Consider the following 144,179-nt stretch of genomic DNA (forward strand, 5'->3'; position numbering starts at 1 on the left):
TCAAAATGATGACGGATGACGATTACTGGTTGGCTTGCTTCCTGGATCCATGATATAAAGGGAAATTACAAAATATCATGCCACATGATAACTTTGAGCAAATATTGGCTACCAAACAAGCAACTCTTGTAGACCGTTTGGTTCAGGCATTCCCAGCACACAGCGGCGGTGATGGTTCTCACAAGAGCTGAAGGGGGCAACATGGCAGAGGTGTTAAAGGTGCACAAATCAGAAGTGGCATTGGACAGAGGGGTTTTATGACCAGGTTGGGGAGTGATTTTGCAATGACCATAGACACGACAGGTACTGCTGCATCAATTCAAAGTGACAGGAGACAGCATTTGTCCAGTATGGTTACGAACTATTTTTCCTCCCTTATCGATGTTCTCCCTCACAGGTCAATCCCCTTTGATTTCTGGGCATCAAAAATAGACACCTGGCCTGAATTGGCAGAATATGCATTACAGAGCTCGCTTGCCCAGCTGCTAGTGTGCTATCAGAAAGAATCTTCAGTGCTGCTGGTTCAATACTGACCGAAAAATGGACTCGTCTGGCTACACAAAATGTTCATGATCTATCCTTAATTAGAAATCCATGATTGGTTCATTTTAATGATTTTGCCCCACCTTCCCCTGCTGACACGTAGCTTGCCTGAAAAATGTCTTGCTTTTGGCCTCCTCATACTGACTGCTCCAATTCCTCCATTTGCAGCTGCTGAATGTCCACCATAGGCCATTTTTATACCTCCCTAAATGGTCTGACTCCCCCCACAGGGCCGTGGTCACCACTTGGCGCAAGCACCCGTTCGAGTGCCATTTGCCTGGACAGGTGGGTGTGCCCACTTTTGGGCGATGACACTGGCACAGGGTCCCTCATAGAACAATGAAGTGTCTCTGATGGTCGTGGTGCACACCCAACATCAGACGCACCATCGCAATATGAGGGGCCCTGTGCCAGTATCGCCGCCCACAAGAGAGGGTTCCCCCCAGCTCGATCAGTGCTCTACCACTTGCAAAACTTACCTCTCCCTGCTCCACCACTGTGTAGTATGTGCTGGTAAATCATTCAATGGCACTGCCAATACAAATTTGTTGAAATGATAGATGATAGTTAAAATATACAGGGGCCCTGGCTTCCATTTAGACCAGTTGTTACTTTGCGCCTACTACCACCGTCTGCTACTCAGCAGAGGAGCCCACCCCAGTACCTAGCTATGCTGCCTGGTTAGTCCTGTTACCAATTGTGAACTGCATTTAGCCTACTTTATTATTTGGGCCTACTAACTTTGTCTGCGCCACTCATTACAGTTGTCCTCCACTGAAAAAAGCTATGCCGCTGCTTGTTGTTCTCCTCCACTGAACAAAGCTGAGCCGCCTGTTTACTCCTGTTACCAATTTTGAACTGCGTTTGGCCCACTTTATTACTTGGGCCTACTAACTGTGTCTGCCACTCATTACAGTTGTCCTCCACTGAACAAAGCAATGCCGCCTGTTTAGTCCTGTTACCACTTTTGAACTGCATTTAGCCTACTTTATTATTTGGGCCTATATCTGTGTTTCCTCCTCATCCTGCCCATTGGCCAGCCACTGCTAGATGAGTCTGCTGGTAGATTGACCCAGACCACTACATTCCCCTTGCACTCTACACAGCCAGAATCTGACCCTGCTGAAAGTCAGGTTCCCCTTTCCGCATACTATACCACCTTACACGGGGACAAAGAGGAAGGTGCAGATGAAAGTGCAGGTTCCTTCATCAGGTGGGGGGGCATACTCGTTGGCACTGGCACAGGGCCCCTCATAGTACGCAAAAGTGTCTCTGGCAGTGGGAGGCTCCGCCCACCGTCACACACACCGCCGTACTATGAGAGGCCCTCTGCCAGTGCCAACTAGTGCCCCCCCCTGCTTGCTCAGGATTGCAGCACTTGCAAAGTTGAAATGCTTACCTCTCCCTGCTCCACCGCCATGACGTATTCCCCGTTTCCCCGGCCCACAAAAATCTTGAGCCAGCACTACCCCCACACAACTTTAGCCAAATGAACCCCTGTTTTCAATGCTTAACTGTTATTATAAAATAAATTAAGATTGACAAGCTGCAGTAATACAAATTGATGTTTTTGGCATTAAAATGGACACTGTAGGTGTTTTCCTGTCCTCCACTCACCGCCGACTTTGATTCCCCATTGACTTGCATTGGGTTTCGTGTTTCGGCCGCCCCCCGACTTTTCGAAATAATTGGCCGATTTCACTCAACCCGACTTTTGAGAAAGTCAGGTTTCGCGAAACCCGACTCGATCCTAAAAAAGTAAAAGTCGCTCAACTCTAGCTAGCACAGTTGCTTTTGCCACACTGGGGGCTTCGGTTCAAATTCCTCCAAGGCCAACATCTGTAAGGAGTTGTATATTCTTCTCATGTTTTGCGTGGGTTTCTTAAGCATACCCCGGTTTCCTCCCAATACCCAAAGACATACTGATATGGAAATTTGCTCGATCCTAAAAAAGTAAGTCGCTCAACTCTAATGGTGACATACAGCTAATAAAATAATACAAATCTGATACTGAATAAGTGTTTTGTAGCAACTTTGTGTTTGTTTAGTTTATTTTTCCTTTTTATCCCTTTTTCCTCATTTAGACCTTTAATGCTATGGTTACATAAAGCTTTATGGAATGTAGCAGTAGATTAGATAGGATAGCACCGACAGTTTCCACCAATATATTTATAAATTTAGTGTTATGCTCCTTCATAATATATTTCCACCATTGCTATGCTGTTTATACTTATTGCTGAACAGTTTGCAGCTGGATGTCACTGAGAAGAATTGCTGCACTGTCACATCTACTCCTGTATCTAACAGTGATTGGGAAATAGAATTTCTGTGGAAACCACATCAATATCTCAATTGTCAATTCATGACCCTGTCCCTGAATTACTTATTATTAGACAAATCTGTGTTCTCTTACAAAAAGTTGATTATGATTATGCAGATGCCATTTTCTACTTACATTTTGCTCATGGACTTGCTAAAGTAGATATCACTACATACACATAAAAGAGATAAAACAGCACATTACCGTATATACTCGAGTATAAGACGAGATTTTCAGCCCAAATTTTTGGGCTGAAAGTGCCCCTCTCGGCTTATACTCGAGACAAGGTGGGTGGCAGGGTCGGGGGGTGAGGGGGTGAGGGCGCTGAGGCATACTTACCTGCTCCCAGTGATCCTGGCGCTCCCCCTGCCATCCCACGGTCTTCGGTGCTGCAGTTCTTCCCCTGCTCAGCGGTCACGTGGGACCGCTCATTAGAGAAATGAATAGGCGACTCCACCTCCCATAGGGGTGGAGCCGCCTATTCATTTCTCTAATCAGCAGTAACGGTGACCGCTGATAGAGGAAGAGGCTGCGGCACCGAAGACCAGCTGTGCGGGAGAAGGAGCCGGACGCCGGGACCAGGTAAGTATCGCATATTTACCTGTCTGCGTTCCACACGCCGGGCGCCGCTCCATCTTCCCGGCGTCTCTGCGTTCTGACTGTTCAGGTCAGAGGGCGTGATAACGCATATAGTGTGCGCGGCGCCCTCTGCCTGACCAGTCAGTGCGGAGAGACGCCGGGACCGGATGCCGGGAGCTGCAAGCAAGAGAGGTGAGTATGTGTTTTTTTTTTTTTATTGCAGCAGCAGCAGCAGCAATGGCAGAGATTTATGTGGAGCATCTATTGGGAAATATGAACGGTGCAGAGCACCATATGGGGCACAGCTATGGGGAAATATGAACGGTGCAGAGCACTATATGGCAGAGCTATGGGGAAATATGAACGGTGCAGAGCACTATGTGGCACAGCTATGGGGAAATATGAACGGTGCAGAGCACTATATGGCACAGCTATGGGGAAATATGAACGGTGCAGAGCACTATATGGCAGCTATGGGGAAATATGAATGGTGCAGAGCACTATATGGCACAGCTATGGGGAAATATGAACGGTGCAGAGCACTATATGGCACAGCTATGGGGAAATAATGAACGGTGCAGAGCACTATATGGCACAGCTATGGGGCAATAATGAACGGTTCAGAGCACTATATGGCACAGCTATGGGGAAATAATGAACGGTGCAGAGCACTATATGGCACAGCTATGGGGAAATAATGAACGGTGCAGAGCACTATATGGCATAGCTATGGGGAAATATGAATGGTGCAGAGCACTATATGGCACAGCTATGGGGAAATATGAACGGTGCAGAGCACTATATGGCACAGCTATGGGGAAATAATGAACAGTGCAGAGCACTATATGGCACAGCTATGGGGCAATAATGAACGGTTCAGAGCACTATATGGCACAGCTATGGGGAAATAATGAACGGTGCAGAGCACTATATGGCACAGCTATGGGGAAATAATGAACGGTGCAGAGCACTATATGGCACAGCTATGGGGAAATAATGAACGGTGCAGAGCACTATATGGCATAGCTATGGGGAAATAATGAACGGTGCAGAGCACTATATGGCACAGCTATGGGGAAATAATGATCTATTTTTATTTTTGAAATTCACCGGTAAATGCTGCACTTCCACCCTAGGCTCGAGTCAATAAGTTTTCCCAGTTTTTTGTGGCAAAATTAGGGGGGGTCGGCTTATACTCGTGTCGGCTTATACTCGAGTATATACGGTAATTAGGCAGGCTGCATTTTGATACATTTTACTTACCGTACTTATCAGTCATTTCATTCTCTCTTTCCTTTATTTTTCCATTTCTATCTTACTCTGGATTATGACAGAGCTTGACAAAATGTGAAAATTGATTGCATAAACAGATTAAGGGTGCCCACCTTTACTATGGGTGCCCTATTGTGGCTTAGTCTGTTAAGGTCTTATGTGGATGCAGAGTAAAATTAGATTTCTCTATCAAAGACCAACCACATATGCCACATACCTTTTAAAAATTACTTTTAGAGAAAAATCGCAAAAAAGAATTTGAAATGTCACTAAAGGTACAATTCAGGCTCTGTTTAAAAATTAATTTAGTGTATTTAACCATAGGGAGGCTTGCATAGGATCAGCTGCATACCGTTTCTGCAGAATGTTGGCAACCAGACAAAGTTCCAGCACGATTAGAGAAGAGACTTTGTGTGGAAATGTTCTATGCACAGGATCTGTTCTTAAATTTCTGTGTGTTTTTCATGGATCTTTCTCGAAGTGTCTCTTTCATTTCCTCTGAGAGAAGCAGTTCAGGAGACAGATTCCATTCAATTTCCACAGTCCAGACTGTGATGGAAAATAAACAGGGTGAATAATATCAGAAGCAGCAGTTAAAATATTCCATTTTCTACACTTAGAATGTTGTTCCACTGAGAATTATGCCAACTACATTTCATGCTGTAAAGGAACACCCTTTAATATCCTAACTCTAGGTTCAATTTATGAATAAACTGAAAATAAGATCTTGCTACTTCTACAAAGGGTATCTTTAGAATAGTGCATGGACCTTCTCTTCTGCCTTAACATCTGAATTAAAAGGCCTTTATTCCCAATATTTATGTAAATCCAGTTTTATTGTTATAAATCACAATCCATATTATTGTCATATTATTTTGCTGCTGGAGTTCAGAGAGAGGGAAAGAGGTGCAGATGAAGGCCAATAGCACCTCCATCCAGCAAAGAAATTGATCATAAATTAAGGTAATAGGGCCCAGATTGTACCTCCCCAAATTGGTTTGTGATCCATTTAACATACTCTGACAACCGCTTTGACTAGAATTGCTACCTTTTTTCGGAAATAAATAGTTTAAGTAAAGATAGGATGCACTTAATACTAGGGACCACTACCCCAATTTAGAGCCAGTGTCAGTCAGCCATTCAGGTAATTGCAGGCACCTGGTTATTAACTCTATAAGGCCATGTTCACACTTTCAGTATCTGAACAATATTTCACATCAGTGTTTCTAAGCCAAAGCCAGGTGAGGAACAATCAGAGAAAAAGTATAATAGAAACACGTACTCATGTGAAATACTTTCCTAGAAAGCTCCCAGGCTCGAGTTCATAAGAGGCGCCCTCTGCTGGTTGTCCTCATATGAACTCGAGCCTGGGAGCTTTCTAGGAAAGTTCCCACGATCTAGGAACAACCAGCAGAGGGCGCCTCACCGCAAATGAAGGTAAATATAGGTCATTGACCTACTTTACCTTCATTCCCCAGGGTTTTGCAGCCACAAACAACGTTGCATTAGCAGAGCTCGTGACTAGAGTTGAGCGACCTTGACCTTTTTAGAGTCGAGCCGGGTTTTGCGAAACCCGACTATGTCCAAAGTCGGGTCGAGTGAAATCGGCCGATTATGACGTAAAGTCGGGATCGACCGAAACACGAAACCCAATGCAAGTCAATGGGGCAGCATAGTCGGCAGTGAGTGGGGGCCAGGAAAACACCTAGAGTGCCCATTTTAATGTCAAAACCATCCATTCTTCTTAATGAAGCTTGTCAAGCGTAATTTACCTTATAATAATTGGAAGGCATTTGAAATTGGGGGTCATTTGGCTAAAGTTGTGGGGGGTAGGGCTGGTTCAAGTAATTAGTGGGCCCAGGAAATCTGGACCACGTCACGGCAGTGGAGCAGGGAGAGGTAAGTATTTCAACTTTGCAAGTGCTGTGAACCTGAGCAAGCAGGGGGGGCCCACTCGTTGGCATTGGCACTGGCACAGGGCCCCTCAAAGTACAGCGGTGTGTTTGCACGGCGGGGGCGCCTCCCACCGGCAGCAACACTTTTGCGTACTATGAGAGGCCCTGTGCCAGTGACGTCGCCAACTAGTATTCCTCCCCCCACCTGATGAAGGAACCTGCACTTTCATCTGCACCTTCCTCTTTGTCCCCGTGTAAGGTGGTATGGTATGCGGGAAGAGCAACCTGACTTTCAGCAGGGTCACAATGTTGTTGTGTAGCGTGCACGGGGAATGTTGCGTTATGGGTCAATGTACCAGCAGACTCATCTATCACTGGCTGGGCAATGGGCACGATGAAGTGGAAACACAGATATAGGCCCAAAGAAGAAAGTGGGCTAAATGCAGTTCAAAATTGGTAACACAGGAATAACCAGGGGGCATTGCAGTGGAGGACAACTGGAATGAGAGGCTGACACAGAGAGTAGGGCCAAATCAGTAAGTAGTCGAAATGCAGTTCAAAATTGGCAACCGTAGTAAACAGGCGGCACAGCTTTGTTCAGTGGAGGAGAACAGCAAGGAGTGGCAGACACCGATAGTAGGCCCCAAACCAACTAGTACGCCAAATGCAGTTGTTCCATTTAACCACAATTTAATGAGAGCCTGAAGATAGAAGCTCAGGAAAGGCAACCTGGGGAACACCTTGGAGTGTAACACACCATCTCTCTCCACCCCATACCCATTTTGTATGGCCTAATGCAGTGTACTTTTCTACAACTACTAAACGAGAGTCGGAAGACCGAAGCAATGGCAAGGAAACCTGGGGAACACCTTAGAGTGTAACACACCCTCTCTCTACACCCCATACCCAATTTGAAGGTCTAATGCAGTGTAGTTTCCAAGAACTACTAAACGAGAGCCGGAAGATCGAAGCTCAGGAAAGGCAACCTGGGGAACACCTTGGAGTGTAACACACCCTCTCGCTACACCCCATACCCAATTTGAAGGCCTAATGCAGCGTAGTTTCCAACAACTACTAAACGAAAGCCGGAAGATCGAAGCTCAGGAAAGGCAACCTGGGGAACACCTTGGAGTGTAACAAACCCTCTCTCTACACCCCATACCCAATTTGTAGGCCTAATGCAGCGTAGTTTCCGACAACTACTAAACGAGAGCCGGAATATCGAAGCTCAGGAAAGGCAACCTGGGGAACACCTTGGAGTGTAACACACCCTCTCTCTACACCCCATACCCAATTTGTAGGCCTAATGCAGCGTAGTTTCCGACAACTACTAAACGAGAGCCGGAATATCGAAGCTCAGGAAAGGCAACCTGGGGAACACCTTGGAGTGTAACACACCCTCTCTCTACACCCCATACCCAATTTGAAGGCCTAATGCAGTGTAGTTTCCAAGAACTACTAAACGAGAGCCGGAAGATCGAAGCTCAGGAAAGGCAACCTGGGGAACACCTTGGAGTGGAACACACCATCTCTCTACACCCCATACCCAATTTGAAGGCCTAATGCAGCGTAGTATCCAACAACTACTAAACGAGAGCCGGTAGATCGAAGCTCAGGAAAGGCAACCTGGGGAACACCTTGGAGTGTAACACAACGTCTCTCTACACCACGGAAGGGATGATTCTTAGGAAGGAAGGCTGTTGGAAATAAGCATTGCGCGTCCGAGGGTGATTAGATTCTTATTAGGTATATACTCACCCTCGGACGCGCCCTGCTTCTTTATTTGGAATGAATGTTTATTTGCAATGTGGTGTTGACTTTCTCTATTATTTTGGTAATTAATGATTTTATTATTTTCATTATTTTGCATCTTCTCGGCAATAATATAAAGAAGACGCGACAGGACAACACTCGGTGGATGCCATATGTGTGTTTTCAATTTAAAAAACCTTTCAGTTAACTACTTGCAGGAGAAAGTAATTGTAGCTGGTGGCCATTTTTAGTACTGTACCAGATTTTAGCTGTTTGTTTGTTTTTAATGTCAAAATGTCTGCATTTGATATCTCACCAGTATTTTCTTTTTTATAAGCAAAATCATTTTTTTTTTATTTTATGATGTTGGTTCAAGGGGTACACGGGCAGCAGTAGACAGGTCAGTGGAGGCCTAGTGGAAGGAGGGACCGCAGACAGGCTTCGAAGCCCTAACATAATATATTGGGCTGCCTGTAGGCAATTTAAAATTGGTTCCAGGGGAACACGGGCAGCAGTAGACAGGTCAGTGGAGGCCTAGAGGAAGGAGGGACCGCAGATGCGCCAATGTTTCCCCCATACCAAATTTGTAGGCCTAATGCAGTGTAGTTTCCAACAACTACTAAACGAGAGCCGGAATTTCGAAGCTCAGGAAAGGCAACCTGGGGAACACCTTGGAGTGTAACACACCCTCTCTCTACACCCCATACCCAATTTGAAGGCCTAATGCAGTGTAGTTTCCAACAACTACTAAACGAGAGCCGGAATATCGAAGCTCAGGAAAGGCAACCTGGGGAACACCTTGGAGTGTAACACACCCTCTCTCTACACCCCATACCCAATTTGAAGGCCTAATGCAGTGTAGTTTCCAAGAACTACTAAACGAGAGCCGGAAGATCGAAGCTCAGGAAAGGCAACCTGGGGAACACCTTGGAGTGTAACACAACGTCTCTCTACACGACGGAAGGGCTGATTCTTAGGAAGGAAGGCTGTTGGAAATAAGCATTGCGCGTCCGAGGGTGATTAGATTCTTATTAGGTATATACTCACCCTCGGACGCGCCCTGCTTCTTTATTTGGAATGAATGTTTATTTGCAATGTGGTGTTGACTTTCTCTATTATTTTGGTAATTAATGATTTTATTATTTTCATTATTTTGCATCTTCTCGGCAATAATATAAAGAAGACGCGACAGGACAACACTCGGTGGATGCCATATGTGTGTTTTCAATTTAAAAAAACTTTCAGTTAACTACTTGCAGGAGAAAGTAATTGTAGCTGGTGGCCATTTTTAGTACTGTACCAGATTTTAGTTGTGTGTTTGTTTTTAATGTTAAAATGTCTGCATTTGATATCTCACCAGTATTTTCTTTTTTATAAGCAAAATACTTATTTTTATATTTTCTGATGTTGGTTCCAGGGGTACACGGCCAGCAGTGCCCTGGTCAGTGTAGTAGTAGTTGAAAGAATGGACCGCAGACAGGCATCGAAGGCCTAAAATAAAAACACATGGCTGTAGGCAATTTTAAATTGGTTCCAGGGGTACACGGACAGCAGTGGTGTGGTCAGTGGAGGCCTAGTGGAAGGAGTGACCGCAGACAGGCATCGAAGGCCTAAAATAATAACACATGGCTGTAGGCAATTTTAAATTGGTTCCAGGGGTACACGGGCAGCAGTGACCTGGTCAGTGTAGTAGTAGTTGAAAGAATGGACCGCAGACAGGCATCGAAGGCCTAAAATAAAAAAATTGGGCTGGCTGTAGGCAATTTTAAATTGGTTCCAGGGGTACACGGACAGCAGTGGTGTGCTCAGTGGAGGCCTAGTGGAAGGAGTGACCGCAGACAGGCATCGAAGGCCTAAAATAATAACACATGGCTGTAGGCAATTTTAAATTGGTTCCAGGGGTACACGGACAGCAGTGGTGTGGTCAGTGGAGGCCTAGTGGAAGGAGTGACCGCAGACAGGCATCGAAGGCCTAAAATAATAACACATGGCTGTAGGCAATTTTAAATTGGTTCCAGGGGTACACGGGCAGCAGTGACCTGGTCAGTGTAGTAGTAGTTGAAAGAATGGACCGCAGACAGGCATCGAAGGCCTAAAATAAAAAAATTGGGCTGGCTGTAGGCAATTTTAAATTGGTTCCAGGGGTACACGGGCAGCAGTGGTGTGGTCAGTGGAGGCCTAGTGGAAGGAGTGACCGCAGACAGGCATCGAAGGCCTAAAATAATAACACATGGCTGTAGGCAATTTTAAATTGGTTCCAGGGGTACACGGGCAGCAGTGACCTGGTCAGTGTAGTAGTAGTTGAAAGAATGGACCGCAGACAGGCATCGAAGGCCTAAAATAAAAAAATTGGGCTGGCTGTAGGCAATTTTAAATTGGTTCCAGGGGTACACGGACAGCAGTGGTGTGCTCAGTGGAGGCCTAGTGGAAGGAGTGACCGCAGACAGGCATCGAAGGCCTAAAATAATAACACATGGCTGTAGGCAATTTTAAATTGGTTCCAGGGGTACACGGACAGCAGTGGTGTGGTCAGTGGAGGCCTAGTGGAAGGAGTGACCGCAGACAGGCATCGAAGGCCTAAAATAATAACACATGGCTGTAGGCAATTTTAAATTGGTTCCAGGGGTACACGGGCAGCAGTGACCTGGTCAGTGTAGTAGTAGTTGAAAGAATGGACCGCAGACAGGCATCGAAGGCCTAAAATAAAAAAATTGGGCTGGCTGTAGGCAATTTTAAATTGGTTCCAGGGGTACACGGACAGCAGTGGTGTGGTCAGTGGAGGCCTAGTGGAAGGAGTGACCGCAGACAGGCATCGAAGGCCTAAAATAATAACACATGGCTGTAGGCAATTTTAAATTGGTTCCAGGGGTACACGGACAGCAGTGGTGTGGTCAGTGGAGGCCTAGTGGAAGGAGTGACCGCAGACAGGCTTCCAAGGCCTAACATAACAAACTTGGGCTGGCTGTAGGCACTTTTAAATTGGTTCCAGGGGTACACGGGCAGCAGTGGTCTGGTCAGTGGAAGTCTAGTGGAAGGAGTGACCGCAGACAGGCTTCCAAGGCCTAACATAACAAACTTGGGCTGGCTGTAGGCACTTTTAAATTGGTTCCAGGGGTACACGGGCAGCAGTGACCTGGTCAGTGTAGTAGTAGTTGAAAGAATGGACCGCAGACAGGCTTCGAAGGCCTAACATAACAAACTTGGGCTGGCTGTAGGCACTTTTAAATTGGTTCCAGGGGTACACGGGCAGCAGTGGTGTGGTCAGTGGAGGCCTAGTGGAAGGAGTGACCGCAGACAGGCTTCCAAGGCCTAACATAACAAACTTGGGCTGGCTGTAGGCACTTTTAAATTGGTTCCAGGGGTACACGGGCAGCAGTGGTCTGGTCAGTGGAAGTCTAGTGGAAGGAGTGACCGCAGACAGGCTTCCAAGGCCTAACATAACAAAATTGGGCTGGCTGTAGGCACTTTAAATTGGTTCCAGGGGTACATGGGCAGCAGTGTATGGTCAGTGGAAGTCTAGTGGAAGGAGTGACGGCAGACAGTCTTCGAAGGCCTAACATAACAAAATTGGGCTGACTGTAGGCACTTTTAAATTGGTTCCAGGGTAACACGGCCAGCAGTGGCCTGGTCAGTGTAGTAGTTGTAGAAAGAAGGGACCGCAGACAGGCTTCGAAGGCCTAACATAACAAAAATGTCAAAACAATGGTATTGTCAGTGCCAGGCATTGAAGGATGTCAGCGCCTAGACTACACATTGGTGAAGCTGTGAGAGATAATTTTGCTAGTGGTAGAGCACTGTTTGAGCTGGGGGGGGGAACTGTCTTGTGGCCGGCGTTACAGGCACAGGGCCCCTCATATTACAACGGTGTGTCTGACGTTGGGTGCGCACCACCACCGCCAGAGACACTTTATTGTACTATGAGGGACCCAGTGGCAGTGCCGTCGACCAAAAGCGGCCACACCCACCTCTTCAGACAAACAGCACTCTCAAGGGTCCAAGCGCAAAGTGGCGATAGCACGGCCCCGTGTGGGGAGTTTGGCCATTTCGTGAGGTGGAAACATGTCGTATGCTGGACAATCAGGTGAAGAAAATTACGAGATTGGAAAAGTCATTCAGAATAGTCCACAGGCAAGACCTTTTCATAGGAAAGCTAGGTGTCAGCCGGGCAGGGTGGGGCAAAAGATTTTGAAATCCAGTTGTGGTTCATTTTAATGAAGGTTAGATCATCTACATTTTGGGTAGCCAGACGAGTCCTTTTTTCTGTTAGTATTGAACCTGCAGCACTGAATACTCTTTCTGATAGGACACTAGCTGCCGGGCAAGCAAGCTCCTGCAATGCATATTCTGCCAATTCTGGCCAGGTGTCTAATTTGGATGCCCAGTAATCAAATGGGAATGACGGTTGAGGGAGAACGTCGATAAGGGATGAAAAATAGTTTGTAACCATACTGGACAAATGTTGTCTCCTGTCACTTTGAATTGATGCTGCAGTACCTGTCCTGTCTGCGGTCATAGAAAAATCACTCCACAACCTGGTCAGAAAACCCCTCTGGCCAACGCCACTTCTGATTTCTGCCCCTCTAACACCTCTGGTCTGCTGGCCCCTGGAGCTCGTGTGAGAACGATCACGGGCGCTGTGTGCAGGGAATGCCAGAAGCAAACGGTCAACAAGAGTTGATTGTTTTGTTGCTAATATTAGTTCCAAGTTCTCATGTGGCATAATATTTTGCAATTTGCCTTTATAGCGAGGATCAAGGAGGCAGGCCAACCAGTAATCGTCATCGTTCATCATTTTTGTAATGCGTGTGTCCCTTTTGAGGATACGCAAGGCATAATCCGCCATGTGGGCCAAAGTTCCCGTTGTCAAATCTGCGGTTGTGCTTGGTTGAGGGGCAGTTGCAGGCAAATCTACGTCACTTGTGTCCCTCAAAAAACCAGAACCCGGCCTTGCCACGCCACCAATTTCCCGTGCCCCCGGGAAAGCTTCCTCATTAAAAATATACTCATCCCCATCATCCTCCTCATCCTCCACCTCCTCTTCGCCCGGTACCTCGTCATGTACACTGCCCTGACCAGACAATCGCTGACTGTCATCAAGGCTTTCCTCTTCCTCTGGTGCAGACGCCTGATCCTTTATGTGCGTCAAACTTTGCATCAGCAGACGCATTAGGGGGATGCTCATGCTTATTATGGCGTTGTCTGCACTAACCAGCCGTGTGCATTCCTCAAAACACTGAAGGACTTGACACATGTCTTGAATCTTCGACCACTGCACACCTGACAACTCCATGTCTGCCATCCTACTGCCTGCCCGTGTATGTGTATCCTCCCACAAAAACATAACAGCCCGCCTCTGTTCGCACAGTCTCTGAAGCATGTGCAGTGTTGAGTTCCACCTTGTTGCAACGTCTATGATTAGGCGATGCTGGGGAAGGTTCAAAGAACGCTGATAGGTCTGCATACGGCTGGAGTGTACAGGCGAACGGCGGATATGTGCGCAAAGTCCACGCACTTTGAGGAGCAGGTCGGATAACCCCGGATAACTTTTCAGGAAGCACTGCACCACCAGGTTTAAGGTGTGAGCCAGGCAAGGAATGTGTTTCAGTTGGGAAAGGGAGATGGCAGCCATGAAATTCCTTCCGTTATCACTCACTACCTTGCCTGCCTCAAGATCTACAGTGCCCAGCCACGACTGCGTTTCTTGCTGCAAGAACTCGGACAGAACTTCCGCGGTGTGTCTATTGTCGCCCAAACACTTCATAGCCAATACAGCCTGCTGACGTATGCCAGTAGCTGCCCCATAATGGGAGACCTGGTGTGCAACAGTGGCAGGTGCGGATGGAGTGTTTGTGCGACTGCGGTCTGTGGACGAGCTCTTGCTTCTGCAGGAGGACGAGGAGGAGGAGGAGGAGGGGGTGCGAACGGCTACAGACAACTGTTTACTAGACCGTGGGCTAGGCAGAACTGTCCCAAACTTGCTGTCCCCTGTGGACCCTGAATCCACCACATTTACCCAGTGTGCCGTGATGGACACGTAACGTCCCTGGCCATGCCTACTGGTCCATGCATCTGTTGTCAGGTGCACCTTTGTGCTCACAGATTGCCTGAGTGCATGGACGATGCGCTCTTTAACATGCTGGTGGAGGGCTGGGATGGCTTTTCTGGAAAAAAAGTGTCGACTGGGTAGCTCGTAGCGTGGTACAGCGTAGTCCATCAGGTCTTTGAAAGCTTCGCTTTCAACTAACCGGTAGGGCATCATCTCTAACGAGATTAGTCTAGCTATGTGGGCGTTCAAACCCTGTGTACGCGGATGCGAGGCTAAGTATTTCCTTTTTCTAACCATAGTCTCATGTAGGGTGAGCTGGACTGGAGAGCTGGAGATCGTGGAACTAGCGGGGGTGCCGGTGGACATGGCAGACTGAGAGACGGTGGGAGATGGTATTGTTGCCGCCGGTGCCCTAGATGCAGTGTTTCCTACTACGAAACTGGTGATTCCCTGACCCTGACTGCTTTGGCCTGGCAAAGATACCTGCACAGATACAGCAGGTGGTGCGCTAAATGGTGGTCCTACACTGCCGGAAGGGATGTTGCGTTGATGACTAGCTTCATTGGCCGAGGGTGCAACAACCTTAAGGGACGTTTGGTAGTTAGTCCAAGCTTTCAAATGCATGGTGGTTAAATGTCTATGCATGCAACTAGTATTGAGACTTTTCAGATTCTGACCTCTGCTTAAGGAAGTAGAACATTTTTGACAGATGACTTTGCGCTGATCAATTGGATGTTGTTTAAAAAAATGCCAGACTGCACTCTTTCTAGCATCGGATACCTTTTCAGGCATTGCAGACTGAGCTTTAACCGGATGGCCACGCTGTCCTCCACCAGGTTTTGGCTTTGCCACGCGTTTTGGGCAAGATACGGGCCCGGCAGATGGAACCTGTGGCGATGTTGATGCCTGCTGCGGCCCCTCCTCCTCCTCTGCTTCAGAACTGCTGCCGCCTGCACCCTGTTCCCCCAATGGCTGCCAATCGGGGTCAAGAACTGGGTCATCTAATAACTCTTCTTGTACCTCCTGCGCAACTTCGTCTGTGTCACCGTGTCGTTCGGTGGTATAGCGTTCGTGATGGGGCAACATAGTCTCATCAGGGTCTGATTCTTGATCAGCACCCTGCGAGGGCAATGTTGTGGTCTGAGTCAAAGGACCAGCATAGTAGTCTGGCTGTGGCTGTGCGTCAGTGCACTCCATGTCAGATTCAATTTGTAATGGGCATGGACTGTTAACTGCTTCACTTTCTAAGCCAGGGACGGTATGTGTAAAGAGCTCCATGGAGTAACCCGTTGTGTCGCCTGCTGCATTCTTCTCTGTTGTTGTTTTTGCTGAAGAGGACAAGGAAGTGACTTGTCCCTGACCGTGAACATCCACTAACGACGCGCTGCTTTTACTTTTACCAGTTTCACGAGATGAGGCAAAAGAGCTAGAGGCTGAGTCAGCAAGATAAGCCAAAACTTGCTCTTGCTGCTCCGGCTTTAAAAGCGGTTTTCCTAATCCCAGAAAAGGGAGCGTTCGAGGCCTTGTGTAGCCGGACGACGAACCTGGCTCCACAGCTCCAGACTTAGGTGCAATATTTTTTCCCCCACGACCACCTGATGCTCCACCACTACCACTACCCTCATTACCAGCTGACAATGAACGCCCCCGGCCACGACCTCTTCCACTAGACTTCCTCATTGTTTTAAAAACGTAACCAAACTAACGTTATTTGTTGCAGTCACACAACTTACACGGTGAGCTATAACTTCAGTATGATTTAGCTACCCCTTTACAGGTTGGTGAGACCACAGCGAAAATCAGGCCCAATGTTACACACTCTTTTTTTGGTGGCTGCAAATTAGAGAGATGCCCCACACGCAGGACTGTCACTGAAGCACAAATGTTAATATTAATGTCACACTATTATTTTTTTTTTATTTTTATTTTTTTCAGGAACACTTTAGAAACCCCCCCAAAAAAAAAAAAAAGATTTTTGCAGGGAGAATTTAGAAAACAAATGTAACAAACTATATGCTTTCTATGGGCCACTGAGTGAGAGATGACGCACACAGGAATCAGGAGTGGCACACAAGCCCAGAGGCCAATATTTTTCTACCAATGATTGATGGAGTTATTTTCTCTGGTAGATTTTGGAACCCAAATCAAGGAAAAAAAATGTAGGCTTTCTATGGACCACAATTGGAGAGAGAGAGAGAGAGAGAGAGAGATGGCACACCCAGGAGTCAAGACTGGCACACAAGCAGAAAGGCCAATATTAATCTCCCACTGTTTTTTTTTTTTTTTTTTTTTTTTTTTTTTTTTCAGGGAGACTTTAGAAAAAAAAATAATAAAAAAAATATGATTTTATCAGGAAGAATTTAGAAACCAAATAAAATAAAATGATTTTTTCAGGGAGAATTTATAAAACAAATAAAAACAAAAATAGGCGTTCTATGGCCCACTGACTGAGAGATGACGCACACAGGAGTCAGGAGTGGCACACAAACCCAGAGGCCAATATTTTTCTACCAATGATTGATGTAGTTATTTTCTCTGGTAGATTTTAGAACCCAAATCAAGGAAAAAAAATATAGGCTTTCTATGGACCACAATTGGAGAGAGAGAGAGAGAGAGAGAGAGAGAGAGAGAGAGAGAGATGGCACACCCAGGAGTCAAGACTGGCACACAAGCAGAAAGGCCAATATTAATCTCCCACTGTTTTTTTTGGTTGTTTTTTTTTTTTTTTTTTCAGGGAGACTTTAGAAAAAAAAATAATAAAAAAAATATGATTTTATCAGGAAGAATTTAGAAACCAAATAAAATAAAATGATTTTTTCTGGGAGAATTTATAAAACAAATAAAACCAAAAATAGGCGTTCTATGGCCCACTGACTGAGAGATGACGCACCCAGGAGTCAAGACTGGCACACAAGCAGAAAGGCCAATATTAATCTCCCACTGTTTTTTTTTTTTTTTTTCAGGGAGACTTTAGAAAAAAAAATAATAAAAAAAATGTGATTTTATCAGGAAGAATTTAGAAACCAAATAAAATAAAATGATTTTTTCAGGGAGAATTTAGAAAACAAATAAAACCAAAAATAGGCGTTCTATGGCCCACTGACTGAGAGATGACGCACCCAGGAGTCAAGACTGGCACACAAGCAGAAAGGCCAATATTAATCTCCCACTGTTTTTTTTTTTTTTTTTCAGGGAGACTTTAGAAAAAAAAATAATAAAAAAAATGTGATTTTATCAGGAAGAATTTAGAAACCAAATAAAATAAAATGATTTTTTCTGGGAGAATTTATAAAACAAATAAAACCAAAAATAGGCGTTCTATGGCCCACTGACTGAGAGATGACGCACCCAGGAGTCAAGACTGGCACACAAGCAGAAAGGCCAATATTAATCTCCCACTGTTTTTTTTTTTTTTTTTCAGGGAGACTTTAGAAAAAAAAATAATAAAAAAAATGTGATTTTATCAGGAAGAATTTAGAAACCAAATAAAATAAAATGATTTTTTCTGGGAGAATTTATAAAACAAATAAAACCAAAAATAGGCGTTCTATGGCCCACTGACTGAGAGATGACGCACCCAGGAGTCAAGACTGGCACACAAGCAGAAAGGCCAATATTAATCTCCCACTGTTTTTTTTTTTTTTTTCAGGGAGACTTTAGAAAAAAAAATAATAAAAAAAATGTGATTTTATCAGGAAGAATTTAGAAACCAAATAAAATAAAATGATTTTTTCAGGGAGAATTTAGAAAACAAATAAAATCAAAAATAGGCGTTCTATGGCCCACTGACTGAGAGAGAGAGAGAGAGAGAGATGGAACGCTTAGTACTGGCACACAAGCCCAAAGGGCAATATTAATCTCCCTTTTTTTTTCCAGGGAGAATTTCTAAAACCCAAAAAAAAAAAAAAATAGGCTTTCTATGGCCCACTATTTGTGAGAGAGATGGGACGCTCAGGACTGGCACAGATGGCACGCTCAGGACTGGCACAGAAGCCCAGAGGCCAATATTAATCTCCCTTTTTTTCTGGTAGAATTTATAAAACCAAAAAAAAATTTAAATAGGCTTTCTATGGCCCACTATTTGTGAGAGAGATGGCACGCTCAGGACTGGCACAGATGGCACGCTCACAACTGGCACACAAGCCCAGAGGCCAATATTAATCTCCCTTTTTTCAGGGAAAATTTATAAAACAAAAAAAAAAAATAAATAGGCTTTCTATGGCCCACTATTTGTGAGAGAGATGGCACGCTCAGGGCTGGCACAGATGGCACGCTCAGGACTGGCACACAAGCCCAGAGGCCAATATTAATCTCCCTTTTTTTCAGGGAGAATTTATAAAACCCCCAAAAAAAATAAAATAGGCTTTCTATGGCCCACTATTTGTGAGAGAGATGGGACGCTCAGGACTGGCACAGATGGCACGCTCAGGACTGGCACAGAAGCCCAGAGGCCAATATTAATCTCCCTTTTTTTCTGGGAGAATTTATAAAACCAAAAAAAAATTTAAATAGGCTTTCTATGGCCCACTATTTGTGAGAGAGATGGCACGCTCAGGGCTGGCACAGATGGCACGCTCACAACTGGCACACAAGCCCAGAGGCCAATATTAATCTCCCTTTTTTCAGGGAAAATTTATAAAACAAAAAAAAAAATTAAATAGGCTTTCTATGGCCCACTATTTGTGAGAGAGATGGCACGCTCAGGGCTGGCACAGATGGCACGCTCAGGACTGGCACACAAGCCCAGAGGCCAATATTAATCTCCCTTTTTTCAGGGAAAATTTATAAAACAAAAAAAAAAATTAAATAGGCTTTCTATGGCCCACTATTTGTGAGAGAGATGGCACGCTCAGGGCTGGCACAGATGGCACGCTCAGGACTGGCACACAAGCCCAGAGGCCAATATTAATCTCCCTTTTTTTCAGGGAGAATTTATAAAACCAAAAAAAAAAATAAATAGGCTTTCTATGGCCCACTATTTGTGAGAGAGATGGCACGCTCAGGGCTGGCACAGATGGCACGCTCAGGACTGGCACACAAGCCCAGAGGCCAATATTAATCTCCCTTTTTTTCAGGGAGAATTTATAAAACCCCAAAAAAAATAAAATAGGCTTTCTATGGCCCACTATTTGTGAGAGAGATGGCACACTCAGGACTGGCACACAAGCCCAAAGGCCAATATTAATCTCCCACTGTATTTTTATCAGGGAGAATTTATACACCCCACAAAAAAAAATACAGAAAAATGAAAAGGCTTTCTATGGCCCACTATGTGAGAGAGATGGCACACACAGGGATGGCACTCTAGCAGAAATGCCAAATTGCCAATCTTAATCTCCCACCAAAAAAAAAAACAAAAAAAAAAACAGGGAATGTCCTACAATTACTATCTCCCTGCCTGCAGTAATCTCAGCCAGGTATGGCAGGCAGCTACTATCTCCCTGCCTGCAGTAATCTCAGCCAGGTATGGCAGGCAGCAATAAGGAGTGGACTGATGCACAAATGAAATAAAAAGTGTGGACAAACAAAAAAGATAGCTGTGCAGAAAGGAAGGAACAAGAGGATTTGTGCTTTGAAAAAAGCAGTTGGTTTGCACAGCGGCGTACACACAGCAATGCAGCTATCAGGGAGCCTTCTAGGGCAGCCCAATGAGCTACAGCGCTGAGGGGAAAAAAAAAAAAAAAAAACTTCCACTGTCCCTGCACACCGAGGGTGGTGTTGGACAGTGCAAATCGCTGCAGCACAAGCGGTTTTGTGGTTAATGGACCCTGCCTAACGCTATCCCTGCTTCTGACAAAGCGGCAGCAACCTCTCCCTAAGCTCAGATCAGCAGCAGTAAGATGGCGGTCGGCGGGAACGCCTCTTTATAGCCCCTGTGACGTCGCAGACAGCAAGCCAATCACTGCAATGCCCTTCTCTAAGATGGTGGGGACCAGGACCTATGTCATCACGCTGCCCACACTCTGCGTTTACCTTCATTGGCTGAGAAATGGCGCTTTTCGCGTCATTGAAACGCGACTTTGGCGCGAAAGTCGCGTACCGCATGGCCGACCCCGCACAGGGGTCGGATCGGGTTTCATGAAACCCCGACTTAGCCAAAAGTCGGCGACTTTTGAAAATGTTCGACCCGTTTCGCTCAACCCTACTCGTGACTGCAAAATATTTTAACCCCTTCAGATGGATTTACATGGTGGGACTTTACAGATCTTCGGAAGGTAAGGATATTGTTGGTTTATTATTTTTTTTTTGTTACAGATCGAGGGTCTTCAGTGAGTGGATTGAGCGTAGAATAAAATATTACAACAACCTTTGTGATTTTTTCATTAAAATACTTTTTAATAATGTGTTTGTGTATTTTTTAACCCTTTACTACTATTGGATTAATAATGGATAGGTGTCATAATTGACGCCTCTCCATTATTAATTTGGCTTAATGTCACCTTACAATAGCAAGGTGGCATTAACCCTTCATTACCCCATATCCCACCGCTACACGGGAATGGGAAGAGAGTGGCCAAGTGCCAGAATAGACGCATCTTCCAGATGTGCCTTTTTTGGGGTGGCTGGGGGCAGATGTTTTTAGCCAGGGGGGGGCAATAACCGTGGATCCTCTCCAGGCTATTAATATCTGCCCTCAGTCACTGGCTTTACTACTCTGGCAGAGAAAATTGCGTGGGAGCCCACGCCAAATTTTTCCGCCATTTAACCCTTTAATTTAGTAGATAGAACGGCCAAATTTTGCATATACACACTACTAACATTAGTAGTGTGGATTATGCAAAAAAAAATGGGGATATGAGATGGTTTACTGTATGTAAACCATGTCTCAAATCATGTCGGGTTTAGGAAGGAGATAGCAAAAGCCGGCAATTGAATTACCGGCTTTTAAGCTATCTAGCGCTGGAATAAATATTAATATATATACATATATGTGTCTCACTGACATATATATATATATATATATATATATACCTATTCTATGTGTCCACATTTATTCTACCTATTCTATTGTAAGCTGTCAGTGTGATTTTACTGTACACCGCACTGAATTGCCGGCTTTTCTCTCTAACACCGCTGCGTATTTCTCGCAAGTCACACTGCTGGTCCGTGTGTGATCCGTATTTTTCTGGCTTCCATAGACTTTCATTGGCGTATTTTTTGCGCAGTACGGTGACAAACGCAGCATGCTGCGATTTTCTACGGCCGTAGAAGCCCGTATAATACGGATCAGTAAAATACGGCAGATAGGAGCAGGGGCATAGAGAATAATTGGGCCATGTGTAATGCGTGTTTTACGGACGTATTTTATGCGCTCATACGTCCGTAAAACACGGTAGTGTGACGCCGGCCATAGAGTGTGATTATAGCCTAAACCTGCAGATTATCCCCATAGCTGCAGGCAAAAACCTTTTATTCTGATGACAGGTTCAATTTAAAGCTGTTTTATTCAGTAATCATAGCTTGTGTCCTCCTTTGCTGTGTGTGCAATCTTACATTTATCAAAACTACAGTGATCTTAGCAGGTGATTTATTCTTTCCAAACCATGATCTTGAAACTGTCACCTGAGTGGTATGCTCCCAATCTGGCATTTAAATGTATGTTTTCTCAGAAACATGGCAACACAAGATCTACTCCTTAAAAATGAATAAAAACACAACTCAGAATTTGTATTGGAAGAAAAATGGCCGTGATGTTTATTTAGGGTTAAACCAATTAACACACAGTTTAATTAACCCCTTCATGACCTTGGGATTTTTAGTTTTTCCGTGTTCGTTTTTCACTCCCCTCCTTCCCAGAGCCATAACTTTTTTATTTTTCCGTCAATTTGGCCATGTGAGGACTTATTTTTTGCGGGACGAGTTGTACTTTTGAACAACGTCATTGGTTTTAGCATGTCGTGTACTAGAAAACGGGAAAAAAATTCCAAGTGCTGTGAAATTGCAAAAAAAGTGCAATCCCACACTTGTTTTTTGTTTGGCTTTTTTGCTAGATTCACTAAATGCTAAAACTGACCTGCCATTATGATTCTCCAGGTCAGTACGAGTTCATAGACACCTAACTAGGTTATTTTTTATCTAAGTGGTGAAAAAAAATTCCAAACTTTGCTAAAAAAATAAATAAAAAATTGCGCCATTTTCTGATGCTGGTAGCGTCTCCATTTTTCGTGATCTGGGGTCGGTTAAGGGCTTATTTTCGGCGTGCCGAGATGACGTTTTTAATGATAGCATTTTGGTGCAGATACGTTCTTATGATCGCCCGTTATTGCATTTTAATGCAATGTCGCGGCGACCTAAAAAACGTAATTCTGGCGTTTCGAATTTTTTTCTCGCTACGCCATTTAGCGATCAGGTTAATGCTTTTTTTTATTTGATAGATTGGGCGATTCTGAGCGCGGCAATACCAAATATGTGTAGATTTGATTTTTTTTTATTGATTTATTTTGATTGGGGCGAAAGGGGGGTGATTTAAACTTTTATTTTTTTTTATTTTTTTCACATTTCTTTTAACTTTTTTTTTACTTTTGCCATGCTTCAATAGCCTCCATGGGAGGCTAGAAGCAGGCACAACGCGATCGGCTCTGCTACATAGCAGCGATCTGCAGATCGCTGCTATGTAGCAGAAATGGAGGTGTGCTGTGAGCGCCGTCCACAGGGTGGCGCTCACAGCCACCAGTGATCAGTAACCATAGAGGTCTCTAGGACCTCTATGGTTACCATCCTGAAGCATCGCTGACCCCCGATCATGTGACGGGGGTCAGCGATGACGTCATTTCCGGCCGCCCGGCCAGAAGCGGTAGTTAAATGCCGCTGTCTGCGTTTGACAGCGGCATTTAACTAGTTAATAGGTGCGGGCAGATCGTGATTCTGCCCGCGCCTATTACGGGCACATGTCAGCTGTTTAAAACAGCTGACATGTCCCGGCTTTGATGCGGGCTCACCGCAGAGCCCTGCATCAAAGCAGGGGATCTGACCTCAGACGTACTATCCCGTCCGAGGTCAGAAAGGGGTTAATAAACTCATATAAAATTCCATATTTCCAATACATACATGCTAGCCACCTTAGGGAGAGACCCAAGTTGGGCTAAATGTAGCGGGACGAAAGAGACCGAAAAGCCCTCTACTTAATGGAAATACATAGTGGATGCTTTCCTGAAACGGAAAGTACTTGCAAGCAGCATAATACAAAGAATAGCAGGTTTACCCAGAATCCTTTGCAGTAGGCAGAGCTATGCAAATCATCTCTTTCCACCCCAGTCTAATCCACAGCGCTTGGAATCGCCAAGCGTGCAATGCTGCGGATTAGTTTCTAAATTTACACAGCCAACCAATTCCTACCTGTGGACACGTGTTTCGGGCTTTAGGCCCTCATCAGCACAGGGCTGGAATTGGTTGGCTGTATGGAGTGGGGCTCGGTGAGCAAGCGATACATACATGCTAGCCACCTTAGGGAGAGACCCAAGTTGGGCTAAATGTAGCGGGACGAAAGAGACCGAAAAGCCCTCTACTTAATGGAAATACATAGTGGATGCTTTCCTGAAACGGAAAGTACTTGCAAGCAGCATAATACAAAGAATAGCAGGTTTACCCAGAATCCTTTGCAGTAGGCAGAGCTATGCAAATCATCTCTTTCCACCCCAGTCTAATCCACAGCGCTTGGAATCGCCAAGCGTGCAATGCTGCGGATTAGTTTCTAAATTTACACAGCCAACCAATTCCTACCTGTGGACACGTGTTTCGGGCTTTAGGCCCTCATCAGCACAGGGCTGGAATTGGTTGGCTGTATGGAGTGGGGCTCGGTGAGCAAGCGATACATACATGCTAGCCACCTTAGGGAGAGACCCAAGTTGGGCTAAATGTAGCGGGACGAAAGAGACCGAAAAGCCCTCTACTTAATGGAAATACATAGTGGATGCTTTCCTGAAACGGAAAGTACTTGCAAGCAGCATAATACAAAGAATAGCAGGTTTACCCAGAATCCTTTGCAGTAGGCAGAGCTATGCAAATCATCTCTTTCCACCCCAGTCTAATCCACAGCGCTTGGAATCGCCAAGCGTGCAATGCTGCGGATTAGTTTCTAAATTTACACAGCCAACCAATTCCTACCTGTGGACACGTGTTTCGGGCTTTAGGCCCTCATCAGCACAGGGCTGGAATTGGTTGGCTGTATGGAGTGGGGCTCGGTGAGCAAGCGATACATACATGCTAGCCACCTTAGGGAGAGACCCAAGTTGGGCTAAATGTAGCGGGACGAAAGAGACCGAAAAGCCCTCTACTTAATGGAAATACATAGTGGATGCTTTCCTGAAACGGAAAGTACTTGCAAGCAGCATAATACAAAGAATAGCAGGTTTACCCAGAATCCTTTGCAGTAGGCAGAGCTATGCAAATCATCTCTTTCCACCCCAGTCTAATCCACAGCGCTTGGAATCGCCAAGCGTGCAATGCTGCGGATTAGTTTCTAAATTTACACAGCCAACCAATTCCTACCTGTGGACACGTGTTTCGGGCTTTAGGCCCTCATCAGCACAGGGCTGGAATTGGTTGGCTGTATGGAGTGGGGCTCGGTGAGCAAGCGATACATACATGCTAGCCACCTTAGGGAGAGACCCAAGTTGGGCTAAATGTAGCGGGACGAAAGAGACCGAAAAGCCCTCTACTTAATGGAAATACATAGTGGATGCTTTCCTGAAACGGAAAGTACTTGCAAGCAGCATAATACAAAGAATAGCAGGTTTACCCAGAATCCTTTGCAGTAGGCAGAGCTATGCAAATCATCTCTTTCCACCCCAGTCTAATCCACAGCGCTTGGAATCGCCAAGCGTGCAATGCTGCGGATTAGTTTCTAAATTTACACAGCCAACCAATTCCTACCTGTGGACACGTGTTTCGGGCTTTAGGCCCTCATCAGCACAGGGCTGGAATTGGTTGGCTGTATGGAGTGGGGCTCGGTGAGCAAGCGATACATACATGCTAGCCACCTTAGGGAGAGACCCAAGTTGGGCTAAATGTAGCGGGACGAAAGAGACCGAAAAGCCCTCTACTTAATGGAAATACATAGTGGATGCTTTCCTGAAACGGAAAGTACTTGCAAGCAGCATAATACAAAGAATAGCAGGTTTACCCAGAATCCTTTGCAGTAGGCAGAGCTATGCAAATCATCTCTTTCCACCCCAGTCTAATCCACAGCGCTTGGAATCGCCAAGCGTGCAATGCTGCGGATTAGTTTCTAAATTTACACAGCCAACCAATTCCTACCTGTGGACACGTGTTTCGGGCTTTAGGCCCTCATCAGCACAGGGCTGGAATTGGTTGGCTGTATGGAGTGGGGCTCGGTGAGCAAGCGATACATACATGCTAGCCACCTTAGGGAGAGACCCAAGTTGGGCTAAATGTAGCGGGACGAAAGAGACCGAAAAGCCCTCTACTTAATGGAAATACATAGTGGATGCTTTCCTGAAACGGAAAGTACTTGCAAGCAGCATAATACAAAGAATAGCAGGTTTACCCAGAATCCTTTGCAGTAGGCAGAGCTATGCAAATCATCTCTTTCCACCCCAGTCTAATCCACAGCGCTTGGAATCGCCAAGCGTGCAATGCTGCGGATTAGTTTCTAAATTTACACAGCCAACCAATTCCTACCTGTGGACACGTGTTTCGGGCTTTAGGCCCTCATCAGCACAGGGCTGGAATTGGTTGGCTGCATATTTCCAATAAACACCAGTACCAATGGGCGATTTTCCCACAAACAAAACATCATGACACGGACTTAAAAGAGGGAGGGAGGGAGAGTGGGATCTTCTGTTCTTCTCAGCTTCAGCGGAATGACAGTTCCCAGATAAAATGTGGGCTTTATATACTTTCAAAATATCTGCCCAACAACCAAACAACCAATAAAAAACCGTTAAAAGGGCGCCACTGGAGCTAGATAAAACTGGTCTGACTAAAAATAGCTTCACCTGGACATTTGAAATGACCTTTATTTGGACCCAATTTAAAACCCATCAGGCTGCTCCTGGCCATAAATAAAAAGTTGAATCTCTCCTGATCTGTGTCGCCATGAGACCCCCCCTTTATTTCATTTCTTGACAGGGGGGCTAGCATTATAGTGTTTTATTGCAAAATATTGCTGTCTACAGAGCTAGACTCTGATTCAAGTCGCTCATAATAGGTTCCTTTTAAGTCTCACATGCTTTTTCATATTCCATTTGTAACATGATATAGACACGTGGTCAAAATTGTTGCTACCCCTCGTTTAATGACAGAAAAACCCACAATTGTAACAGAAATAACTTGAATCTGACTAAAGTAATAATAAATCAAAGATCTATGAAAATGAGCAAATGAAAGTTAGACATTGCTTTTAAACCATGCTTTCACGGAATTAAAAAAAAAAACCAAAACCTCATGAAATAGGCCTGGACACAAATGAGGTTACTCCTGAAAATAATGTGACAAAAAGGACATGTTAAAGTTAAATCAATATGTGTCCACTAGAGTTGAGCAACTTTTACTTTTTTTGGATCGAGTCAGGTTTCGCGAAACCCAACTTTGTCAAAAGTCGGGTCGGGTGAAATCGATCAATGATTGCAAAAAGTCGGGGGCCGACCGAACCACGAAACCCAATGCAAGTTAATGCGGAATCAAAGTCGGCAGTGAGTTTAGTGGAAATCACCTACAGTGCCCATTTTAATGCCAAAAACATAAATTCGTATTACTGAAGCTTGTCAATCTTAATTTAATTTATAATAATAGTTAGGCATTGAAAACTTTGGGTCATTTGGCTAAAGTTGTGGGGGTTAGGGCTGGCTCAAGATTTTCGTGGGCCAAGGAAAAGCGGAATACGTCATGGCGGTGGAGCAGGGAGAGGTAAGTATTTCAACTTTGCAAGTGCTGTGATCCTGAGCAAGCAGTGGGGGCCCACTCATTGGCATTGGCACTGGCGCAGGGCCCCTCATAGTACGGCGGTGTGTTTGACGGCAGGTGGCGCCTCCCACCAGCTTAGACACTTTTGCGTACTATGAGGGGCCTTGTGTCAGTGATGTCGCCAATGAGTATGCCCCCCACCTGATGAAGGAACCTGCACTTTCATCTGCACCTTCCTCTTTGTCCCCGTGTAGGGTCGTATAGTATGCAGGAAGGGGAACCTGACTTTCAGCAGGGTCAGATTCTGGCTGTGTAGAGTGCAAGGGGAATGTAGTGGTCTGGGTCAATGTACCAGCAGACTCATCTAGCAGTGGCTGGGCAATGGGCAGGATGAGAAGGAAACACAGATATAGGCCCAAATAACATAGTAACATAGTAACATAGTTAGTAAGGCCGAAAAAAGACATTTGTCCATCCAGTTCAGCCTATATTCCATCATAATAAATCCCCAGATCTACGTCCTTCTACAGAACCTAATTGTATGATACAATATTGTTCTGCTCCAGGAAGACATCCAGGCCTCTCTTGAACCCCTCGACTGAGTTCGCCATCACCACCTCCTCAGGCAAGCAATTCCAGATTCTCACTGCCCTAACAGTAAAGAATCCTCTTCTATGTTGGTGGAAAAACCTTCTCTCCTCCAGACGCAAAGAATGCCCCCTTGTGCCCGTCACCTTCCTTGGTATAAACAGATCCTCAGCGAGATATTTGTATTGTCCCCTTATATACTTCTACATGGTTATTAGATCGCCCCTCAGTCGTCTTTTTTCTAGACTAAATAATCCTAATTTCGCTAATCTATCTGGGTATTGTAGTTCTCCCATCCCCTTTATTAATTTTGTTGCCCTCCTTTGTACTCTCTCTAGTTCCATTATATCCTTCCTGAGCACCGGTGCCCAAAACTGGACACAGTACTCCATGTCTAAATCCAGGCTAAATCCAGTTCAAAATTGGTAACAGGACTAAAGAGGCGGCATTGCTTTGTTCAGTGGAGGACAACTGTAATGAGGGGCAGACACAGTTAGTAGGCCCAAATAAGAAAGTAGGTTAAATGCAGTTCAAACTTGGTAACAGGACTAAACTGGCGGCATTGCTCTGTTCAGTGGAGGAAAACTGTAATGAGTGGCAGACACCGTTACTAGGCCCAAATAAGTAAGTAGGCTAAATGCAGTTCAAATTTGGTAACAGGACTAAAAAGGCGGCATTGCTTTGTTCAGCGGAGGACAACTGTAAGGAGTGGCTGACACAGTTACTAGGCCCAAATAAGTAAGTAGGCTAAATGCAGTTCAAAATTGCTAACAGGACTAAAAAGGTGGCATTGCTTTGTTCAGCGGAGGACAACTGTAATGAGAGGCTGACACAGTTAGTAGTCCCAAAAAAGTAAGTAGGCTAAATGCAGTTCAAAATTGGTAACAGGACTAAACTGGCGGCATTGCTTTGTTCAGCGGAGGACAGTTACTAGGCCCAAATAATAAAGTGGGCTAAATGTCTGCCAAAAAATTGTTCATAAATAAACTGGTGGCATAGCTAGGTACAGGGGTGGGCTCCTCTGCTGAGTAGCAGAAAGTGGTAGTTGGCGCAAAGTATTAACTGGTCTAAATGGAGGCCAGGGCCCCTGTATATTTTTACTATCATCTATCATTTTAACACATTTGTATTGGCAGTGCCATTGAAGGATTTAACAGCACAGAATACACAGTGGTGGAGCAGGGAGAGGTAAGTTTTTCAAGTGGTAGAGCACTGTTCGAGCCTGGGGGGAACACTCTCTCGTGGACGGCGGTACTGGCACAGGGCCTCTCATATTACGACAGTGTGTCTGACATTGGTTGTGCACCACCACCACCATCAGAGACACTTCATTGTATTATGAGGGACCCTGTGCCAGTGCCATCGCCCAAGAGTGGGCACACCCACCTGTCCAGGCAAACGGCACTTGTACGGGTGCTTGCGCCAAGGGGTGACCACGGCCCTGTGGGGGGAGTCAGCCCATTTAGGGAGGTATAAAAATGGCCTTTGGTGGACATTCAGCAGCTGCAAATGGAGGAATTGGAGCAGTCAGTAAGAGGCCAAAAGCAAGACATTTCTCAGGCAAGCTACATGTCAGCAGGGGAAGGTGGGGCAAAATAATTAGAAATCCATGATTGGTTCATTTTAATGAAGGTTAGATCATCAACATTTCGGGTAGCCAGACATGTCCTTTTTTCGGTCAGTATTGAACCAGCAGCACTGAAGACTCTTTCTGATAGCACACTAGCAGCTGGGCAAGTGAGCTCCTGTAATGCGTATTCTGCCAATTCAGGCCAGGTGTCTATTTTAGATGCCCAGTAATCAAAGGGGAATGACCTGTGAGGGAGAACATCGATAAGGGAGGAAAAAGAGTTCATAACCACACTGGACAAAGGCTGTCTCTTGTCACTTTGAATCGATGCAGCAGTACCTGTCGTGTCTGCGGTCATTGCGAAATCACTCCACAACCTGGTCATAAAACCCCTCTGTCCAACGCCACTTCGGATTAGTGCACCTCTAACACCTCTGCCATGTTGCCCCTACAGCTCATGTGAGAACCATCACCGCCTCTGTGTGCTGGGAATGCCTGAAACAAACGGTCTACAAGAGTTGCTGGTTTGGTAGCCAATATTTGCTCCAGGTTCTCATGTGGCATGATATTTTGCAATTTTCCTTTGTATCGTGGATCCAGGAGGCAGTCCAAGCAGTAATTGTCATCGGTCATCATTTTGATAATGCAGGGGTCCCTTTTTAGGATACGCAAGGCATACTCTGCCATGTGGGCCAATGTTCCAGGTGTCAATTCACTGCTTGTGCTGGGTTGAGGAGCACTTTCTTGCAAATCAACTTCACTTCTGGCCTGCAAAAACCCTATACCTGACCTTGCAACGCCCCCTGAGAAGCATCCTCCTCCCATAAATATTCATCCCCATCATCCTCTTCCTCCTCCTCTTCGTCCGCCACCTCTTCCAGGAGAGTTCCCTGACCAGACAATAGCTGACTGTCATCAAGGCTTCCCTCCTCCTCGGCTGCAGATGCCTGCTCCTTGATGTGCGTCAAACTTTGCATCAGCAGACACATTAGTGGGATGCTCATGCTTATGATGGCGTTGTCTGAACTTACCAGCCGTGTGCATTCCTCAAAACACTGAAGGACTTGACAGAGGTCTTGGAGTTTCGACCACTGCACACCAGACAACTCCATGTCTGCCATCCAACTGCCTGCCCGTGTATGTGTATCCTCCCACAAATAAATGACAGCGCGCCTCTGTTCGCACAGCCTCTAAAGCATGTGCAGTGTGGAGTTCCACCTTGTTGCAACGGCGATTATTAGGTGGTGCTGGGGAAGATTCAGCGATCGCTGATGGTTCTGCATATGGCTGAAGTGTTCGGGCGACCGACGGATGTGCGAGCAAAGTCTTTGCACCTTCAGGAGCAGGGCTGGTAACTCCGGATAATTTTTCAGGAAGCACTGCACCACCAGGTTCAAGGTGTGAGTCATGCAAGGAATGTGTTTCAGTTCTAAAAGGGCTATGGCAGCCATAAAATTCCTTCTGTTATCACTGACTACCTTGCCTGCCTCAAGATGTACATTGCCCAGCCATGACTGAGTTTCTTGCTGCAAATACTCGGCCAGTACTTCTGCGGTGTGTCTGTTGTCGCCCAAACACTTCATTTGTAGCATAGCCTGCTGACGCTTACCACTACCTGTTCCATAATGGGACACCTCGTGTGCAACACAGGCAGTTGCGGATGGAGTGGTCGTGCGACTGCGCTCTGTGGACGAGCTTTCACTTTTGGAGGAGGAGGAGGGGTGGCGAACGCCTACAGCAAACTGTTTCCTAGACCGTGGGCTAGGCAGACCTGTCCTACTATGGCTGTCCCCTGTGGACCCCGCATCCACCACATTAACCCAGTGCGCCGTGATGGACACGTAACGTCCCTGGTCATGCCTACTGGTCCATGCATCTGTTGTGAGGTGCACCTTTCTACTGACTGATTGCCTCAGTGCATGGACAATGCGGTCTTTGACATGCTGGTGGAGGGCTGGGATGGCTTTTCTCGCAAAGAAGGGTCGACTGGGCAGGTCATAGCGTGGTACTGCGTAAGCCATCAGGGCTTTGAAAGCTTCGCTTTCAACCAACCTGTAGGGCATCATCTCTAACGAGATTAGTCTATCAATGTGGGCGTTCAAACCCTGTGTACGCGGATGACAGGATGAGTAGTTTCTTTTCCTAACGAGAGTCTCTTGTAGGGTGAGCTGGACTGGAGAGCTGCATATGGTGGAACTAGCGCTAGGGGTGGTGGAAATGGCAGATTGAGAGAGGGTTGGTGATGGTATTCTTGATGTTGGCCTACCTACAGTGTTTCCTACCAAGAACCTTGTGATTCCCTGACTGCTTTGGCCTTGCGACGATACCTCCACATTTGCTGCTGGTGGTGTCCTAACTAGGGTTGAGCGACCTTGACCTTTTTAGAGTCGAGTCGTGTTTCGCGAAACCCGACTATCTCAGAAGTCGAGTCGAGTGGAATCGGCCGATTATCGCGAAAAGTCGGTTATCGCCCGAAACACGAAACCCAATGCAAGTCAATGGGGGAGCATAGTCGGCAGTGAGTGGAGGCCAGGAAAACACCTACACTGCCCATTTTAATGGCAAAAACATCCATTCTTGTTACAGAAGCTTGTCAATCGTAATTTACCTTATAATAATTGGAAGGCATTTGAAATTGGGGGTCATTTGGCTAAAGTTGTGGGGGGTAGGGCTGGTTCAAGTAATTAGTGGGCTCAGGAAATCTGGAACACGTCACGGCAGTGGAGCAGGGAGAGGTAAGTATTTAAACTTTGCAAGTGCTGTGATCCTGAGCAAGCAGGGGGGGCCCACTAGTTGGCATTGGCACTGGCACAGGGCCCCTCAAAGTACAGCGGTGTGTTTGAACGGCGGGGGCGCCTCCCACCGGCAGCAACACTTTTGCGTACTATGAGAGGCCCTGTGCCAGTGACGTCGCCAACTAGTATTTCTCCCCCCACCTGATGAAGGAACCTGCACTTTCATCTGCACCTTCCTCTTTGTCCCCGTGTAAGGTGGTATGGTATGCGGGAAGAGGAACCTGACTTTCAGCAGGGTCACAATCTTGCTGTGTAGCGTGCACGGGGAATTTTGCGTTATGGGTCAATGTACCAGCAGACTCATCTATCACTGGCTGGGCAATGGGCAGGATGAGGAGGAAACACAGATATAGGCCCAAAGAATAAAGTTGGCTAAATGCAGTTCAAAATTGGTAACACAGGACTAACCAGGGTGCATTGCAGTGGAGGACAACTGGAATGAGAGGCTGACACAGAGAGTAGGCCCAAATCAGTAAGTAGTCGAAATGCTGTTCAAAATTGGCAACCGTAGTAAACAGGCGGCACAGCTTTGTTCAGTGGAGGAGAACAGCAAGGAGTGGCAGACACCGATAGTAGGCCCCAACCCAACTAGTAGGCCAAATGCAGTCTAACATTAACAACTACTTCACGAGAGCCTGAAAATGGAATTTCAGGACAGGAAACCAGGAGAACAGCAAGGAGCGGCAGACACTGTTAGTAGGCCCCAAACCAACTAGTACGCCAAATGCAGTTGTTCCATTTAACCACTATTTAACAAGAGCCTGAAGATAGAAGCTCAGGAAAGGCAACCTGGAGAACACCTTGGAGTGGAACACACCATCTCTACACCCCATACTCAATTTGTAGGCCTAATGCAGTGTAGTTTCCAACAACTACTAAACGAGAGCCAGAAGATCGAAGCAATGGCGAGGAAACCTGGGGAACACCTTGGAGTGGAACACACCATCTCTCTACACCCCATACCCATTTTGTAGGCCTAATGCAGTGTAGTTTCCAACAACTACTAAACGAGAGCCTGAAGATAGAAGCTCAGGAAAGGCAACCTGGAGAACACCTTGGAGTGGAACACACCGTCTCTACACCCCATACCCAATTTGTAGGCCTAATGCAGTGTAGTTTCCAACAACTACTAAACGAGAGCATTAAGATCGAAGCAATGGCGAGGAAACCTGGGGAACACCTTGGAGTGGAACACACCATCTCTCTACACCCCATACCCAATTTGTAGGCCTAATGCAGTGTAGTTTTCTACAACTACTAAACAAGAGTCGGAAGACCGAAGCAATGTGGACGCAACCTGGGGAACACCTTGGAGTGGAACACACCATCTCTCTACACCCCATACCCAATTTGTAGGCCTAATGCAGTGTAGTTTCCAACAACTACTAAACGAGAGCCAGAAGATCGAAGCAATGGAGTGGAAACCTGGGGAACACCTTGGAGTGTAACACACCATCTCTCTACACCCCATACCCAATTTGTAGGCCTAATGCAGCGTAGTTTCCAACAAATACTAAACGAGAGCATTAAGATTGAAGCAATGGCGAGGAAACCTGGGGAACACCTTGGAGTGGAATACACCATCTCTCTACACCCCATACCCATTTTGTAGGCCTAATGCAGTGTAGTTTCCAACAACTACTAAACGAGAGCCTGAAGATAGAAGCTCAGGAAAGGCAACCTGGAGAACACATTGGAGTGGAACACACCGTCTCTACACCCCATACCCAATTTGTAGGCCTAATGCAGCGTAGTTTCCAACAACTACTAAACGAGAGCATTAAGATCGAAGCAATGGCGAGGAAACCTGGGGAACACCTTGGAGTGGAACACACCATCTCTCTACACCCCATACCCATTTTGTAGGCCTAATGCAGTGTAGTTTCCAACAACTACTAAACGAGAGCATTAAGATCGAAGCAATGGCGAGGAAACCTGGGGAACACCTTGGAGTGTAACACACCATCTCTCTACACCCCATACCCAATTTGTAGGCCTAATGCAGCGTAGTTTCCAACAACTACTAAACGAGAGCATTAAGATCGAAGCAATGGCGAGGAAACCTGGGGAACACCTTGGAGTGGAACACACCATCTCTCTACACCCCATACCCATTTTGTAGGCATAATGCAGTGTAGTTTCCAACAACTACTAAACGAGAGCCTGAAGATAGAAGCTCAGGAAAGGCAACCTGGAGAACACCTTGGAGTGGAACACACCGTCTCTACACCCCATACCCAATTTGTAGGCCTAATGCAGTGTAGTTTCCAACAACTACTAAACGAGAGCATTAAGATTGAAGCAATGGAGAGGAAACCTGGGGAACACCTTGGAGTGGAACACATCATCTCTCTACACCCCATACCCAATTTGTAGGCCTAATGCAGCGTAGTTTCCAACAACTACTAAACGAGAGCATTAAGATCGAAGCAATGGCGAGGAAACCTGGGGAACACCTTGGAGTGGAACACACCATCTCTCTACACCCCATACCCAATTTGTAGGCCTAATGCAGTGTAGTTTTCTACAACTACTAAACGAGAGTCGGAAGACCGAAACAATGTGGACGAAACCTGGGGAACACCTTGGAGTGTAACACACCATCTCTCTACACCCCATACCCAATTTGTAGGCCTAATGCAGTGTAGTTTTCTACAACTACTAAACGATAGTCGGAAGACCGAAGCAATGTTGTCGAAACCTGGGGCACACCTTGGGGCGGCAGACACCGTTAGTAGGCCCTACCAAAGTTATACCCCCAATGCAGTTTTAAAATTCCTAGAGGCTGAAAACAAGACTATTGACGCTCAGCTTTTTTCAAAGGAACACAGCTGAATTGAGTGGCGCAGACAGACACAGGTAGTAGGCCTTAAACCAAAAATGTGGCTCACTGCAGCTTAAAAAAGGTTACAGGGGTACACAGGCAGCATTGCTCTGGGCAGTGGAGGACAATTTCAATAGTGGACCGCAGACAGACTTTGTACGCCTACTATTAAAAAAAGGATGCTCTATGCAATAAAAAATAGGTTCCAGGGGTACACGGGCAGCAGTGGTCTGGTCAGTGTAGGAGTAGTAGAAAGAACGGGCCGCAGACAGACTTCGAAGGCCTAACATAAAATTCACAGTAGTCCACAGGCAAGAGCTTTTCATAGGAAAGCTAGGTGTCTGCCGGGCAAGTTGGGGCAAAAGAATTCGAAATCCAGTTGTGGTTCATTTTAATGAATGTTAGATCATCAACATTTTGGGTAGCCAGACGAGTCCTTTTTTTTGGTTAATATTGAACCTGCAGCACTGAATACTCTTTCTGATAGGACACTACCTGCCGGGCAAGCAAGCTCCTGCAATGCATATTCTGCCAATTCTGGCCAGGTGTCTAATTTGGATGCCCAATAGTAAAATGGGAATGACGGTTGAGGGAGAACATCGATAAGGGATGAAAAATAGTTAGTAACCATACTGGACAAATGTTGTCTCCTGTCACTTTCAATTGATGCAGCAGTACCTGTCCTGTCTGCGGTCATAGCAAAATCACTCCACAACCTGGTCAGAAAACCCCTCTGTCCAACGCCACTTCTGATGTGTGCACCCCTAACACTCCTGGTCTGCTGCCCCCTGGAGCTCGTGTGAGAACGATCACGTGCGCTGTGTGCTGGGAATGCCTGAAGCAAACGGTCAACAAGAGTTGATTGTTTGGTTGCTAATATTAGTTCCAAGTTCTCATGTGGCATAATATTTTGCAATTTGCCTTTATAGCGTGGATCAAGGAGGCAGGCCAACCAGTAATCGTCATCGTTCATCATTTTAGTAATGCGTGTGTCCCTTTTGAGGATACGTAAGGCATAATCCGCCATGTGGGCCAAAGTTCCAGTTGTCAAATCTGCGGTTGTGATTGGTTGAGGGGCAGTTTCAGGCAAATCTACGTCACTTGTGTCCCTCAAAAAACCAGAACCCGGCCTTGCCACGCAACCAATTTCCAGTGCCCCCGGGAAAGCTTCCTCATTAAAAATATACTCATCCCCATCATCCTCCTCGTCCTCCACCTCCTCTTCGCCCGCTACCTCGTCCTGTACACTGCCCTGACCAGACAATGGCTGACTGTCATCAAGGCTTTCCTCTTCCTCTGGTGCAGACGCCTGATCCTTTATGTGCGTCAAACTTTGCATCAGCAGACACATTAGGGGGATGCTCATGCTTATTATGGTGTTGTCTGCACTAACCAGCCGTGTGCATTCCTCAAAACACTGAAGGACTTGACACATGTCTTGTATCTTCGACCACTGCACACCTGACAACTCCATGTCTGCCATCCTACTGCCTGCCCGTGTATGTGTATCCTCCCACAAAAACATAACAGCCCGCCTCTGTTGGCACAGTCTCTGAAGCATGTGCAGTGTTTAGTTCCACCTTGTTGCAACGTCTATGATTAGGCAATGCTGGGGAAGGTTCAAAGACCGCTGATAGGTCTGCATACGGCTGGAGTGTACAGGCGAACGTCGGATATGTGAGCAAAGTCCACGCACTTTGAGGAGCAGGTCGGAGAACCCAGGATAAGTTTTCAATAAGCACTGCACCACCAGGTTTAAGGTGTGAGCCAGGCAAGGAATGTGTTTCAGTTGGGAAAGGGAGATGGCAGCCATGAAATTCCTTCCGTTATCACTCACTACCTTGCCTGCCTCAAGATCTACTGTGCCCAGCCACGACTGCGTTTCTTGTTGCAAGAACTCGGACAGAACTTCCGCGGTGTGTCTGTTGTCACCCAAACACTTCATAGCCAATACAGCCTGCTGACGCTTGCCAGTAGCTGGCCCATAATGGGACAACTGGTGTGCAACAGTGTCAGCTGCCGATGGAGTGGTTGGCCGACTGTGGTCTGTGGAAGAGCTGTCGCTTCTGCAGGAGGACAAGGAGGAGGAGGAGGGGGTGCGAACTTCTACAGCCAACTGTTTCCTAGACCGTGGGCTAGGCACAACTGTCCCGAAATTGATGTCCCCTGTGGACCCTGCATCCACCACATTCACCCAGTGTGCCGTGATGGACATGTAACGTCCCTGGCCATGCCTACTGGTCCATGCATCTGTAGTCAGGTGCACCTTTGTACTCACAGATTGCCTGAGTGCATGGACGATGCGTTGTTTAACATGCTGGTGCAGGGCTGGGATGGCTTTTCTGGAAAAAAAGTGTCGACTGGGTAGCTCATAGCGTGGTTCAGCGTACTCCATCAGGGCTTTGAAAGCTTCGCTTTCAACTAACCGGTAGGGCATCATCTCTAACGAGATTAGTCTAGCTATGTGGGCGTTAAAACCCTGTGTACGCGGATGCGAGGATAAGTACTTCCTTTTTCTAACCAGAGTCTCATGTAGGGTGAGCTGGACTGGAGAGCTGGAGATCGTGGAACTTGCGGGTGTGCCGGTGGACATGGCAGACTGAGAGACGGTTGGAGACGGTATTGTTTCCGCCGGTGCCCTAGATGCAATATTTCCTCCTACAAAACTGGTGATTCCCTGACCCTGACTGCTTTTGGCTGGCAAAGAAACCTGCACAGATACCGCCGGTGCTGGCCTTACAGTGACGGAAAGGATGTTGCGTTGCTGACTAGCTTCATTGGCCGAGGGTGCTACAACCTTAAGGGACGTTTGGTAGTTAGTCCAGGCTTGAAAATGCATGGTGGTTAAATGTCTATGCATGCAACTTGTATTGAGACTTTTCAGATTCTGACCTCTGCTTAAGCTAGTTGAACATTTTTGACAGATGACTTTGCGCTGATCATTTGGATGTTGTTTAAAAAAATGCCAGACTGCACTCTTCCTAGCATCGGATCCCTTTTCAGGGATTGCAGACTGAGCTTTAACCGGATGGCCACGCTGTCCTCCAACAGGTTTTGGCTTTGACACGCGTTTTGGGCCAGATACGGGCCCGGCAGATGGAACCTGTTGCGATGTTGATGCCTGCTGCGGCCCCTCCTCCACCTCCGCTTCTGAACTACTGCCGCCTGCACCCTGTTCTTCCAATGGCTGCCAATCGGGGTCAACAACTGGGTCATCTATTACCTCCTCTTCTAGCTCGTGTGCAACTTCGTCTATGTCACCGTGTCGGTCGGTGGTATAGCGTTCGTGACGGGGCAACATAGTCTCATCAGGGTCTGATTGTGGATCAGTACCCTGAGAGGGCAATGTTGTGGTCTGAGTCAAAGGTCCAGCATTGTAGTCTGGCTGTGGCTGTGCATCAGTGCACTCCATGTCAGAATCTACTTGTAATGGGCATGGCCTGTTAAGTGTTTCACTTTCTAAGCCAGGGACGGTATGTGTAAAGAGCTCCATGGAGTAACCCGTTGTGTCGCCTGCTGCATCCTTCTCTCTTGTTGTTGTTTTTGCTGAAGAGGACAAGGAAGCGACTTGTCCCTGACCGTGAACATCCACTAACGACTTTTACATTTACCAGTTTCACGAGAGGAGGCAAAAGAGCTAGAGGCTGAGTCTGCAAGGTAAGCCAAAACTTGCTGTTGCTGCTCCGGCTTTAAAAGCGGTTTTCCTACTCCCAGAAAAGAGAGCGTTCAAGGCCTTGTGTAGCCAGACGATGAACCTGGCTCCACAGCTCCAGACTTAGGTGGAATGTTTTTTTTCCCACGACCACCTGATGCTCCACTACCACTACCATCATTACCAGCTGACAATGAACGCCCACGGCCACGACCTCTTGCACCAGACTTCCTCATTGTTTTAAAAACTTAACCAAAGTAACTTTATTTGTTGCTGTCAAACAACTTACACGGTGACCTATAACTTCAGTATGATTTCAATATCCCTTTACAGGTTGGTGAGACCACAAGGAAAATCAGGCACAATGTTACACACTCTGTTTTCTGTGTCACCAAATCACAGGGATGCCACACACGCAGGACTGTCACTCAAGCACAAATGCCAAAATTAATCTCCCACCTATTTTTTTTTTTTTTCAGAGAGACTTTATAAACCAAATAAAATAAAATGATTTTTTCAGGTAGATTTTAGAACCCAAATCAAGAAAAAAAATAAATAGGCTTTCTATGGCCCACTGAGTGAGAGATGGCACACACAGGAGTCAGGAGTGGCACACAAGCCCAGAGGCCAATATTTTTCTCCCACTGATTGATGTACTGATTTTTTCAGGTAGATTTTGGAACCCAAATCAAGCAAAAAAATAAATAGGCTTTCTATGGCCCACTGAGTGAGAGATGGCACACACAGGAGTCAGGAGTGGCACACAAGCCCTGAGGCCAATATTTTTCTCCCACTGATTGATGTAGTGATTTTTTCAGGTAGATTTTAGAACCCAAATCAAGCCAAAAAAATAAATAGGCTTTCTATGGCCCACTGAGTGAGAGATGGCACACACAGGAGTCAGGAGTGGCACACAAGCCCAGAGGCCAATATTTTTCTCCCACTGATTGATGTAGTGATTTTTTCAGGTAGATTTTAGAACCCAAATCAAGCAAAAAAATAAATAGGCTTTCTATGGCCCACTGAGTGAGAGATGGCACACACAGGAGTCAGTAGTGGCACACAAGCCCTGAGGCCAATATTTTTTTCCCACTGATTGATGTAGTGATTTTTTCAGGTAGATTTTAGAACCCAAATCAAGCAAAAAAATAAATAGGCTTTCTATGGCCCACTGAGTGAGAGATGGCACACACAGGAGTCAGGAGTGGCACACAAGCCCTGAGGCCAATATTTTTCTTCCACTGATTGATGTAGTGATTTTTTCAGGTAGATTTTGGAACCCAAATCAAGCAAAAAAATAAATAGGCTTTCTATGGCCCACTGAGTGAGAGATGGCACACACAGGAGTCAGGAGTGGCACACAAGCCCTGAGGCCAATATTTTTCTCCCACTGATTGATGTAGTGATTTTTTCAGGTAGATTTTAGAACCCAAATCAAGCAAAAAAATAAATAGGCTTTCTATGGCCCACTGAGTGAGAGATGGCACACACAGGAGTCAGGAGTGGCACACAAGCCCTGAGGCCAATATTTTTCTCCCACTGATTGATGTAGTGATTTTTTCAAGTAGATTTTAGAACCCAAATCAAGCAAAAAAATAAATAGCCTTTCTATGGCACAGTGAGAGATGGCACACACAGGGATGGCACTCTAGCAGAAATGCCAATCTTAATCTCCCACAAAAAAAAAAAAAAAATTAGGGACTGTCCTTCAATTACTATCTCCCTGCAGTAATCTCAGCCAGGTATGGCAGGCAGCAATAAGGAGTGGACTGATGCACAAATTAAATAAAAAGTGTGGACAAACAAACAAGATAGCTGTGCAGAACGGAAGGAACAACAGGAATTGTGCTTTGAAAAAAGCAGTTGGTTTGCACAGCGGCGTACACACAGCAATGCAGCTCTCAGGGAGCCTTCTAGGGCAGCCCAATGAGCTACAGCGCTGAGGAAAAATAAAAATAAAAAATGTAGCTTCCACTGTCCCTGCACACCGAAGGTGGTGTTGGACAGTGGAAATCGCTACAGCACAAGCGGTTTGGTGGTAATGGACCCTGCCTAACGCTATCCCTGCTTTTGACGAAGCGGCAGCAACCTCTCCCTAAGCTCAGATCAGCAGCAGTAAGATGGCGGTCGGCGGGAACGCCCCTTTATAGCCCCTGTGACGCCGCAGACATCAAGCCAATCACTGCAATGCCCTTCTCTAAGATGGTGGGGACCAGGACCTATGTCATCACGCTGCCCACACTCTGCGTTCACATTCAGTGGCTGAGAAATGGCGCTTTTCGCGTCATTGAAACGTGACTTTGGCGCGAAAGTCGCGTACCGCATGGCCGACCCCGCACAGGGGTCGGATCGGGTTTCATGAAACCCGACTTTGCCAAAAGTCGGTGACTTTTGAAAATGAACGACCCGTTTCGCTCAACCCTAGTCCTAACCGGTGGGTTTACTGTGAGGGAAACAATGTAGCGTTGCTGAATACCTTCATTCTGAGTAGGTGCACCAACGGTACTGGACGTTTGGTAGTTAGTCCAGGCTTGCAAATGCATGCTGGTAAAATGTCTACGCATGCACATTGTATTTAAACTTTGGAGATTCTTCCCTCTGCTAAAGGTCTTTGAGCACTTCTTACAGATAACTTTGCACTGATCATTCGGATCTTGGTTAAAAAATGCCCATACTGCACTCTTCCTACTATCGAATACCTTTTCAGGCATTGCACGCTGTGCTACTTTCACCGGATGGCCATGGTGTCCTAAAACTGTTTTTGGATTTGACAAACATTTTTGGCCAGATAAGGGCCTGCCAGATGAAAGCTGTTGCGATGTAGATGGCTGCTGCGGATCATCCTCCTCCGCTTCTGAGCTACTGGCAGCGGCACCCTCTTCCCCCAATGGCTGCCAATCTGGGTCAACAACTGGGTCATCTATCACCTCCTCTTCAATTTCTTGTGCACCTTCAACTGTGTCACCGTGTAAGGTGCTATAGCATACGTGACGGGGCACCATAGTCTCATCAGGGTCAGATTCTGGCTCAGTACACTGCGAGGGCAATGTAGTGATCTGAGTCAATGGAACAGCATAATAATCCAGCTGTGGCTGTGCATCTGTCCACTCCATGTCCGATTCAGCTTGTAATGGGCTTTTAACAATTTCCCTCTCTAACCCAGGCACGGTATGTGTAAAGAGCTCCATGGAGTAAACTGTAGTTTCGCCTGCCGCATCCTTCACTTTTGGTTTGGGTGAAGGACACAAGGAAGTGACTTGTTCCTGACTGGGAACATCCACTGACGACTCGCTGCTTTTAGATTTCGAACCTTCTGAAGAGGAGGCGAAAGAGCTAGAGGCTGAGTCAGCAAGGAAAGCCATAACTTTTTCCTGCTGCTACGGCTTTAAAAGCTTTTTTCCTACTCCCAGATAAGGGAGCCTTCGAGGCTTGTGTAGCCAGATGATGACGCTGGCTCAACACCTCGAGCCTTTGGTGCTATTTTGCTTTTCCCACTACCACCAGATGCTCTACCACCACAAACACCACCATCAATACCATCTGGCAACGCCCGCCCAAAGCCTCTTCTACCAGACTTACTCATTTTTGGAAGAATCTAACCAAAATAACAACCGTAATATGGTACTGTGAAAAAAGGTAGAAGGTGTATATAAACTTGTGGGTAATTTTAATCTCACTTTTTTTGGGGGGGAGACTGCAACAAAACTCAGGCATAGTGTATTACACTACACAATGTAAGTGGCAGAATGTGGCTGGAAGATGTACGGCAAGCTAACAGAACAGTGATGTAGATCCACTTAGTGCCAATTTAAATCTCCCTCTTTTTGGGGGGAGACTGCAGCAAAAAACAGGCCCTGTGTATTACGCTACACAATGTAAGTGGCAGAACATGGCTGGCAGATATACAACAAACAGAACTGACATGTATAAACTTGGCAATTTAAATCTCCCTTTTTGGGGGGGGAAGACTGCAGCAAAAAACAGGTCGTGTGTATTACACTACACAATGTGAGTGGCAGAACGTGGCTGGCAGATATACGACAAACAGAACTGACGTATATAAACTTGTTGGCAATTTAAATCTCCCTTTTTTGGGGGGGAGACTGCAGCAAAAAAACAGACCCTGTGTATTACACTACACAATGTAAGTGGCAGAACGTGACTGGAAGATGTACGACAAACTAACAGAACTGTGACGTAGATCCACTTAGTGCCAATTTAAATCTCCATTTTATTTGAGGGAGACTGCAACAACACTCAGGTGTAGTGTATTAGACTACCCAATGTAAGTGGCAAAACGTGGCTGAAAGATATATTAAAAAATACAAGGGCTGTAGTACAATTTCAATCTCCCTACAATGATCTCTGGACAAGTATGGCTGCACACAAAAGTGTGGACAAAGAAACAAGAGAACTGTGCAGAAAGGAGCAACAGGATTTTTGCTTTTAAAAAAGCAGTTGGTTTGCACAGGGGCATACAAACAGCAATGCAGCTATCAGGGAGCCTTAAAGGGCAGCCTAATAAGCTACAGAGCTGATGCACAAAAAAAAACTCCACTGTCCCTGCAAAGAAAAGGTGGTGTTGGACAGTGGAAATCGCTACAGCACAAGCAGTTTTGGGGTTAATCTTCCCTCCCTAACTATATCCCTTCTTTTGATGAAGCTGCAGCAACCTCTCCCTATGCTAAGATCAGCAGAATTAAGATGGCGGTCGGCATGCACACCCCTTTATAGCCCCTGTGATGCCGCAGAAAGCAAGCCAATCACTGCGATGCCCTTCTCTAAGATGGTGGGGACCTAGACCTACGTCATCACGCTGCCCACACTCTGCGTCCTCCTTCATTGGATGAGAAATGGCGCTGAAAGCATCATACGAAACGCGACTTTGGAACGAAGATCGCCGACCTCATGGCCAATCCCACACTAGGATCGGGTCGGGTTTCACGAAACCTGACTTTGCCGAAAGTCGGCGACTTTTGAAAATGTCCGATCCGTTTTGCTCAACCCTATTAGTGTCCACTAACTAGCATCACAGTCTACAATCTTTGAATCAGTGAGTGGGCCTGTATAATGGGCTATAGATGCACACCATGTCACTAAACAGCACAGTGAGTATCACACTCAACATGGACCAGATGAAGCGAAGGAAAGTGTTGTCTCAAGAGATAAGAAAGAAAATTATAGACAAACATGTTAAAGATAAAAGTTATAAGTCCATCTCCAAGCAACTTGATGTTCCTATGACTACAGTTGCATTTATTATTCAGAAATTAAAGATCCAGGTGAACTTCAAGCTCAAGGAACATCAGTGTCAGATTGCAACATCCGTCATTGTATGAGTTAAAGTGGACTTCATGGGAGACTACCAAGGAGGACACCCATTGTTGAAAAAAAAATCATAAAGCCAGACTGGAATTTGCCAAACTACATGTTGACAAGCCACAAAGCTAGGAGAATGTCCTATGGACAGATGAGACAAAAATTTAACTTTTTGACAAGACACATCAGCGCTATGTTCACAGCGGAAAAATGAAGCATATCAAAAAAAGAACACTGTCCCTACTGTGAAACATGGGGTGAGCAGTGTTATGTTTTGGGGCTGCTTTGCTGCATCGGGCACAGGTTGCCTAGAATCTGTGCAGGGTACTATGAAATCTCAAGACTATCAAGCAATTCTAGAGAAAAATATGCTGCCCAGTGTCAGAAAGCTTGGCCTCAGTCGCAGGTCATGGGTCTTGCAACAGGACAATGACCCAAAACACACAGCTAAAAACACCGAAGAATGACTAAGAGGAAAACATTGGACTATTCTGAAGTGGCCTTCTATAAGCCCTGACCTAAATCCTATTGAGCATCTTTGTAAAGAGCTGAAACATGCCATCTGTAAAAGGCAACCTTCAAACACGAGACAACTGGAGCAGTTTGCTCTTGAGGAGTGGGCCAAAATACCTAGAGAGGTGCAGAAGTCTCATTGACAGTTACAGGAATCGTTTGATTCCAGTGATTGCCTGAAAAGGTAGTGCAACAAAATATTAAGTTAAGGGTGCCATCATTTCTGTCCAGGCCTATTTCATGAGGTTTATTCTTTTAAAAAATCTGTGGAAGCATGGCTGAAAAGCAATGTCTGACTTTTATTTGTTCATTTTCATCGATTTTTTTAAATTTATTATTACTTTAGTCAGATTCAAAATTTCTGTGACTTTTGTGGGTTTTTCTGTCATTAAACGAGGGGTACCAACAATTTTGACCACGTGTGTGTGTGTATATATATATATATATATATATATATATATATATATATATATATATATATATATATAGTTGTGCTCAAAAGTTTACAAACCCTGGCAGAAATTTTACTTTCTTGTCCTTTGTTTTCAGAGAATATGAATGATATCACCAAAACTTTTTCCCACTCATGGTTAGTGATTAGGTGAAGCCATTTATTGTCAAACTACTGTGTTTTCTCTTTTTTTTAAATTATAATGACAACCCAAAACATCCAAATGACCCTGATGAAAAGTGCACATACCTTGGAGATTTTGTCTTGATAACATGCATAGAAGTTGACACAAATGAATTTGAATGGCTACTAAAGATAACATCCTAACCTGTGTCCTCTTTGCTTGTAACACTGGTCAACACAAAAAATCATCAGTAGTGTTGAGCGATACCTTCCGATATCCAAAAGTATCGGTATCGGATTGGATCGGCTGATATTCAAAAAATATCGGATATCGCCGATACCGATACCCGATGCCAATGCAAGTCAATGGGACCAAAATATCAGAATTAAAATAACCCCTTTCTTTGCTTGTAAGTTAATTCTACATGAAGGAAAACAACTAAGAATAATGTAGGATGTATTGGGGGAGGTGGAGGAGACATTAAAGGCATAGAGGTTTAGCCCAATCAAATGGAATAGCAGGAATAATTTTTTTTTAAGACGTTCGGAGTTACAAAGATATTGGCTATGTTAAGCTTTGTTATATTTTGTCAGATATTTAGGTTTCACTACTTCCATGCTCTTCACCTTCTTTTTTACTTCTCCCACATTTTCTTCCTCATCCTCAGCATCAGCATCTTTTTCATCAACTTCTTCTTCACCTTATTCATCTTCTTCTTCTTCACCTTCTTCCTATTATTCTTTTTTTTTACATTCTTCATATTCTTTTTTTCATTTTATGTGTTGATCGAATCGCGTCACTCTTTCATCTGTCTGATGTTTTTATGTTCCGGAATCCTCAATGGAATTTTAATGTTTTTTCGAATAAAGAAATTTGGAAATTTTATCCCAGGAGCTGGAGGTGAATTTTTTCAGTCTTTACCATGTATTCACGTCTGACCAGGATGGCCCTCCGTGCACCGGTGTTTCATTAGATGAGCTGGCTTTTTTTCTCTTTTTGTTCACATTACATGCTGGTTGCCCTGCACACCTGAAATGGGGATTATTTATCGGGTGCTATATGAACATCGGACAGTTAGCTTTTTGTTCTGTTTAACCCCTTCATGACCTTGGGATTTTTCGTTTTTCCGTGTTCGTTTTTCACTCCCCTCCTTCCCAGAGCCATAACTTTTTTATTTTTCCGTCAATTTGGCCATTTGAGGGCTTATTTTTTGTGGGACAAGTTGTACTTTTGAATGACATCATTGGTTTAGCATGTCGTGTACTAGAAAATGGGAAAAAAATTCCAAGTGCGGTGAAATTGCAAAAAAGTGCCATCCCACACTTGTTTTTTGTTTGGCTTTTTTGCTAGGTTCAATAAATGCTAAATCTGACCTGACTTTATGATTCTCCAGGTCAGTACGAGTTCATAGACACCTAACAAGACTAGGTTATTTTTTATCTAAGTGGTGAAAAAAAATTCCAAACTTTGCTAAGAAAAAAAAAAATTGCGCCATTTTCTGATACTCGTAGCGTCTCCATTTTTCGTGATCTGGGGTCGGTTGAGGGCTTATTTTTTGCGTGCCGAGATTATGTTTTTAATGATAGCATTTTGGTGCAGATACGTTCTTTTGATCGCCCGTTATTGCATTTTAATGCAATGTCGTGGCGACCTAAAAAACGTAATTCTGGCGTTTCGAATTTTTTTCTCGCTACGCCGTTTAGCGATCAGGTTAATGCTTTTTTTAATTGATAGATCGGGCGATTCTGAGCGCGGCGATACCAAATATGTGTAGATTTGATTTTTTTTATTGATTTATTTTGATTGGGGCGAAAGGGGGGTGATTTAAACTTTTTTTTTTTTTTTTTTTCACATTTCCTTTAACTTTTTTTTTTACTTTTGCCATGCTTCAATAGCCTCCATGGGAGGCTAGAAGCAGGCACAACGCGATCGGCTCTGCTACATAGCAGCGATCTGCAGATCGCTGCTATGTAGCAGAAATGGAGGTGTGCTGTGAGCGCCGACCACAGGGTGGCGCTCACAGCCACCAGTGATCAGTAACCATAGAGGTCTCTAGGACCTCTATGGTTACCATCCAGACGCATCGCCGACCCCCGATCATGTGACGGGGGTCGGCGATGACGTCATTTCCGGCCGCCCGGCCGGAAGCGGTAGTTAAATGCCGCTGTCTGCGTTTGACAGCGGCATTTAACTAGTTAATAGGTGCGGGCAGATCGCGATTCTGCCTGCGCCTATTATGGGCACATGTCAGCTGTTCAAAACAGCTGACATGTCCCGGCTTTGATGCGGGCTCACCGCGGAGCCCTGCATCAAAGCAGGGGATCTGACCTCGGACGTACTATCCCGTCCGAGGTCAGATAGGGGTTAATATCCCCTACATTTCATTCTGAGTATGGATTTTGTCAAGGAGCGTTTAAAAAAGGCGACATATGTTTTTTCTGATGTATCTGTACAGATTGCAGGCTCTTTGGACATGAACAATATGTTTACTGAACTAGAAAATTTAATGACCCATGAGACCAAAATTTGGTGGGATCATACCACCTTACAGAACTATGTGTCTAAAGAAATGGTTGTTTATTCATCTGAATTTCAAAAGGAATGGAACCTGATTTTAAGTAATTGTTCCATCAATCTGATGCGTTTGATTATCAAACATGAGGAGACCAAATTAATTGACATTCAAAAAGAAATTGATGACATCAAGACAAGTTTTCAACAGTCTAAGGATGATATTTATTTCAAATCCACTATGGATAAACTGTTGGAAAATATTTCAAACTTGCAAGTTGAAATCATGGATAAAAAGAAGCGTAAATTTGAATGTGATTTACATGATTACACATCTGACAAAGTTTATGACTGGGGATCCTGGGAGAATGTCCATGGAACACCAAAGCCGAAATTGAAATATAACAAGAAATCTAAGAAGAGTAAAGTACGGGTTAATTTTACTTCCTCTGATTCTGACTCCTCGGATACCAATGTGAGTGCCTCTGATATATCAGGAGGGGAGTCAAGTAATGCTGTCAGAACACGCTCTTATCACCAATCAAAAAACATAAAAGTCGGGGTGGGAGGAAGCATAATAAAAACTCCAAATACCGCCCGCCGCAAGTGAATTTTGATGACACAAATACTGTCAATAATGTCTTGAATTTATCTAACAGTTTTTTCACAGACACAATTGAGAATTTTGTCATTGGGTCTTAATTTTGTACCGGATCAGAACTTTAATCTTTTTTCTACAATCCTAGACGTGAACAAATTCATTCGCAATTTGACTATTAAAAAGCATTTTTTATCAGATCAGGAGCAACCACATGATGTGAACGAAGACTTAATGTGCAACGAATTCAGACTTAAAGACTTTCAAGAGCAACTGGCTCTTCTTGCTCTACAGGAACTTGATATGAATAACCAAGAGACAGGGGAATTAATTTCCCAATCCCAAGCCCTGAAAACAAAAAATCCTTTTTTTTTATCCTTTGAACTCAAGATCTAGTTGTATGGATAAATTTCAGGAATTGGTAGAGAGAGATCTGAAAATACTGAAAGATACCAACGTTTTGCATTCTTCTAATTTATCCCGCGCAGATCGATTGGCTTTGCAGGAAATTAAAAATATGTTGGACATAGTTATTAAAATGCCAGACAAAGGTGGGGTAGTGGTAATCATGAATTCTGATGATTATAAAAACAAGATTTTAGAGCTACTATCTGATTGTGAAACTTATGAGGAGTAACAATGTAACTCTACAAGGGCGTTCCAAATGGAAATGAATAGGCTGATTTCTGATGGTTTTTCTTTGAATGTTTTGAGCAAAAAAGCAGGTTGATTTTCTGGAGGTTAAGTGTCCTGTTTTGCCCATTATGCATGACTTGCTTAAGATCCATAAACTTGATGCTTTCCCTCCCACGAGACCAATTGTCAGGCATAGGCTCAATCAATGAGAATATGTGTGAGTGGCTTGATTCACTGCTACAACCTATAGTGCATAGGATTCCTGGGTATATCCAGGATTCAAAGGATGTATTAGAAAGTTTGTCTGAGAAAAAATGGTTGTCTCAATTTTCCTGGCTGAGTTACGATGTGTTTTCGTTATATTCTAGTATTCCTCATTCAGTAGCTCTACGGGCGCTGGAGTTCCATTTAAACAAACAAGAATAGTGATTATTAGGGTTGAGCGACTTTTAGTTTTTTTAGGGTCGAGTCAGGTTTCGCGAAACCTGACTATCTCGAAAGTCGAGTCGAGTGGAATCGGCCGATTATCGCGAAAAGTCGGGGATCGACCGAAACACGAAACCCAATGCAAGTCAATGGGGAAGCATAGTCGGCAGTGAGTGGAGGCCAGGAAAACACCTACAGTGCTCATTTTAATGGCAAAAACATCCATTCTTGTTACTGAAGCTTGTCAATCTTAATTTACCTTATAATAGTAGTTAGGCATTGGAAATTGGGGGTCATTTGGCTAAAGTTGTGGGGGGTAGGGCTGGTTCAAGTATTTAGTGGGCCCAGGTAATCTGGACCACCTCAGGGCAGTGGAGCAGGGAGAGGTAAGTATTTAAACTTCGCAAGTGCTGTGATCCTGAGCAAGCAGGGGGGGGGGCACTCGTTGGCATTGGAACTGGCAAAGGGCCCCTCAAAATACGGTGGTGTGTTTGCACGGCGGGGGCGCCTCCCACCGGTAGCGACACTTTTTGCGTACTATGAGGGGCCCTGTGCCAGTGACGTCGCCAACGAGTATTCCCCCCCACCTGATGAAGGAACCTGCAGTTTCATCTGCACCTTCCTCTTTGTCCCCGTGTAAGGTGTTATGGTATACGGGAAGGGGAACCTGACTTTCAGCAGGGTCACATTCTTGCTGTGTAGCGTGCACGGGGAATGTAGCGTTCTGGGTCAATGTACCAGCAGACTCATCTATCACTGGCTAGGCAATGGGAAGGATGAGGAGGAAACAAAGATATAGGCCCAAAGAATAAATTGGGCTAAATGCAGTTCAAAATTGGTAACAGGACTAACCAGGGGGCATTGCTTTGTTCAGTGGAGTACAACTGTAATGAGAGGCTGACACAGTGAGTAGGCCCAAATCAGTAAGTTGGCTAAATGCAGTTCAAAATTGGTAACAGTAGTAAACAGGTGGCACTGGTTTGTTCAGTGTAGGAGAACATCAAGGAGCGGCAGACACCGTTGTAGGGCCAACAAAACAAGTAGGCCAAATGCAGTGTTATATTAAAAACAATTTAACGAGAGCCTGAAGATAGAAGCTAGGGAAAGGCAACTTGGAGAACACCTTGGAGCGGAAGACACCGTTTGTAGAACCCAGACCCAACTTGTAGGCCTAATGCAGTGTTGTTTCAACAACTATTTAACGAGAGCCTGAAGATTGAAGCTCAGGAAAGGCAACCAGGAGAACACCTTGGAGCGGCAGACACTGGTAGTAGGCCCCAACCCAACTAGTAGCCCCACTGCAGTTGTTCCATTAAAAAACTATTTAACAAGAGCCTGAAGATTGAAGCTCAGGAAAGGCAACCTGGAGAACACCTTGGAGCGGCAGACACCATTAGTAGGCCCCAACCAAACTAGTAGCCCCACTGCAGTTGTTCGATTAAAAAACTATTTAACAAGAGCCTGAAGATTGAAGCTCAGGAAAGGCAACCTGGAGAACACCTTGGAGCGGCATACACTGTTAGTAGGCCCCAACCCAACTAGTAGCCCCACTGCAGTTGTTCGATTAAAAAACTATTTAAAAGAGCCTGAAGATTGAAGCTCAGGAAAGGCAACCTGGAGAACACCTTGGAGCGGCATACACCGTTAGTAGGCCCCAACCCAACTAGTAGGCCAAATGCAGTTGTTCCATTTAACAACTATTTATCAAGAGCCTGAAGTTTGAAGCTCAGGAAAGGCAACCTGGAGAACACCTTGGAGTGGCAGACACTGGTAGTAGGCCCCAAACCAACTAGTAGCCCCACTGCAGTTGTTCGATTAAAAAACTATTTAACAAGAGCCTGAAGATTGAAGCTCAGGAAAGGCAACCAGGAGAACACCTTGGAGTGGAAGAATCAGTTTGTAGACCACAACGAAACTTGTGGCCCCAATGCAGTTTTATAATTATGACATGCTGAAAACCAGCCTTTTTTTTTTTTTAAGAGGAGAACAGTTGTATTAAGTGGCGCAGACAGACACTGCTAGTAGGCCTTACACCACAAAGTTGGCTCACTGCAGGTTGAAAAAAAGGTACATGGGTACACGGTCGGCATTGGTGTGCTCAGCGGAGGACAAATGGAAGGATGGACCGCAGACAGACTTAGTAGGCCTACAATAAAGAAAGTAGGCTCTATACACTTTTAAATAGGTTCCAGGGGTACACAGGCAGCATTGGTGTGGTCAGCGGAGGACTATTGGAAGGAGGGACCGCAGACAGACTTAGTAGTCCTAAAATAAAAAAATTAGGCTCAATGTAGTTCGAATTGTCTTGCAGGGGTACACAGGCAGCATTGGTTTGTTCAGCGGAGGACGATTGTAAGGAGTGTCTGACAGTTAGTACTCCCCAAAAATAAATAGATGTTAATGTCTCTCAAAACAACTAAACCAAAAAACAAAAGGGTGGCATACTTAGGTACAGGGTTGGGTTCCTCTGCTGAGTTTCACACATAGTAATTTGGCGCCGCTAAGTATTTACTGGTGTCAATATAGGACACTGACCCTGACTATTTTAACTAGCATCATACATGTCAACAAATTGGTATTGTCAGTGTCAGGCATTTAAGGATGTCAGCGCATAGACTAAACATTGGTGGAGCTGTGAGAGATAATTTTGCAAGTGGTAGAGCACTGTTTGAGCTGGGGGGGGGGGAAACTCTCTTGTGGCCGGCGGTACAGGCCCAGGGCCCTTCATGTTACGGTGTGTCTGACGTTGGTTGCGCGCCACCACCACCAGAAACACTTTATTGTACTATGAGGGACCCAGTGGCAGTGCCGTTGGCCAAAAGCGGGCACACCCACCTCTTCAGACAAATGGCACTCTCACGGGTGCTTGCGCCAAGTGGCGAGACCACGGCCCCATGGGGGGGAGTTAGCGCATTTAGGGAGGTGTAAACATGTCGTATGCTGGACAAACAGCTGCTGCAGATTAAGAGATTGGAACAGTCAGTAAGACCAGTCCACAAGCAAGACCTTTTTATTGGAAAGCTAGGTGTCAGCCGGAAAAGGTGGTGCAAAATAATTCGAAATCCACGAGTGGTTCATTTTAATGAAGGTTAGATCATTAACATTTGGGGTAGCCAGACGAGTCCTTTTTTCAGTCAATATTGAACCAGCAGCACTGAATACTCTTTCTGATAGCACACTAGCTGCTGGGCAAGCAAGCTCGTGCAATGCATATTCTGCCAATTCAGGCCAGGTGTCTATTTTGGATGCCCAGTAATCAAATGGGAATGACGGTTGAGGGAGAACATCGATAAGGGATGAAAAATAGTTAGTAACCATACTGGACAAATGTTGTCTCCTGTCACTTTGAATTGATGCTGCAGTACCTGTCCTGTCTGCGGTCATTGCGAAATCACTCCACAACCTGGTCAGAAAACCCCTCTGTCCAACGCCACTTCTGATTTGTGCACCTCTAACACCTCTGCCCTGTTGCCCTCTGCACCTCGTGTGAGAACCATCACCGGCGCTGTGTGCTGGGAATGCCTGAATCAAACGGTCTACCAGAGTTGCTTGTTTGGTTGCTAATATTTGTTTGAGGTTCTCATGTGGCATGATATTTTGCAATTTGCCTTTATAGCGAGGATCAAGGAGGCAGGCCAACCAGTAATCGTCATCGGTCATCATTTTAATAATGCGTGGGTCCCTTTTGAGGGCATAATCTGCCATGTGGGCCAAAGTTCCAGTTGTGAAATCTGCGGTTGTGCTGGGTTGAGGGGCAGTTTCAGGCAAATCTACGTCACTTGATCCCTCAAAAAACCTGAACCCGGCTTTGCAACGCCAACAGTTTCTATTGGACCCTGAGAAGCTTCCTCATTCAAAAAAATATCGTCCTCCTCCTCTTCGCCCGCTATCTCGTCCTGTAGACTGCCCTGACCAGACAATGGCTGACTGTTATCAAGGCTTTTCTCTTCCTCGGCTGCAGACGCCTGCTCCTTTATGTGCATCAAATTTTGCATCAGCAGACGCATTAGGGGGATGCTCATGCTTATTATGGCGTTGTCTGCACTAACCAGCCGTGTGCATTCCTCAAAACACTGAAGGACTTGACACAAGTCTTGTACCTTCGACCACTGCACACCTGACAACTCCATGTCTGCCATCCAACTGCCTGCCCGTGTATGTGTATCCTCCCACAAATACATAACAGCACGCCTCTGTTCGCACAGTCTCTGAAGCATGTGCAGTGTGGAGTTCCACCTTGTTGCAACGTCGATGATTAGGCGATGCTGGGGAAGGTTCAAAGACCGCTGATGGTTCTGCATACGGCTGGAGTGTACGGACGAACGGCGTATATGCGTGCAAAGTCTGAGCACTTTGAGGAGCAGGTCGGGTAACCCCGGATAACTTTTCAGGAAGCACAGCACCACCAGGTTTAAGGTGTGAGCCAGGCAAGGAATGTGTTTCAGTTGTGAAAGGGCTATGGCAGCCATAAAATTCCTTCCGTTATCACTCACTACCTTGCCTGCCTCAAGATGTACAGTGCCCAGCCATGACTGAGTTTCTTTCTGCAAGAACTCGGACAGAACTTCCGCGGTGTGTCTGTTGTTGCCCAAACACTTCATTGCCAATACAGCCTGCTGACGCTTGCCACTAGCTGTCCCATAATGGGACACCTCGTGTGCAACAGTGGCAGCTGTGAATGGAGTGGTCGTGTGACTGCGGTCTGTGGACGAACTCTCGCTTCTGCAGGAGGACGAAGAGGAGGAGGAGGGGGGGCGAACGCCTACAGCCAACTGTTTCCTAGACCATGGGCTAGGCAGAACTGTCCCAATATTGCTGTCCCCTGTGGACCCTGCATCCACCACATTAACCCAGTGTGCCGTGATGGACACTTAACGTCCCTGGCCATGCCTACTGGTCCATGCATCTGTTGTCAGTTGCACCTTTGTACTCACAGATTACCTGAGTGCATGGACGATGCGGTCTTTTACATGCTGGTGGAGGGCTGGGATGGCTTTTCTCAAAAAGAAGTGTCGACTGGGTAGCTCGTAGCGTGGTACAGCGTAGTCCATCAGGGCTTTGAAAGCTTCACTTTCAACTAACCGGTAGGGCATCATCTCTAATGAGATTAGTCTAGCAATGTGGGCATTCAAACCCTGTGTACGCGGATGCGAGGATCAGTACTTCCTTTTCCTAATGAGAGTCTCATGTAGGGTGAGCTGGACTGGAGAGCTGCAGATGGTGGAACTAGCGGGGTGCCGGTGGACATGGCAGACTGAGAGAGGGTTGGAGATGGTATTCTTGCTGGTGCCCTACATGCAGTGTTTCCTACCACGAACCTGGTGATTCCCTGGCTGCTTTGGCCTGGCGACGAAACCTGCACATTTACTGCAGGTGGTGCGGTAAACGGTGGGCTTACAGTGAGGGAAGGGATGTAGTGTTGCTGACTAGCTTCATTGGCCGAGGGTGCTACAACCTTAACCCCTTCCCGACCTTTGACGCCACGTAGGCGTCATGAAAGTCGGTGCCAATCCGACCCATGACGCCTATGCGGCGTCATGGAAAGATCGCGTCCCTGCAGATCGGGTGAAAGGGTTAACTCCCATTTCACCCGATCTGCAGGGACAGGGGGAGTGGTAGTTTAGCCCAGGGGGGGTGGCTTCACCCCCTCGTGGCTACGATCGCTCTGATTGGCTGTTGAAAGTGAAACTGCCAATCAGAGCGATTTGTAATATTTCACCCATTATAACGGGTGAAATATTACAATCCAGCCATGGCCGATGCTGAAATATCATCGGCCATGGCTGGAAATACTAGTGTGCCCCCACCCCACCCCTCCGATCGCCCCCCCACCCCCCCGATCTGGCCGGTACACTGCTCCGGCTCCCCTCCGCCCTGTGCTCCGCTCCCCCCCGTGCTCGTGTCCGCTCCCCCCGTGCTCCAATCACCCCCCCGTGCTCCAATCACCCCCCCTGCACTCCGATCCACCCCCCCCGTGCTCCGTTCCACCCCCCCGTGCTCCATTCCAGCCCCCCCGTGCTCCGTTCCACGCCCCCCGCGCTCCGTTCCACCCCTCCCGCGCTCCGATTCCCCCCCCCGTGCTCCGATCCCCCCCCCCGTGCTCCGATCCCCCCCCCCGTGCTCCGATCCCCCCCCCCGTGCTCCGATCCCCCCCCCCCGTGGTCCCCCCCCACCCTATCATACTTACCGATCCAGCCGTGGTCCCGTCCGTCTTCTCCCGGGCGCCGCCATCTTCCAAAATGGCGGGCGCATGTGCAGTGCGCCCGCCGAATCTGCCGGCCGGCAGATTCGTTCCAAAGTGCATTTTGATCACTGAGATATAATCTATCTCAGTGATCAAAATAAAAAAAATAATAAATGACCCCCCCCCTTTGTCACCCCCATAGGTAGGGACAATAAAAAAATAAAGAAATTTTTTTTTTTCCACTAATGTTAGAATAGGGTTAGGGTTAGGGGTAGGGTTAGGGTTAGGGGTAGGGTTAGGGGTAGGGTTAGGGTTAGGGGTAGGGGTAGGGTTAGGGGTAGGGGTAGGGTTAGGGGTAGGGTTAGGGTTAGGGCTAGGGTTAGGGGTAGGGTTAGGGGTAGGGTTAGGGTTAGGAATGTGCACACGTATTCTGGTCCTCTGCGGATTTTTCCGCTGCGGATTTGATAAATCCGCAGTGCTAAACCGCTGCGGATTTATGGCGGATTTACCGCGTTTTTTTCTGCGCATTTCACTGCGGTTTTACAATTGCGATTTTCTATTGGAGCAGTTGTAAAACCGCTGCGGAATCCGCACAAAGAAGTGACATGCTGCGGAATGTAAACCGCTGCGTTTCCGTGCAGTTTTTCCGCAGCATGTGTACAGCGATTTTTGTTTCCCATAGGTTTACATTGAACTGTACACTCATGGGAAACTGCTGCGGATCCGCAGCGTTTTCCGCAGCGTGTGCACATACCTTTAGAATTAGGCTATGTGCACACGGTGCGGATTTGGCTGCGGATTCGCAGCAGTGTTCCATCAGGTTTACAGTACCATGTAAACATATGAAAAACCAAATCCGCTGTGCCCGTGATGCGGAAAATACCGCGCGGGAACGCTGCGTTGTATTTTCCGCAGCATGTGAATTCTTTGTGCGGATTCCGCAGCGTTTTACACCTGTTCCTCAATAGGAATCCGCAGGTGAAATCCGCACAAAAAACACTGGAAATCCGCGGAAAATCCGCAGGTAAAACACAGTGCCTTTTACCCGCAGATTTTTCAAAAATGGTGCGGAAATATCTCACACGAATCCGCAACGTGGGCACATAGCCTTAGGGTTAGGGTTGGAATTAGTGTTGTGGTTAGGGGTGTGTTGGGGTTAGGGTTGTGATTAGGATTATGGCTACAGTTGGGATTAGGGTTAGGGGTGTGTTGGGGTTAGTGTTGGAGTTAGAATTGAGGGGTTACCTCTGTTTAGGCACATCAGGGGTCTCCAAACGCAACATGGCGCCACCATTGATTCCAGCCAATCTCGTATTCAAAAAGTCAAATGGTGCTCCCTCACTTCCGAGCCCTGACGTGTGCCCAAACAGTGGTTTACCCCCACATATGGGGTACCAGCATACTCAGGACAAACTGCGCAACAATTACTGGGGTCCAATTTCTCCTGTTACCCTTGTGAATCTAAAAAAATGCTTGCTAAAACATAATTTTTGAGGAAAGAAAAATGATTTTTTATTTTCACGGATCTGTGTTGTAAACGTCTGTGAAGCACTTGGGGGTTCAAAGTGCTCACCACATATCTAGATAAGTTCCTTGGGGGGTCTAGTTTCTAAAATGGGGTCACTTGTGGGGGGTTTCTACTGTTTAGGCACACCAGGGGCTCTGCAAACGCAACGTGACACCCGCAGACCATTCCATCAAAGTCTGCATTTCAAAAGTCACTACTTCCCTTCTGAGCCCCGACGTGTGCCCAAACAGTGGTTTACCCCCACATATGGGGTATCAGCGTACTCAGGAGAAACTGGACAACAACTTTTGGGGTCCAATTTCTCCTGTAACCCTTGGGAAAATAAAAAATTCTGGGCTAAATAATTATTTTTGAGGAAAGAAAACGTATTTATTATTTTCACGGCTCTGCATTATAAACTTCTATGAAGCACTTGGGGGTTCAAAGTGCTCACCACACATCTAGATAAGTTCCTTTCAGGGTCTAGTTTCCAAAATGGGGTCACTTGTGGGGGGTTTCTACTGTTTAGGCACATCAGGGGCTCTGCAAACGCAACGTGACGCCCGCAGAGCATTCCATCAAAGTCTGCATTTCAAAACGTCACTACTTCAATTCCAAGCCCCGGCATGTGCCCAAACAGTAGTTTACCCCCACATATGGGGTATCACCGTACTCAGGAGAAACTGGACAACAAATATTGGGGTCAAATTTCTCCTGTTACCCTTGGGAAAAATAAAAAACTCTGGGCTAAATAATTATTTTTGAGGAAAGAAAACGTATTTATTATTTTCACGGCTCTGCATTATAAACTTCTATGAAGCACTTGGGGGTTCAAAGTGCTCACCACACATCTAGATAAGTTCCTTTGGGGGTCTAGTTTCCAAAATGGGGTCACTTGTGGGGGGTTTCTACTGTTAAGCCACATCAGGGGCTCTGCAAACGCAACGTGACGCCCACAAAGCATTCCATCAAAGTCTGCATTTCAAAACGTCACTACTTCACTTCCGAGCCCCGGCATGTGCCCAAACAGTGATTTACCCCCACATATGGGGTATCAGCGTACTCAGGAGAAACTGGACAACAACTTTTGGGGTCAAATTTCTCCTGTTACCCTTGGGAAAATAAAAAATTGCAGGCTAAAAGATCATTTTTGAGAAAATAATTTTTTTTTTTTTTTTCATGGCTCTGCGTTATAAACTTCTGTGAAGCACTTGGGGGTTCAAAGTCCTCACCACACATCTAGATTAGTTCCTTTGGGGGTCTAGTTTCTAAAATGGTGTCATTTCTGGGGGATCTCCAATGTTTAGGCACACAGGGGCTCTCCAAACGTGACATGGTGTCCGCTAATGATTGGAGCTAATTTTCCATTTAAAAAGCCAAATGGCGTGCCATCCCTTCCGAGCCCTGCCGTGCGCCCAAACAGTGGTTTACCCCCACATATGGGGTATCAGCGTACTCAGGACAAACTGGACAACAATATTTGGGGTCCAATTTCTCCTATTATCCTTGGCAAAATAGGAAATTCCAGGCTAAAAAATCATTTTTGAGGAAAGAAAAATTATTTTTTATTTTCATGGCTCTGCGTTATAAACTTCTGTGAAGCACCTGGGGGTTTAAAGTGCTCAATATGCATCTAGATAAGTTCCTTGGGGGGTCTAGTTTCCAAAATGGGGTCACTTGTGCGGGAGCTCCAATGTTTAGGCACACAGGGGCTCTCCAAACGCGACATGGTGTCCGCTAACAATTGGAGCTAATTTTCCATTCAAAAAGTCAAATGGCGCGCCTTCTCTTCCGAGCCCTGCCGAGTGCCCAAACAGTGGTTTACCCCCACATATGAGGTATCGGCGTACTCGGGAGAAATTGCCCAACAAATTTTATGATCCATTTTATCCTACTGCCCATGTGAAAATGAAAAAATTGAGGCGAAAAGAATTTTTTTGTGAAAAAAAAGTACTTTTTCATTTTTACAGATCAATTTGTGAAGCACCTGAGGGTTTAAAGTGCTCACTAGGCATCTAAATTAGTTCCTTGGGGGGTCTAGTTTCCAAAATGGGGTCACTTGTGGGGGAGCGCCAATGTTTAGGCACACAGGAGCTATCCAAACGCGACATGGTGTCCGCTAACGATGGAAATAATTTTTCATTCAAAAAGTCAAATGGCGCTCCTTCCCTTCCGAGCCTTACCATGTGCCCAAACAGTGGTTTACCTCCACATGTGAGGTATTGGTGTACTCAGGAGAAATTGCCCAACACATTTTAGGATCCATTTTATCCTGTTGCCCATGTGAAAATGAAAAAATTGAGGCTAAAAGAATTTTTTTGTGAAAAAAAAGTACTTTTTCATTTTTACGGATCAATTTGTGAAGCACCTGGGGGTTCAAAGTGCTCACTATGCATCTAGATAAGTTCCTTGGGGCGTCTAGTTTCCAAAATGGGGTCACTTGTGGGGGAGCTCCAATTTTTAGGCACACGGGGGCTCTCCAAACGTGACATGGTGTCCGCTAAAGAGTGGAGCCAATTTTTGATTCAAAAAGTCAAATGGCGCTCCTTCCCTTCCAAGCCCTGCCGTGCGCCAAAACAGTGGTTTACCCCCACATATGAGGTATCAGCGTACTCAGGACAAATTGGACAACAACTTTCGTGGTTCAGTTTCTCCTTTTACCATTGGGAAAATAAAAAAATTGTTGCTAAAAGATAATTTTTGTGACTAAAAAGTTAAATGTTCATTTTTTCCTTCCATGTTGCTTCTGCTGCTGTGAAGCACCTGAAGGGTTAATAAACTTCTTGAATGTGGTTTTGAGTACCTTGAGGGGTGCAGTTTTTAGAATGGTGTCACTTTTGGGTATTTTCAGCCATATAGACCCCTCAAACTGACTTCAAATGTGAGGTGGTCCCTAAAAAAAATGGTTTTGTAAATTTCGTTGTAAAAATGACAAATCGCTGGTCGAATTTTAACCCTTATAACTTCCTAACAAAAAAAAATTTTGTTTCCAAAATTGTGCTGATGTAAAGTAAACATGTGGGAAATGTTATTTATTAACTATTTTGTGTCACATATCTCTCTGGTTTAACAGAATAAAAATTCAAAATGTGAAAATTGCGAAATTTTCAAAATTTTCGCCAAATTTCCGTGTTTATCACAAATAAATGCAGAATTTATTGACCTAAATTTACCACTAACATGAAGCCCAATATGTCACGAAAAAACAATCTCAGAACCGCTAGGATCCGTTGAAGCGTTCCTGAGTTATTACCTCATAAAGGGACACTGGTCAGAATTGCAAAAAACGGCAAGGTCTTTAAGGTCAAAATAGGCTGGGTCTTGAAGGGGTTAAAGGGAACCTGTCACCCCGAAAATCGCGGGTGAGGTAATCCCACCGGCATCAGGGGCTTATCTGCAGCATTCTGTAATGCTGTAAATAAGCCCCCGATGTTACCTGAAAAAGGAGAAAAAGACGTTAGATTATACTCACCCAGGGGCAGTCCCGCTGCTGGTCAGGTCGGATGGGCGTCTCCGGTCCGCTCCGGCGCCTCCTATCTTCTTTCCATGACGTCCTCTTCTGATCTTCAGCCACGGCTCCGGCGCAGGCGTACTTTGCTCTGCCCTCTTGAGGGCAGAGGATAGTACTGCAGTGCGCAGGCGCCGGAAAGGTCAGAGGCCCGGCGCCTGCGCACTGCAGTACTTTGTCTGCCCTCAACAGGGCAGAGCAAAGTACGCCTGCGCCGTACTTTTTTTTATTTATGTGAGAATTGGCAAGAAATCAGGCCCACTGTTAGACTGTATGTTAGACTGTATGTTAGACTGTATGTTTTCTGTGCCAGAAAATGAGACACAGATGCACACACAGGACTGCCACTGATGCAGATTTGTCAATTTTAATCTGCACCCTTTATTTTTTTTTTTTCAGGGAGACTAGTGAATAAATCTGGTCCACTGTATTAGAGTATATTTCCTGTGGCAGAAAGTGGCTTGAAGAGATATAATGAAAAAAAAGGGACTGTCCTACAATTACTATCTCCCTGCAGTAATCTCAGCAAAGTATAGCAGGCAGCAATAACAAGGACAAAAAAGGCAAAAGTGTGGACAAACAAACAAGATAGCTGTGCAGAAAGGAAGGAGCAACAGGATTTGTGCTTTGAAAAAAGCAGTTGGTTTGCACAGTGGCTTACAAACAGCAATGCAGCTATCAGGGAGCCTTCTAGGGCAGCCCAAAGAGCTGCAGCGCTGAGGAAAAAAAATTTAGCCTCCACTGTCCCTGCAAACAAAAGGTGGTGTTGGACAGTGGAAATCGCTACAGCACAAGCGGTTTGGGGGTTAATGTACCCTGCCCAATGCTATCCCTGCTTCTGACGAAGCGGCAGCAACCTCTCCCTATGCTCAGATCAGCAGCAGTAAGATGGCGGTCGGCGTGCACGCCCCTTTATAGCCCCTGTGACGCCGCAGAAAGCAAGCCAATCACTGCAATGCTCTTCTCTAAGATGGTGGGGACTGAGACCTATGTCATCACGCTGCCCACACTCTGCGTCCACCTTCATTGGCTGAGAAATGGTGCTTTTCGCGTCATTGAAATGCGACTTTGGCGCGAAAATCGCGTACCGCATGGCCGACCCCACACAGGGATCGGGTCGGGTTTCATGAAACCCGACTTTGCCAAAAGTTGGTGACTTATGAAAATGAACGATCCGTTTCGCTCAACCCTAGTGATTATTCTTGTGATCTGAGAGAATATATTTTGCAGGTTACTTCTTTTTTATTGGTCCATAATTATTTTTCTTTTAATGCAAGGTTTTTTTGCAACAAGCTGGTGTGGCCATGGGTGCCAAATTTTCACCATCTTTGGCAATTCTTGTCATGTCGTTTTGGTAATACAGTTATTTATGTGTGGAATCATTGACGATACGCTCCTCATCTGGAGTGGCAGTGTATCTACAATACCAGACTTTGTGAGTTATGTTAATTCAAATGAATTTCATCTGAAGTTTACATATGTCACTAACTCATGTTTGATTTCTTTTTTGGATTTGGAGTTATGTGGGATCCCTGGTGAAATTATCTCGACTAAAACCTTTGATAAACCGTTTGTTGGAAATACAATTTTACATGCATCCAGTAGTCACCCCAAGCACACTATTTAGATCTATTCCAGCGGGGGAATTTATCCATACAAAGTGCAATTGCAGTGATGGTAATAAAGTGGAGGAGGAATTTGTTTGTTGTGCACTCAAATTAATAAAACGCAATTATCCTGATTGGAGTCTGAACAGGGCGCTTAACATTGTTTCACATCGGAATCGCTCTGACTTAATAAGTTCATTCAGCAGTAGGGTTAGAAGGAATAATGCAAATGTTTTTCAACAAAAACCTTTTTTGAGTTTCCAATTTAGTCCTCAATTTTGTGAAATTAAACGAATTATTAATAGATATCTACCAATCTTGGGAGAAGATCCTGCTTTAAATAAGATTTTAAAGTCCGGTTGCAATATATTGGCTGGAAGAGCGCCTACTATTGGTAATATTAATTCTCCTAGCTTTTTTTCGTCTGCCAGTAAGAATAAAACATGGCTTAGTTGTACCGGCTTTTACAAATGTGGTAGATTGGGATGTATTACGTGTGGACATACTATTGGAGTTAAAGGGACACTGTCACCTGAATTTGGAGGGAACAATCTTCAGCCATGGAGGCGGGGTTTTGGGGTTTTTGATTCACCCTTTCCTTACCCGCTGGCTGCATGCTGGCTGCAATATTGGATTGAAGTTCATTCTCTGTCCTCCGTAGTACATGCCTGCACAAGCCTCGTAATGAGATAATGTTCCACTACTAATTTTTTTTGATTTTGTAGTTTTGTAAATTGGGGATATTTATTCAGAACCGTTTCCTGACATTTTTTATATATCCCCTTCCCGACCTTTGATGCCACGTAGGCGTCATGAAAGTCGGTGCCAATCGGACCTGTGACGCCTATGTGGCGTCATGGAAAGATCGCATCCCTGCAGATCGGGTGAAAGGGTTAACTCCAATTTCACCCAATCTGCAGGGACAGGGGGAGTGGTAGTACAGCCCAGAGGGGGTGGCTTCACCCCCCCGTGGCTACGATCGCTCTGATTGGCTGTTGAAAGTGAAACTGCCAATCAGAGCGATTTGTAATATTTAACCTATTAAAACTGGTGAAATATTATAATCCAGCCATGGCCGATGCTGCAATATCATTCGCCATGGCTGGAAACACTGATGTGCCCCCACCCCACCGATCGCCCCCCCAAGCCAATCTGTCCTGTACACAGTGCTCCACTCCCCTCCGTTCTCCTGTCCGCTCCCCCCGTGCTCCAATCCACCCATGCTCCGATCCAACCCCCATGCTCCGATCCACCCCCCGTGCTTCGATCCACCCCCCCATTCGCCAATCCACCCCCCCATGCTCCAATCCACCCCCCCGCACTCTGATCCACCCCCCCATGCTCGGATCCACCCCCCCCGTGCTCCCCCCACCCCATCATACTTACCGAGCCTCCCGGGGTCCGTCCGTCTTCTCCATGGGCGCCGCCGTCTTCCAAAATGGCGGGCGCATGCGCAATGCGCCCGCCGAATCTGCCGGCCGGCAGATTCGTTCCAATGTGCATTTTGATCACTGTGATAAAACCTATCACAGTGATCAAAATAAAAAAAATAGTAAATGACCCCCCCCCCCCCCTTTGTCACCCCCATAGGTAGGGACAATAATAAAATAAAGAATAAATAATAAAATAAAGAATTTTTTTTTTTCCACTAAGGTTAAGGTTAGGGTTAGGGTTACGGTTAGGGTTTCAATATGTGCACACGTATTCTGGTCCTCTGCGGATTTTTCCGCTGCGGATTTGATAAATCCACAGTGCTAAACCGCTGCGGATTTATGGCGGATTTACCGCGGTTTTTCTGCGCATTTCACTGCGATTTTCTATTGGAGCAGTTGTAAAACCGCTGCGGAATCCGCAGAAAGAAGTGACATAATGCAGAATGTAAACCGCTGCATTTCCGTGCAGTTTTTCTGCAGCATGAGTACAGCGATTTTTGTTTCCCATAGGTTTACATTGAACTGTAAACTCATGGGAAACTGCTGCGGATCCGCAGCGTTTTCCGCAAGTGTGTGCACATACCTTTAGAATTAGGCTATGTGCACACGGTGCAGATTTGGCTGCGGATCCACAGTGGATTGGCCGCTGCGGATTCGCTGCAGTATTCCATCAGGTTTACAGTACCATGTAAACCTATGGAAAACCAAATCCGCTGTGAACATGATGCGGAAAATACCGCGCGGAAACACTGCGTTGTATTTTCCGCAGCATGTCAATCCTTTGTGTGGATTCCGCAGCGTTTTACACCTGTTCCTCAATAGGAATCCGCAGGTGAAATCCGCACAAAAAACACTGGAAATCCGCGGTAAATCCGCAGGTAAAACGCAGTGCCTTTTACCCGCGGATTTTTCAAAAATGGTGCTGAAAAATCTCACACAAATCCGCAACGTGGGCACATAACCTTAGGTTTAGGGTTGGAATTAGGGTTGTGGTTAGGGTTGTGATCAGGGTCATGGCTACAGTTGGGATTAGGGTTAGGGGTGTGGGGGGGGTTAGTGCTGGAGGTAGAATTGAGGGGTTTTCACTGTTTAGGGACATCAGGGGTCTCCAAACGCAACATGGCGCCACCATTAATTCCAGCCAATCTTGTATTCAAAAAGTCAAAAGGTGCTCCCTCACTTCCGAGCCCCGATGTGTGCCCAAACAGTGGTTTACCCCCACATATGGGGTGCCAGCATACTCAGGACAAACTGCGCAACAATTACTGGGGTCCAATTTCTCCTGTTACCCTTGTGAAAATAAAAAATTGCTTGCTAAAACATCATTTTTGAGGAAAGAAAAATTATTTTTTATTTTCATGGCTCTGCGTTGTGAACGTCTGTGAAGCACTTGGGGGTTCAAAGTGCTCACCACATATCTAGATAAGTTCCTTGGGGGGTCTAGTTTCTAAAATGGGGTCACTTGTGGGAGGTTTCTACTGTTTAGGCACACCAGGGGCTCTGCAAACGCAACGTGACACCCGCAGACCATTCCATCAAAGTCTGCATTTCAAAAGTCACTACTTCCCTTCTGAGCCCCGACGTGTGCACAAACAGTGGTTTACCCCCACACATGGGGTATCAGCGTACTCAGGAGAAACTGGACAACAACTGTTAAGGTCCAATTTCTCCTGTAACCCTTGGGAAAATAAAAAATTCTGGGCTAAAAAATTATTTTTGAGGAAAGAAAACGTATTTATTATTTTCACGGCTCTGCGGTATAAACTTCTGTGAAGCACTTGGGGGTTCAAAGTGCTCACCACATATCTAGATAAGTTCCTTTCGGGGTCTAGTTTCCAAAATGGGTTCACTTGTGGGGGGTTTCTACTGTTTAGCCACATCAGGGTCTCTGCAAACGCAACGTGATGCCTGCAGAGCATTCTATCAAAGTCTGCATTTCAAAACGTCACTACTTCATTTCCGAGCCCCGGCATGTGCCCAATCAGTAGTTTACCCCCACATATGGGGTATCACCGTACTCAGGAGAAACTGGACAACAAATATTGGGGTCAAATTTCTCCTGTTACCCCTGGGAAAATTAAAAAATTCTGGGCTAAATAATTATTTTTGAGGAAAGAAAACGTATTTATTATTTTCACGGCTCTGCGTTATAAACTTCTGTGAAGCACTTGGGGGTTCAATGTGCTCAGCTCACCACACATCTAGATAAGGTCCTTTCGGGGTCTAGTTTCCAAAATGGGGTCAATTGTGAGGGGTTTCTACTGTTTAGCCACATCAGGGGCTCTGCAAACGCAACGTGACGCCCGCAGAGCATTCCATCAAAGTCTGCATTTCAAAACGTCACTACTTCACTTCCGAGACCCGGCATGTGCCCAAACAGTGGTTTACCACCACATATGGGGTATCAGCGTACTCAGGAGAAACTGGACAACAACTTTTGAGGTCAAATTTCTCCTGTTACCCTTGGGAAAATAAAAAAATTGCAGGCTAAAAAATCATTTTTGAGAAAAGAATTTTTTTTTTTTTCATGGCTCTGCGTTATAAACTTCTGTGAAGGACTTGGGGGTTCAAAGTCCTCACCACACATCTAGATTAGTTCCTTTGGGGGTCTAGTTTCCAAAATGGGGTCATTTGTGGGGGATCTCCAATGTTTAGGCACACAGGGGCTCTCCAAACGTGACTTGGTGTCTGCTAATGATGGGAGCTAATTTTCCATTTAAAAAGCCAAATGACGTGCCTTCCCTTCCGAGCCCTGCCGTGCACCCAAACAGTGGTTTACCCCACATATGGGGTATCAGCATACTCAGGACAAACTGGACAGCAACATTTGCGGTCCAATTTCTCCTATTACTCTTGGCAAAATAGGAAATTCATTTTTGAGTAAAGAAAAATTATTTTTTATTTTCATCGCTCTGCGTTATAAACTTCTGTGAAGCACCTGGGGGTTAAAAGTGCTCAATATACATCTAGATAAGTTCATTGGGGGGTCTAGTTTCCAAAATGGGGTCACTTGTGGGGGAGCTCCAATGTTTAAGCACACAGGGGCTCTCCAAATGCGATATTGTGTCCGCTAACAATTGGAGCTAATTTTCCATTCAAAAAGTCAAATGGCGCGCAGACAGCACTTCCGGGCATCAACTATCGGTGTTGGAGTCCAGGGAAAGCAGGAGGAGCAGACTTTAATTTTTGACGCACACACAGCTGGGGAACAGCTGGCGTTACAGAACCCCAATAAAAGAGGAGCAAATGTTGACAGTGCAGACAGCATGTCACGATCCAATTTTGGATTTGTGGCAGATCTGGTTTGCTTTAGTTTAATACCTTTTTTTCCTTTCTGGTCATCGGGGGGTAATGCAGTTTCTTCCCCCCGTTGGGCGCTGATGTTACTGCATTGCTGCTGGCTCAGCTGATGCTTGTGATGACCTCTCCCTCCATTCTTTAAGAGGTCACCTGGTTCATCAGCTGACTGTCGGTGTTAGTTCATTCTTCAGCGACCAAGCCAGGAGTAGGAGCTAGCTGGGAACTGCTGTTCTTCAGCTGTGTCCGTTGTATCTGGTGTTTCTTCCTGCTGTGCTGTGCCTTGCAGCATTAAGCTAAGTTTGGTTTTCCTTTACATTTTCTGTTTTCCTGTTTATTGTATCGTTATACACTTGTGCAGTCCACCTCCCTTGGGGTGAGTGGGGGTCACTATAGGGTCTGCATAGGAGACAGGGATACGCTGGCGGCTCGGGCCTCCTAACCTTCATAGGTACCTCCGAGATCAGGGACAGCCAGGGCCCCTTATTGTGACAGGGACAGGTTCCAAATACTCCGTCCTGCACCCTTATCGCTGTATTCGCAGGAAAAGCAGGAGGAGCAGACTTTAGTTTTTGCGGCACACACAGCAGGGGAACAGCTGGCGTTACTGAACTCCAATAACATGGCAGTAAGTGTTGACTGTGCAGACAGCACTTCCTGGCAACAACTGGCGGTGTTGAAGCCCAGGGAAAGCAGGAGGAGCAGACTTTAGTTTTTGCCGCACACACAGCAGGGGAATAGCTGGTGTTACTGAACCCCAATAACAGAGGAGCAACTGTTGATTCTAAAAGCAAGGAATACAAAACAGGCAAAATAACTAACCATATAATCATGATAACGACAAATTAATCAAAAGATAACATAAACCTGTTAGTCTGGATAATACGGAAAAACACCCAAGCTAGATAAGCAAAGAAACCACTCAAAAATGGTGCACAAAATCCATCTAATAAGAAATATAAATTTTATTAAATATAAGAAACAAATGACAAGGGAAACAGACAATGGTGGGTAGAATAACCCACAACCCACATGGAGCGCATGGAGACCTGACTAAACTCCTCATATATATCACCATAGAATATCAAACAGCGCAGCGGCATTTAACACCCTGTATGCCAAGTCAATATATGATGGCAGTATCTACTGAGGCAAAAGGGTGCAGCAGTACTTCCGTAAATCTACATGCACAAAGTGTGAATGCAACACCACATATATACGAAAGATACCGGCGATACAGCTCAGGAGAAGAGACGGCTCTGGCCCACCCCGACGCGCGTTTCGGAGTATCCTTCTTCAGGGGGCGTGCCATGACTTGGAAAACCCGGTTTAAATAGTTGCCACACTGTAGAGCAAGCCAATCGGTGGCTTGCTACACTCTCGATACACACCGCACAGCGCCGGAAAGCATGTGCCCATGCAATCCAGCGAATTTCTTGGAACATGTTAATAAATGGATCGATTATTATCTCCAACCCCTGGTCTTGGGCCTCCCCTCCTTCAAGGATACAGGAGACTTACTGCGCAGGGTCGACGGACTGTATTTAGAGGGTGATTCTCTAATGGATTCAGCAGATGTCGAGTCCCTTTACACAAATATTAGACATAAGGATAGACTAGCGGCGGTAAGGTTTTACCTTGGCACTTCGTCTTTGTCTATTGGGATTCGCTCTCTTCTGCTGGAGCTATTGGAGTTCACCCTCACCCACAACTTTTTTGTCTTTAAGGGGTGCTTCTACCTACAGCTCCAGGGAAACGCTATGGGGCGGCCTTTGCGCCGTCCTATGCGGGTCTCTTCCTGGGGCTGTGAGAGAGGGACCTTTTCCTGTCGGATGAATTGGGGTCCATGGAGCGTGTCCCGTTTTGGACATGCTACATTGATGACACCATCTTCATCTGGCAGGGCACTCCTATCGACCTTGCGCAGCTTATCGCAACTTTAAATAGCAATGACCGTAATATTCATCTCACATTTTGTCACAGTGGGTTGGCATTAGATTTTCTGGATGTGACCATAAGAAGGGAACCCTCGGGCATTCTGCAAACTGACATCTTCAGAAAGGAGACAGCTACGAACACATTACTTCACGCTACACCTGGTCATCCACGACACATGATTAGATCAGTCCCCATTGGACAGTTCCTCCGTATCCGCAGAATATGTTCTTCTGATGGTGACTTTGAGCATAGAGCGGAGGAACTAAAGGAACGTTTCCTCTCTAGGGGTTATAGTCGACGGATGATCAACTGTGCGTATCACAGGGCTAAAAATGCGTCTCGACAGGATTTATTATACAATCACTCTCGACCATCATCTTCCGGTGGACAGGTGACTAGATTTATTACCACCTATAGTTTTCAGTCCAACAGGGTTCGGTCCGCTCTACAAAATGCATGGCCAATATTGAGGGTTGAGCCGCTTATATCCAAATTTATTCCGGGCAAGCCCTCAATGGCATATAGACTGTTATGAACTGGTGATTCAGAAACACAATGGACCTGGTGGTTAAGAGCACACAAAGTGACCTGATAGTTACTAATAACATAGGATGAGCTCTGAGACGTGGGAACTCTGCTGACCGCAATCCCTAATCCTATCACACCACACTAGAGGTAGCCATGGAGCGCTCCTGACCAGACCTAGGCGCCCCGGGCACAGCCTGAGAAACTAGCTAGCCCTGAAGATAGAAAAATAAGCCTACCTTGCCTCAGAGAAATTCCCCAAAGGAAAAGGCAGCCCCCCACATATAATGACTGTGAGTAAAGATGAAAATACAAACACAGAGATGAAATAGGTTTTAGCAAAGTGAGGCCCGACTTACTGAATAGACCGAGGATAGGAAAGATAGCATTGCGGTCAGCACAAAAACCTACAAACAACCACGCAGAGGGCGCAAAAAGACCCTCCGCACCGACTAACGGTACAGAGGTGCTCCCTCTGCGTCCCAGAGCTTCCAGCAAGCAAGACAAACCAATATAGCAAGCTGGACAGAAAAAATAGCAAACAAAAGTAACACAAGCAGAACTTAGGAGAGAGCAAAACCAATACTGGAACATTGACTGGAGGCCAGGAACAAAGAACTAGGTGGAGTTAAATAGAGCAGCACCTAACGACTTAACCTCGTCACCTGAGGAAGGAAACTCAGAAGCCGCAGCCCCACTCACATCCACCAGAGGAAGCTCATGGACAGAACCAGCCGAAGTACCACTCATGACCACAGGAGGGAGCTTGACCACAGAATTCACAACAGTACCCCCCCCTTGAGGAGGGGTCACCGAACCCTCACCAGAGCCCCCAGACCGACCAGGATGAGCCAAATGAAAGGCACGAACCAGATCGGCAGCATGAACATCAGAGGCAAAGACCCAGGAATTATCTTCCTGACCATAACCCTTCCACTTAACCAGGTACTGGAGTTTCCGTCTCGAAATACGAGAATCCAAAATCTTCTCCACTATATACTCCAACTCCCCCTCAATCAAAACCGGGGCAGGAGGATCAACGGATGGAACCACAGGTGCCACGTATCTCCGCAACAATGACCTAAGGAACACATTATGGATGGAAAAAGAAGCTGGAAGGGTCAAACGAAAAGACACAGGATTAAGAACCTCAGAAATCCTATACGGACCAATGAAACGAGGCTTAAACTTAGGAGAGGAAACTTTCATAGGAATATAACGAGACGACAACCAAACCAAATCCCCAACACGAAGTCGGGGACCCACACAGCGCCTGCGGTTAGCGAAACGTTGAGCCTTCTCCTGGGACAATGTCAAATTGTCCACTACATGAGTCCAAATCTGCTGCAACCTATCCACCACAGTATCCACACCAGGACAGTCCAAAGACTCAACCTGCCCTGAAGAGAAACGAGGATGGAAACCAGAATTGCAGAAAAACGGCAAAACCAAAGTAGAAGAGCTGGCCCGATTATTAAGGGCGAACTCCGCCAAAGGCAAAAAGGACACCCAATCATCCTGATCAGCAGAAACAAAACATCTCAGATATGTTTCCAAGGTCTGATTGGTTCGTTCAGTTTGGCCATTTGTCTGAGGATGGAAAGCTGAGGAAAAAGACAAATCAATGCCCATCCTAGCACAAAAGGCTCGCCAAAACCTCGAAACAAACTGGGAATCTCTGTCAGAAACGATGTTCTCCGGAATGCCATGTAAACGAACCACATGCTGGAAAAACAATGGCATCAAATCAGAGGAGGAAGGCAATTAAGACAAGGGTACCAAATGGACCATCTTAGAGAAGCGATCACAAACCACCCAAATGACCGACATCTTTTGAGAGACGGGGAGATCCGAAATAAAATCCATAGAGATATGTGTCCAGGGCCTCTTCGGGACCGGCAAGGGCAAAAGCAACCCACTGGCACGAGAACAGCAGGGCTTAGCCCGAGCACAAATCCCACAGGACTGCACAAACGAACGCACATCCCGCGACAGAGACGGCCACCAAAAGGATCTAGCCACCAAATCTCTGGTACCAAAGATTCCAGGATGACCAGCCAACACCGAACAATGAACCTCAGAGATAACTCTACTCGTCCATTTATCAGGGACAAACAGTTTCTCCTCTGGGCAACGGTCAGGTCTATTAGCCTGAAATTTTTGCAGCACCCGCCGCAAATCAGGGGAGATGGCAGACAAAATTACCCCCTCTTTGAGAATACCCACCGGCTCAGGCAAACCCGGAGAGTCGGGCACAATACTCCTAGACAGGGCATCCGCCTTCACATTCTTAGAGCCCGGAAGGTATGAAACCACAAAGTCAAAACGGGAGAAAAACAGCGACCAACGAGCCTGTCTAGGATTCAACCGTTTGGCAGACTCGAGATAAGTCAAGTTCTTGTGATCAGTCAAGACCACCACGCGATGCTTAGCTCCTTCAAGCCAATGACGCCACTCCTCGAATGCCCACTTCATGGCCAGCAACTCTCGATTGCCAACATCATAATTACGCTCAGCAGGCGAAAGCTTCCTGAAAAAGAAGGCACATGGTTTCATCACTGAGCCATCAGAACTTCTTTGCGACAAAACAGCCCCTGCTCCAATCTCAGAAGCATCAACCTCGACCTGGAACGGGAGCGAAACATCTGGCTGGCACAACACAGGGGCAGAAGAAAAACGACGCTTCAACTCCTGAAAAGCTTCCACAGCAGCAGAAGACCAATTGACCACATCAGCACCCTTCTTGGTTAAATCAGTCAACGGTTTGGCAATACTAGAAAAATTATTGATGAAGCGACGATAAAAATTAGCAAAGCCCAGGAACTTTTGCAGACTCTTCAGAGATGTCGGCTGAGTCCAATCATAAATGGCCTGAACTTTAACAGGGTCCATCTCGATAGTAGAAGGGGAAAAAATGAAACCCAAAAATGAAACCTTCTGAACACCAAAGAGACACTTTGACACTTTGACCTGGAACACCATTCTAACCTGCTTCACGTGAGACTCCCAATCATCCGAGAAGACCAAAATATCATCCAAGTATACAATCAGGAATTTATCCAGGTACTCACGGAAGATGTCATGCATAAAGGACTGAAATACTGATGGAGCATTGGAAAGCCCGAATGGCATAACCAGGAACTCAAAATGGCCCTCGGGCGTATTAAATGCTGTTTTCCATTCATCGCCCTGTTTAATACGCACAAGATTATACGCACCATGAAGATCTATCTTGGTGAACCAACTAGCCCCCTTAATCCGAGCAAACAAATCAGACAGCAGCGGCAAGGGGTACTGAAATTTGATTGTGATTTTATTTAGAAGGCGGTAATCAATACAAGGTCTCAACGAACCATCCTTCTTGGCCACAAAAAAGAACCCTGCTCCCAATGGTGACGACGACGGGCGAATATGACCCTTCTCCAAGGATTCCTTTACGTAACTCCGCATAGCGGCGTGCTCAGGCACAGACAAATTAAACAGTCGACCTTTAGGAAACTTACTACCAGGAATCAAATCGATAGCACAATCGCAATCCCTATGCGGAGGTAGGGCACTGGACTTGGGCTCATCAAATACATCCCGGTAATCCGACAAGAACTCTGGGACCTCAGAAGGGGTGGATGATGAAATAGACAGAAATGGAACATCACCATGTACCCCCTGACAACCCCAGCTGGACACAGACATAGACTTCCAATCCAATACTGGGTTATGGACCTGTAGCCATGGCAACCCCAACACGACCACATCATGCAGATTCTGCAACACCAGAAAGCGAATATCCTCCTGATGCGCAGGAGCCATGCACATGGTCAGTTGGGTCCAGTACTGAGGCTTATTCTTGGCCAAAGGCGTAGCATCAATTCCTCTCAATGGAATAGGATACTGCAAGGGCTCCAAGAAAAACCCACAGCGCCTAGCATCCTCCAAGTCCATCAAATTCAGGGCAGCGCCTGAATCCACAAATGCCATGACAGAATAGGATGACAAAGAGCAGATCAAAGTAACGGACAAAAGAAATTTCGACTGTACCGTACCAATGGTGGCAGACCTAGCGAACCGCTTAGTGCGCTTAGGACAATCGGAAATAGCATGAGTGGAATCACCACAGTAAAAACACAGCCCATTCCGACGTCTGTGTTCTTGCCGTTCAGCTCTGGTCAAAGTCCTATCACATTGCATAGGTTCAGGTTTATACTCAGATAATACCGCCAAATGGTGCACAGTTTTATGCTCACGTAAGCGTCGATCGATCTGAATGGCCAAAGACATAGACTCATTCAGACCAGCAGGCATAGGTTATCCCACCATGACATCCTTAAGGGCTTCAGAGAGACCCTTTCTGAAAATTGCTACTGTTGTGAATTCTGTGGTCAAGCTCCCTCCTGTGGTCATGAGTGGTACTTCGGCTGGTTCTGTCCATGAGCTTCCTCTGGTGGATGTGAGTGGGGCTGCGGCTTCTGAGTTTCCTTCCTCAGGTGACGAGGTTAAGTCGTTAGGTGCTGTTCTATTTAACTCCACCTAGTTCTTTGTTCCTGGCCTCCAGTACTGTTATGAACTGGTGATTCAGAAACACAATGGACCTGGTGGTTAAGAGCACACAAAGTGACCTGATAGTTACTAATAACATAAGACGAGCTTTGAGACGTGGGAACTCTGCTGACCGCAATCCCTAATCCTATCACACCACACTAGATGTAGCCGTGGAGCGCTCCTGACCAGACCTAGGCGCCTCGGGCACAGCCTGAGAAACTAGCTAGCCCTGAAGATAGAAAAATAAGCCTACCTTGCCTCAGAGAAATTCCCCAAAGGAAAAGGCAGCCCCCCACATATAATGACTGTGAGTAAGATGAAAATACAAACACAGAGATGAAATAGGTTTTAGCAAAGTGAGGCCCGACTTACTGAATAGACCGAGGATAGGAAAGATAGCTTTGCGGTCAGCACAAAAACCTACAAACAATCACGCAGAAGGCGCAAAAAGACCCTCTGCACCGATTAATGGTACAGAGGTGCTCCCTCTGCGTCCCAGAGCTTCCAGCAAGCAAGACAAACCAATATAGCAAGCTGGACAGAAAAAATAGCAAACAAAAGTAACACAAGCAGAACTTAGCTTATGCAGGGCAGACAGGCCACAAGAACGATCCAGGAGAGAGCAAAACCAATACTGGAACATTGACTGGAGGCCAGGAACAAAGAACTAGGTGGAGATAAATAGAGCAGCACCTAACGACTTAACCTCGTCACCTGAGGAAGGTAACTCAGAAGCCGCAGCCCCACTCACATCCACCAGAGGAAGCTCATGGACAGAACCAGCCGAAGTACCACTCATGACCACAGGAGGGAGCTTGACCACAGAATTCACAACAATAGACGGGCCAAAAATTTGAGGGAGCATCTCGTCTCCAGCCATTACGCCAACTATCAGAAATCCACGTTCCTGGACGTTCGACCTAGGAGAGTGGGCTGTGTACCTTGTGGCAGGTGCATCGCCTGCCCCAATATTGTTCGTAGTAACATGTTCTCTAACTCTGATGGGATCAAGTCTTTTAAGATCAGACATCATATCACATGTACAACTAGATATGTGGTGTATCACGCCACATGTCCATGTGGTCTGATTTATGTCGGACTTGCCACACAGCAATTGAAGGTCCGCACTAGAGAACATGTTCTGGGGATTTTGGCGGTGGCCAGTCAGGAGGACACAGCCACTCTTAAAATGATCCCCTGTCACTTTAAGAGGTTCAACAGTTGTGATGGTACGCTATTGAAGGTACGGGGGATTGATATCATTAAGATAAATGTCCGGGGTAGGGAACTAACCTTCCTATAGTCCGTTAGTTGCTGGGCATCGATGATAGGCCTTCACTTTTTGGAGTATGTTTTATTATTTTTTGTATTTTAACCATTATTCTTGTCATCTTTTTAGTATTTCATTGCCGTTTGCTATGACATCTATAAACATGCTACATTTGCAACTTTGGTCACCAGAGGGAGTCAAGATGAAAATCATCATTCTACATATTGTCTTAGAATTCATGAATTCATCGTGTATTCTTTGTATTTGCTTTACAGTTGTCTTATATTTCTTGTTTATATTTGATATATATATATATATATATTATATATACTAGCTATTGAACCCATTCTACGCCCGGGTGGCGAGCATTTATATTGGTATATGGTCTCCATCCTGGTATGTGCTGCTCCATCCTGCCTCCCCATCCTGTCATGTGCTGCTCCCATCCTGCGCCCCCATCCTGTCATGTGCTGCTCCATCCTGCATCCCCATCCTGACATGTGCTGCTCCATCCTGCGTCCCCATCCTGACAAGTGCTGCTCCATCCTGCGTCCCCATTCTGTCATGTGCTGCTCCATCCTGCATCCCCATCCTGTCATGTGCTGCTCCCATCCTGCGCCCCCGTTCTGTCATGTGCTGCTCCCATCCTGCGCCCCCGTTCTGTCATGTGCTGCTCCCATCCTGCGCCTCCATTCTGTCATTTGCTGCTCCCATCCTGCGCCCCCATCCTGTCATGTGCTGCTCCATCCTGCATCCCCATCCTGACATGTGCTGCTCCATCCTGCGTCCCCATCCTGACATGTGCTGCTCCATCCTGCGTCCCCATCCTGTCATGTGCTGCTCCCATCCTGCGCCCCCGTTCTGTCATGTGCTGCTCCATCCTGCATCCCCATCCTGTCATGTGCTGCTCCATCCTGCGCCCCCATTCAGTCATGTGCTGCTCCATCCTGCACCCCCATTCTGTCATGTGCTGCTCCATCCTGCATCCCCATCCTGTCATGTGCTGCTCCCATCCTGCGCCCCCGTTCTGTCATGTGCTGCTCCCATCCTGCGCCCCCGCTCTGTCATGTGCTGCTCCCATCCTGCGCCTCCATTCTGTCATTTGCTGCTCCCATCCTGTCATGTGCTGCTTCCATCCTGCGCCCCCGTTCTGTCATGTGCTGCTCCCATCCTGCGCCCCCGTTCTGTCATGTGCTGCTCCCATCCTGCGCCCGTTCTGTCATGTGCTGCTGCCATCCTTCGCACGTTCTGTCATGTGCTGCTCCATCCTGCATCCCCATCCTGACATGTGCTGCTCCATCCTGCGTCCCCATCCTGACATGTGCTGCTCCATCCTGCGTCCCCATCCTGTCATGTGCTGCTCCCATCCTGCGCCCCCGTTCTGTCATGTGCTGCTCCATCCTGCATCCCCATCCTGTCATGTGCTGCTCCATCCTGCGCCCCCATTCAGTCATGTGCTGCTCCATCCTGCACCCCCATTCTGTCATGTGCTGCTCCATCCTGCATCCCCATCCTGTCATGTGCTGCTCCCATCCTGCGCCCCCGTTCTGTCATGTGCTGCTCCCATCCTGCGCCCCCGCTCTGTCATGTGCTGCTCCCATCCTGCGCCTCCATTCTGTCATTTGCTGCTCCCATCCTGTCATGTGCTGCTCCCATCCTGCGCCCCCGTTCTGTCATGTGCTGCTCCCATCCTGCGCCCCCGTTCTGTCATGTGCTGCTCCCATCCTGCGCCCGTTCTGTCATGTGCTGCTGCCATCCTTCGCACGTTCTGTCATGTGCTGCTCCCATCCTGCGCCCGTTCTGTCATGTGCTGCTCCATCCTGTGCCCCCATTCTGTCATGTGCTGCTCCATCCTGCATCCCCATCCTGTCATGTGCTGCTCCCATCCTGCGCCCCCGTTCTGTCATATGCTGCTCACATCCTGCGCCCCCGTTCTGTCATGTGCTGCTGCCATCCTGCGCCCGTTCTGTCATGTGCTGCTGCCATCCTGGGCCCGTTCTGTCATGTGCTGCTGCCATCCTGCGCCCGTTCTGTCATGTGCTGCTGCCATCCTGCCCCCGTTCTGTCATGTGCTGCTCCCATCCTGCGCCACCATTGTATGATGTGCCCCCCATAAGACGCTCCAGTGTGTATGCCCCCGTATGCTGCTGCCATATGAAAAAAAAAAAAATACCATACTCACCTATCGTCCGACTCCACTGCAGGTGTGTCTTCAAGAAAATGGCGCCGGAAAGCGCCGATTCCTGCTGCCGGAATCGGCGCCTGCGCAGTCCGCGCTTTCCGGCGTCATTTTCTTGAAGACACACCTGCAGTGGAGCCGGTGTGTGTCTTAAAGAAAATGGCGCCGAAAAGCGCAGACTGCGCAGGCGCCGATTCCGGCAGCAGGAATCGGCGCTTTCCGGCGCCATTTTCTTGAAGACACACTCCGGCTCCTCTGCCTGTGACTGGTAAGTCAGAGCGCGGCGCTGGCGCGCATTAGGTGCGTCATCGCGCCCTCTGAACTGTCACAGCAGAGGAGCCGGGAGACGGAGCCGCACGCTGCGCTGGAACGGGGAAAGGTGAATATACTTACCCTCCTGGCGGTCCCTGACTCTCCGGTGGAGATCGCGGCATGCGTTCAGTGTTTACGCATACCGCGATCTCCTGGGAGCGTCACTCTGTGGGGGCCAGACTGCGCCGGCTTCGGACAGAGTGACGCTCCCAGCGTTATATTATAGATATATATATATATATATATATATATATATATATATATATATATACATACACTTTTGGTCCTTATTAATCTCCTTTTTTTTGTATTTTTTTTTGTAATACTACTGTTTCCTGTATGTATTTTGGTGTGTACATTTTGTCTTTGTATCCCTGTGTATCCTGTGTATAAATATATGGTTGTTATATATGCAGTACTATTATGCTGTAGGATGTCTATTTATATGCGTGGTTTTAGTTTCCTATGTTCTTATATGGGTGCATGTTTATAGCGGTTTTTTTGTATTGGTGCAGATGTCATTTTGTGTAGTTATGGCTCGGTATGGGGTGGGCTGATTATATGACACACTTATGAAATCCATACGTTACCTGTGACAGCTGTATTCTTTTCAATATGCCGTTCGGTATGTATTCCATTCATTTTGCCCCATTCCAAAATGGCCGCACCGGTACTTCCGCTTCTGCGCATGCTTGTTCCGCCTCACTTCCGGTCCACCATCTCGCGCTGGATTGCATGCTTTCCGGTGCTGTGCAGTGTGTATTGAGAGTGTAGCAAGCCACCGATTGGCTTGCTCTACAGCATGGCAACTATTTAAACCGGGTTTTCCAAGTCATGGCACGCCCCCTGAAGGATACTCGGAAACAGCGTCGGGGTGGGCCGGGGCCGTCTCTACTACTCAGCTGTATCGCCGGTATCTTTCGTATATAGGTGGTGTTGCATTCCCACTTTGTGCATGTAGATTTAGGGAAGCACTGCTGCACCCTTTTGCCTCAGTAGATACTGCCATCATATATTGACTTGGCATACAGGGTGTTAAATGCCGCTGTTTGATATTCTATGACGATATATATGAGGAGTTTAGTCAGGTCTCCATGCGCTCCATGTGGGTTGTGGGTTATTCTACCCACCATTGTCTGTTTCCCTTGTCATTTGTTTCTTATATTTAATAAAATTTATATTTTTTATTAGATAGATTTTGTGCACCATTTTTGAGTGGTTTCTTTGCTTATCTAGCATGGGTGTTTTTCTGTATTATCCAGACTAACAGGTTTATGTTAACTATCTTTTGATTAATTTGTCGTTATCATGATTATATGGTTACAGTTATTTTGCCTGTTTTGTATTCCTTGCTTTCATATATCATTTTCTGTGTTATGTACAGGTATTTGGGTCTACAATATGGTTTTTTGAGCCAGGGAAAAAGCGTGGCTCTGTGAAGCTGACAAGCTTTTTGGCAGTTGGTGGGTTGATGCCCAGCAACCTATTGATAGGACTTGGGAGCATAGATTTCAGAACATTAATAACATGATTATTAAACGGTCACGTTTATGGTGGAACCGTCAGTTCTTGGAGAGATACAAAAAGAGCAGAATGATCCCTAGAGGTCTAAGAGTGAGGATAGTACCGTCATACCCCTTTGAAGATCCTATATTTATTGATAAATGGCAGGAGTCGTGTAACAAATGCTCTGATGCTTTGATGCAGCTGTTAATTGATCTGAACACTAGGGTTGAGCGAAACGGGTCGAACATTTTCAAAAGTCGCCGACTTTTGGCTAAGTCGGGGTTTCATGAAACCCGATCCGACCCCTGTGCGGGGTCGGCCATGCGGTACGCGACTTTCGCGCCAAAGTCGCGTTTCAATGACGCGAAAAGCGCCATTTCTCAGCCAATGAAGGTAAACGCAGAGTGTGGGCAGCGTGATGACATAGGTCCTGGTCCCCACCATCTTAGAGAAGGGCATTGCAGTGATTGGCTTGCTGTCTGCGACGTCACAGGGGCTATAAAGAGGCGTTCCCGCCGACCGCCATCTTACTGCTGCTGATCTGAGCTTAGGGAGAGGTTGCTGCCGCTTTGTCAGAAGCAGGGATAGCGTTAGGCAGGGTCCATTAACCACAAAACCGCTTGTGCTGCAGCGATTTGCACTGTCCAACACCACCCTCGGTGTGCAGGGACAGTGGAAGTTTTTTTTTTTTTTTTTTTCCCCTCAGCGCTGTAGCTCATTGGGCTGCCCTAGAAGGCTCCCTGATAGCTGCATTGCTGTGTGTACGCCGCTGTGCAAACCAACTGCTTTTTTCAAAGCACAAATCCTCTTGTTCCTTCCTTTCTGCACAGCTATCTTTTTTGTTTGTCCACACTTTTTATTTCATTTGTGCATCAGTCCACTCCTTATTGCTGCCTGCCATACCTGGCTGAGATTACTGCAGGCAGGGAGATAGTAGCTGCCTGCCATACCTGGCTGAGATTACTGCAGGCAGGGAGATAGTAATTGTAGGACATTCCCTGTTTTTTTTTTTTTTTGGTGGGAGATTAAGATTGGCAATTTGGCATTTCTGCTAGAGTGCCATCCCTGTGTGTGCCATCTCTCTCACATAGTGGGCCATAGAAAGCCTTTTCATTTTTCTGTATTTTTTTTTGTGGGGTGTATAAATTCTCCCTGATAAAAATACAGTGGGAGATTAATATTGGCCTTTGGGCTTGTGTGCCAGTCCTGAGTGTGCCATCTCTCTCACAAATAGTGGGCCATAGAAAGCCTATTTATTTTTTTTTTTGGTTTTATAAATTCTCCCTGAAAAAAAGGGAGATTAATATTGGCCTCTGGGCTTGTGTGCCAGTCCTGAGCGTGCCATCTGTGCCAGCCCTGAGCGTGCCATCTCTCTCACAAATAGTGGGCCATAGAAAGCCTATTTAATTTTTTTTTTTGTTTTATAAATTTTCCCTGAAAAAAGGGAGATTAATATTGGCCTCTGGGCTTGTGTGCCAGTTGTGAGCGTGCCATCTGTGCCAGTCCTGAGCGTGCCATCTCTCTCACAAATAGTGGGCCATAGAAAGCCTATTTAAATTTTTTTTTGGTTTTATAAATTCTCCCAGAAAAAAAGGGAGATTAATATTGGCCTCTGGGCTTCTGTGCCAGTCCTGAGCGTGCCATCTGTGCCAGTCCTGAGCGTCCCATCTCTCTCACAAATAGTGGGCCATAGAAAGCCTATTTTATTTTTTTGGGGGGTTTTATAAATTCTCCCTGAAAAAAAGGGAGATTAATATTGGCCTCTGGGCTTGTGTGCCAGTCCTGAGCGTGCCATCTGTGCCAGCCCTGAGCGTGCCATCTCTCTCACAAATAGTGGGCCATAGAAAGCCTATTTATTTTTTTTTTTTGTTTTATAAATTTTCCCTGAAAAAAGGGAGATTAATATTGGCCTCTGGGCTTGTGTGCCAGTTGTGAGCGTGCCATCTGTGCCAGTCCTGAGCGTGCCATCTCTCTCACAAATAGTGGGCCATAGAAAGCCTATTTAAATTTTTTTTTGGTTTTATAAATTCTACCAGAAAAAAAGGGAGATTAATATTGGCCTCTGGGCTTCTGTGCCAGTCCTGAGCGTGCCATCTGTGCCAGTCCTGAGCGTCCCATCTCTCTCACAAATAGTGGGCCATAGAAAGCCTATTTTTTTTTTTTTTTGGGTTTTAGAAATTCTCCCTGGAAAAAAAAAGGGAGATTAATATTGCCCTTTGGGCTTGTGTGCCAGTACTAAGCGTTCCATCTCTCTCTCTCTCTCTCTCAGTCAGTGGGCCATAGAACGCCTATTTTTGGTTTTATTTGTTTTCTAAATTCTCCCTGAAAAAATCATTTTATTTTATTTGGTTTCTAAATTCTTCCTGATAAAATCACATTTTTTTTATTATTTTTTTTTCTAAAGTCTCCCTGAAAAAAAAAAAAAAAAACAGTGGGAGATTAATATTGGCCTTTCTGCTTGTGTGCCAGTCTTGACTCCTGGGTGCGTCATCTCTCAGTCAGTGGGCCATAGAACGCCTATTTTTGGTTTTATTTGTTTTATAAATTCTCCCAGAAAAAATCATTTTATTTTATTTGGTTTCTAAATTCTTCCTGATAAAATCACATTTTTTTTATTATTTTTTTTTCTAAAGTCTCCCTGAAAAAAAAAAAAAAAACAGTGGGAGATTAATATTGGCCTTTCTGCTTGTGTGCCAGTCTTGACTCCTGGGTGCGTCATCTCTCAGTCAGTGGGCCATAGAACGCCTATTTTTGGTTTTATTTGTTTTATAAATTCTCCCAGAAAAAATCATTTTATTTTATTTGGTTTCTAAATTCTTCCTGATAAAATCACATTTTTTTTATTATTTTTTTTTCTAAAGTCTCCCTGAAAAAAAAAAAAAAAAACAGTGGGAGATTAATATTGGCCTTTCTGCTTGTGTGCCAGTCTTGACTCCTGGGTGCGTCATCTCTCAGTCAGTGGGCCATAGAACGCCTATTTTTGGTTTTATTTGTTTTCTAAATTCTCCCTGAAAAAATCATTTTATTTTATTTGGTTTCTAAATTCTTCCTGATAAAATCACATTTTTTTTATTATTTTTTTTTCTAAAGTCTCCCTGAAAAAAAAAAAAAAAAACAGTGGGAGATTAATATTGGCCTTTCTGCTTGTGTGCCAGTCTTGACTCCTGGGTGCGTCATCTCTCAGTCAGTGGGCCATAGAACGCCTATTTTTGGTTTTATTTGTTTTATAAATTCTCCCAGAAAAAATCATTTTATTTTATTTGGTTTCTAAATTCTTCCTGATAAAATCATATTTTTTTTATTATTTTTTTTTCTAAAGTCTCCCTGAAAAAAAAAAAAAAAAAACAACCAAAAAAACCAGTGGGAGATTAATATTGGCCTTTCTGCTTGTGTGCCAGTCTTGACTCCTGGGTGTGCCATCTCTCTCTCTCTCTCTCTCTCTCTCTCTCTCTCTCTCTCCAATTGTGGTCCATAGAAAGCCTATATTTTTTTTCCTTGATTTGGGTTCTAAAATCTACCAGAGAAAATAACTACATCAATCATTGGTAGAAAAATATTGGCCTCTGGGTTTGTGTGCCACTCCTGACTCCTGTGTGCGTCATCTCTCAGTCAGTGGGCCATAGAACGCCTATTTTTGTTTTTATTTGTTTTATAAATTCTCCCTGAAAAAATCATTTTATTTTATTTGGTTTCTAAATTCTTCCTGATAAAATCATATTTTTTTTATTATTTTTTTTTCTAAAGTCTCCCTGAAAAAAAAAAAAAAAAAAAAAAAAAAAAAAAAACAGTGGGAGATTAATATTGGCCTTTCTGCTTGTGTGCCAGTCTTGACTCCTGGGTGTGCCATCTCTCTCTCTCTCTCTCTCTCTCTCCAATTGTGGTCCATAGAAAGCCTACATTTTTTTTCCTTGATTTGGGTTCCAAAATCTACCAGAGAAAATAACTCCATCAATCATTGGTAGAAAAATATTGGCCTCTGGGCTTGTGTGCCACTCCTGATTCCTGTGTGCGTCATCTCTCACTCAGTGGCCCATAGAAAGCATATAGTTTGTTACATTTGTTTTCTAAATTCTCCCTGCAAAAATCTTTTTTTTTTTTTTGGGGGGGGGTTCTAAAGTGTTCCTGAAAAAAAAAAAAATAAAAAAAAAATAATAGTGTGACATTAATATTAACATTTGTGCTTCAGTGACAGTCCTGCGTGTGGGGCATCTCTCTAATTTGCAGCCACCAAAAAAAGAGTGTGTAACATTGGGCCTGATTTTCGCTGTGGTCTCACCAACCTGTAAAGGGGTAGCTAAATCATACTGAAGTTATAGCTCACCGTGTAAGTTGTGTGACTGCAACAAATAACGTTAGTTTGGTTACGTTTTTAAAACAATGAGGAAGTCTAGTGGAAGAGGTCGTGGCCGGGGGCGTTCATTGTCAGCTGGTAATGAGGGTAGTGGTAGTGGTGGAGCATCAGGTGGTCGTGGGGGAAAAAATATTGCACCTAAGTCTGGAGCTGTGGAGCCAGGTTCGTCGTCCGGCTACACAAGGCCTCGAACGCTCCCTTTTCTGGGATTAGGAAAACCGCTTTTAAAGCCGGAGCAGCAAGAGCAAGTTTTGGCTTATCTTGCTGACTCAGCCTCTAGCTCTTTTGCCTCATCTCGTGAAACTGGTAAAAGTAAAAGCAGCGCGTCGTTAGTGGATGTTCACGGTCAGGGACAAGTCACTTCCTTGTCCTCTTCAGCAAAAACAACAACAGAGAAGAATGCAGCAGGCGACACAACGGGTTACTCCATGGAGCTCTTTACACATACCGTCCCTGGCTTAGTAAGTGAAGCAGTTAACAGTCCATGCCCATTACAAATTGAATCTGACATGGAGTGCACTGACGCACAGCCACAGCCAGACTACTATGCTGGTCCTTTGACTCAGACCACAACATTGCCCTCGCAGGGTGCTGATCAAGAATCAGACCCTGATGAGACTATGTTGCCCCATCACGAACGCTATACCACCGAACGACACGGTGACACAGACGAAGTTGCGCAGGAGGTACAAGAAGAGTTATTAGATGACCCAGTTCTTGACCCCGATTGGCAGCCATTGGGGGAACAGGGTGCAGGCGGCAGCAGTTCTGAAGCATAGGAGGAGGAGGGGCCGCAGCAGGCATCAACATCGCCACAGGTTCCATCTGCCGGGCCCGTATCTTGCCCAAAACGCGTGGCAAAGCCAAAACCTGGTGGAGGACAGCGTGGCCATCCGGTTAAAGCTCAGTCTGCAATGCCTGAAAAGGTATCCGATGCTAGAAAGAGTGCAGTCTGGCATTTTTTTAAACAACATCCAATTGATCAGCGCAAAGTCATCTGTCAAAAATGTTCTACTTCCTTAAGCAGAGGTCAGAATCTGAAAAGTCTCAATACTAGTTGCATGCATAGACATTTAACCACCATGCATTTGAAAGCTTGGACTAACTACCAAACGTCCCTTAAGGTTGTTGCACCCTCGGCCAATGAAGCTAGTCATCAACGCAACATCCCTTCCGGCAGTGTAGGACCACCATTTAGCGCACCACCTGCTGTATCTGTGCAGGTATCTTTGCCAGGCCAAAGCAGTCAGGGTCAGGGAATCACCAGTTTCGTAGTAGGAAACACTGCATCTAGGGCACCGGCGGCAACAATACCATCTCCCACCGTCTCTCAGTCTGCCATGTCCACCGGCACCCCCGCTAGTTCCACGATCTCCAGCTCTCCAGTCCAGCTCACCCTACATGAGACTATGGTTAGAAAAAGGAAATACTTAGCCTCGCATCCGCGTACACAGGGTTTGAACGCCCACATAGCTAGACTAATCTCGTTAGAGATGATGCCCTACCGGTTAGTTGAAAGCGAAGCTTTCAAAGACCTGATGGACTACGCTGTACCACGCTACGAGCTACCCAGTCGACACTTTTTTTCCAGAAAAGCCATCCCAGCCCTCCACCAGCATGTTAAAGAGCGCATCGTCCATGCACTCAGGCAATCTGTGAGCACAAAGGTGCACCTGACAACAGATGCATGGACCAGTAGGCATGGCCAGGGACGTTACGTGTCCATCACGGCACACTGGGTAAATGTGGTGGATTCAGGGTCCACAGGGGACAGCAAGTTTGGGACAGTTCTGCCTAGCCCACGGTCTAGTAAACAGTTGTCTGTAGCCGTTCGCACCCCCTCCTCCTCCTCCTCCTCGTCCTCCTGCAGAAGCAAGAGCTCGTCCACAGACCACAGTCGCACAAACACTCCATCCGCACCTGCCACTGTTGCACACCAGGTCTCCCATTATGGGGCAGCTACTGGCATACGTCAGCAGGCTGTATTGGCTATGAAGTGTTTGGGCGACAATAGACACACCGCGGAAGTTCTGTCCGAGTTCTTGCAGCAAGAAACGCAGTCGTGGCTGGGCACTGTAGATCTTGAGGCAGGCAAGGTAGTGAGTGATAACGGAAGGAATTTCATGGCTGCCATCTCCCTTTCCCAACTGAAACACATTCCTTGCCTGGCTCACACCTTAAACCTGGTGGTGCAGTGCTTCCTGAAAAGTTATCCGGGGTTATCCGACCTGCTCCTCAAAGTGCGTGGACTTTGCGCACATATCCGCCGTTCGCCTGTACACTCCAGCCGTATGCAGACCTATCAGCGTTCTTTGAACCTTCCCCAGCATCGCCTAATCATAGACGTTGCAACAAGGTGGAACTCAACACTGCACATGCTTCAGAGACTGTGCGAACAGAGGCGGGCTGTTATGTTTTTGTGGGAGGATACACATACACGGGCAGGCAGTAGGATGGCAGACATGGAGTTGTCAGGTGTGCAGTGGTCGAAGATTCAAGACATGTGTCAAGTCCTTCAGTGTTTTGAGGAATGCACACGGCTGGTTAGTGCAGACAACGCCATAATAAGCATGAGCATCCCCCTAATGCGTCTGCTGATGCAAAGTTTGACGCACATAAAGGATCAGGCGTCTGCACCAGAGGAAGAGGAAAGCCTTGATGACAGTCAGCGATTGTCTGGTCAGGGCAGTGTACATGACGAGGTACCGGGCGAAGAGGAGGTGGAGGATGAGGAGGATGATGGGGATGAGTATATTTTTAATGAGGAAGCTTTCCCGGGGGCACGGGAAATTGGTGGCGTGGCAAGGCCGGGTTCTGGTTTTTTGAGGGACACAAGTGACGTAGATTTGCCTGCAACTGCCCCTCAACCAAGCACAACCGCAGATTTGACAACGGGAACTTTGGCCCACATGGCGGATTATGCCTTGCGTATCCTCAAAAGGGACACACGCATTACAAAAATGATGAACGATGACGATTACTGGTTGGCCTGCCTCCTTGATCCTCGCTATAAAGGCAAATTGCAAAATATTATGCCACATGAGAACTTGGAACTAATATTAGCAACAAAACAATCAACTCTTGTTGACCGTTTGCTTCTGGCATTCCCTGCACACAGCGCCCGTGATCGTTCTCACACGAGCTCCAGGGGCCAGCAGACCAGAGGTGTTAGAGGGGCAGAAATCAGAAGTGGCGTTGGCCAGAGGGGTTTTCTGACCAGGTTGTGGAGTGATTTTTCTATGACCGCAGACAGGACAGGTACTGCAGCATCAATTCAAAGTGACAGGAGACAACATTTGTCCAGTATGGTTACAAACTATTTTTCATCCCTTATCGACGTTCTCCCTCAACCGTCATTCCCATTTGATTACTGGGCATCCAAATTAGACACCTGGCCAGAATTGGCAGAATATGCATTGCAGGAGCTTGCTTGCCCGGCAGCTAGTGTCCTATCAGAAAGAGTATTCAGTGCTGCAGGTTCAATACTAACAGAAAAAAGGACTCGTCTGGCTACCCAAAATGTAGATGATCTAACCTTCATTAAAATGAACCACAACTGGATTTCAAAATCTTTTGCCCCACCCTGCCCGGCTGACACCTAGCTTTCCTATGAAAAGGTCTTGCCTGTGGACTATTCTGAATGACTTTTCCAATCTCGTAATTTTCTTCACCTGATTGTCCAGCATACGACATGTTTCCACCTCACGAAATGGCCAAACTCCCCACACGGGGCCGTGCTATCGCCACTTTGCGCTTGGACCCTTGAGAGTGCTGTTTGTCTGAAGAGGTGGGTGTGGCCGCTTTTGGTCGACGGCACTGCCACTGGGTCCCTCATAGTACAATAAAGTGTCTCTGGCGGTGGTGGTGCGCACCCAACGTCAGACACACCGTTGTAATATGAGGGGCCCTGTGCCTGTAACGCCGGCCACAAGACAGTTCCCCCCCCCCAGCTCAAACAGTGCTCTACCACTAGCAAAATTATCTCTCACAGCTTCACCAATGTGTAGTCTAGGCGCTGACATCCTTCAATGCCTGGCACTGACAATACCATTGTTTTGACATTTTTGTTATGTTAGGCCTTCGAAGCCTGTCTGCGGTCCCTTCTTTCTACAACTACTACACTGACCAGGCCACTGCTGGCCGTGTTACCCTGGAACCAATTTAAAAGTGCCTACAGTCAGCCCAATTTTGTTATGTTAGGCCTTCGAAGACTGTCTGCCGTCACTCCTTCCACTAGACTTCCACTGACCATACACTGCTGCCCATGTACCCCTGGAACCAATTTAAAGTGCCTACAGCCAGCCCAATTTTGTTATGTTAGGCCTTGGAAGCCTGTCTGCGGTCACTCCTTCCACTAGACTTCCACTGACCAGACCACTGCTGCCCGTGTACCCCTGGAACCAATTTAAAAGTGCCTACAGCCAGCCCAAGTTTGTTATGTTAGGCCTTGGAAGCCTGTCTGCGGTCACTCCTTCCACTAGGCCTCCACTGACCACACCACTGCTGTCCGTGTACCCCTGGAACCAATTTAAAATTGCCTACAGCCATGTGTTATTATTTTAGGCCTTCGATGCCTGTCTGCGGTCACTCCTTCCACTAGGCCTCCACTGACCACACCACTGCTGTCCGTGTACCCCTGGAACCAATTTAAAATTGCCTACAGCCAGCCCAATTTTTTTATTTTAGGCCTTCGATGCCTGTCTGCGGTCCATTCTTTCAACTACTACTACACTGACCAGGTCACTGCTGCCCGTGTACCCCTGGAACCAATTTAAAATTGCCTACAGCCATGTGTTATTATTTTAGGCCTTCGATGCCTGTCTGCGGTCACTCCTTCCACTAGGCCTCCACTGACCACACCACTGCTGCCCGTGTACCCCTGGAACCAATTTAAAATTGCCTACAGCCAGCCCAATTTTTTTATTTTAGGCCTTCGATGCCTGTCTGCGGTCCATTCTTTCAACTACTACTACACTGACCAGGTCACTGCTGCCCGTGTACCCCTGGAACCAATTTAAAATTGCCTACAGCCATGTGTTATTATTTTAGGCCTTCGATGCCTGTCTGCGGTCACTCCTTCCACTAGGCCTCCACTGACCACACCACTGCTGTCCGTGTACCCCTGGAATCAATTTAAAATTGCCTACAGCCATGTGTTTTTATTTTAGGCCTTCGATGCCTGTCTGCGGTCCATTCTTTCAACTACTACTACACTGACCAGGGCACTGCTGGCCGTGTTACCCTGGAACCAATTTAAAAGTGCCTACAGTCAGCCCAATTTTGTTATGTTAGGCCTTCGAAGACTGTCTGCCGTCACTCCTTCCACTAGACTTCCACTGACCATACACTGCTGCCCATGTACCCCTGGAACCAATTTAAAGTGCCTACAGCCAGCCCAATTTTGTTATGTTAGGCCTTCGAAGCCTGTCTGCGGTCACTCCTTCCACTAGACTTCCACTGACCAGACCACTGCTGCCCGTGTACCCCTGGAACCAATTTAAAAGTGCCTACAGCCAGCCCAAGTTTGTTATGTTAGGCCTTGGAAGCCTGTCTGCGGTCACTCCTTCCACTAGACTTCCACTGACCACACCACTGCTGCCCGTGTACCCCTGGAACCAATTTAAAATTGCCTACAGCCAGCCCAATTTTTTTATTTTAGGCCTTCGATGCCTGTCTGCGGTCCATTCTTTCAACTACTACTACACTGACCAGGTCACTGCTGCCCGTGTACCCCTGGAACCAATTTAAAATTGCCTACAGCCATGTGTTATTATTTTAGGCCTTCGATGCCTGTCTGCGGTCACTCCTTCCACTAGGCCTCCACTGACCACACCACTGCTGTCCGTGTACCCCTGGAACCAATTTAAAATTGCCTACAGCCATGTGTTTTTATTTTAGGCCTTCGATGCCTGTCTGCGGTCCATTCTTTCAACTACTACTACACTGACCAGGGCACTGCTGGCCGTGTTACCCTGGAACCAATTTAAAAGTGCCTACAGTCAGCCCAATTTTGTTATGTTAGGCCTTCGAAGACTGTCTGCCGTCACTCCTTCCACTAGACTTCCACTGACCATACACTGCTGCCCATGTACCCCTGGAACCAATTTAAAGTGCCTACAGCCAGCCCAATTTTGTTATGTTAGGCCTTCGAAGCCTGTCTGCGGTCACTCCTTCCACTAGACTTCCACTGACCAGACCACTGCTGCCCGTGTACCCCTGGAACCAATTTAAAAGTGCCTACAGCCAGCCCAAGTTTGTTATGTTAGGCCTTGGAAGCCTGTCTGCGGTCACTCCTTCCACTAGACTTCCACTGACCAGACCACTGCTGCCCGTGTACCCCTGGAACCAATTTAAAAGTGCCTACAGCCAGCCCAAGTTTGTTATGTTAGGCCTTCGAAGCCTGTCTGCGGTCCATTCTTTCAACTACTACTACACTGACCAGGTCACTGCTGCCCGTGTACCCCTGGAACCAATTTAAAAGTGCCTACAGCCAGCCCAAGTTTGTTATGTTAGGCCTTGGAAGCCTGTCTGCGGTCACTCCTTCCACTAGACTTCCACTGACCAGACCACTGCTGCCCGTGTACCCCTGGAACCAATTTAAAAGTGCCTACAGCCAGCCCAAGTTTGTTATGTTAGGCCTTGGAAGCCTGTCTGCGGTCACTCCTTCCACTAGGCCTCCACTGACCACACCACTGCTGTCCGTGTACCCCTGGAACCAATTTAAAATTGCCTACAGCCATGTGTTATTATTTTAGGCCTTCGATGCCTGTCTGCGGTCACTCCTTCCACTAGGCCTCCACTGACCACACCACTGCTGTCCGTGTACCCCTGGAACCAATTTAAAATTGCCTACAGCCAGCCCAATTTTTTTATTTTAGGCCTTCGATGCCTGTCTGCGGTCCATTCTTTCAACTACTACTACACTGACCAGGTCACTGCTGCCCGTGTACCCCTGGAACCAATTTAAAATTGCCTACAGCCATGTGTTATTATTTTAGGCCTTCGATGCCTGTCTGCGGTCACTCCTTCCACTAGGCCTCCACTGACCACACCACTGCTGTCCGTGTACCCCTGGAACCAATTTAAAATTGCCTACAGCCATGTGTTATTATTTTAGGCCTTCGATGCCTGTCTGCGGTCACTCCTTCCACTAGGCCTCCACTGAGCACACCACTGCTGTCCGTGTACCCCTGGAACCAATTTAAAATTGCCTACAGCCAGCCCAATTTTTTTATTTTAGGCCTTCGATGCCTGTCTGCGGTCCATTCTTTCAACTACTACTACACTGACCAGGTCACTGCTGCCCGTGTACCCCTGGAACCAATTTAAAATTGCCTACAGCCATGTGTTATTATTTTAGGCCTTCGATGCTTGTCTGCGGTCACTCCTTCCACTAGGCCTCCACTGACCACACCACTGCTGCCCGTGTACCCCTGGAACCAATTTAAAATTGCCTACAGCCAGCCCAATTTTTTTATTTTAGGCCTTCGATGCCTGTCTGCGGTCCATTCTTTCAACTACTACTACACTGACCAGGTCACTGCTGCCCGTGTACCCCTGGAACCAATTTAAAATTGCCTACAGCCATGTGTTATTATTTTAGGCCTTCGATGCCTGTCTGCGGTCACTCCTTCCACTAGGCCTCCACTGACCACACCACTGCTGTCCGTGTACCCCTGGAACCAATTTAAAATTGCCTACAGCCATGTGTTATTATTTTAGGCCTTCGATGCCTGTCTGCGGTCACTCCTTCCACTAGGCCTCCACTGAGCACATCACTGCTGTCCGTGTACCCCTGGAACCAATTTAAAATTGCCTACAGCCAGCCCAATTTTTTTATTTTAGGCCTTCGATGCCTGTCTGCGGTCCATTCTTTCAACTACTACTACACTGACCAGGTCACTGCTGCCCGTGTACCCCTGGAACCAATTTAAAATTGCCTACAGCCATGTGTTATTATTTTAGGCCTTCGATGCCTGTCTGCGGTCACTCCTTCCACTAGGCCTCCACTGACCACACCACTGCTGCCCGTGTACCCCTGGAACCAATTTAAAATTGCCTACAGCCAGCCCAATTTTTTTATTTTAGGCCTTCGATGCCTGTCTGCGGTCCATTCTTTCAACTACTACTACACTGACCAGGTCACTGCTGCCCGTGTACCCCTGGAACCAATTTAAAATTGCCTACAGCCATGTGTTATTATTTTAGGCCTTCGATGCCTGTCTGCGGTCACTCCTTCCACTAGGCCTCCACTGACCACACCACTGCTGTCCGTGTACCCCTGGAACCAATTTAAAATTGCCTACAGCCATGTGTTATTATTTTAGGCCTTCGATGCCTGTCTGCGGTCACTCCTTCCACTAGGCCTCCACTGACCACACCACTGCTGCCCGTGTACCCCTGGAACCAATTTAAAATTGCCTACAGCCAGCCCAATTTTTTTATTTTAGGCCTTCGATGCCTGTCTGCGGTCCATTCTTTCAACTACTACTACACTGACCAGGTCACTGCTGCCCGTGTACCCCTGGAACCAATTTAAAATTGCCTACAGCCATGTGTTATTATTTTAGGCCTTCGATGCCTGTCTGCGGTCACTCCTTCCACTAGGCCTCCACTGACCACACCACTGCTGTCCGTGTACCCCTGGAACCAATTTAAAATTGCCTACAGCCATGTGTTTTTATTTTAGGCCTTCGATGCCTGTCTGCGGTCCATTCTTTCAACTACTACTACACTGACCAGGGCACTGCTGGCCGTGTACCCCTGGAACCAACATCAGAAAATATAAAAATAAGTATTTTGCTTATAAAAAAGAAAATACTGGTGAGATATCAAATGCAGACATTTTAACATTAAAAACAAACACACAACTAAAATCTGGTACAGTACTAAAAATGGCCACCAGCTACAATTACTTTCTCCTGCAAGTAGTTAACTGAAAGTTTTTTTAAATTGAAAACACACATATGGCATCCACCGAGTGTTGTCCTGTCGCGTCTTCTTTATATTATTGCCGAGAAGATGCAAAATAATGAAAATAATAAAATCATTAATTACCAAAATAATAGAGAAAGTCAACACCACATTGCAAATAAACATTCATTCAAAATAAAGAAGCAGGGCGCGTCCGAGGGTGAGTATATACCTAATAAGAATCTAATCACCCTCGGACGCGCAATGCTTATTTCCAACAGCCTTCCTTCCTAAGAATCAGCCCTTCCGTCGTGTAGAGAGACGTTGTGTTACACTCCAAGGTGTTCCCCAGGTTGCCTTTCCTGAGCTTCGATCTTCCGGCTCTCGTTTAGTAGTTCTTGGAAACTACACTGCATTAGGCCTTCAAATTGGGTATGGGGTGTAGAGAGAGGGTGTGTTACACTCCAAGGTGTTCCCCAGGTTGCCTTTCCTGAGCTTCGATATTCCGGCTCTCGTTTAGTAGTTGTTGGAAACTACACTGCATTAGGCCTTCAAATTGGGTATGGGGTGTAGAGAGAGGGTGTGTTACACTCCAAGGTGTTCCCCAGGTTGCCTTTCCTGAGCTTCGAAATTCCGGCTCTCGTTTAGTAGTTGTTGGAAACTACACTGCATTAGGCCTACAAATTTGGTATGGGGGAAACATTGGCGCATCTGCGGTCCCTCCTTCCTCTAGGCCTCCACTGACCTGTCTACTGCTGCCCGTGTTCCCCTGGAACCAATTTTAAATTGCCTACAGGCAGCCCAATTTATTATGTTAGGGCTTCGAAGCCTGTCTGCGGTCCCTCCTTCCACTAGGCCTCCACTGACCTGTCTACTGCTGCCCGTGTACCCCTTGAACCAACATCATAAAATAAAAAAAAAAGGATTTTGCTTATAAAAAAGAAAATACTGGTGAGATATCAAATGCAGACATTTTGACATTAAAAACAAACAAACAGCTAAAATCTGGTACAGTACTAAAAATGGCCACCAGCTACAATTACTTTCTCCTGCAAGTAGTTAACTGAAAGGTTTTTTAAATTGAAAACACACATATGGCATCCACCGAGTGTTGTCCTGTCGCGTCTTCTTTATATTATTGCCGAGAAGATGCAAAATAATGAAAATAATAAAATCATTAATTACCAAAATAATAGAGAAAGTCAACACCACATTGCAAATAAACATTCATTCCAAATAAAGAAGCAGGGCGCGTCCGAGGGTGAGTATATACCTAATAAGAATCTAATCACCCTCGGACGCGCAATGCTTATTTCCAACAGCCTTCCTTCCTAAGAATCATCCCTTCCGTGGTGTAGAGAGACGTTGTGTTACACTCCAAGGTGTTCCCCAGGTTGCCTTTCCTGAGCTTCGATCTACCGGCTCTCGTTTAGTAGTTGTTGGATACTACGCTGCATTAGGCCTTCAAATTGGGTATGGGGTGTAGAGAGATGGTGTGTTCTACTCCAAGGTGTTCCCCAGGTTGCCTTTCCTGAGCTTCGATCTTCCGGCTCTCGTTTAGTAGTTCTTGGAAACTACACTGCATTAGGCCTTCAAATTGGGTATGGGGTGTAGAGAGAGGGTGTGTTACACTCCAAGGTGTTCCCCAGGTTGCCTTTCCTGAGCTTCGATATTCCGGCTCTCGTTTAGTAGTTGTCGGAAACTACGCTGCATTAGGCCTACAAATTGGGTATGGGGTGTAGAGAGAGGGTGTGTTACACTCCAAGGTGTTCCCCAGGTTGCCTTTCCTGAGCTTCGATATTCCGGCTCTCGTTTAGTAGTTGTCGGAAACTACGCTGCATTAGGCCTACAAATTGGGTATGGGGTGTAGAGAGAGGGTTTGTTACACTCCAAGGTGTTCCCCAGGTTGCCTTTCCTGAGCTTCGATCTTCCGGCTCTCGTTTAGTAGTTGTTGGAAACTACGCTGCATTAGGCCTTCAAATTGGGTATGGGGTGTAGCGAGAGGGTGTGTTACACTCCAAGGTGTTCCCCAGGTTGCCTTTCCTGAGCTTCGATCTTCCGGCTCTCGTTTAGTAGTTCTTGGAAACTACACTGCATTAGACCTTCAAATTGGGTATGGGGTGTAGAGAGAGGGTGTGTTACACTCTAAGGTGTTCCCCAGGTTTCCTTGCCATTGCTTCGGTCTTCCGACTCTCGTTTAGTAGTTGTAGAAAAGTACACTGCATTAGGCCATACAAAATGGGTATGGGGTGGAGAGAGATGGTGTGTTACACTCCAAGGTGTTCCCCAGGTTGCCTTTCCTGAGCTTCTATCTTCAGGCTCTCATTAAATTGTGGTTAAATGGAACAACTGCATTTGGCGTACTAGTTGGTTTGGGGCCTACTATCGGTGTCTGCCACTCCTTGCTGTTCTCCTCCACTGAACAAAGCTGTGCCGCCTGTTTACTACGGTTGCCAATTTTGAACTGCATTTCGACTACTTACTGATTTGGCCCTACTCTCTGTGTCAGCCTCTCATTCCAGTTGTCCTCCACTGCAATGCCCCCTGGTTATTCCTGTGTTACCAATTTTGAACTGCATTTAGCCCACTTTCTTCTTTGGGCCTATATCTGTGTTTCCACTTCATCGTGCCCATTGCCCAGCCAGTGATAGATGAGTCTGCTGGTACATTGACCCATAACGCAACATTCCCCGTGCACGCTACACAACAACATTGTGACCCTGCTGAAAGTCAGGTTGCTCTTCCCGCATACCATACCACCTTACACGGGGACAAAGAGGAAGGTGCAGATGAAAGTGCAGGTTCCTTCATCAGGTGGGGGGAGGAATACTAGTTGGCGACGTCACTGGCACAGGGCCTCTCATAGTACGCAAAAGTGTTGCTGCCGGTGGGAGGCGCCCCCGCCGTGCAAACACACCGCTGTACTTTGAGGGGCCCTGTGCCAGTGCCAATGCCAACGAGTGGGCCCCCCCTGCTTGCTCAGGTTCACAGCACTTGCAAAGTTGAAATACTTACCTCTCCCTGCTCCACTGCCGTGACGTGGTCCAGATTTCCTGGGCCCACTAATTACTTGAACCAGCCCTACCCCCCACAACTTTAGCCAAATGACCCCCAATTTCAAATGCCTTCCAATTATTATAAGGTAAATTACGCTTGACAAGCTTCATTAAGAAGAATGGATGGTTTTGACATTAAAATGGGCACTCTAGGTGTTTTCCTGGCCCCCACTCACTGCCGACTATGCTGCCCCATTGACTTGCATTGGGTTTCGTGTTTCGGTCGATCCCGACTTTACGTCATAATCGGCCGATTTCACTCGACCCGACTTTGGACATAGTCGGGTTTCGCAAAACCCGGCTCGACTCTAAAAAGGTCAAGGTCGCTCAACTCTACTGAACACGATTAAAATAAATGCATTAGATGGACTGATAGATACAGCACAGGCCGAAATACGTTCCAGTTGTCCACAGGATAAATAACAAAAGTTTGAGCTGGAACTTGATAAATCCATGGATATGGTTATCAAGAAAATTCAGGATACACAGATGATTAAATTCAATAGGGACAATAAGGACTATCAGTCTAAAAAAGTATATTTATGGAGAAAGCAGAATAGTGAAAGTCTACATAGAAGTACTTCAAATACATCATACAAGACTTCGGGACCATTCATATATTCCATACAGGAGGAATGCAGCCCCCTCTACATCATACAGAGACAAAAAGGTGATTAATTTAAGTAATGTGGTACTTCAATTCAATTCAAATGAGCTTTATTGGCAGGACTAAGTACATGTTAGCATCGCCAAAGCATATGGTAAAAATACGGGGGTGGGGGAGGGGGGCATATAGAGGTCCAGGGAATATCAAATTCCTTTTAGAGGATAGGGGATGTTTCCAGGGTGGGGTATGGGAGTCCATGACATATCAGGCTCCTCTTAGTCTGTGGCAGGCACTGACATATTCCGCTGCTACGGCCACTGCACTTTCCTCTTCCCCCAGTATTATCGGCAGTTTCTCTTCCTCCTCCTTGGAGGTGAAGTCTGGGAGGAGATCAGACAGTCTCTTGAAGTGAGTGTCCCTCACTGCGGAGTATTTGGGGCACATCAGCAGGAAGTGAGCCTTATCCTCCACGGCCTCCTGGGGGCACTGCTGGCAGAGTCTGCTCTCTCAAGGCTTGTAGTTCTGTCGGTGCCGCCCGGATTCGATGAGTAGGCTGTGGGCGCTCAGTCTGTACCGGCTCAGGATCTGTCGATCTTTGGGGTTTTCTAGTTTCTCTAGATATGGGGCCAGTTTGTAGTCCCTCTGTAGATTCCGGTATATTGTCAGTTTCTGGGATTTGTTTATGTCGTTCCTCCAGATGCCGAGATATTCCTCTTTGACTTTTTTACCATTTTCTGGATTTCACCTTTTGTCAGGCCATGGAGGTTGATGGGTTGGTCAGACTGGCTTTGGGTACTTTTCCTTGGGAGGCTTCCTGAGGCTTCCTGGTGTAGGAAGGGTTTTGTGATGGTAGGAGCTGGGACTGCTACTTTGTAGATGAGCCTTGAATGACAGCGCCTTCTTCTTTATTGCGATGTGTAGTGGGAATCTGCCCAGCTCTGCTCGGCAGGCGCTATTTGATGTGCTCCGATGGACTTGGAGAAGATGCTTGCAGAACTCTAAGTGGAATATTTCTGTCGGCCCAGCGTCCCACTTTGACCAGTTTGGGTATGAGACTGGGCCCCAGACCTCACTACCGTATTGAAGAATTGGGGCAATGATGGAGTCAAAAAATTTTAGCCATACGGTTACTGGTGCCTTGAGGTGGTACAGACGCCTTCTGATGGCATAGAAGGCTTTGGATGCCTTGTCTTTTAGTGACTCTATGGCTTGCTTGAAGCTCCCTGACTGGCTGAGTTCTAGGCCCAGGTAGGTGTACCTGTTGGTTTCAGTAAGTGGACAGTTGTCTATCATATAGGTAGGATTGCCAGTGGGTTTCTGCTTTCTTTTCTGGAACACCATGATATTAGTTTTTTTTCTCGTTGATTGGCAGTGCCCATGTGCTGCTGAAGGTCTCTAGGATTTTCAGATGATCTTGGAGGCCTTTCTCAGTTGGTGATAACAGCACGAGGTCATCTGCATACAGCAGAAATTTCACCTGGGTGTCATGGAGGGTGAGTCCTGGTGCTGAGGAGGACTCTAGGGCCACTGCCAGCTCATTGATGTAGATGTTAAAGAGCGTTGGACTGAGGCTGCAGCCCTGTCTCACTCCTCGACTTTGTTGGAAATAGGCTGTCCTCCTTCCGTTGACCTTCACACTGCAACTGTTCTCTGTGTAGGAGCTTCGGATGACATCATATGTTTTGCCTCCTATTCCGCTCCCCAGCAATTTTAGGAATAGTCCTGGGTGCCACACTGAGTCGAAGGCCTTCTTGAAGTCCACAAAACAAGCGTATATCTTCCCGTTCTTTGTATTATGGACGTGGCTCTTGATGAGGCTGTGCAGAGTGTAGATGTGGTCAGTGGTGCGGTGGTTCGGCATGAACCCTGCTTGGCTCTTGCTGAGGACGTTGTGCTCGGTGAGGAAGGTGAGGATCCTCTTGTTCAGGATGCAGTTGAAGAGTTTACCCAGGTTGCTGCTGACACATATCTCTCGGTAGTTTGCTGGGTCGTACTTGTCCCCATTTTTGTGTATAGGGGTTATGAGGCCTTGGTTCCAGTTTTTGGGGAAGCAGCCAGCCTGCAGCACAATATTAAATAGTTTTGTTATCGCAGCCTGGATGTCTGGAGGGCTGTATTTCAGCATTTCTGGGAGGATCCCATCTGGACCACTGGCTTTTTTACCTTTTATCTGTGTGATCCTTTCTGTTATTTCTGTCAGTGTGATTGGTGTATCCAGAGGATTTTGGAAATCTTTGAACTTTTCCTCCATATCTTTCAGTTTTTTCACAAGCTCTTTTTGTGCCAGGTTCAGGTCTTCACTTGGGATGTCATTGTAGAGGTCCTTGAAGTACTGGAGCCAGATGTTGCAGCTCTGGATGTGGAGGCTGTTGCTTTCTGAGGCTGATTTGCGGCTGCTCGAGAGGGGTCTCTCTTTTGCACCCACATCTAGTTTTGATCTTTTTTCCACCATTGCTGATTTGCATATTTTTGCAAGGTCATTGCTTTTCAAAAGATATTTTCACAATAAGGCTCTAAATTCCCTTTTTCCCACAGAGGAAGAACAGGAGGCCCTTAGAATTCTAGAGGAGTTGGCTAGGGAGCACAATGTTGAAGGAGGTAAGATTCCTCCCTCGATCCGTCCGCATTTCAAGAGATTCCCCCCATTATCATCATGTGCCAATATTGAGCTGTTTGTCCAGGTGGTGATGGCGGAACTATATAAAATCCCGAAATTTGTGATGAACGACAACTTATCTAAAGAGGAGAGGAGTAGGTTGAGGCATTTACAGGAACTACCAGATGTCATTCCGAAGCCGGCTGACAAAGGGGGTAACGTCGTTCTCTGGCCCACGAATATGTATGAGAGGGAGGCTTTTCGCCATTTGAATAACATCACATGTCATAGGAAATTATCCTACAATCCCCTCTTTGCATATTCATCCCAACCAGATACCATCATTAAACGGGCCTTAGAGGATGGCGTTTTCTCCAAGGAACTGGCATCGGCTCTGATTGTTACTGAACCGACCATCTCGACCCTCTATCTGCTCCCAAAATTCACAAGAATTCCTCCTTACCACCTGGCAGACCCATAATTTCTGGCAGGGATAATCTCTTGGTACATGTTGATAAATTGATCGATTATTATCTCCAACCCCTGGTCTCGGGCCTCCCCTCCTTCCTCAAGGATACAGGGAACTTACTGCGCAGGGTCGACGGACTGTATTTAGAGGGTGATTCTCTAATGGTTTCAGCGGATGTCGAGTCCCTTTACACAAATATTAGACATAAGGATGGACTAGCGGCGGTAAGGTTTTATCTTGGCACTTCGTCTTTGTCTATTGGGATTCGCTCTCTTCTGCTGGAGCTATTGGAGTTCACCCTCACCCACAATTTTTTTGTCTTTAGGGGTGCTTCTACCTACAGCTCCAGGGGACCGCTATGGGGGCGGCCTTTGCGCCGTCCTATGCGGGTCTCTTCCTGGGGCTGTGGGAGAGGGACCTCTTCCTGTCGGATGAATTGGGGTCCATGGAGCGTGTCCCGTTTTGGACACGCTACATTGAAGACATCTTCTTCATATGGCAGGGCACTCCTATCGACCTTGCGCAGCTTATCGCAACTTTGAATAGCAATGACCGTAAAATTCATCTCACATTTTGTCACAATGGGTTGGCATTAGATTTTCTGGATGTGACCATAAGAAGGGACCCCTCAGGCATTCTGAAAACTGACATCTTCAGAAAGGAGACAGTTACGAACACATTACTTCATGCTACGTCTGGTCATCCACGACACATGATTAGATCAGTCCCCATTGGACAGTTCCTCCGTATCCGCAGAATATGTTCTTCTGATGGTGACTTTAACAATGATAAATGTAAGGTTATACACATGGGAAGAAGGATTCAATATCACCATTACACACTGAACGGGAAACCACTGGGTAAATCTGACAGGGAGAAGGACTTGGGGATCCTAGTTAATGATAAACTTACCTGGAGCAGCCAGTGCCAGGCAGCAGCTGCCAAGGCAAACAGGATCATGGGGTGCATTAAAAGAGGTCTGGATACACATGATGAGAGCATTATACTGCCTCTGTACAAATCCCTAGTTAGACCGCACATGGAGTACTGTGTCCAGTTTTAGGCACCGGTGCTCAGGAAGGATATAATGGAACTAGAGAGAGTACAAAGGAGGGCAACAAAATTAATAAAGGGGATGGGAGAACTACAATACCCAGATAGATTAGCGAAATTAGGATTATTTAGTCTAGAAAAAAGACGACTGAGGGGCGATCTAATAACCATGTATAAGTATATAAGGGGACAATACAAATATCTCGCTGAGGATCTGTTTATACCAAGGAAGGTGACGGGCACAAGGGGGCATTCTTTGCATCTGGAGGAGAGAAGGTTTTTCCACCAACATAGAAGAGAATTCTTTACTGTTAGGGCAGTGAGAATCTGGAATTGCTTGCCTGAGGAGGTGGTGATGGCGAACTCAGTCGAGGGGTTCAAGAGAGGCCTGGATGTCTTCCTGGAGCAGAACAATATTGTATCATACAATTATTAGGTTCTGTAGAAGGACGTAGATCTGGGGATTTATTATGATGGAATATAGGTTGAACTGGATGGACAAATGTCTTTTTTCGGCCTTACTAACTATGTTACTATGTTACTTTGAGCATAGAGTGGAGGAACTAAAGGAACGTTTCCTCTCTAGGGGTCATAGTCGACGGATGATCAAACGTGTGTATCACAGGGCTTAATATGCGTCTCGGCAGGATTTATTATACAATCACTCTCGACCATCATCTTCCGGTGGACAGGTGACTAGATTTATTACCACCTACAGTTCTCAGTCCGACAGGGTTCGGTCCGCTCTACAAAATGTGTGGCCAATATTGAGGGTTGACCCGCTTATATCCAAATTTATTCCGGACAAGCACTCGATGGCATATAGGCGGGCCAAAAATTTGAGGGACCATCTCGTCTCCAGCCATTACACCAACTATCAGAAATCCACATTCCTGGACGTTCTACCTAGGAGAGTGGGCTGTGTACCTTGTGGCAGGTGCATCGCCTGCCCCAATATTGTTCGTAGTAACATGTTCTCTAACTCTGATGGGATCAAGTCTTTTAAGATCAGACATCATATCACATGTACAACTAGATATGTGGTGTATCACGCCACATGTCCATGTGGTCTGATTTGTGTCGGACTTACCATACAGCAATTGAAGGTCCGCACTAGAGAACATGTTCTTGGGATTTTGGCGGCGGCCAGTCAGGAGGACACAGCCACTCTTAAAACAATCCCCCTTCACTTTAAGAGGTTCCACAGTTGTGATGGTACGCTATTGAAGTTGCGGGGGATTGATATTATTAAGATAAACGTCCGGGGTGGGGAACTAACTAAAAGGTTGGGTAGGCTAGAGGCGAGATGGATTTGGCAGTTAAATACGGTCCATCCCCATGGCCTAAATTAATGTCTTTCCTTTGCCGCCTTCCTATAGTCCGTTAGTTGCTGGGCATTGATGATAGGCCTTCACCTTCTGGAGTATGTTTTATTTTTTGTATTTTAACCATTATTCTTGTCATCTTTTTAGTATTTCATTGCTGTTTGCTATGGCATCTATAAACAGGCTACATTTGCAACTTTGGTCACCAGAGGGAGTCAAGATGAAAATCATCATTATATATATTGCTTTAGAATTCATGAATTTATCGTGTATTCTTTGTATTTGCTTTACAGTTGTCGTATATTTCTAGTTTATATTTGATGTATATACAGTATATACGTATATACACTTTTTATCCTTATTTGTATTATTATTAATCTCCTTTTTTTGATTTTTTTTTGTATTTTTTGTAATACTACTGTTTCCCATATGTATTTTGGTGTGTACATTTTGTCTTTGTATCCCTGTTTATCCTGTGTATAAATATATGGTTGTTATATATGCAGTACTATTATGCTGTACGTTTTCTTTTTATATGCGTGGTTTTAGTTTCCTATGTTCTTATATGGGTGCATGTTTATAGCGGTTTTTTTGTATTGGTGCAGATGTCATTTTGCATATTTATGGCTCGGTATGGGGTGGGCTGATTATATGACACACTTATGAAATCCATATATTACCTGTGACAGCTGTATTCTTTTCAATATGCCGTTCGGTATGTATTCCATTCATTTTGCCCCATTCCAAAATGGCCGCACTGGTACTTCTGCTTCTGCGCACGCTTGTCCCGCCTCACTTCCGGTCCACGCGCTGGATTGCATGGGCACGTGCTTTCCGGCGCCGTGCATCGAGAGTGTAGCAAGCCACCGATTGGCTTGCTCTACATTGTGGTAACTATTTAAACCGGGTTTTCCAAGTCATGGCACGCCCCCTGAAGAAGGATACTCCGAAACGCGCGTCGGGGAGGGCCAGAGCCGTCTCTTCTCCTGAGCTGTATCGCCGGTATGTTTCGTATATAGGTGGTGTTGCATTCACACTTTGTGCATGTAGATTTATGGAAGCACTACTGCACCCTTTTGTCTCAGTAGATACTGCCATCATATATTGACTTGGCATACAGGGTGTTAAATGCCGCTGTTTGATATTCTAAGACGATATATATGAGGAGTTTAGTCAGGTCTCCATGCGCTCCATGTGGGTTGTGGGTTATTCTACCCACCATTGGCTGTTTCCATTGTCATTTGTTTCTTATATTTCAGAAAATTTATATTTCTTATTAGATGGATTTTGTGCACCATTTTTGAGTGGTTTCTTAACTGTTGACTGTGCAGACAGCACTTCCGGGCAACAACTGGCGGTGTTGAAGCCCAGGGAAAGCAGGAGCAGACTTTAGTTTTTTCCGCACACACAGCTGAGGAACAGCTGGCATTACTGAACCCCAATAACAGAGGAGCAACTGTTGACTGTGCAGACAGCACTTCCGGGTAACAACTGGTGGTGTTGAAGCCCAGGGAAGCAGGAGGAGCAGAGGGTAGGCCGAGGCCTAATTGTAGCAAGTTGAAAGGGAACCTTTAACCCCCCAGGTGTTTGTAACTGAAAGAGCCACCTTGTGTAGCAGTAATGCTGCAAAAGGAAAAGGTGGCTCTTTTAATTATGCTCCTTGCTAACCCAGAACTAAACACTTCTAAAATTTGTCCCTGATACCGTGAAAACGTCCCGAATGTGAGACTTTCCTTTGTAATGGGACCCAGCACAGCCGTCATTCCTACCCCCTTGTCGCCATGCGCCGCCTCTTCAGCGTTGTTTGAATCTGTCCTTTAGCCTGCGCTGTTATGTTCAACTTTGGCCATGCGCAGTTAGCGCTGCCCGTCTTCTGACAACATTTGGTGTCAGGCTGGCTGCCCCTGTGCGGCCACGCTGCCCAAGATCCCGCCTCGCAGTGTCTTCTGATTTAATGACACTTCGGGCCTGGGATTCATGGGCATGCGCAGTGCATATCTTTGCCTCTCACTCACCTCCTTCCAGCTTCTTCAGAGTGTGCGGCGTCATGGCCGTGGCATGCTATTAGGGATCAGCTGATGGCGCACAGTCTGAAGAAGGCGGAGGGAGATGAGTGAGAGCCTGAGGTGAAGATATGCACTGCGCATGCCCATGAATCCCAGGCCCGCAGTGTGATTAAATCTGAAGACACTGCGAGGCAGGATCTCGGGCAGTGCGGCCGCACAGGCACAGTCCGCCTGACACCAAATGATGTCAGAAGACGGGCAACGCTAACTGCGCATGGCCAAGGTTGAACATAACAATGCAGGCTACAGGACAGATTAAAACAATGCTGAGGAGGCGGCACCTGGCGCCAAGGGGGGTAGGAATGACGGCTGTCTTGCATCTCATTAAGAAGGAAAGTTCCACCTCCGGGCCGTTTTCACGGTGTGAGGGGACACATTTTATATGTGTTAAGTTCAGCGTGTGCGAGGAGCATAACTAAAAGGGCCACCTTTTCCTTGTGCAGGATTACTGCTGCACAAGGTGGCTCTTTCAGTAACATACGCCTGAGGGGGGACAGGTTGCCTTAAATTTCAGATGTAGTGTCAGCGTGGAGGTAGCAGGACACATTGCCGGATACACAGCTGGGGAGAAGCAGACATTACTGAAACCCAATAACTCTGGGTCATGTGTTTTGACTGTGCAGACAGCAATTCTGAGCAGCAACTGGTGGTGTTCGAGCCCAGGGATTACAGTTCAGGTGGTAGAAACATGAACGCAACAGGAGACCTGGATACTGTACCCAACCAAATTTTTAATCTGGAAGAGGAGTTGAAAATTCCTGCGAAATCCAGGCCTTGTTCATTTTCAGAAAAGTAAGCTGGTCAACGTTATCAGAGGATAGTCGCATGCGACGGTCTGTTAGTACACCACCTGCGGCACTACAGACGCGTTCCGATAATACACTATCAGCAGGGCAAGCCAGCACCTCCAATGCATACTGGCTAAGATCTGGCCATGTATCCAGCTTAGAGACCCAAATCTTGAAGGGGGAAGAGCTGTCTTGGAGTACACTGAGAGGGCAAGCCATGTAGTCTGTCACCATCTGACGGAAACGTTGCCTCCTGCTGACTGGAGCCGTCTGTGATGGTGTAGACATTTGTGGCAGCACACAAAAGTTTGCCACAGTTGGGCCATACTGGTCTTGCCTTGTGCTGAGGCACTGCTTCTGCTCCCTGTTTGTGCTGACCTTCCTCCACTGCCTCGATGCACTGAGCCGCTTTGTAAAGCACTAGCAGCACTGCTCTCAGTTGGACAGGAGAAGATGATGGAATGCACCAGTGTGTCTTGGTATTCCCGCATTTTACGCTCCTGGTTCAACAGAGTTATGAGGGTTTGCAAGTTGTCCCGGTAGCGTGGATCTAGGAGGGTGTACACCCAATAATCAGCCTTGTTGAGAATGTGGGCGATGCGGCAGTCATTTCTCAGGCACTGCAGCATGAAATCAACCATGTGCTGCAAACTGCCAACTGGCCAAGAAACGCTGTCCCCTGCTTGAGGCGTGATTTCTGCCTGCTCAGCATCAACCCACCCTCGCTCTACACACTGACTACTTAAGAATTGTGTAACTCCCTCCTCTGGACCGATGTCTTCCTCCTCCATTGACTCCTCCTCATCCTCCTCACAAAGTTTCCCCTGCCTAGGCCTTTGTGAGGAACCACGTTGCGCTGACTGTCCAGAAGCAGATGGAATTGGTGACTCCTCATTCTCCACCTCTTCCACAACATCATCCCTTATAGCGCTTACAGTGTTCTTTCAAGCAGGCAGATAAGGAGGACAGTCATGCTGACGAGTGCATCATCTGCACTCGCCATCCGCGTGGAATCATCGAAGGCACACAAAACCTGGCAGACGTCCTTCATAGTGGCCCACTCAGTGGTTGTGAAGTCTGAACGGCGCGCACTGCAACTTCTTTGTGCCTGATGCAGCTGGTACTCCATTACTGCTCGCTGCTGCTCACACAACCGCTCCAACATATATAACGTGGAATTCCACCTGGTGGGTAGGTCATATATGATGCGATGTTCCGGAAGGCAGAATCGGCGCTGCAGAGCTGCAATGCGCGATCTTGCCATGCTGGAATGCCGCAAGTGAGCGCACTCTAGGCGGACCTTGTGTAGCAGTGCATCAAGACCCGGATAGTCCCTCAAAAAACTCTGCACGACCAAGTTGAGCACATGTGCCAGACATGGGATGTGAGTGAGGTTGCCTAGGGCCAAAGCTGCCACCAGATTTTGGCCATTGTCACACACTACCATGCCTGGCTGGAGATTTGCTGGCCCAAACCACACGTCGCTCTCCTGCTTGATGGCATTCCAGAGCTCATGCGCTATGTGGCTTCGATTCCCCAAAGAAATTAATTTCAGTACGGCCTGTTGACGTTTGGCCACAGCTGTGCCCATATCGGTCGTAACAGGTAAGCGTTCACGGGTCAAGGTGGAGGTAGACCGTGATGGCTCCTGCAGCGATGATTCTGAGGAACTGAAGTATGACGAGGAGGCAATGTGTACCGACTGGATTCCTGCAATCCTTCGAGTTGGCAGAACACATCCTGCGCCACTCGCACGATCTGTACCCAGCTCCACAACATTAACCCAATGGGCAGTGAGGAAAAGGTATCGCCCCTGTCCATGGTGACTGGTCCACGCATCAGTGGTGAGGTGGACCTTGCTACTGATGGCGTTCAGTAGCACGTGTTTTATGTCCCTCCACATGCTTTTGCAGGACAGGGACGGCTTGCCTGCTGAAATAAAAGTGGCTGGGCACATTGTATTGTGGGACTGCCAATGCCATCAAGTTACGGAAGGTGTCACTCTCCACCAGCCTGAATGACAGCATTTCAAGGGACAGTAGTTTTGCAATTCCAGCATTCAGAGCCTGTGCTCAGGGGTGGTTTGCTGAGAACGGCCGCCTTTTCTCCCATGCCTGTGCTACTGATGGCTGTAGACTGGGCTGGGAGTGTGAGGATGACTGGGAACGTGGTGATGTGGGTGGAATTACACTGGGTCTCTGGACAACAGTGCCAGAGGTTCTTCCATGACGATCCTGTGATGAAACCGAACCAGCTGTGTGTGAGCTGGAGGAAGAGGCAACAACACGAGCTGAAGAGGTGGTATGTGCCGCTGTGGGTTGGCCTAGGTCTTCAGTGTGTTTTTGTAACTCCATCGCGTGCTTGGTCCACACATGTTTCCACATATTTGTGATATTGAGGTTGCTGACACTTTCCCTTTTTTGACTTTCTGATGACACACCTTGCATTTGACTAAGCAAATGTCATCTGCAACTGTGTCAAAAAAGGACCAGGCACTGCAAGTCTTGGGAGCGCGCGTTTTGGCTTTTGGAAGAGCCATGCTCCAAATGGGTGCCGAAGTGGAGGCTACAGGCTCCGCAGTCTTCCCCCTCCCTCTCCCTCTTTGGGCTGTTCAAGGAATCTCTTCCTCAGAGCTGCTCCACCAACTGCTTCTCCTCGGTAGTCTTGGCAGCACAGTACGCACCAGAAAGTCTCATCATCAGATGCATACTACGGTATGGTGACCGGAGGCACTGGCCCACCCGCCTCTTCAGAGTCAGAGAGACAAAGCTGTTGGGCATCACTGCATACTGCCTCTTCTTCCATTTCTCCAATGCTGCTTGGCTGGCCCCCTGTTTCCAAGCCAAGAGATTCAGAGAACAGAAGTAGATATGGCTCCTCTCCTGGGCTCTCTGACTGCCTGGGCAATTTGGCAGGTGGTGAAGAGACAGATGGGTGCTCTCCAGTGCTCTGTGCCTGAAAGGATGTGGCACTAATTGAAGTTGATGCGTTAGCTGCCATCCATCCGACAACGGCTTCAATTTGTTCTTCACACAGCAGCGGGGTACGGCGATCTCCTACAAAGCTGCGCATGAAGGACTGTTCCCTGCTGAAACTGGGTGATGATGAGTCACCAGTGCCCGCAGCAGGCACAGAATCCCCATGTCCACTCCCTGCTCCACGTGCCTTACTCTGTTGTGAATTCCGCTCTTGGGCTCCCTCCGGTGGTTGTAAGTGGCACTTTTGTGAGTTCTGCTCTTGGGCTCCCTCTTGTGGTTTCAAGTGGTATGGCTGCTCCTTGGAGTTAGCTGTCTTCAGCTGCTTCCACTGATCGTCTTTTCTGCTCGGCTATTTATGCCTGGCTCTGTCCTTCAGCCAGTGCCACTTGTAAATGGTTCCTGGTTGGATTCACATCTCTTTGGAGTTCCCTGTTATCCTGACCAGTTCAGCAAAGCTAAGTTTTTGCTTGCTCTTTTCTGTTCACAGATTGTGGACTTTTTCCGTTCTGTGCTTCTATGTTTGTCCAGCGTTATCAGTATGAATTAATTCTGTCTTGCTGGAAGCTCTGGGAAGCAGATTTACCCTCCACACCTTTAGTCAGGTGTGGAGATTTTTAGTAAACTCTGCGTGGATTTTTGTAGTGTTTTATACTGACCGCACAGTATTCCATCCTGTCCTATCTATCAAGTTAGACTGGCCTCCTGTGTTCATCCTGGTTTCATTCTGTGTATGTCTTTTCCCTCTCCACTCACAGTCATTATTTGTGGGGGGCTAATCTATCCTTTGGGGATTTTCTCTGAGGCAAGATAGTTTTCCTGCTTCTATCTTTAGGGGTAGTTAACTCTTTGGCGGTGACGAGGTGCCTAGGGAGCGTTAGGAGCATCCCACGGCTACTTCTAGTGTTGTGTTGAGCTTAGGGACTGCGGTCAGTACAGGTACCACTTCCTTCAGAGCTCGTTCCATGTTGCTCCTAAACCACCGCATCATAACAGTACAAGTGGCCCAGAATGAATTAAATGCATCTCAAAAGAAGGAAAAGAAAGTTCTGAACCATTTTTTTTTCTGTGCTCTGGTTTGTCTTTTTTTTCCTCTTGATATCTGGGTGGTTCAGGATATATGCTCTGGCATGGATGTTCAGGGTTTGTTTTCTCATGTGGATGAACTTGCTGCAAGAGTACAGAGTATCCAGGACTATGTTGTCCAGACTCCGGCTTTACAGCCTAGAATTCCTACTCCTGATTTGTTTTTTGGGGACCGATCCAAGTTTTTGAACTTTAAAAATAACTGCAAATTGTTTTTTGCTTTGAAACCCCGTTCTTCAGGTGATCCCATTCAGCAAGTAAAAATCATCATATCCTTGCTGCGTGGTAACCCTCAAGACTGGGCCTTTTCTCTTGAAACAGGGGATCCGGCATTATTGAATGTTGATGCATTTTTTCAAGCGCTCGGATTATTGTATGACGAACCTAATTCTGTGGATCATGCAGAAAAAACCCTGTTGACCTTGTGTCAAGGTCAGGAAGCGGCAGAATTATACTGCCAGAAATTTAGAAAATGGTCTGTGCTCACTAAATGGAATGAGGAGGCTCTGGCTGCTATTTTCAGAAAAGGTCTTTCTGAAGCCCTTAAAGATGTTATGGTGGGCTTTCCTACGCCTGCCGGTTTGAGCGAATCTATGTCTCTAGCTATTCAGATTGATCGGCGTCTGCGCGAGCGCAAAGCTGTGCACCATATGGCAGTGTCCTCGGAGCAGAGTCCTGAACCTATGCAATGTGATAGGATTTTGACTAGAACAGAACGGCAGGAATTCAGACGTCAGAATAGGCTGTGTTTTTACTGTGGTGATTCTGCTCATGTTATCTCTGATTGCCCTAAGCGTACTAAGAGTCGCTAGGTCTGTTACCATTAGTACTATACAGCCTAAATTTCTCTTATCTGTGACCCTGATTTGCTCATTGTCGTCCTTTTCTGTTATGGCATTTGTGGATTCAGGCGCTGCCCTGAACTTAATGGACTTAGAATTCGCCAGGCGCTGTGGTTTTTCCTTGCAGCCTTTGCAGAGCCCTATTCCTTTGAGGGGTATTGATGCTACACCCTTGGCCAAGGATAAACCTCAGTACTGGACGCAGATGACTATGTACACGGCCCCAGCACATCAGGAAGATTGCCGTTTTCTGGTGTTGCATAACCTGCATGATGTTGTTGTGCTGGGATTTCCATGGTTACAGGAACATAATCCGGTGCTGGATTGGAAAACTATGTCGGTGACTAGTTGGGGTTGTCAAGGGGTACATAGTGACGTTCCTTTGATGTCAATTTCCTCTTCCCCCTCTTCTGAGGTCCCTGAGTTTTTGTCGGATTTCCAGGATGTATTTGACGAGCCCAAGTCCAGTTCCCTTCCTCCGCACAGGGACTGTGATTGTGCTATTAACTTGATTCCTGGTTGCAAGTTCCCTAAGGGCCGACTTTTCAATCTGTCTGTGCCAGAGCATGCCGCCATGCGGAGCTATGTTAAGGAGTCTTTAGAGAAGGGGCATATTCGGCCCTCTTTGTCACCATTGGGAGCGGGTTTCTTTTTTGTTGCTAAGAAGGATGGCTCCTTGAGACCCTGTATTGATTATCATCTTCTTAATAAGATCACGGTTAAATTCCAATACCCCTTGCCTCTGCTTACTGATTTGTTTGCTCAGATTAAGGGGGCTAGTTGGTTTACTAAGATTGACCTCCGAGGGGCATATAATCTTATTCGTATTAAACAGGGTGACGAATGGAAAACTGCATTTAATACGCCCGAAGGCCATTTTGAATACCTTGTGATGACATTTGGACTCTCTAATGCTCCATCTGTGTTCCAGTCTTTCATGCAAGATATTTTCCGCAATTATCTTGATAAATTCATGGTCGTATATTTGGATGATATTTTGATTTTTTCCGATGATTGGGAGTCTCATGTGAAGCAGGTCAGGATGGTGTTCCAGATCCTTCATGATAATGCTTTGTTTGTGAAGGGGTCTAAGTGCCTATTCGGAGTTCAGAAGGTCTCTTTTTTGGGTTTTATTTTTTCTCCCTCGTCTATAGAAATGGAACCTGTTAAGGTTCAAGCTATTCATGACTGGATTCAACCCACATCTGTGAAGGGCCTTCAAAAATTTTTGGGCTTTGCTAATTTCTATCGCCGTTTCATTGCCAACTTTTCCAGTGTGGTTAAGCCCCTTACTGATTTGATGAAGAAAGGCGCTGATGTGACGAATTGGTCCTCTGCGGCTGTTGAGGCCTTTCAGGAGCTTAAACGCCGATTTACTTCTGCCCCTGTGTTGCATCATCCGGATGTTTCTCTTCCTTTTCAGGTTGAGGTCGACGCTTCTGAGATTGGGGCAGGGGCCGTTTTGTCTCAGAGGGAGTCTGATGGTTCTTTGATGAAACCATGTGCCTTTTTTTTCCAGAAAGTTTTCGCCTGTGGAACGCAATTATGATGTCGGCAATCGGGAGTTGTTGGCTATGAAGTGGGCGTTTGAGAAGTGGCGACATTGGCTTGAGGGAGCTAAGCACCGCGTTGTGGTCTTGACTGATCATAAGAATCTGGTTTACCTCGAGTCGGCCAAGCGGCTGAATCCTAGACAGGCTCGATGGTCTCTGTTTTTCTCCCGTTTTGATTTTGTGGTCTCGTATCTTCCGGGATCTAAGAATGTTAAGGCTGATGCCCTCTCTAGGAGTTTTTCGCCTGATTCTCCTGGAGTCCTTGAGCCGGTTGGCATTCTTAAGGAAGGGGTGATTCTTTCTGCCATCTCCCCTGATTTGCGGCGGGTGCTTTGGGAATTTCAGACTGATAAGCCTGACCGCTGTCCTGTGGGGAAGCTGTTTGTTCCTGATAGATGGACGAGTAAGGTGATTTCTGAGGTTCATTGTTCAGTGTTGGCTGGTCATCCTGGGATTTTTGGTACCAGAGATTTGGTTGCTAGGTCCTTTTGGTGGCCTTCCTTGTCGCGCGATGTCCATGCTTTTGTGGAGTCCTGTGGGACTTGCGCCCGAGCCAAGCCTTGCTGTTCCCGCGCTAGTGGGTTGCTTTTGCCTTTGCCTGTCCCTGAGAGGCCCTGGACGCATATTTCCATGGATTTTATTTCGGATCTTCCTGTTTCCCAGAAGATGTCTGTTATCTGGGTTGTTTGTGACCGGTTCTCTAAAATGGTCCATCTGGTACCTTTGCCTAAGTTGCCTTCCTCCTCAGATCTGGTTCCATTGTTTTTTCAGCATGTGTTTCGTTTGCATGGCATTCCGGAGAATATTGTGTCTGACAGAGGTTCTCAGTTTGTCTCTAGATTTTGGCGGTCCTTTTGTGCTAGTATGGGCATTGATTTGTCTTTTTCTTCGGCGTTTCATCCTCAGACTAATGGCCAAACTGAGCAAACTAATCAGACCTTGGAGACCTATTTGAGATGCTTTGTGTCTGCTGATCAGGATGATTGGGTGTCTTTCTTGCCGTTGGCCGAGTTTGCCCTTAATAATCGGGCTAGTTCGGCTACTTTGGTTTCACCTTTCTTTTGTAATTTTGGTTTTCATCCTCGCTTTTCTTCTGGGCAGGTTGAGCCTTCTAATTGTCCTGGTGTTGACTCTGTGGTGGACAGGCTGCAGCAGATTTGGACTCATGTGGTGGACAATTTGACGTTGTCTCAGGAAAGGGCTCAACGTTTTGCTAACCGCCGTCGGTGTGTTGGTCCCCGGCTTCGTGTGGGGGATTTGGTTTGGTTGTCTTCTCGTCATGTTCCTATGAAGGTTTCGTCCCCTAAGTTTAAGCCTCGGTTTATCGGTCCTTATAAAATTTCTGAAATTATTAATCCGGTGTCTTTTCGTTTGGCTCTTCCAGCCTCTTTTGCCATTCATAATGTTTTCCATAGATCTTTGTTGCGGAGATATGTGGTGCCCGTTGTTCCCTCGGTTGACCCTCCTGCCCCGGTGTTGGTTGAGGGAGAGTTGGAATATGAGGTTGAGAAGATTTTGGATTCTCGTTTTTCGAAGCGGAGGCGTCAGTATCTTGTCAAGTTGAAGGGTTATGGTCAGGAGGATAATTCTTGGGTTGTTGCCTCCGATGACCTTGCCACCAATTTGGTTCGTGCTTTTCACTTGGCTCATCCTGATCGGCCTGGGGGCTCTGATGAGGGTTCGGTGACCCCTCCTCAAGGGGGGGGTACTGTTGTGAATTCCGCTCTTGGGCTCCCTCCGGTGGTTGTAAGTGGCACTTTTGTGAGTTCTGCTCTTGGGCGGCTCCCTCTTGTGGTTTCAAGTGGTATGGCTGCTCCTTGGAGTTAGCTGTCTTCAGCTGCTTCCACTGATCATCTTTTCTGCTCGGCTATTTATGCCTGGCTCTGTCCTTCAGCCAGTGCCACTTGTAAATGGTTCCTGGTTGGATTCACATCTCTTTGGAGTTCCCTGTTATCCTGACCAGTTCAGCAAAGCTAAGTTTTTGCTTGCTCTTTTCTGTTCACAGATTGTGGACTTTTTCCGTTCTGTGCTTCTATGTTTGTCCAGCGTTATCAGTATGAATTAATTCTGTCTTGCTGGAAGCTCTGGGAAGCAGATTTACCCTCCACACTTTTAGTCAGGTGTGGAGATTAGAGTTGAGCGACCTTGACCTTTTTAGAGTCGAGCCGGGTTTTGCGAAACCCGACTATGTCCAAAGTCGGGTCGAGTGAAATCGGCCGATTATGACGTAAAGTCGGGATCGACCGAAACACGAAACCCAATGCAAGTCAATGGGGCAGCATAGTCGGCAGTGAGTGGGGGCCAGGAAAACACCTAGAGTGGCCATTTTAATGTCAAAACCATCCATTCTTCTTAATGAAGCTTGTCAAGCGTAATTTACCTTATAATAATTGGAAGGCATTTGAAATTGGGGGTCATTTGGCTAAAGTTGTGGGGGGTAGGGCTGGTTCAAGTAATTAGTGGGCCCAGGAAATCTGGACCACGTCACGGCAGTGGAGCAGGGAGAGGTAAGTATTTCAACTTTGCAAGTGCTGTGAACCTGAGCAAGCAGGGGGGGCCCACTCGTTGGCATTGGCACTGGCACAGGGCCCCTCAAAGTACAGCGGTGTGTTTGCACGGCGGGGGCGCCTCCCACCGGCAGCAACACTTTTGCGTACTATGAGAGGCCCTGTGCCAGTGACGTCGCCAACTAGTATTCCTCCCCCCACCTGATGAAGGAACCTGCACTTTCATCTGCACCTTCCTCTTTGTCCCCGTGTAAGGTGGTATGGTATGCGGGAAGAGCAACCTGACTTTCAGCAGGGTCACAATGTTGTTGTGTAGCGTGCACGGGGAATGTTGCGTTATGGGTCAATGTACCAGCAGACTCATCTATCACTGGCTGGGCAATGGGCACGATGAAGTGGAAACACAGATATAGGCCCAAAGAAGAAAGTGGGCTAAATGCAGTTCAAAATTGGTAACACAGGAATAACCAGGGGGCATTGCAGTGGAGGACAACTGGAATGAGAGGCTGACACAGAGAGTAGGGCCAAATCAGTAAGTAGTCGAAATGCAGTTCAAAATTGGCAACCGTAGTAAACAGGCGGCACAGCTTTGTTCAGTGGAGGAGAACAGCAAGGAGTGGCAGACACCGATAGTAGGCCCCAAACCAACTAGTACGCCAAATGCAGTTGTTCCATTTAACCACAATTTAATGAGAGCCTGAAGATAGAAGCTCAGGAAAGGCAACCTGGGGAACACCTTGGAGTGTAACACACCATCTCTCTCCACCCCATACCCATTTTGTATGGCCTAATGCAGTGTACTTTTCTACAACTACTAAACGAGAGTCGGAAGACCGAAGCAATGGCAAGGAAACCTGGGGAACACCTTAGAGTGTAACACACCCTCTCTCTACACCCCATACCCAATTTGAAGGCCTAATGCAGTGTAGTTTCCAAGAACTACTAAACGAGAGCCGGAAGATCGAAGCTCAGGAAAGGCAACCTGGGGAACACCTTGGAGTGTAACACACCCTCTCGCTACACCCCATACCCAATTTGAAGGCCTAATGCAGCGTAGTTTCCAACAACTACTAAACGAGAGCCGGAAGATCGAAGCTCAGGAAAGGCAACCTGGGGAACACCTTGGAGTGTAACAAACCCTCTCTCTACACCCCATACCCAATTTGTAGGCCTAATGCAGCGTAGTTTCCGACAACTACTAAACGAGAGCATGAAGATCGAAGCTCAGGAAAGGCAACCTGGGGAACACCTTGGAGTGTAACACACCCTCTCTCTACACCCCATACCCAATTTGTAGGCCTAATGCAGCGTAGTTTCCGACAACTACTAAACGAGAGCCGGAATATCGAAGCTCAGGAAAGGCAACCTGGGGAACACCTTGGAGTGTAACACACCCTCTCTCTACGCCCCATACCCAATTTGTAGGCCTAATGCAGCGTAGTTTCCGACAACTACTAAACGAGAGCCGGAATATCGAAGCTCAGGAAAGGCAACCTGGGGAACACCTTGGAGTGTAACACACCCTCTCTCTACACCCCATACCCAATTTGAAGGCCTAATGCAGTGTAGTTTCCAAGAACTACTAAACGAGAGCCGGAAGATCGAAGCTCAGGAAAGGCAACCTGGGGAACACCTTGGAGTGTAACACACCCTCTCGCTACACCCCATACCCAATTTGAAGGCCTAATGCAGCGTAGTTTCCAACAACTACTAAACGAGAGCCGGAAGATCGAAGCTCAGGAAAGGCAACCTGGGGAACACCTTGGAGTGGAACACACCATCTCTCTACACCCCATACCCAATTTGAAGGCCTAATGCAGAGTAGTTTCCAAGAACTACTAAACGAGAGCCGGAAGATCGAAGCTCAGGAAAGGCAACCTGGGGAACACCTTGGAGTGTAACACAACGTCTCTCTACACGACGGAAGGGCTGATTCTTAGGAAGGAAGGCTGTTGGAAATAAGCATTGCGCGTCCGAGGGTGATTATATTCTTATTAGGTATATACTCACCCTCGGACGCGCCCTGCTTCTTTATTTGGAATGAATGTTTATTTGCAATGTGGTGTTGACTTTCTCTATTATTTTGGTAATTAATGATTTTATTATTTTCATTATTTTGCATCTTCTCGGCAATAATATAAAGAAGACGCGACAGGACAACACTCGGTGGATGCCATATGTGTGTTTTCAATTTAAAAAAACTTTCAGTTAACTACTTGCAGGAGAAAGTAATTGTAGCTGGTGGCCATTTTTAGTACTGTACCAGATTAGAGTTGTGTGTTTGTTTTTAATGTTAAAATGTCTGCATTTGATATCTCACCAGTATTTTCTTTTTTATAAGCAAAATACTTATTTTTATATTTTCTGATGTTGGTTCCAGGGGTACACGGCCAGCAGTGCCCTGGTCAGTGTAGTAGTAGTTGAAAGAATGGACCGCAGACAGGCATCGAAGGCCTAAAATAATAACACATGGCTGTAGGCAATTTTAAATTGGTTCCAGGGGTACACGGACAGCAGTGGTGTGGTCAGTGGAGGCCTAGTGGAAGGAGTGACCGCAGACAGGCATCGAAGGCCTAAAATAATAACACATGGCTGTAGGCAATTTTAAATTGGTTCCAGGGGTACACGGGCAGCAGTGACCTGGTCAGTGTAGTAGTAGTTGAAAGAATGGACCGCAGACAGGCATCGAAGGCCTAAAATAAAAAAATTGGGCTGGCTGTAGGCAATTTTAAATTGGTTCCAGGGGTACACGGGCAGCAGTGGTGTGGTCAGTGGAGGCCTAGTGGAAGGAGTGACCGCAGACAGGCATCGAAGGCCTAAAATAATAACACATGGCTGTAGGCAATTTTAAATTGGTTCCAGGGGTACACGGGCAGCAGTGACCTGGTCAGTGTAGTAGTAGTTGAAAAAATGGACCGCAGACAGGCATCGAATGCCTAAAATAATAACACATGGCTGTAGGCAATTTTAAATTGGTTACAGGGGTACACGGACAGCAGTGACCTGGTCAGTGTAGTAGTAGTTGAAAGAATGGACCGCAGACAGGCATCGAAGGCCTAAAATAAAAAAATTGGGCTGGCTGTAGGCAATTTTAAATTGGTTCCAGGGGTACACGGACAGCAGTGGTGTGGTCAGTGGAGGCCTAGTGGAAGGAGTGACCGCAGACAGGCATCGAAGGCCTAAAATAATAACACATGGCTGTAGGCAATTTTAAATTGGTTCCAGGGGTACACGGACAGCAGTGGTGTGGTCAGTGGAGGCCTAGTGGAAGGAGTGACCGCAGACAGGCATCGAAGGCCTAAAATAATAACACATGGCTGTAGGCAATTTTAAATTGGTTCCAGGGGTACACGGACAGCAGTGACCTGGTCAGTGTAGTAGTAGTTGAAAGAATGGACCGCAGACAGGCATCGAAGGCCTAAAATAAAAAAATTGGGCTGGCTGTAGGCAATTTTAAATTGGTTCCAGGGGTACACGGGCAGCAGTGGTGTGGTCAGTGGAGGCCTAGTGGAAGGAGTGACCGCAGACAGGCATCGAAGGCCTAAAATAATAACACATGGCTGTAGGCAATTTTAAATTGGTTCCAGGGGTACACGGACAGCAGTGGTGTGGTCAGTGGAGGCCTAGTGGAAGGAGTGACCGCAGACAGGCATCGAAGGCCTAAAATAATAACACATGGCTGTAGGCAATTTTAAATTGGTTCCAGGGGTACACGGACAGCAGTGGTGTGGTCAGTGGAGGCCTAGTGGAAGGAGTGACCGCAGACAGGCATCGAAGGCCTAAAATAATAACACATGGCTGTAGGCAATTTTAAATTGGTTCCAGGGGTACACGGGCAGCAGTGGTCTGGTCAGTGGAAGTCTAGTGGAAGGAGTGACCGCAGACAGGCTTCCAAGGCCTAACATAACAAACTTGGGCTGGCTGTAGGCACTTTTAAATTGGTTCCAGGGGTACACGGGCAGCAGTGGTCTGGTCAGTGGAAGTCTAGTGGAAGGAGTGACCGCAGACAGGCTTCCAAGGCCTAACATAACAAACTTGGGCTGGCTGTAGGCACTTTTAAATTGGTTCCAGGGGTACACGGGCAGCAGTGGTCTGGTCAGTGGAAGTCTAGTGGAAGGAGTGACCGCAGACAGGCTTCGAAGGCCTAACATAACAAACTTGGGCTGGCTGTAGGCACTTTTAAATTGGTTCCAGGGGTACACGGGCAGCAGTGGTCTGGTCAGTGGAAGTCTAGTGGAAGGAGTGACCGCAGACAGGCTTCGAAGGCCTAACATAACAAAATTGGGCTGGCTGTAGGCACTTTAAATTGGTTCCAGGGGTACATGGGCAGCAGTGTATGGTCAGTGGAAGTCTAGTGGAAGGAGTGACGGCAGACAGTCTTCGAAGGCCTAACATAACAAAATTGGGCTGACTGTAGGCACTTTTAAATTGGTTCCAGGGTAACACGGCCAGCAGTGGCCTGGTCAGTGTAGTAGTTGTAGAAAGAAGGGACCGCAGACAGGCTTCGAAGGCCTAACATAACAAAAATGTCAAAACAATGGTATTGTCAGTGCCAGGCATTGAAGGATGTCAGCGGCTAGACTACACATTGGTGAAGCTGTGAGAGATAATTTTGCTAGTGGTAGAGCACTGTTTGAGCTGGGGGGGGGAACTGTCTTGTGGCCGGCGGTACAGGCACAGGGCCCCTCATATTACAACGGTGTGTCTGACGTTGGGTGCGCACCACCACCGCCAGAGACACTTTATTGTACTATGAGGGACCCAGTGGCAGTGCCGTCGACCAAAAGCGGCCACACCCACCTCTTCAGACAAACAGCACTCTCAAGGGTCCAAGCGCAAAGTGGCGATAGCACGGACCCGTGTGGGGAGTTTGGCCATTTCGTGAGGTGGAAACATGTCGTATGCTGGACAATCAGGTGAAGAAAATTACGAGATTGGAAAAGTCATTCAGAATAGTCCACAGGCAAGACCTTTTCATAGGAAAGCTAGGTGTCAGCCGGGCAGGGTGGGGCAAAAGATTTTGAAATCCAGTTGTGGTTCATTTTAATGAAGGTTAGATCATCTACATTTTGGGTAGCCAGACGAGTCCTTTTTTCTGTTAGTATTGAACCTGCAGCACTGAATACTCTTTCTGATAGGACACTAGCTGCCGGGCAAGCAAGCTCCTGCAATGCATATTCTGCCAATTCTGGCCAGGTGTCTAATTTGGATGCCCAGTAATCAAATGGGAATGACGGTTGAGGGAGAACGTCGATAAGGGATGAAAAATAGTTTGTAACCATACTGGACAAATGTTGTCTCCTGTCACTTTGAATTGATGCTGCAGTACCTGTCCTGTCTGCGGTCATAGAAAAATCACTCCACAACCTGGTCAGAAAACCCCTCTGTCCAACGCCACTTCTGATTTCTGCCCCTCTAACACCTCTGGTCTGCTGGCCCCTGGAGCTCGTGTGAGAACGATCACGGGCGCTGTGTGCAGGGAATGCCAGAAGCAAACGGTCAACAAGAGTTGATTGTTTTGTTGCTAATATTAGTTCCAAGTTCTCATGTGGCATAATATTTTGCAATTTGCCTTTATAGCGAGGATCAAGGAGGCAGGCCAACCAGTAATCGTCATCGTTCATCATTTTTGTAATGCGTGTGTCCCTTTTGAGGATACGCAAGGCATAATCCGCCATGTGGGCCAAAGTTCCCGTTGTCAAATCTGCGGTTGTGCTTGGTTGAGGGGCAGTTGCAGGCAAATCTACGTCACTTGTGTCCCTCAAAAAACCAGAACCCGGCCTTGCCACGCCACCAATTTCCCGTGCCCCCGGGAAAGCTTCCTCATTAAAAATATACTCATCCCCATCATCCTCCTCATCCTCCACCTCCTCTTCGCCCGGTACCTCGTCATGTACACTGCCCTGACCAGACAATCGCTGACTGTCATCAAGGCTTTCCTCTTCCTCTGGTGCAGACGCCTGATCCTTTATGTGCGTCAAACTTTGCATCAGCAGACGCATTAGGGGGATGCTCATGCTTATTATGGCGTTGTCTGCACTAACCAGCCGTGTGCATTCCTCAAAACACTGAAGGACTTGACACATGTCTTGAATCTTCGACCACTGCACACCTGACAACTCCATGTCTGCCATCCTACTGCCTGCCCGTGTATGTGTATCCTCCCACAAAAACATAACAGCCCGCCTCTGTTCGCACAGTCTCTGAAGCATGTGCAGTGTTGAGTTCCACCTTGTTGCAACGTCTATGATTAGGCGATGCTGGGGAAGGTTCAAAGAACGCTGATAGGTCTGCATACGGCTGGAGTGTACAGGCGAACGGCGGATATGTGCGCAAAGTCCACGCACTTTGAGGAGCAGGTCGGATAACCCCGGATAACTTTTCAGGAAGCACTGCACCACCAGGTTTAAGGTGTGAGCCAGGCAAGGAATGTGTTTCAGTTGGGAAAGGGAGATGGCAGCCATGAAATTCCTTCCGTTATCACTCACTACCTTGCCTGCCTCAAGATCTACAGTGCCCAGCCACGACTGCGTTTCTTGCTGCAAGAACTCGGACAGAACTTCCGCGGTGTGTCTATTGTCGCCCAAACACTTCATAGCCAATACAGCCTGCTGACGTATGCCAGTAGCTGCCCCATAATGGGAGACCTGGTGTGCAACAGTGGCAGGTGCGGATGGAGTGTTTGTGCGACTGCGGTCTGTGGACGAGCTCTTGCTTCTGCAGGAGGACGAGGAGGAGGAGGAGGAGGGGGTGCGAACGGCTACAGACAACTGTTTACTAGACCGTGGGCTAGGCAGAACTGTCCCAAACTTGCTGTCCCCTGTGGACCCTGAATCCACCACATTTACCCAGTGTGCCGTGATGGACACGTAACGTCCCTGGCCATGCCTACTGGTCCATGCATCTGTTGTCAGGTGCACCTTTGTGCTCACAGATTGCCTGAGTGCATGGACGATGCGCTCTTTAACATGCTGGTGGAGGGCTGGGATGGCTTTTCTGGAAAAAAAGTGTCGACTGGGTAGCTCGTAGCGTGGTACAGCGTAGTCCATCAGGTCTTTGAAAGCTTCGCTTTCAACTAACCGGTAGGGCATCATCTCTAACGAGATTAGTCTAGCTATGTGGGCGTTCAAACCCTGTGTACGCGGATGCGAGGCTAAGTATTTCCTTTTTCTAACCATAGTCTCATGTAGGGTGAGCTGGACTGGAGAGCTGGAGATCGTGGAACTAGCGGGGGTGCCGGTGGACATGGCAGACTGAGAGACGGTGGGAGATGGTATTGTTGCCGCCGGTGCCCTAGATGCAGTGTTTCCTACTACGAAACTGGTGATTCCCTGACCCTGACTGCTTTGGCCTGGCAAAGATACCTGCACAGATACAGCAGGTGGTGCGCTAAATGGTGGTCCTACACTGCCGGAAGGGATGTTGCGTTGATGACTAGCTTCATTGGCCGAGGGTGCAACAACCTTAAGGGACGTTTGGTAGTTAGTCCAAGCTTTCAAATGCATGGTGGTTAAATGTCTATGCATGCAACTAGTATTGAGACTTTTCAGATTCTGACCTCTGCTTAAGGAAGTAGAACATTTTTGACAGATGACTTTGCGCTGATCAATTGGATGTTGTTTAAAAAAATGCCAGACTGCACTCTTTCTAGCATCGGATACCTTTTCAGGCATTGCAGACTGAGCTTTAACCGGATGGCCACGCTGTCCTCCACCAGGTTTTGGCTTTGCCACGCGTTTTGGGCAAGATACGGGCCCGGCAGATGGAACCTGTGGCGATGTTGATGCCTGCTGCGGCCCCTCCTCCTCCTCTGCTTCAGAACTGCTGCCGCCTGCACCCTGTTCCCCCAATGGCTGCCAATCGGGGTCAAGAACTGGGTCATCTAATAACTCTTCTTGTACCTCCTGCGCAACTTCGTCTGTGTCACCGTGTCGTTCGGTGGTATAGCGTTCGTGATGGGGCAACATAGTCTCATCAGGGTCTGATTCTTGATCAGCACCCTGCGAGGGCAATGTTGTGGTCTGAGTCAAAGGACCAGCATAGTAGTCTGGCTGTGGCTGTGCGTCAGTGCACTCCATGTCAGATTCAATTTGTAATGGGCATGGACTGTTAACTGCTTCACTTTCTAAGCCAGGGACGGTATGTGTAAAGAGCTCCATGGAGTAACCCGTTGTGTCGCCTGCTGCATTCTTCTCTGTTGTTGTTTTTGCTGAAGAGGACAAGGAAGTGACTTGTCCCTGACCGTGAACATCCACTAACGACGCGCTGCTTTTACTTTTACCAGTTTCACGAGATGAGGCAAAAGAGCTAGAGGCTGAGTCAGCAAGATAAGCCAAAACTTGCTCTTGCTGCTCCGGCTTTAAAAGCGGTTTTCCTAATCCCAGAAAAGGGAGCGTTCGAGGCCTTGTGTAGCCGGACGACGAACCTGGCTCCACAGCTCCAGACTTAGGTGCAATATTTTTTCCCCCACGACCACCTGATGCTCCACCACTACCACTACCCTCATTACCAGCTGACAATGAACGCCCCCGGCCACGACCTCTTCCACTAGACTTCCTCATTGTTTTAAAAACGTAACCAAACTAACGTTATTTGTTGCAGTCACACAACTTACACGGTGAGCTATAACTTCAGTATGATTTAGCTACCCCTTTACAGGTTGGTGAGACCACAGCGAAAATCAGGCCCAATGTTACACACTCTTTTTTTGGTGGCTGCAAATTAGAGAGATGCCCCACACGCAGGACTGTCACTGAAGCACAAATGTTAATATTAATGTCACACTATTATTTTTTTTTTATTTTTATTTTTTTCAGGAACACTTTAGAAACCCCCCAAAAAAAAAAAATAGATTTTTGCAGGGAGAATTTAGAAAACAAATGTAACAAACTATATGCTTTCTATGGGCCACTGAGTGAGAGATGACGCACACAGGAATCAGGAGTGGCACACAAGCCCAGAGGCCAATATTTTTCTACCAATGATTGATGGAGTTATTTTCTCTGGTAGATTTTGGAACCCAAATCAAGGAAAAAAAATGTAGGCTTTCTATGGACCACAATTGGAGAGAGAGAGAGAGAGAGATGGCACACCCAGGAGTCAAGACTGGCACACAAGCAGAAAGGCCAATATTAATCTCCCACTGTTTTTTTTGGTTGTTTTTTTTTTTTTTTTTTTTTTCAGGGAGACTTTAGAAAAAAAAATAATAAAAAAAATATGATTTTATCAGGAAGAATTTAGAAACCAAATAAAATAAAATGATTTTTTCAGGGAGAATTTATAAAACAAATAAAAACAAAAATAGGCGTTCTATGGCCCACTGACTGAGAGATGACGCACGCAGGAGTCAGGAGTGGCACACAAACCCAGAGGCCAATATTTTTCTACCAATGATTGATGTAGTTATTTTCTCTGGTAGATTTTAGAACCCAAATCAAGGAAAAAAAATATAGGCTTTCTATGGACCACAATTGGAGAGAGAGAGAGAGAGAGAGAGAGAGAGAGAGAGAGAGAGAGATGGCACACCCAGGAGTCAAGACTGGCACACAAGCAGAAAGGCCAATATTAATCTCCCACTGTTTTTTTTGGTTGTTTTTTTTTTTTTTTTTTTCAGGGAGACTTTAGAAAAAAAAATAATAAAAAAAATATGATTTTATCAGGAAGAATTTAGAAACCAAATAAAATAAAATGATTTTTTCAGGGAGAATTTATAAAACAAATAAAACCAAAAATAGGCGTTCTATGGCCCACTGACTGAGAGATGACGCACCCAGGAGTCAAGACTGGCACACAAGCAGAAAGGCCAATATTAATCTCCCACTGTTTTTTTTGGTTGTTTTTTTTTTTTTTTTTTCAGGGAGACTTTAGAAAAAAAAATAATAAAAAAAATATGATTTTATCAGGAAGAATTTAGAAACCAAATAAAATAAAATGATTTTTTCAGGGAGAATTTATAAAACAAATAAAACCAAAAATAGGCGTTCTATGGCCCACTGACTGAGAGATGACGCACCCAGGAGTCAAGACTGGCACACAAGCAGAAAGGCCAATATTAATCTCCCACTGTTTTTTTTTTTTTTTTTCAGGGAGACTTTAGAAAAAAAAATAATAAAAAAAATATGATTTTATCAGGAAGAATTTAGAAACCAAATAAAATAAAATGATTTTTTCAGGGAGAATTTAGAAAACAAATAAAACCAAAAATAGGCGTTCTATGGCCCACTGACTGAGAGATGACGCACACAGGAGTCAGGAGTGGCACACAAACCCAGAGGCCAATATTTTTCTACCAATGATTGATGTAGTTATTTTCTCTGGTAGATTTTAGAACCCAAATCAAGGAAAAAAAATATAGGCTTTCTATGGACCACAATTGGAGAGAGAGAGAGAGAGAGAGAGAGAGAGAGATGGCACACCCAGGAGTCAAGACTGGCACACAAGCAGAAAGGCCAATATTAATCTCCCACTGTTTTTTTGGTTGTTTTTTTTTTTTTTTTTTCAGGGAGACTTTAGAAATAAAAATAATAAAAAAAATATGATTTTATCAGGAAGAATTTAGAAACCAAATAAAATAAAATGATTTTTTCAGGGAGAATTTAGAAAACAAATAAAACCAAAAATATGCGTTCTATGGCCCACTGACTGAGAGAGAGAGAGAGATGGAACGCTTAGTACTGGCACACAAGCCCAAAGGGCAATATTAATCTCCCTTTTTTTTTCCAGGGAGAATTTCTGAAACCCAAAAAAAAAATAAAATAGGCTTTCTATGGCCCACTATTTGTGAGAGAGATGGGACGCTCAGGACTGGCACAGATGGCACGCTCAGGACTGGCACAGAAGCCCAGAGGCCAATATTAATCTCCCTTTTTTTCTGGGAGAATTTATAAAACCAAAAAAATATTTAAATAGGCTTTCTATGGCCCACTATTTGTGAGAGAGATGGCACGCTCAGGACTGGCACAGATGGCACGCTCACAACTGGCACACAAGCCCAGAGGCCAATATTAATCTCCCTTTTTTCAGGGAGAATTTCTAAAACCCCAAAAAAAAATAAAATAGGCTTTCTAAGGCCCACTATTTGTGAGAGAGATGGGACGCTCAGGACTGGCACAGATGGCACGCTCAGGACTGGCACAGAAGCCCAGAGGCCAATATTAATCTCCCTTTTTTTCTGGGAGAATTTATAAAACCAAAAAAATATTTAAATAGGCTTTCTATGGCCCACTATTTGTGAGAGAGATGGCACGCTCAGGACTGGCACAGATGGCACGCTCACAACTGGCACACAAGCCCAGAGGCCAATATTAATCTCCCTTTTTTCAGGGAAAATTGATAAAACAAAAAAAAAAATTTAAATAGGCTTTCTATGGCCCACTATTTGTGAGAGAGATGGCACGCTCAGGGCTGGCTGGCACAGATGGCATGCTCAGGACTGGCACACAAGCCCAGAGGCCAATATTAATCTCCCTTTTTTTCTGGGAGAATTTATAAAACCAAAAAAATATTTAAATAGGCTTTCTATGGCCCACTATTTGTGAGAGAGATGGCACGCTCAGGACTGGCACAGATGGCACGCTCACAACTGGCACACAAGCCCAGAGGCCAATATTAATCTCCCTTTTTTCAGGGAAAATTGATAAAACAAAAAAAAAAATTAAATAGGCTTTCTATGGCCCACTATTTGTGAGAGAGATGGCACGCTCAGGGCTGGCTGGCACAGATGGCACGCTCAGGACTGGCACACAAGCCCAGAGGCCAATATTAATCTCCCTTTTTTTCTGGGAGAATTTATAAAACCAAAAAAATATTTAAATAGGCTTTCTATGGCCCACTATTTGTGAGAGAGATGGCACGCTCAGGACTGGCACAGATGGCACGCTCACAACTGGCACACAAGCCCAGAGGCCAATATTAATCTCCCTTTTTTCAGGGAAAATTGATAAAACAAAAAAAAAAATTAAATAGGCTTTCTATGGCCCACTATTTGTGAGAGAGATGGCACGCTCAGGGCTGGCTGGCACAGATGGCACGCTCAGGACTGGCACACAAGCCCAGAGGCCAATATTAATCTCCCTTTTTTTCTGGGAGAATTTATAAAACCAAAAAAATATTTAAATAGGCTTTCTATGGCCCACTATTTGTGAGAGAGATGGCACGCTCAGGACTGGCACAGATGGCACGCTCACAACTGGCACACAAGCCCAGAGGCCAATATTAATCTCCCTTTTTTCAGGGAAAATTTATAAAACAAAAAAAAAAATTAAATAGGCTTTCTATGGCCCACTATTTGTGAGAGAGATGGCACGCTCAGGGCTGGCACAGATGGCACGCTCAGGACTGGCACACAAGCCCAGAGGCCAATATTAATCTCCCTTTTTTTCAGGGAGAATTTATAAAACCAAAAAAAAAAATAAATAGGCTTTCTATGGCCCACTATTTGTGAGAGAGATGGCACACTCAGGACTGGCACACAAGCCCAAAGGCCAATATTAATCTCCCACTGTATTTTTATCAGGGAGAATTTATACACCCCACAAAAAAAAATACAGAAAAATGAAAAGGCTTTCTATGGCCCACTATGTGAGAGAGATGGCACACACAGGGATGGCACTCTAGCAGAAATGCCAAATTGCCAATCTTAATCTCCCACCAAAAAAAAAAAAAAAAAAAAAACAGGGAATGTCCTACAATTACTATCTCCCTGCCTGCAGTAATCTCAGCCAGGTATGGCAGGCAGCTACTATCTCCCTGCCTGCAGTAATCTCAGCCAGGTATGGCAGGCAGCAATAAGGAGTGGACTGATGCACAAATGAAATAAAAAGTGTGGACAAACAAAAAAGATAGCTGTGCAGAAAGGAAGGAACAAGAGGATTTGTGCTTTGAAAAAAGCAGTTGGTTTGCACAGCGGCGTACACACAGCAATGCAGCTATCAGGGAGCCTTCTAGGGCAGCCCAATGAGCTACAGCGCTGAGGGGAAAAAAAAAAAAAAAAAAACTTCCACTGTCCCTGCACACCGAGGGTGGTGTTGGACAGTGCAAATCGCTGCAGCACAAGCGGTTTTGTGGTTAATGGACCCTGCCTAACGCTATCCCTGCTTCTGACAAAGCGGCAGCAACCTCTCCCTAAGCTCAGATCAGCAGCAGTAAGATGGCGGTCGGCGGGAACGCCTCTTTATAGCCCCTGTGACGTCGCAGACAGCAAGCCAATCACTGCAATGCCCTTCTCTAAGATGGTGGGGACCAGGACCTATGTCATCACGCTGCCCACACTCTGCGTTTACCTTCATTGGCTGAGAAATGGCGCTTTTCGCGTCATTGAAACGCGACTTTGGCGCGAAAGTCGCGTACCGCATGGCCGACCCCGCACAGGGGTCGGATCGGGTTTCATGAAACCCCGACTTAGCCAAAAGTCGGCGACTTTTGAAAATGTTCGACCCGTTTCGCTCAACCCTAGTGGAGATTTTTAGTAAACTCTGCGTGGATTTTTGTAGCGTTTTATACTGACCGCACAGTATTCCATCCTGTCCTATCTATCAAGTTAGACTGGCCTCCTGTGCTCATCCTGGTTTCATTCTGTGTATGTCTTTTCCCTCTCCACTCACAGTCATTATTTGTGGGGGGCTAATCTATCCTTTGGGGATTTTCTCTGAGGCAAGATAGTTTTCCTGCTTCTATTTTTAGGGGTAGTTAGCTCTTAGGCGGTGACGAGGTGCCTAGGGAGCGTTAGGAGCATCCCACGGCTACTTCTAGTGTTGTGTTGAGCTTAGGGACTGCGGTCAGTACAGGTACCACTTCCTTCAGAGCTCGTTCCATGTTGCTCCTAAACCACCGCATCATAACATTACTCCCTGCCTTCTTCATCTTTGTAGACTGATAAAGATAAGCAGAAAAGTACTAAGGGCTTAGTGTGCTTATTCCTGAACAGCTCCTATATATAAGAAACACTAATTTTTTAAAGTGTGGACTAGACTTTAATATGAGCTAATGTGGCCACATAACTGGAAAGTGGTGTGTTTGGTGAACTTTATTTTTTATTTTTTTGCAGAACTGTTGTGAATTCAGTGGCAGAGCTCCCTCCTGTGGTCACAAGTGGTACTTCGGCTGATTCTCTCTGTGAGCTTCCGTTGGTGGAGGAAAGTGGTACTGCGGCTTCTGAATTTCCTTCCTCAGGTGATGTGGTGAAGTCGTTAGGTGCTGCTCTATTTAACTCCACCTAGTGCTTTGATCCTGGCCTCCAGTCAATGTTCTAGTATTGGACCCGTTTCCTCCTGGATCGTTCCTGTGGCCTGCTGCTCTGCATAGCTAAGTTCCTCTTTGCTATTTGTTTGCTGTTTTTTTCTGTCCAGCTTGTCAATTTGTTTTTTCTGCTTGCTGGAAGCTCTGGGACGCAGAGGGTGTACCTCCGTGCGGTTAGTTCGGTACGGAGGGTCTTTTTGCCCCCTTTGCGTGGTTTTTGTAGGGTTTTGTGTTGACCGCAAAGTTACCTTTCCTATCCTCGCTATGTTCAGAAAGTTGGGCCTCACTTTGCTAAATCTATTTCATCTCTACGTTTGTCTTTTCATCTTAACTCACAGTCATTATATGTGGGGGCTGCCTTTTCCTTTGGGGTATTTCTCTGAGGCAAGGTAGGCTTATTTTCTATCTTCAGGCTAGCTAGTTTCTCAGGCCGTGCCGAGTTGCATAGGGAGCGTTAGGCGCAATCCACGGCTGCCTTTAGTGTGGTTGGAGAGGATTAGGGATTGCGGTCAACAGAGTTCCCACGTCTCAGAGCTCGTTCTTGTTTTTGGGGTTATTGCCAGGTCACTGTATGTGCGCTGACCTCTATGTCCATTGTGGTACTGAATTACCTTTCATAACAGTACTGGAGGCCAAAAGTACTAATGATTCTCAATAGAGGGAAAAAAGAAGTTCTGAGACCATTTTTTTTTTCTTTGCACTGTGTTTTGCCTTTTTTTTCCCCTAGACATTTGGGTGGTTCAGGACACAGGTGTAGCAATGGACATTAAAGGTCTGTCGTCATGTGTGGATCAGCTCACGGCAAGAGTACAAAGTATTCAAGACTTTGTGGTTCAGAATTCTATGTTAGAACCGAGAATTCCTATTCCTGATTTGTTTTTTGGAGATAGAACTAAAGTTCTGAGTTTCAAAAATAATTGTAAACTATTTCTGGCTTTGAAACCTCGCTCCTCTGGTGACCCAGTTCAACAAGTTAGGATCGTTATTTCTTTTTTGCGTGGCGACCCTCAGGACTGGGCATTTTCTCTTGCGTCAGGAGATCCTGCATTAAGTAATATCGATGCGTTTTTCCTGGCGCTCGGATTGCTGTACGATGAGCCTAATTCTGTGGATCAGGCAGAGAAGAATTTGCTGGCTCTGTGTCAGGGTCAGGATGAAATCGAGGTATATTGTCAGAAATTTAGAAAGTGGTCCATACTCACTCAGTGGAATGAAGGTGCGCTCGCAGCTATTTTCAGAAAAGGTCTCTCTGAAGCCCTTAAGGATGTCATGGTGGGATTTCCTATGCCTGCTGGTCTGAATGAGTCTATGTCTTTGGCCATTCAGATCGGTCGACGCTTGCGCGAGCGTAAATCTGTGCACCATTTGGCGGTATTACCTGAGCTTAAACCTGAGCCTATGCAGTGCGATAGGACTTTGACCAGAGTTGAACGGCAAGAACACAGACGTCTGAATGGGCTGTGTTTCTACTGTGGTGATTCCACTCATGCTATCTCTGATTGTCCTAAGCGCACTAAGCGGTTCGCTAGGTCTGCCACCATTGGTACGGTACAGTCAAAATTTCTTCTGTCTATTACCTTGATCTGCTCTTTGTCATCGTATTCTGTCATGGCATTTGTGGACTCAGGCGCTGCTCTGAATTTGATGGACTTGGAGTATGCTAGGCGTTGTGGGTTTTTCTTGGAGCCCTTGCAGTGTCCTATTCCATTGAGAGGAATTGATGCTACGCCTTTGGCCAAGAATAAGCCTGCACATCAGGAGGTTATTAGCTTTCTGGTGTTGTATAATCTGCATGATGTGGTCGTGTTGGGGTTGCCATGGCTACAAGTCCATAATCCAGTATTAGATTGGAAATCCATGTCTGTGTCCAGCTGGGGTTGTCAGGGGGTACATGGTGATGTCCCATTTCTGACTATTTCGTCATACACCCCTTCTGAGGTTCCTGAGTTCTTGTCTGATTACCGGGATTTATTTGATGAGCCCAAGTCCGATACCCTACCTCCGCATAGGGATTGTGATTGTGCTATCGATTTGATTCCTGGTAGTAAATTCCCAAAAGGTCGACTGTTTAATTTATCTGTGCCTGAGCACGCCGCTATGCGGAGTTAAGTGAAGGAGTCTTTGGAGAAGGGGCATATTCGCCCGTCATCGTCGCCATTAGGAGCAGGATTCTTTTTTGTAGCCAAGAAGGATGGTTCACTGAGACCTTGTATAGATTACCGCCTTCTAAATAAGATCACGGCTAAATTTCAGTACCCCTTGCCATTGTTATCTGATTTGTTTGCTTGGATTAAGGGTGCTAGTTGGTTCACCAAGATAGATCTTCGTGGTGCGTATAATCTTGTGCGTATTAAGCGAAGCGATGAGTGGAAAACTGCATTTAATATGCCCGAGGGCCATTTTGAGTATCTAGTAATGCCATTCGGACTTGCCAATGCTCCATCAGTGTTTCAGTCCTTTATGCATGACATCTTCCGAGAGTACCTGGATAAATTCCTGATTGTGTAATTAGATGACATTTTGATCTTCTCGGATGATTGGGAGTCTCATGTGAAGCAGGTCAGAACGGTGTTTCAGGTCCTGCGTGCTAATTCTTTGCTTGTGAAGGGATCAAAGTTTCTCTTTGGTGTTCAGAAGGTTTCATTTTTGGGGTTCATCTTTTCCCCTTCTACTATCGAGATGGACCCTGTTAAGGTCCAAGCCATCCATAAATGGACTCAGCCGACATCTCTGAAAAGTCTGCAAAAGTTCCTGGGCTTTGCTAATTTTTATCGTCGCTTCATCTGCAATTTTTCTAGTATTGCTAAACCATTGACCGATTTGACCAAGAAAGGTGCTGGTGTGGTCAATTGGTCTTCTGCTGCTGTGGAAGCTTTTCAAGAGTTGAAGCGTCGTTTTTCTTCTGCCCCTGTGTTGTGTCATCCAGATGTTTCGCTTCCGTTCCAGGTCAAGGTTGATGCTTCTGAGATTGGAGCAGGGGCTGTTTTGTCGCAGAGAAGTTCTGATTGCTCGGTGATGAAACCATGCGCCTTCTTTTCCAGGAAGTTTTCGCCTGCTGAGCGAAATTATGATGTGGGCAATCGAGAGTTGTTGGCCATGAAGTGGGCATTCGAGGAGTGGCGTCATTGGCTTGAAGGAGCTAAGCATCGCGTGGTGGTCTTGACTGATCATAAGAACTTGACTTATCTCGAGTCCGCCAAGCGGTTGAATCCTAGACAAGCTCTTTGGTCGTTGTTTTTTGCCCGTTTTGACTTTGTGATTTCATACCTTCCGGGCTCTAAAAATGTGAAGGCGGATGCTCTGTCTAGGAGTTTTGTGCCCGACTCTCCGGGTGTATCTGAGCCGGCGGGTATCCTCAAAGAGGGGGTAATTTTGTCTGCCATCTCCCCTGATTTGCGGCGGGTGATGCAAAAATTTCAGGCTAATAAATCTGATCGTTGCCTAGCGGAGAAACTGTTTGTCCCTGATAGGTGGACGAATAAAGTTATCTCTGAGGTTCATTGTTCGGTGTTGGCTGGTCATCCTGGAATCTTTGGTACCAGAGAGTTAGTGGCTAGATCCTTTTGGTGGCCATCTTGGTCACGGGATGTGCGTACTTTTGTGCAGTCCTGTGGGATTTGTGCTCGGGCTAAGCCCTGCTGTTCTCGTGCCAGTGGGTTGCTTTTGCCCTTGCCGGTCCCGAAGAGGCCTTGGACACATATCTCTAGGGATTTTATTTCAGATCTTCCCGTCTCTCAAAAGATGTCAGTCATTTGGGTGGTCTGTGATCGCTTCTCTAAGATGGTCCATTTGGTACCCTTGTCTAAATTACCTTCCTCCTCTGATTTGGTGCCATTGTTTTTCCAGCATGTGGTTCGTTTACATGGCATTCCAGAGAATATCGTTTCTGACAGAGGTTCCCAGTTTGTTTCGAGGTTTTGGCGAGCCTTTTGTGGTAGGATGGGCATTGACTTGTCTTTTTCCTCGGCTTTCCATCCTCAGACTAATGGCCAGACCGAACGAACCAATCAGACCTTGGAAACATATCTGAGATGCTTTGTTTCTGCTGATCAGGATGACTGGGTGTCCTTTTTGCCTTTGGCTGAGTTCGCCCTTAATAATCGGGCCAGCTCGGCTACCTTGGTTTCACCGTTTTTCTGCAACTCTGGGTTCCATCCTCGTTTCTCTTCAGGGCAGGTTGAGTCTTCGGACTGTCCTGGTGTGGATACTGTGGTGCACAGGTTGCAGCAGATTTGGACTCATGTCGTGGACAATTTGACTTTGTCCCAGGAGAAGGCTCAACATTTCGCTAATCGCAAACGCTGTGTGGGTCCCCGACTTCGGGTTGGGGACTTGGTTTGGTTATCTTCTCGTCATATTCCTATGAAGGTTTCCTCTCCTAAGTTTAAACCTCGTTTTATTGGTCTGTATAGGATTTCTGAGGTTCTTAATCCTGTGTCTTTTCGTCTGACCCTTTCAGATTCTTTTTCCATACATAACGTATTCCATAGGTCATTGTTGCGGAGATACGTGGCACCTATGGTTCCATCTGTTTATCCTCCTGCCCCGGTTTTGGTGGAGGGGGAGTTGGAGTATATTGTGGAGAAGATTTTGGATTCTCGTGTTTCGAGGCGGAAACTCCAGTATCTGGTTAAGTGGAAGGGTTATGCTCAGGAAGATAATTCCTGGGTCTTTGCCTCTGATGTCCATGCTCCCGATCTTGTTCGTGCCTTTCATATGGCTCATCCTGGTCGTCCTGGGAGCTCTGGTGAGGGTTCGGTGACCCCTCCTCAAGGGGGGGTACTGTTGTGAATTCTGTGGCAGAGCTCCCTCCTGTGGTCACAAGTGGTACTTCGGCTGATTCTCTCTGTGAGCTTCCGTTGGTGGAGGAAAGTGGTACTGCGGCTTCTGAGTTTCCTTCCTCAGGTGAGTGGTGAAGTCGTTAGGTGCTGCTCTATTTAACTCCACCTAGTGCTTTGATCCTGGCCTCCAGTCAATGTTCTAGTATTGGACCTGTTTCCTCCTGGATCGTTCCTGTGGCCTGCTGCTCTGCATAGCTAAGTTCCTTTTTGCTATTTGTTTGCTGTTTTTTTCTGTCCAGCTTGTCAATTTGTTTTTTCTGCTTGCTGGAAGCTCTGGGACGCAGAGGGTGTACCTCCGTGCCGTTAGTTCGGTACGGAGGGTCTTTTTGCCCCCTTTGCGTGGTTTTTGTAGGGTTTTGTGTTGACCGCAAAGTTACCTTTCCTATCCTCGCTCTGTTCAGAAAGTTGGGCCTCAATTTGCTAAATCTATTTCATCTCTACGTTTGTCTTTTCATCTTAACTCACAGTCATTATATGTGGGGGCTGCCTTTTCCTTTGGGGTATTTCTCTGAGGCAAGGTAGGCTTATTTTCTATTTTCAGGCTAGCTAGTTTCTCAGGCCGTGCCGAGTTGCATAGGGAGCGTTAGGCGCAATCCACGGCTGCCTTTAGTGTGGTTGGAGAGGATTAGGGATTGCGGTCAACAGAGTTCCCACGTCTCAGAGCTCGTTCTTGTTTTTTGGGTTATTGCCAGGTCACTGTATGTGCGCTGACCTCTATGTCCATTGTGGTACTGAATTACCTTTCATAACACAGAACAGACTACAGAGTGAGCTGCACTCACACACAGACCGTGCAGACAGCCGTGAACGGCGCTGCAAGGCCAAAACAAGCTCCACTATGTAATCCTATAGAGTGTTTTTCCACAATCTAGCAGGATACGGAGGGAAAGCCACTAATAGGATCAATTTGAAAAAATGTGCAGCAGGCTGCACTAATTGAGAAACGGACAATGGAACGGTATGAGGCAGTGACGCACCCTGAGCTGACTACAACCGGCTGTGGCGGTAGAACTTAATACAGAGCGAGCTGCACTCACACACAGACCATGCAGACAGCCGTGAATGGCGCTGCAAGGCCAAAACAAGCTCCTCTATGTAATACTATATAGTGTTTTTCCACAATCTAGCAGGATACGGAGGGAAAGCCACTAATAGGATCAATTTGAAAAAATGTGCAGCAGGCTGCACTAATTGAGAAACAGACAATGGAACGGTATGAGGCAGTGACACACCCTGAGCTGACTACAACCGGCTGTGGCGGTAGAACGTAATACAGAGCGAGCTGCACTCACACACAGACCGTGCAGACAGCCGTGAACAGCACTGCAAGGCCAAAACAAGCTCCTCTATGTAATCCTATATAGTGTTTTTCCACAATCTAGCAGGAAACGGATGGAAAGACACTAATAGGATAAATTTAAAAAAACGTGCAGCAGGCTGCACTAATTGCAAAAAAGAACAATGGATTGAACAGTATGAGGCAGTGACGCACCCTGAGCTGACTACAACCAGCGACGGCTGCGGACAGACTACAGAGTGAAATGCACTCACACACACAGAGACCTTGCAGACAGTTGTGAACAGAGCTGCAAGGCAAAAGCAAGGTTCTCACACAGCGGCTGCTAAATTAGCCTGGGTAAAGCACACTGAAGCAAATCGCTATCTCTAAACTGGCCCTCAGTCAGAAAACAGCGTCCTGTCCGTAATTGAATTCACAGCAGAGTGAGCCCAAAATGGCGGCGGCGGCGGTAAGTTTTATAGTGCATCATGACATCATTTCAGCAGCCAATCACAGCCATGCCAGTAGTTACATGCCTACCATGCAGAACAGGATGTGCCCACACTTATAATCATTCCTCATTGGCTGAATTCTGGCTGTTTGAATTCTGGGAACTTCCAATTCTGGTATCTGATATACTGAAAGCATCGGAACTCGGTATCGGAATTCCGATACCACAAATATTGGCCGATACCCGATACTTGCGGTATCGGAATGCTCAACACTAATCATCAGCTGTTATGAATTTTGATGTGCTGACTCAAAAAATATGCTTCATTTTGCTTCATCACATAAAGTTTCTGAGATTGAAGTATTTTTGTTATTACGTTATTTCTGCATTTTCAATGTACTGTATGTGGTTTTTTCCTATGTTATTCCCATTTCTTTGCTGGTCTTAATTGTGAATTTTCTTGCAGGGACAACATTGTGGGCCCCTATTGGACAAACAATCAGCAGATTTGGGTTCCAGTACCATCTCTATGCTGACGACACCCAATTATACACTTCTTCTCCCGACATCACCCGTACCCTAATTCAAAATACCAAGGATTGTCTGTCTGCTGTCTCTAACATCATGTCCTCCCTCTATCTGAAACTAAATCTCTCCAAAACTGAACTACTTGTATTTCTCCCTTCTACTAAACTCACTCTACCCAACATCGAAATTACCCTGGAGGGTTCAACCATAACTCCCAAACAGCATGCCCGCTGTCTTGGGGTCATATTCGACACCGAACTTTCCTTTACTCCCTATATCCGATCACTCACTCGCTCCTGTCACCTGCATCTTAAAAATATCTCCAGAATCCGACCTTTTCTCACCTTTGAAACTGCTAAGACTCTTACTGTCGCTCTTATTCATTCCCGTCTGGACTACTGCAACTCTCTTCTAATCGGTCTCCCTCTTTCCAAACTTCCTCCTCTCCAATCCATCTTGAATGCGGCAGCCAGGGTCATATTTCTGTCCAACTGCTTCACCGATGCCTCCATCTTGTGCCAGTCATTACACTGGCTACCCATTCGCTACAGGGTCCAGTATAAACTCATCTCTGTCACCCACAAAGCTGCACCGCCTTATATCTCGTCTCTCATCTCCGTCTATCGCTCTACACATGCCCTCCGTTCTACAAATGACCTAAGACTAACATCCCCCGTAATCCAAACCTCGCACCTCCATCTCCAAAACTTCTCTCGTGCTGCGCCAGCTCTCTGGAATGCACTTCCCCAGACGATCAGACTGATAACTAACCCCGACCTATTCAAGCGCGCTTTAAAAACCCATCTCTTCAAACAAGCCTACCACATCAACTACTCAGTAAACTACTTTTGTCCTGTTCACTCCTTCCAAATATTATCTGCATGTGAATCTGCACCCTACTATTCATCTGTCCCCACACCCTCCATGCACACGATAACTGCACTTGATACTTAACTATTGCACTTAAACACATGGGCTGATGACCGGATCATGCAGCTTCATATGAAAATCCCTATTTATTATAATTGCCAGACCTTAAATAACAAACACTTCACCTATTGTGTCCCCCCATTTCCTTGTAGATTGTAAGCTTGCGAGCAGGGACCTCACCCCTAATGTCACTGTTTAAATTGTCTTAACTTATACTGAATTTATTGTCTGTACATGTCCCCGCTTAATTGTAAAGTGCAGCGGAATATGTTGGCGCTATATAAATAAAAATTATTATTATTATTATTACATCAGTAAAGGTTTTAGTGAATTTTATGGGAAGGAGTATTGAGAGTGCAGTCAATCAATGATTGCTTCTTGGAAAGTCACATGTTATGGGGAGGAGCTAAACTGTTATGAGGCGGTAAGATTTGAATCAGTCAAAAAATGATGGTGATGGCCGCAAAGACAGGTATATGAGACTTTGAAAGGAGGCGGGCCTCTACACGGATCTGAGTCATGCGACAGGGAGATAGAAGGGAAGGCAGCGGACAGCCGCCATTGTGAGAGGATTTTCACTGCATTTCTGGGAGGGCAAGTCACCTCAGATTGAAGAAAACAGCTCAGCCACTGTGGTGTAACGGAGTGAGGGTCTCCACAGAGAGAGAACCTGAAAGCAGCCAATATCACACTGAGAAACTGTCTGTCTGCAAATGTTCATCTGTAAGGAATAGGCTGACCCATTTACCTCACAATTATATATAGTTATCAGATTACCTCCAGTAAAATCAGCTCTTAATACAAGCTGCCTCTGTTATCTCTGGGGAAATATTTACATGTAGTCGGTTGGCTCATCGCATTTTTTTAAGTTTGTCACCATTATTGAACTGAAGTTACTCTACTGTTTTATCTGATTTAAAGGAGAAAAATGCCCTGACAGTGTATCAATCATCCAAACAGATTCTGCAATGTGTGTGCTTCTTTTACACCAAAAGGCCAAGTATGTTCAATCACACATGATATTAACCCCTTTCATATATTAGACGTACTATCCCATCCATGTGCCCTGGGCCGTATGCCCATGGATGGGATAGTACGTCATGTGCGATCAGCTGTGCTCACAGGCGGAGCTTGGCTGATAGCGGCCAGGTGTCAGCCAGGTGTCAGCTCCCGCCACTTTAACCCCCGGAACATTGTGATCAAACATGATTGCAGCATTCCAGAGCTGGCAGAGAGGCAGACAGCCCCCTCTGCCTTTGGATTGGTGACTCCGTGGCATGATACGGAGTCCCGATCACTGCCATAGAGACCCGATGTCATCATGATTACATCTGGGTCTCCAGACTTGAGAGACTTCCTGTCATGCGCAGTGATGACCAGGAAGTTTCTCAGGTCATTGTAATAGAAGCTGCAGCGCTGACAGCTTCTATAGTATGCAGATCTGCATGCTATAGAAGTCATCAGCCTGCACAAAATAATTGTCCCACAGTGGGGCAAAGTGTAAAAGGAAATAAAAAATATTAATAATTGTAAAAAAATATTTAAAATAATAATAATAAATCAATATTTATTTGATCACTAAATATTTGAATGAAAAAAAAATCTAAACAATAAAAATACACATACTTGGTATCCCCGCGTCCGTACTAACGACCCGACCTATAAAACTGTCCCACTAGATAACCCCTTTTAGTGAACCCCATAAAAAAAGGCAAAAAACAATGCTTTATCATCATACCACTGAACAAAAAGTGCGATAATATGCGATCAAAAGGACGGATATAAATAAACATAGTACCACTGAAAATGTCATCTTGTCCTGCAAAAAAACGAGCCACCATTTAGCATCATCAATAAAAAATTAAAAAGTTATAGCTGTCGGAATAAAGCAATGCAAAAGCAATTATCTTTTCTATAAAATAGCTTTTATTATATAAAGGTGCCAAAACATAAAAAATGATATAAATGAGGTATCGTTGTAATCGTAAAAACCGAAGAAAGAAAATACAAAGAGTCTTTTGGTGTGTGACAGCAGCCAAACATAAAAATCCACTATAAAACCCACTATAAATAGTAAATCAAACCCTCCTTTATCACCTCCTTAGTTAGGGAAAAATAATACCTGCATAAATGGCATATGGCGAATAGTACATCAACTTTTGGGGTCCAATTTCTCCTGTTACCCTTGATAAAATAAAACAAATTGGATCTGAAGTACCATATTTTCTGGTGTATAAGATGACTGGACATATAAGACGACCCCAAACTTTTCTATATAAAATATGGAGTTTGGGATATACCCGCCGTATAAGAAGGGGGTGATCTTATACGCCCAGTCATCATATACGGCGTGTGCGGTGCGGATGGTTCCCAGGGTCTGGAGGAGAGGAGACTCTTCTTCAGGCCCTGGGATCCATATTCATGAAAAAAAAGAATAAAAATAAAAAATATGGGATATATTTACCCTCTGACGGCCCGTGGCTCTCAGCAGTGCAAGCGGCGGCTTCCGTTCCTAAGGATGCATTGAGAATAGGACCTGCAATGACGTCACGGTAATGCGACCAGTCACGCGACCACGACATCATCAAAGGTCCTTCACTCACTGCATTCTTAGGAATGGAGGCCAACGCTTGCACCGCTGAGGGCCGCGGGCCATCAGAGGGTAAGTATATCCCATATTTTTTATTTTAATTTTTTTTTTTACATGAATATGGATCATAGGGCCTGAGGGAGAGTCTCCTCTCCTTCAGACCCTGGGAACCATGCAGGACCGCTCCCTGCACACTCCGTACCCGGCGTATAAGACGACCCCCGACTTTTGAGATTATTTTCAGGGGTTAAAAGTTGTCTTATACGCCAGAAAATACAGTAATTTTTTTGTGAAAAAAAGTGAAATGTTCATTTTTTTTTTTTAAACATTCCAAAAATTCCTATGAAGCACCAGAACGGTTAATAAACTTCTTGAACGTGGTTTTGAGCACCTTGAGGGGTGCTTTTTTTTAGAATGGTATCACTTTTGGATATCTTCTATAGACCCCTCAAAGTGACTTCAAATGTGATGTGGCCCCTAAAAAAAAATGGTGTTGTAAAAATGAGAAATCGCTGCTCAAATTTTCAACCCTTATAACTTCTTAACAAAGAAAAATTTGGTTCCAAAATTGTGCTGATATAAAGTAGACATGTGGAAAATGTTACTTACTAAGTATTTTGTGTGACATATCTTTGTGATTTAAGGGCATGAAAATTCTAAATTGGAAAATTGCAACAGTTTCACAATTTGCTCCAAATTTCAGTTTATTTCATAAATAAACACAAGTTGTATCAAATACATTATGACTGCTACTTTTGTTTTGTCAAGCAGAAGGGCTTTTCTTCAAAGAACAAACATAAGATTAATTACCCTGAATATGAATATGCGATTAGGCCAGTTCCACATGATGGTACCTTGCCAGTTCCTGTACCACCATTGTCTGGATTGGATGAAAATGAAGTAGAATATGTAGACTATGGAACTGAAGCTATTGGCAAAGACATGGAAACAGGTCAAGATGATTATGTACCTGATGGAGCAGCTGAGCAGCCACGTTTTACTCAACATGAATTAAATGATCTTATCAGATGCAAGATAATGTTGAGCTTCTTGCATCTAGGTTGAAACAGAAGAATATTCTTCATGATGATGTCAAAGTGTGTTATTACCAAAACAGAAGTAACAGTTTAACACGATTGTTCACAGTTGATGGTGTACTGTATGTGTGTGCTTAATGGTGTACTGTAACAATGTGAATGGCGTCTTTGAAGAACTGAATCAATAGTATTTTGTTGCAGATTGGCAAAGCAGTGTTGCCTCTCAATGGGAATATGAAACCATCAATCCCTATTGCTCACTCATGTCATCTAAAGGAAGTTATGAATATCTGTCAGTTGTTTTAGAAGCTATCTACTATATAATTGCCTAAGGGTCACTTCCGTCTTTCTGTCCTTCTGTCTGTCTGTCACGGATATTCATTGGTCGCGGCGTCTGTCTGTCAAGGAAATCCAAGTCGCTGATTGGTCGCAGAAAAAAAGCCATGACCAATCAGCGACGGGCACAGTCCGGAAGAAAATGGCCGCTCCTTACTCCCGGCAGTCACTGCCCGGCGCCCGCATACTCCCCTCCAGCCACAGCTAACACAGGGTTAATGCCGGCGGTAACGGACCGCGTTATGCCGCGGGTAACGCACTCTGTTACCGCCGCTATTAACCTGTGTGTCCTCAACTTTTTACTATTGATGCTGCCTATGCGGCAACAATAGTAAAAAATCTAATGTTAAAAATAATAATTTAAAAAAAACGCTATACTCACCCTCCGTTGTCCGAAGATCTGGCCGCCATCTTCTGTTCCCGGCGATGCATTGCGAAATTACCCAGAAGACTTAGTGGCCTCGCAAAACCGCTAAGTCATTTGGGTAATTTCGCAATGCATCCTGGGAACGGATGATGGCGGCAGCCGCGCGCTCATCGCCTGCGCCAGATCCAAAGGTGATTATGTTAGAACTACAATTGGCCCTCGGATCCGAAGGCGAGTATGTTTATTTTTTATTTTTTAACCTGTGACATACGTGGCTGGGCAATATACTATGTAGCTGGGCAATATACTACATGACTGGGCAATATACTACATGGCTGGGCAATATACTACGTCACTGGGCAATATACTACATCGCTGTACAATATACTATGTGGCTGGGCAATATACTACGTGGCTGTGCAATATACTACGTGGCTGGGCAATATACTATGTGACTGGGCAATATACTACGTGACTGGGCAATATACTACATGACTGGGCAATATACTACGTGACTGGGCAATATACTACGTGACTGGGCAATATACTACGTCGCTGGGCAATATACTACGTCGCTGGGCAATATACTACGTCGCTGGGCAATATACTACATGGCTGGGCAATATACTACATGGCTGGGCAATATACTATGTGGCTCTGTGCTGTATACTATGTCGCTGTGCAATATACTACGTCACTGGGCAATATACTACGTAGCTGGGCAATATACTATGTGGCTGTGCAATATACTACGTGGCTGGGCAATATAGTACGTGGCTGTGCAATCTACTACGTGGCTGTGCAATATACTACGTGGCTGGGCAATATAGTATGTGGCTGGGCAATATACTACATGGCTGGGCAATATACTATGTGGCTGGGTAATATACTACGTGGACATGCATATTCTAGAATACCCGATGCGTTAGAATCGGGCCACCATCTAGTACAATATAAGCATCATCAATGGAATATCTGTGGAGATTTGAAAGTGATTGGTAATGGGAATGCAAGGAGGTTTCACAAAATATTGTTGCTTCCTGTGTTTATGGGACAGTAGAAATGCAATACGACATTATGTTCATCTTGATTGGGGACAGAAACATCTATGCTGCAGGCAGAGACAATGTTCAGCATAATCCTTCAGTTGCGCCAACAAAAATCTTTCTTCCTCCACTACATTTAAAGTTGGGATTGATTAAAAACTTTTTCAAAGCCATGGCAAAGACAAATTCACAAGGGATCCAGTACATTTCACAAAAATTCTTCAGCATTTCACTGCACAACTGAAGGACGGGGTATTTGTTGGTCCTCAGATTAGAGAAATTATGAGAGATGATGTGTTTGAAGGAACTCTAAATGATAAGGAATTGAGATCTTGGAAAAGCTTCAAGTGGATCTGTGAAAACTTCTTTGGAAAATGATAATTACTTACTGGTAATTTGATTTTCCGGAACCATGACAGCGCCGCACGTGAGAGATGGCATCCGCCCCCAGGAACAGGAAACCTGTAGCAGAGATATAAGAATGGGGCGGCCCCTCTCTCCTCAGTTTGTTTGCAGAGTATGGAAGATGACCGCTTTGTTAGTACACAGTTATGTATCATATTTACATTTGTATAGCCATTTCGTTAGCTCTTGTGTACACACATGCTTTGCATATATACATTTATCCATATACAATAAGTTTTTTTTTTTTTTTTTTTTTTGTGAATCACACAACCATCACCAAGATAGGGCGGGAATTAATGCGGCGCTGTCATGGTTCCGGAAAATCAAATTACCCGTAAGTAATTATCATTTTTCCCTTCACCATGACAGCGCCGCACGTGAGAGGAAAAAATAGAAGATTCCTAGGGTGGGACGACAGCAGACAACACCTTTCTCCCAAAAGACAAGTCTGATTGACCTAAGTCTAACCTATAGTGTCGGAAGACGGTAGAGGGTGATGACCATACTGCCGCTTTACAAATCTGTTCTATCGAGGCGTTAGCCCTTTCCGCCCAAGAAGTGGCTATAGCACGCGTGGAGTGAGCCGTAACACCCTGTGGGGGAACTTGACCAGAAAAAGAATACGAGAGTGAAATAGCCGTACGCAACCACCGTGCAATAGTTGCCTTTGAGGCCTTTTTTCCCCTGTTTGTCCCCTGATAGGTGACAAAAAGGGCCGATGACTGACGCCAGGAATTTGTGGCCTCTAAGTATTGAAGGAGGCAGCGTCTGACATCGAAACAATGGAAGGTCTTCTCTCTCTGGGATTTTGGCTGGGAACAAAAAGAGGGCAGAATAATTTCCTGGTCTCTATGAAATTTAGAATTGACCTTCGGAAGAAAGGCAGGGTCGGTTTTAATAACTACTTTGTCATCATGGAAAGTAGTGTAAGGAGGGTTCACCGACATAGCTTGTAACTCACAAGTACGGCGGGCAGACGTTAAGGCAACTAGGAGAACCGTTTTTAGAGTCAAGGATTTTATTGATATAGAATCCAGAGGTTCAAAGGGGGAAACGGTAAGAGCCTTTAAAACTAAATTCAAATCCCAGGGAGCTATCTTAGGTATTAATTTTGAGGATCTGGAAGTAAAGGAGGCTCGAATGAACCTATAGATCCAAGGGTGGTCAGCAAGTTTTTGATCGAACAGTGCACCAAGGGCAGAGACCTGCACCTTTAAGGTGTTAGTAGACAGACCTTTTTCCAACCCTTTTTGGAGAAATTCAAGAATTTCTTTTACTGGGACCTGTTGACCAGAGTCAGACAACTGTCGTCCCGAAAAATCTAGGAATTTTTGCCAGATTTTTTGGTATTTGTCTGAGGTGACCTTTTTCCTGCTAGCAAGCAATGTGGTCACCAAAGGGCTTGAGAATCCTTTTGCTAACAGAAGTCCCCTTTCAAGTTCCAGGCGGTGAGATGCAATCTGTGAACTTGGGGATGTTGAACTGGCCCTTGGTATAGGAGATCCGGAGCATCCGGAAAGATCCACGGGTCCGAGATAGACATGCGCCTGAGCCACGTGAACCACGCTCTCTTCGGCCAAAAGGGAGCTATGAGGATCACTCGTGCTTTGTCCTCCCGAATTTTCCTGAGGACTGCCGGGATTAATGGTATTGGGGGGAATGCGTATGCTAGATGGAAGTTCCACCAATACAGGAACGCGTCTACCCCCTCCGGGTGCTCTCTTGGGTTCAGAGAATAGAACCTCTTCACCTTCCGATTTTGTTTTGTGGCGAACAGGTCTACGTCTGGAATGCCCCAGCTGGCACATATTTTCCCAAATACTTGCTGGTTCAGGGACCACTCCCCCTGATGTAACGTGTGACGGCTTAAGTAGTCGGCTACTTGATTCTCTGATCCTTTCAAGTATGTTCAGGTTAGCGAAAGAAGGTTGTTTTCGGCCCATATAAAAAGTTCTTTGGCCTCTGCCATAAGGGATGTTGATCTTGTGCCCCCTTGGCGGTTTATATAAGCTATTGTTGTGTTGTTGTCGGATAACACTACCACATGTCTTCCCAGAATCCTTTCCCCTATATGAAGAAGTGCTAGTCTCACCGCAGACAATTCTTTTAGATTGGAGGACGCTGTTGTCATTGGGCTTCCCCATTGACCCTGTAGGACCTGATCTCCCAAATGTGCCCCCCAACCCCACGGACTCGCATCGGTAGTAATGACTACTGGATCTCGTACTGACCATGGCACTGCGTTGGTTAGATTTTCTGTTTTCAGCCACCACTCTAGTGAGTTTTGAACTTCTGGTGACAGAAGAATCTTCCGATTCAGATTGTATGGATTTTTTTCTTGTTCGGCTAGTATCTGCCATTGTAACTCCCGTGTGTGGCTTTGTGCCCATCGCGTTGCTGGAATCGTTGCCGTTAGGACCCCTAGGAGTGACATTGCGTTTCTCAGAGAGATAGTCTGTTGTAATTGGAATGACTCTACCCTCTGTTGGATAGATTGAACTTTCCTCTGTGGGAGGACACACTCCTGCTTGACTGAATCTAACACAATTCCGAGGAATTCTTGGGTTTGAGTTGGGACAAGCCTTGATTTTTTCAGGTTTATCATCCATCCTAAATTGGTCAGTACCTCCAGCACCCTTGCGGCCGCACTTTCGCAACTTTCTTTGTTTTTTGCTATTATCAAAAAATCGTCCAAATAGGGTACCAACATTATGTCTTCTTTCCTGACGAAAGATGCTACTTCGGAAATAATTTTTGTGAATATACGGGGCGCAATGGCTACCCCAAAAGGAAGACATTGATATTGTAGATGGACGGGGGCTTTTCCCAGATTTACCACCAATCTTAGGTATTGTTGGTGTTGGACG

Source organism: Ranitomeya imitator, chromosome 3 (genome assembly GCF_032444005.1).
Source record: "Ranitomeya imitator isolate aRanImi1 chromosome 3, aRanImi1.pri, whole genome shotgun sequence".
NCBI lineage: Eukaryota > Metazoa > Chordata > Amphibia > Anura > Dendrobatidae > Ranitomeya > Ranitomeya imitator.